The sequence below is a fragment of the Chiloscyllium punctatum genome, chromosome 38 (assembly GCF_047496795.1).
Source record: "Chiloscyllium punctatum isolate Juve2018m chromosome 38, sChiPun1.3, whole genome shotgun sequence".
Taxonomy (NCBI): Eukaryota; Metazoa; Chordata; class Chondrichthyes; order Orectolobiformes; family Hemiscylliidae; genus Chiloscyllium; species Chiloscyllium punctatum.
The window spans coordinates 54,028,737-54,172,915 of NC_092776.1; the positions used below are offsets into that span (position 1 = coordinate 54,028,737).

The 144,179-nt window shown below is 41.6% G+C and overlaps 2 protein-coding genes across 29 annotated transcripts in view; both read right to left on the reverse strand.

Annotated features, from left to right (window-relative positions):
- Nucleotides 1-14,466: 14,466 nt before the first annotated feature.
- Nucleotides 14,467-83,165, reverse strand: ccdc6b (coiled-coil domain containing 6b). The gene is made up of 9 exons (XM_072557879.1): nt 82,879-83,165; nt 42,720-42,869; nt 41,379-41,507; nt 38,667-38,770; nt 37,352-37,512; nt 35,577-35,733; nt 28,501-28,601; nt 27,408-27,532; nt 14,467-20,663 (listed from the first exon to the last, which is right to left on the reverse strand). The coding sequence occupies exons 1-9, from the start codon at nt 83,128-83,130 to the stop codon at nt 20,469-20,471; spliced, it is 1,374 nt and encodes a 457-aa protein (XP_072413980.1). The 5' UTR covers nt 83,131-83,165; the 3' UTR covers nt 14,467-20,468.
- Nucleotides 83,166-126,718: 43,553 nt separating this feature from the next.
- ank3b (ankyrin 3b) overlaps nt 126,719-144,179 on the reverse strand; it is a 716,427-nt gene continuing 698,966 nt past the window's right edge. For 24 of the 28 annotated variants that reach the window (XM_072557889.1, XM_072557888.1, XM_072557893.1 and 21 more), the window contains 4 exons: nt 140,258-140,341; nt 139,978-140,109; nt 137,315-137,413; nt 126,719-128,148 (listed from right to left, as the gene is read on the reverse strand). In XM_072557889.1, the coding sequence (XP_072413990.1) occupies nt 137,345-137,413; nt 139,978-140,109; nt 140,258-140,341 (285 nt within the window). In that variant the 3' untranslated portion in view covers nt 126,719-128,148; nt 137,315-137,344. The remainder of the gene's footprint in view (nt 128,149-137,314; nt 137,414-139,977; nt 140,110-140,257; nt 140,342-144,179) is intronic. The other 4 variants (XM_072557895.1, XM_072557894.1, XM_072557897.1 and 1 more) reach the window with 3 other exon arrangements.

Sequence of the window (144,179 nt, forward strand, 5' to 3'; positions counted from 1 at the left end):
ACTCCCTGTCTAAGCCTATGGAGAGAGAGAGAGAGAGAGAGAGAAAACATGTTATCTCCAAAGTGATTGACCTGCTTTGTCTAACTGTGAAAATACTCTGAAATGGTCAATGCAACAGTCCAGAAGCCTTCAACTTTGCCATCTAACAATTCTCAGACATGGCTGTTCCTCAGCCATTGCTCAGATGCTATTTCATGAATTCCGTGCAGGCTATGAATTGTCAGCTGCTGAAAGGATGGTAGCTCTGCATGCTGAAGTGACCGGCTCTGGGCTTGGTGGTGTCTTGCCAACGCACTCACCCTGGCAAGTGTCGTTCTGATAGCTGTTTTATTTCTACTGCCTGGGGGAACCTTGCTGTGGACAGAACACAAAGTGGCTTCTCCCTTCACAGTGGTGACCTCCCCACTTCACTGCTTGGGAAAGTTTGAGAGATATAGGCAATCTCTTATTTAATATTTGATAAAAACACAACATCCTCATCTTTCGTAAAGTTACCACGCATCATTTGGACAGCTACTGAGCACACCAGCAGACTACAGCCTGAAGGCTTCTGATCAGAGAAACAGTGAAGTGTGTGAACAATGCCCCCTGCTGGATTGCAGGTGCTTGTGCAAAGAATTCATCAAACTCATCGAAACCGACAGCGTTGGACTGGGGCAGTTGCATCACACTGTAAACTGTTGCTATAAGTTCTGTGTCTTACGATCTTATATTCCACAATCACCTGCTGAAGAAGCAGCACTCCAAAAGTTAGTGCTTCCAAATAAACCCGTTGGGACTATAACCTGGTGTTGTGTGATTTTTAACTTTACACAGTGTAGAAGCAGGCCATTCAGCCCATCGAGTCCACACCAACCCGCTGAAGAGCATCCCACCCAAGCCCACCCCATTACAATAGCACTGCCTTTCCCATGGCCAATCTACCTAACCTGCACTTCATCTTTGGACGGTCAGAGGAAATCAGAGCACCTGGAGGAAACACAAGGAAACATAGGTGGAATTTGTAAACTCCATGTGGACAATTGACCAAGGGTGGAATCCAAATTGGGTGCCTGGCACTGTGAGGCAGCAGTGCTAACCCCTTTGGCATTCTCAATCCTTTCTAATCAACTTATCATTCACCTCTGCAGTAGTAAGTGGGACTTGAACTTGGGCCTTCTAGTCCAGAAACAGGTATACTACCCATTGCACCACAAAAGCCCTTCCTCCCATAGCATTGGATTACAACAACCTTATTCTGTGTACCTCAGACCCAAGCAGCACCCTGAAAACATCATGTAAAAATGGTCTCAATAATAATGGAACAACTCTGCTCCAAGTAACATTATTATGCAGCCTCTCCCATTCAGTTTGGAGAAACTACAGAATTTAAAGTATATCAAAAAAACCTGCTCTCCAGAAAATACTGGACATGTAGGGCTGATCAAGGTATTGGAGAATCAGTATTAAAAATTCCAAGTGCAAACCAGTTCTTGACAGGAAGGGATGGTGTCAGGCCATAATGCGTTTTGAGGGCTTGATCCACATATTTCATTTAAATCGACTAAATCTATCGGTTAACTATTATTATTTATTATCTTCAATCCTGATATTGCAAACTGATGGATTGGAAAAGCTGGTTCATCAAGCCTGCTTCGCACAACAGTTGTAGAGTTATGGAAAAAGACCCTTCGGCCCAATGGTAGTATCCCTGTTCCTGGCCAGGAGGTCCAAGTTCGAGTCCCACCGGCTCCAAGAGGTGAATGATAAATTTGATTAGAAAAGATTGAGAATGCTGAAGGAGTTATACTGAGCATAATCCCAAACTAAACTAGTCCCACCTGTCAGCTCCTGACCCATATCCCTCCAAACATTGCTTAGTCATGTAATTAGCCCAAAGTCTTTTAAATATCGTAATTGTTCCTACATCCACCACTTCCTCAAGAGGTTCATGCCACGTGTTCAGTAAAGGATGAGGAATGGACAGCATGATAGGTTTTGTAAAGTCCCAGGAACCTATCTAATTGCTAAGTGGGTAACAGGAGGTCAATTTAAGATTACTTAAACCTCTTAAGACAATATGTAAAAGTGGTCAAAGTATTTTAAAGGAAAAAAAATAACAAGAGCGCGAATAGGACCACTCAAGGAGCAAAGTGGACATACGTGGGTGGAACCCACAAGGTTCTCAGTGGACATTTCTCCTCTCTGTTTATCATGGAGAATGACACGTAGGCTTAGGAACTTGGGGCAGTTAGTGGTGGTATCTTGGGGACAGTCCATATCACAGTAGAGGAGATGTTGGACATATTAGAGTACACAAAGGGGGATAAATCACCTGGTCTGAACCAGATATATCCAAAAATGCTGCAAGAATCTAGAGAAGAAATTGCGGGGACCTTGGCTAATTTTTTTGCATCACCGTTAGCCACAGGTGAGTCCAGGAAGACTGGTGGGTGGTGAATGTTGTGTCGTTATTCAAAAAGGGCTGCAAAGGAAAGCCTGGGAATCTATAGACCAGTAAGCTTAACATCTGTGGTAGACAAGTTACTTGAGAAGATTCTTAGAGATAAGATAGACATGCATTTGGAAAGACAGGGCTTGATTAGGCATAGTCAGGTTGGCTGAGCATGTATAGAGCACATGCCTCATAAATTTGATAGAGTTCTTGATGAAGTGACCAGGAAGGTTGATGAGGGCACACACAATCTATATGGATTTCAGTAAAGCCTTTGATAATGTCCAATGGTAGGACACTCTAGAAGGTTAGATCGCATGGAATCTTGGGGAAGCTGGCAAATTGGATACACAATTGGCTTGCTGGTAGAAGCAGAGGGTTATAGGGAAGGATGCTTGTCTGACTGGAAGCCTGTGACTAGTGGAGTGCCTCAGGGGTCAGTGCTGGGCCCATTGCTGTGTGTTATCTACAGCAATAATTTGGATGAGAATGTACAAGGCATGATTAGCAAGTTTGCAAATGACACTAAAATAGGCGGTATTGTGGACAGCGAGGAAGGTCATCAGAAATTGCAGCAGGACCTTAATCAGCTGGGGAAGTGGGCCTAGAAATGGCAAATGGAGTTTAATATAGATAATTGTGAGGTCTTGCATTTTGGCAAGTCAACTTAAAGTAGGAGTTTCACGGTGAAGGGTAGGGCCTTAAGGAGTGTCATGGAACAGAGGGACCTTGGAGTTCAGGTGCACAGTTCTCTAAAAGTGGAGTCACAGGTAGACAGGGCAGGGAAGAAGTTTTGGTACAATGACCTTCATCAGTCAGGGCACTGAGTATAGACATTGGGAAGCTATGTTGCAGTTGTACAGGATGTTGGTGAGGTCACCTTGCTATAGGAAGGATGTTATTAAACTGGAAAGAGTGCAGAAGAAATTTACAAGGATATTGCCAGGTCTCAAGGGCCTGAGTTATAGAGAGAGAGGTTGGACAAGTTGGACTTTTTTCTTTACAGCGTAGGAAACTGGTGGGGGATCTAATAAAAGTGTATAAAGATTGCAAGAGGCATGGCTAGGGTGAATGCACTCAGTCTTTTTCCCAGGGTTGGGGAATTGAGGACTAGAGGGCATCTGTTTAAGTTTAGAGGGGAAAGAAAAAAAGGGAACCGGAGGGGCAACTTTGTTACAAAGAGGGTGGTATGCATATGGAATGAGCTGCCAGGGGAAATTAAATTAGATTAGATTCCCTATAGTGTGGCAACAGGCTCTCTGGCACAACAAGTCCACACTGACTCATTTCCCTCTGACTAATGCACCTAACACTATGGGCAATTTAGCATGACCAATTCACCTGACCTGCACATCTTTGGAGTGTGGGAGGAAACCGGAGCACCCAGAGGAAACCCACACAGACACGGGGAGAATGTGCAAACTTCACGCAAACAGTCGCCAGAGGCTGGAATCGAACCTGGGACCCTGATGCTGTGAGGCAGCAGTGCTAACCACTGAGCCACCGTGCCGTGCCCATGATTGAGAATAGGTACATCAACAATATTTAAAAGGCATTTGGATAAATACATGCATAGGAAAGGTTTGGAAAGATGTAGGCCAAATGCAGGGAACTGGGGTTCGCATGGGTAGACATTTTGGTCAGCATGGACCAGTTTGGGCCAAAGGGCCTGTCTCCGTGCTGTAGGACTCTATGACTCTATTTTCTAGTCAATCTGTTGGAAATGTCAGCACACAACTGTGGAGCAGGTAGCACTTGGAACAAGAGGAATCTATTTTTGACAGTCTCCACGTGAACCGAGCTAGGACCATGTTCTAGTGAAATGGGTAAATATGGTGGTCAACAGGACTTCAAACTAGAAAGCGGAGTGGGGGGAGATAGGGAACGGTAAAACTCCAAGAAATACCATGACCAATGGGAAACAAAGCTGCAAGTTAACATCTGTGGAGGTGGATTCAAATGCATTGAAAAATATGGAAAAAAATGAAAAGGCGAACTCAGGAGAGGTTAGTAAAGTCTCCAGTGCACAAAATAGGACAAAATGTTTGGAAAGGGTTCAGAATCAAACTTCAAACACACTAGATAAATGAACGAGAACAGGGACGGTCAATACAGGGACTGAAGGTGTTGTATCTGAATGCGCGCAGTATATGAAATAAGGTAAATGAGCTTGTTCAGCAGATCAAAGTTGGCAGGTATGATGCGGTGGGCGTCACAGAGACATCACTGCAAGGGGATCAGGACTGGGAGCTAAAATATCCAAGGATATACATCCTAACAAAATGACAGGCAGGTGGGCAGAGGGAGTGGGGTCGCTTTGTTAATAATAGACTAAATTAAATCAATAGTGAGAAACAAAGTAGGGTCAGAAGATGCAGAATCTGTGTGGGTAGAGTTGAGGAACTACAAAAGGTCAAAAAAAAAAACCCATAATGTCAATTATCTACAGGCCTCCAAACAGTAATCAGGATTTGGGGCATCAGATACACCAAGAGATGGAAAAGGCTTCCAAGAAAGGCAAGATTACAATGGGCTTGGGGGATTTCGACATGCAGGTGGACTGGGAAAACCAGGATAGTAGTGGAACACAATTAAAGGAATTTGTGGAGTATCTACAAAGTGGTTCTTTTGGAGCAGCTTATGGTGGAGCCTACCAGGGAACAGGCAATATTGGGTTTAGTCTTGTGCAATGAGGCAGACTTGATAAGGGAGCTTAAGGTGAAGGAACCGTGAGGAGGCAGTGCACATAATATGTTAGAATGTACTCTGCAATTTGAGAGGGAGAAGATGAAATCAGAGGCAATGGTTTTACGGCTGAGTAAAGGCAATTGCAGAGGCATGAGGGAGGAGCTGACCAGAATTGACTGGGAGGGGAGTCTAGCTGGAAAGACAGTGGAACAGCAATGGCAAGAGTTTCATCTTGAGGAAAAAGCAGCATGCTAAAGGGAGGATGAAGCAGTCATGGCTAACCAGGGAAGTCAGGGACAGCATAAAACCAAAAGAGGAAGCATATTATGTGGCAAAAGGCAGCGGGAAGCCAGAGGATTTGGAAGTCTACAATGATCAGAGAACAAAGAAGAAAGAAATAAGGAGAGAGAAGATTAAATATGAGAGTAAGCTAGCCAGTAATATTAGGAAAGATTGTAACTGTTGCTTTATATATTTAAAAGGGCAAAAGAGAGGCAAAAGTGGACATGTGGCCGCTGGAAAATGATGCTGGTGAAGTAATAATGGGGAACAACGAACTGATTAAGGAGCTGAATAAGTACAACAAGTAATCTCCCAAACAAACATTCACGAGAGTCGGGCATCAGAGAGGAGTACGGTGGTTATCACCAAGGAGAAGATGCTAGAAAATCTGAATGGCCTGAAGGTGGATAAATCACTTGGACCAGATGGGCGACACCCTAGAGTTCCGAAGGAGATAGTTGGAGAGAGAGTGGAGGCTTTAGTACTGGTCTTTCAGATATCACTGGAGTCAGGGAGGGTCCCAGAGGACTGAAAAATCGCTAAGGCAACCCCACCCCTTTTAAGAAGGGACTCAGGCAAAAGACAGGAAATTATGGGCTGATTAGTCTGTCCTCAGTTGTTGGTAAGATTTTGGGGTCCATTGTGAAGCATGAGATTTCTGAATACTTGGACATGTATGGTAAAATAGAGCAAAGTCAGCATGGTTTAATCATGGGGAGGTCATTTCTGACAAATGACAATACTTTGAGGTCCGAACAAGCAGATTAGACCAAGGACAGCCAATGGATATTACCTATCTCGACTTCCAGAAAGCCTTTGATAAGGTGCCGCACAGGAGGCTGCTGAGTACAATAAGGGCCCATAGTATCAGAAGCTTGGCTGTCTGGCAGAAAGCAGAGAGTTGGGATAAAACAGTCTTTCTCAGGATGGAAGCTGGTGACCAGTGATGCTCCACAAAGGTCAGTATTGGAACCACAACGTTTCACTTTATACATCAATGATCTAGAGGAAGGAACTGAGGGCATTCTGGCTAAGTTTGCAGATGATACAAAGATAGGTGGGGGAAACAGGTAGTATTGAGGAGGCAGGGAGTCTGCAGAAAGATTTTGACACATTAGGAGAGTGGGCAAAGAAGTGGCAGATGGCATACAATGTGGGAAATGTGAGGTCTTGCATTTGGTAGGAAGAATAGGGGTATGGATCATTTTCTAAATGGTCAAAAAAATTCAGAAATCTGAAGTGCAAAGGGACTTAAGAGAAACCTGGTCTAGGGCTCCCAAGGTAAACTTGCAGTTGAGTCAGTACAGAGGAACCTCGATTATCCGAATACCAATTAATCGAAATTCAGATTATCCAAAGGAGATCTCCAGGTCCCGACAGAAACATTTCATCAAAGACGTGTGTCCCACACTGATCGCGTCTTTTGTTTACAGTGATTAAAAGCGCTGCCAAGAAAAGTCCTAGACTGATGGGAGCGCAGCACTGTCTCTAAATGACTGACCTCTCATCCCGTCTCTCCCCACACTTTGCCTGGAGTTCTACACAGGGGTATACCCTAAACCCCTCTTCCTCAGATAATCTCTCCTACATTGTAGAACAGGACAAAAGTAGAATAATGTGTGTGTGAGAGAGAGAGAGAGAGAGAGAGAGAGAGAGAGAGAGAGAGAGAGAGAGAGAGAGAGAGAGAGAGAGAGAGAGAGAGAGAGAGAGAGAGCGTATGTGAGCGAGCGAGCAATATTTGGACATTCACCCCCCCACCCCCCAAAACAACAGTAAGGGCAGCAGTCGTTGTTGGTATCCAGACTGGTTGCCCCAGAGAGGGGGCAGGGTGGAGTGGAAGGGGTTAGGACTGGGGGTGGGCAGACAGGGGGCAGTGTTGGACAGGGTTTGAGGGCAGGGGCATGGTGATGGACAGGGTTTCAGGGGCAGGTGTTGGAGCAGGCGCGGGCAGTGTTGGACTGGATTTGGGGGCGGGTGGTGGGGATGGTGTTGGATGGGATTTGGGGGGTGGGGGGGGGGGGGGGGAGGTCAGTGATGGAGGCGGGCAGGGGATTGCACGCACTATGGTGCTGCAACTCTCCTGAATGGGGGCCAGACTTAATAAAAAAACTTCGAGCCCCAGAGGAAAGACATTGAATCGATTAACCGAATAATTAATTATCGGAATGAAATAATGCCCGCCCATCTCATTTGGATAATCGAGATTCCCCTGTTGTCAGGAAGGCAAATACAACGCTGTCATTCATCTTGGGAAGATGAGAATATAAAAGCAGGCATTATTCTGATGCTTTAAAAAGGTTCTAGTCCAATTACATTTAGGTTTTGAGAGCAATTTTGTGTCCCATACCTCAGGAAAGACGTACTGGCCATGGAGTGGGTCTAGATAAGGTTCACGAGAATGATCCCAGGAATGAAAAGTTTAACAAGTGATGAATGTTTGAGGACTCTGGGACTATACTTGATGGAATTTAGGAGGATGAGGGCAGATCTGATTAAAACTTACAGAATACAGAATGGCCTGGATACAGTGGACATTGAGGTGATGTTTCCATTGTCAAGAGAGTTGACTGACCCGAAGGAACAGTCTTAGAGTGAAGGGAAGACCTTTTAGAATGGGAGATAAGGAGAAACTTCTTTAGCCTTCTTTAGTGGTGAATCTGGAGAATTCATTGCTACAGAAGACTGGGGAGGTCAGGTTATTGAGTACATTTAAAACACAGATAGATAAGTTCTTGATTGCCAAGGGGATCAAAGATGACAGGAGAAAGCGGGAAAATGGAGATTAAAAACCTACGAGCGACTGAATAGTGGAGGAGACTTGATGGGCCAAATGGCCTACTTTCTGCTTCTTCATCTTATGGTTTTATGGACTTGAAACTAGGACTCTCAGTCCAGAGTAGGGGCACTCCCACTGCATCACACGAAACCTTTAACTTAATTGAAACTTGCAGCCCTGAACCGTGTCAAACTGAAGTCAATCTCATTCCAATTAGAGTGCCCTGCACTTGGATATTACTTGGTTGTAATATTCTTGAAACATATTCAATTCCAAACAGCTCAAATTCATTCTTCTCAGTGCAAGAGATTTGCTCAAAATAAAATTTCACATCCCTTTGTTTAATATTGCACAGGAATGCGTAGAATATTGTCCAGTATGTTATGATCCCCAGAATGACCGGTAATGTTTAAAAAGATAGATGAATTTTCCATTGACTATTGCAAAGACTTGCGTGGCAGGACCTGGTAGAGTGAATGTTACTTCTCACTAGTCAGCCTAAGTATGGATAATGGCCAAGTCTTGCTACACTTGGACATATTTTTTGGGCGGTACGGTGGCACAGTGGTTAGCACTGCTGCCTCACAGCGCCAGAGACCTGGGTTCAATTCCAGCCTCGGGCAACTGACTGTGTGGAGTTTACACGTTCTCCCCGTGTCTGCGTGGGTTTCCTCCGGGAGCTCCGGTTTCCTCCCACAGTCCAAAGATGTGCAGGTCAGGTGAATTGGCCATGCTAAATTGCCCATAGTGTTAGGTAAGGGGTAAATGTAGGGGGTCTGGGTGGGTTTAGGGGGTCTGGGTGGGTTTGTCTAGCACCACCACACTCCTCATTACATACACTAACAGGCAGCCACACTAATCAGCAGTCAGCTCTGAATCATTGTGCTTCAACAGATGCCAGATTCTTGAGTTGAATAGCTCGGTGATATCCTGTAGTTGGAACTTTCAATAAAGAATGTAAAAGACACACTTTAGAATCCAAGACAACTTACCAGTCGTTCACCTGAGCCAGAGGTGATGACAATGAGACTTGCTTTCCACAAAGTAGAATTGAATAGACTTTGATGATTTAATTAACTATTTCCGATTGCGATTATTTATACGGGTTCCACAACGTACCTAAAGTTTCGCCCAGATTTTGGATTTACAATGTAAGTATGCGTTGCTTGAATAGCCATGTTAGATTTGTTCAAATGACAGCCAACAATAAGGTCTCCAAAGAAGTAAAGATTAATTTAATGTGGCAAGAAAACCGAAAAATAAAATGAACTTATGCTGACCTAACAATAATGGGAACTTGCAATCGAAAACAGATTTCAATGTTTAAACAATTTAGAAAAGTTTTAGTGAATTACTTTAGTTCCAATGCTAAAAACAATCTTGGCATTTTGACTACATTGGTTGACATCAATATTTCCTTTTTGAAAAATGTCTTAGTTTTAAATTTAACTGAAATCATTCTAAGTTTGTCAGTTTTGATTACCTTGCACATTGGATTAATGAACAATTCAGTGTCACTGCCTTTCAATTTTAAAATGCATAAAAGTCAATGACTAACATTTAGTTCGGAAGACTTAAGAGGTCAATATTTGTCGTTTTCTATTTCCCATGCATTTTGGTTTTTTTTTAAAAAAAAGGATATTTTAGTTGTTAAGGAGTTTGTGATTGGGTTTGTAATAGGAATTAGTTCAGAAATGGAGAGAGAATCCATTGATCTTGAAGCTCCACTCACCTCAAGGCAGTGGAGATAATGAAGTGAGAATTCTTTACCAACACCCTCAGTTGTTCCCATGCTGTAGCCAATGGTTTAATGTGCTTCCTTTAAAATTTGAGAAGTATTTCTGAGAAACCATGTCTTTTAGAAGCTTACTAACAATTAAGACTTTGGATTTTGCAAGTTGTAAATTATGGCACCAATTGCTGATTACGCCTGCCTGAGTTGTTGCTCGCTTTTGCACTAGAATTTTCAGTGACTAGAAATCTATTTAGAACACTGTTCTGTTCTACCAGATCACAGACGTACATAAATAGAGGAAGAAATTGTGTATCTCACTGTTGATCAGATTAAAAAAATTCTTAATGAAGTGCACAGTCTGATCTGGAACTATTACATTACAGAATTCAACGCCAAATCATCTATAGAAAGCAGATAAAAAAAAGATGAATATTGTGTTACTGAGAAAGACCAAAAATATTTCATGAGGACCATACAAGATAGCATGCCATTTTAAAACATTTTCTTGTTTAAAAAAAAAACAATTAAAAGCTGTGGGAATGTATGTTCGCACTTACAAAAGACCTGCTGGCAGTAAATTACTTAGGGCAAACTTCTGACAATGGAATGGAAAAGCCAACAGCTTCTAGCAGGATTAGTGAGCATCTAATGAGTAAATATAGCAAGTTGCTCCATTCGCTAAGGATGTGACTATGCTAGAGGGGGTCAGAAGAGATTTGCCGGATATGGAAAGTTTGAGTCATAAAGAGAAGTAGGATAGGCTGGGACTTTTTTCACTGGAGCACAGGAGGTTGAGGGGTGACCATATAGATGTCATTAGGATTGTGGCTAGGGTTAATGGCAGGTATCTTCTCCATAGGATAGGGAATATCAAAACTGGGGGCATATTTTTTTTAAGGTGAAAGATTTTTAAAAGTTCTCTTTTCACATAGATGGTGATTCGCACGTGTAATGAACTTCCTGAGGAAGTTGTGAATGTGGGTACAGTTACAACATTTAAAAGACACTTAGATAAATAAATGAATAGGAAAGGTTTGGAGAGAAGTGGGCCAGGAGCAGGCAAATGGGACTAGTTTAATTCAGGATTATGTTTGGCATGGACTGGTTGGACCGAAGGGTCTGTTTCCATGCTGTATGACTTTAATGTACACTTTATCAACATAGTACTGTAGTTCAGCATCTCAAGCAGCGCAGGAATTCAAGAAAGTTTTGTGAATCTTTAGAACATAATTCATGCACTTCACAATACAAGTTTGTGTTTCAGGAATTAAAGCTTTAACTGTACATAGCTGTGAAGACACTTTTTACGAGCATGGAGTTGACTGGGTGGAATTGTAATGAATGAGCAAGGAGGCACTTGTTTAAGAGTCTGATCAATGGAGCCAGGTGGTTGCCCCTTCCTTCAACAGAAGTTTTAAATTATTTATGCAGCTCCAAGATATAAGGAAACTTGAAAGTTAGTTCAAAACAAGAAAGTTCCTGGATCAGGGCAAAAGTTCTAGAAAAAGGGTTAAGACTGTATTAGAGTGGATTCTCTACAGTATGGAAACAGGCCCTTCGGCCCAACAAGCCCACACCGCTCCTCCAAATAGTAACCCACCCAGGCCCATTCCCCTACCCTAGGTTTATCCCTGACTAATGCAGCTACTAGTGATTAATAATACTAGTAATATAAATTAATCATATGGGTTACAGAAATAAAGAACAGGATCTCTGGTCAAATAAGTTGTTTACAATTCTGCCTTGAAAACATCTCAGATCATATATATTGTAACTGAGCTGTAATTTAAAGTTTTTCTTTAAAGTTACTTAGGTATTTGTTGACAAAAGCACAGAGTTGCAACTTTCCTTTAGAAAATAGACCACATCAGATTGAGTAACAGCAACTGAAAATGTAAATTAATTCTTTTACTGCAAGAAATGTGGGCAGGTCTTAGCTTAGATTTCATGAGAGAAAAGGTGAATGCTTGCAGCCGGTGAAAGAAAATGTCGTGGCCCTCGCCGTCCATTTGATTCTGAAGCAGCAAGTGAGCTTGGAAAGTTATGGTAAAGCAGGTGAGTAGCTCTCAACAACCTGAACACGATGCTGAGGCATCAGTGGTTGAGGAGGTCTATAAAGAAAAAGTGGAGGATCAAGCAGCCACAAAACTAACGGAAAAAAACAAACACAATTTTATCTCAGATACTGGAACACAGGCTTGAAGTTAATTCTCATAGCCTGTATCATACTTTTGGGTGGACTCCTCTGTTACTAAAGCAATCCATGTTCAAATGCGACAAGATCTGGATACTAACCAGGCTTGAGCTGACAAGTGGGAAGTAATATTTGCACCACACAAATTCCAGGCAATACCATCTCCAAGAAGAGGTAATCTAATCACCACCCCTTGACATTCAATGGGATTACTGTTACCATTGATCAGAAACTCAACTGGACTCGCCACATATAAACAGTGGCTACATGGAACAGATCAGAGGTTGGAAATACTGCAGAAACTAGCTCACTTTCTGACTCCCCAAAACCTGTCCGTCGTCTGCAAGGCACAAGTCTGGAGTATGACAGCATATTCTCCTTTTACCTGGATGGGTGCAGATCCAATAACACAAGCAGCTTAACACCATCAGGAACAAGAGAGACTAGATTGACTTCCCATCCCCAAACATCCAAGCCCTCCACCATCAGCATTCAGTAACAACAGTGTGTATTATCAATACACTGCAGAAATCCAAAGATCCTGAGACAGTACCATCCAAACCCATGAGCACTTCCATCTAGGACAGGGCAGCAGATACACAGGAACACCACCACCTGCAACTTCCCCTCCAAACTGCAAATCTGAGCCAATATTGAACAGAAACTGAAAGAACTGCAGATGCTATAAATCAGAAATAAAAGCAGTTGCTGGAAAAGTTCAGCAGGTCTGTCAGTACCCGAGAGGAGAAATCAGTGTTAACGTTTCGGGTCCGGTTCTAAGGGTCACCAGTCCCAAAATGTCACACCTCTGCTTTCTCTGCACAGATGCTGCCAGACCTGCTGAGCTTTCCCAGTAATTTCTGTTTTTATTTCAATAGTGAAAAGATCTGGCTTTCACGAGAAATAATTCTTTTGCACTGTTAACTCAGCAGTTACAAATGACTTTAACATGCCTCCAGAATCTGTAATGGTTTTTAACAAATGTTTGAAAACAACTTCAAAGTTTGATTGTAAAGGGATCAATTTAATTTTCATGGTTATTAAGAAAGTATTATAGATCCATATGACTTAAAAAATCTCAGCTTGGAAGCAGTACCAACATGGAGATTGAAACAGACGCTGTGGTGACACTCCAGGGCATGTTGCAAGGTAATGCATTACAACTCCGGCTAAACTATCAGCACAAGTTGCCAACGGAGACACAGGAAGAGGAACACAAAATTCTTGCAAAGAATAGCATATCTTCCTCAAAAACAGTCCAGTTTCTCTGTTGAGCAGGAGACATTATCTCGGAGGCAGCGTTTGTGCAAAAAAAACCTGGAGGGCTCTGAGAATAGATAAGATGCAGTTCTGCTTTACCAGAAGCAGCCAGACTGAACAGAAGTGTTACTGGTGGGTAAGCTGAAATGGAATTCTGGAAAGCTACACCATCAGGACTTCTGCAATCCAAGGGAGATCATTTTTTTAGAAGTTGCACTGTTGCGGATAATCACAAGAAGTTCTATGGTAAAAGTTGTTGCTGGATTGGTCTCCTTAGCTACTCTGTAAAAATAAATATTTTAAGGAACGACATTGTATCTAATTTCTATTCAGAGTGAGGTGGATGCTTAAGATATCTTTATCATGTTGATGTTGACTATTCAAAGCAAAATTTACCTTGTCATTTGAAGCATCATTTGCATCTTGATTCAAGATTAATTTACATAAGATAGTTAACCTGAATAAGAATCAAAAGTGAAACCTAGTTGGCAATTGCTTCTTTGGTTGGGGGTCATTTGAGTAAATTTAATTGTTTTGGTTTATGGAGATCACACCACAGACATTGTCAAAAAAAAACTGTCGTTCATGTGCTTCTTTCTTCCCAGGTGCATTAAACCCAATATTGCTATAAATTACCTGGTGGAAGAATCCATTCTTTTTCTCCTCCAATTCCAAGTTAAAAATAAGTACCGTTGTTACAAATAGGCTAACAATGTTTACATCTGGAGAACAGTTACAGTCAAAACAAAATGTTTTCTTGTTAGTTATTTGAAGTCCCAGCTAAATTCCAGAACTTAAAGATCGCATTTATTAAAAAAGCAGCTAAACTGATGCACCTAGAGAGTTATGAAGAATCTATAAAATTGAAGCAATTCATTACTTCACACATTATCTTGCCTTTTTTTTTTAAGTATTTCGGACTGGCCTGGTTCAAACTACATAGAGTCCCAAAGCAATTTCCACAGGTTTCATTTCATAGCTGCATTCAGTGGTTTACTTGATTAACTACTGAAACAAACATCAGTGCATTAATTCCTTTATGAAAAGTTGACAGAATCCCACTGTACGTTAATAGAACATAAGGTTCTACATAGAGGGTTTGTACAAAGCATTTTATTAGCATTTTCAGTTACAAGAAAACAATCACAATGTACATGGGTTTTCTTAATGTGGTGTACGCTACCTAAAGCGTGTTAATTTGAAATAAAGACTAGAAGTTCTACACGGCTCAAGTTCCTCTACTTAGAGGCTGAAAGAAAATTCACCACAATTAGCAAATTTCAGATCAATTGACAGGGGACAAACATTTGGATTCAGACACATTTCCTGCTGTCAAGCTCAGTACTTAATAGAAGGGTGTGTGCATAAATGGGCCAAGCACTTTAGGGTGAATGAAAATGCACGTATGCAGTTGAATGCATTATTCCCACACAAAAAAAACTTGACACCACCTAAACAAAACAAAAAAAAAGGCACTTCTGTAATATTTATCTATAACTAGCCCAAAATCATAGTTTTTTTCTAAAGTATGTTGGAACCAAGTATTTCATTGTTTGCTTTATGAAGTCAACCATAAAAGATAGCCCTTGAAATGATTTCTGTAAATTTGTGAAGCACCTGAATAATCTTCAGATCGTAAACAAGTTGATTTAAGATAAACCATAATATAAACTACAATCAAATCTTATACAATGTCTTGCTTGCTATTGTAAACACTAAACTGTTTCCACATGTCAGAATTTGCTTGTTTTCATCATGTAATTCAGAAGTTGGGGTCATAGTACACTGAAAATTGTTTAAACTTGGATTAAATGTGAATCAAAGCAATCAAAGAACTACCAGATATTTTCCCCAATCTTGCATTTATCTAATGTATATTATGTACACAGAGATCTAATGACACTGAACATTCATAGTCACTAAAACAGAGGAACAAAAAAAATACAAGGAAAAATAAAACTTAGCACAACAATGTTTTTAAACTTTGCATTGCCACATCTTGCTTTAAAGAAATCAGTGTCAAGTTAAAAGCATGGACTAGGGTCTGAAATTTATGCAAAAAGATGGGACATAACTTGTTAAATTCTCATCAATGACATCTATGAATTACAAATGGAAGATAATGGTGCAATCTGAATTAAATTTGAGCCAAGTGCTTTAAAAATTCAGGTATACAAAGCAATGCAAGCACACAGAACTAACGTGGTTGAAATGTTTCAAGTCACTGAAACAAAGTGGAATTACGCGTATGTTTATACTAAAATGAGGAAGAAATTAGGACTCTGCAGTACTATATTTTAAATGTACTTTCTAATCACGTATAAATGTCGTGGCTCTCTATCTGCCCTCACAGGTAAAGTCACCATGATCCTAGAGGGCCACAGGGCTGCTCACCAACTACATGATTGGTAGTGGTTTCACCTGACATCTGGAGGTGGTAGGTACAGCTCATGGCTAAAAATATCAGGGATTATTTTGAGGGGGCAGGATTAGGGTTTTGAACTTGATAAACGGCCATGATCTCATGAATAGCAGAGCAAACTCGAGGGGTCAAACGGCCTTTCCCATCTTCAGCGAGCATGGGAAATGAACCTATGCTGTTGGTGTCAAACTGCATCACAAACCAGCCGTCCAGTCTACTTACCTGAACCAACTTGCACAACATGTTGCTCAACCAGTCACTAAGTTTGCAATCAGATGAATTTTTATTAAAGCTGAAGTTTTAGCAATAATAAACCATTTGATTGGACCTGGAGTTCTTAGCTTAAATAGCATGGAATGGCAGCTGCAGATTCAAGATACTGCTCATTGAACTTATAAAAGATTTTCAGTGTACAACATGGTGGAGAACATAATGAATGAGGAATAATGATTGGGGCAACGTATAACAGTACCAAACTCTATGACTACCAATAGGCAAGGACCAGCTGAAATTAAAACAGAAATCAGCAGTTAGGTGATTATTGAAAAGGTTGTTTGAAAACAATCAAAGCCCTAATTTGCTTGACTTTGAAAGACATATTTGTCTTCATGATAGCAATTATCATTATACAAATATGAAATTGATTGTAAAGCCCTTTGAGATGTCCTGTGAACATAAGGCACACTACATAAATGCAAGTTGCTTTGCTTTAGAATAAACACAATATGCAGAAAGTGGTACGTTCTGAAATGCAGGAATTCCCATCCATGCTGTTTTGTCCTGGATAATTGTTTTATACACCAATATTATTGGACAGCATTTACTAAAATTTCACTTGTAGATTTGAGATCCATGTAGAAACTAGTATGTACCATTGGAGTGGTTGTGCAGTTCTCTAGATGCAGTTGCCAAGATTAATTGTACAGTTAGGTTGGTCAAACACATATCACGTTGATTGTTGGGGAAGGAAGTTGTCATCTTTACCTAGCCTGGCCTACATGTGACTCCAGACACACAGCAATGTGGTTGACTCTTAACTGCCCTCTGGGCAATTTAGGATGGGAATAAATGCTGGCCTTACCATTATGGCCCTTTTCCCATGAATGAATTTTTATTTAACTGGTAAGATCAGATTAAAGAAAAAGATTGAAACCTATAACAGAGCTATTTTAATACTGGTGGTTAAAGTACCATTACTCAAAAGTTCAGATAAATTTTGTTCCACATACTCCAGCACAAAGCTTTATCAGCAAACTCTTATGGTTTAAAAGAAAATTATGCACCTACCACAATGGGTACTTGTGCCACCTCAATTCTTAAACATGGAGATCAAAGGCATAATTTAAACCAGCTCATTAAATTATCTTAAGTCTCTCCATTGGGCTTGGATCAGTAAACCCAAAACTATGGATTGGGAAGCTCACAGTAAAAAAATCTCACTGTTCTCTCTGGTAGTCTGGCCTCAACTTCACAAACATTTCACAAAGACTAGCCCAATTAACAATATGCAGATTGTTCAACATTCCTGTCTTCAGTTATCAAAACGGGCTGCAGCCAGTTTAAAAGTTGCAATTCCTAGACAGAAAATAACTCCCGTTAACCAATTGTGCCTGTATGTTTAGCAGTTAATTGTGGACAGCCCTTCCATCAGCCAAACTCAAAGGCTTTGAATCTTTTCTCCATATTTTGTGAAAAACAACAGTGGGAACCACATTTAACATCAAAAGCAGAAAAAAGGTTGACAACCTTGTATCTAAACTGAACTCAAAATCCTCCCTAATGTCAAAACTGATACAGCTCATACATCAGAATCACCTCTATAACAAAAATTACATATGGTGAAATTCAGTTGTTTTAGGTGAGAAGTTTTTGATCAAATCGAGAGAGACACTGGGGGGTACGAAGAGAAGAGAAAGATGACCATTGTGACCAGCTCATATTTGTTCCTTGAGATTTAAATCATTTAGATATTTTTCAGTAACTTTCAGACCAATTGACAAGTCACACTGACCTCCAGTGGTTACATCATAACCAGGCGAGTATGCTGACCAGCCCCTTTGCTAATGTGGCTTGCAGGTAAAATTGGATAATAGATAATGTCACCCTGTACCATAGTCTTCATGGAGGATAACTGAGACTACACAGGTGGTGAAATGTTACAAGGGATAACATCAATACCAAAGGGCTGGACACAGATAGATGTTACAAATCTAAATTGAAACAGGCAGTTTACCTCTGCTTCCTCACAAGAAAAGGGGATAGCTATTCCCTAAATTGCATAATTGTGAGGAAGCCACCAACTTTTGATTATCAAATTTCCTCTGCTGGAAACTTGTAAAACATATCTGGTCCAGTGCTACAGAACCTTGGAATTTGGGTCGTTTGGAGATAGTAGACCAGCTAAACACGGGTACAGTGGATTGATCGTGTGTTTGGGGAAGGGCCACAAGGACGCACTTGGTCTGAACTTCCCCATGATGGTTGGAGCAATGCATCTTTCAAAATCCTGGCATTAGATTTTGTACTCCTGCAACCACTTTGGGTAAACTTTTAACCACACTCAGATTTGTAGTTTCCACAGAAAGGAATGGTTTGATTTCACATTATTATCCAGAAGACCATGGCTGAAACCTCATAATAAAAAGGTCAACTTTGTTTTGGTCACAGTAGGCCTTGACCACAGCTGAGATAGGTCTCAGTACCCAAGTTTTGTATAGTATATACACTAACCAAACTACTGTACACTAGAAATTCACCAGTTGATCTTATCAGGATGTGCTGTACCTATCACTAAATTAAATCAGCATCCCTCTGTACACCAGCCTTATGGTTCTGGGGAACCACAAGCTACCTCTCTGCATTAGTATCCGCAAAAGTTGGGGATTTATTGGACTTGGTAAGCATTCCAATCCTGATCGGACAATGTTTTAAAACTCAGTATTTATATGGTGAATATCAACAGTGAATTGATAGCATTCTTGGCAATACTGGGACATTGCAACTGAACTTGATCTTGCTCTTATCTAACATCCACAGGCAGAGTTTCAAGTCAGGACTCAGCTGACAGCAATCAATTGGCCCTGCCACCCAAACTCATCTGCAGAATCACAGCTGGCTGCCTTGGCTTTGAGAAGTTACCTCAACAGAGGCCAAAATTGGCTTTGTGCTCCAAGTACCTCAGCAAAGTGTTAACTACCCAGCATAAACATATCTAGGTTTGTTGTAAACAATGGCACAAAACACAGATGGCAGCTACCTGTTCTCTTCACAGCCCTCTCCCCAGCATGGCGCTTCTCTTTTTGTTTCAAAGAAGGACACTTACATTTTTGATGCTGCTGCAAAGTGAAACCAAACAATTTATTTTTGTAGGATGAATGGAAAATTATGCTTGCGGTTACTCCCTTTTGTACAGTGTACCAGTTTCCGTATTATTGAAGCTTTCATTACAGCCAAGAACTCGCCCTCTCCGCAGCCTGCCCCTTAACTACCAAGCAATACCAAATTATTTGGCTACAATTGCATTATACCTTGGTAACTGGAAAGGATTCCACCTCAGTTAGCAGATTACACCACAATGCATCTGTTCAAAACAGTTACTTTTTTTTTCCCAGTCACATCTTCAAATCCTAATAAAAACTGATTTGGCAGCAAATAAAAACTATTTGTTCTTTCAACATGGTACTTGAATTCGCAGGATTCACCAATATTTCAGCTGATGATTTCTAGTCGTCAAAAGCAGATATTTTACAGCAGGCAACATTTGCTCAAAAAGCAGCACAACACGCCAGTTCGCTTGTCTAAATGATTTACCATCTACAAAGCCCACAGACATTAAAACCCAAGTTTACAGTTTACATCAAAAAATGTTGATTGCTGGATTGAAATATGAAATGTTATTGATATTGCCTGTTGCCACAAGCCAGATCCACAATAAATTTGTTAAGTAAACTTGGAAAATGATCCTTGCCAAAATGGTACTGATTTGCCAAAACTGGTTTTGCTGGGAAATAAAAGCAGTCACAGCACATGGCAGAAATTCAATACTGAATCTGTATTAAGCTTATATGGTGTTTATTTGGATACAAATCAGACCACCTGTAGACATTAGATTTAGTGATGGTGCTTGACAAATCTCAATATTTCCCCTAGAACTCCGTTGCCACTTTGCTCCAAAATGTAGTGCTAATTCTGTAAATGCTTGGCAAAACCCAACAAGACACAAAAGCATTAACACTGAAGCATAAACACAGCCTAGAAAACAAGACACATCATGCTTGCAATTGCTGCAAAATTTGTAATGAAAATCATCAAAAGGTCTTCTTGTGTAAGTGTGTGCGTGTGTTTTGTTTTACGAATCTGTGGAATGAAGCTTTGGAACCATCAGGACATTCAATTGTGTACTGTTATCACCAAATGGATGTGGCAGATATCTGAAGCAACAAGATGAAGGTTGTGCATGAGGTTCCAGTCAACACTGACAAAAATGCAGTAAATTAGTGTTGTGGACAAACAACACTGGCTGCCCTCCAGACAAACATTTACAACACAGTTAGCGGTGAAGCCTATATAATCTCAGTGCAAATAAGTCAAATCCAAAAGATGCCAGTTAAGCCTTTGGCTTTAGTAAACTGCTTTTATGTCATCAGTCCACTCTGGGTGCTTCACAGCACATGCACGTTATGGCGGAGGAGGAGCAGGAGGATATGCTGAAGGCTGGGGATGGGCTGGTTGGGATGCTGCACACTGAAGCGCTGGCTGGACTGGCGGAGGTGGTGGCGGTGGCAGCTGAACCACTGTCTGTGTGTTTGGGGAGGGCGGAGGTGTCGGGCGTTTGAATTTGTCAGGGCTGTTGCTTCTTCTTGGGGAAGGCCTCTGCAAAACAAACAGATGCAAATAAGCTTCAGGACATGGCGTTAGAACCATACAGATCAAAACTTTTCCAAAGTCACTTCAAACAGGACCTACTCTGCTGCCCAGAATTACTTACAAAAGAACAGCTCACTGAAACTGAAGGAGGTTCAGCTACAGGGATGCATTACAAATGATAAAACATGAACAATAACATCTGAAAATGTTAACAGTTTCACCGTTTGTGCTCAATCTGAGAAAGCAAAGTGCTAATGAAGCAGACAGAGGGTTAAGAAAGGAAATTACTGATGGGAAGGGGAAGGCCATTAAAAAATTTAAAAGGGGAATATTTTGAAATCAAAGCTTTGCTGGACAGAAACTAGATTAGTAAGTGAGGAACATTGGAAGTTAGCACAGGGCTGGCAGAGCTTTAAATTATCTTGAAAACATGTACATATGGTGGGGGAAAGAGAATGAGTAGTCAACCAAAAGTATGTTAGCATGATCAAATCTGGAGGCTACAAACCCAGACTGAAGCTTCCAACAGCAGACACACTTAGGATTGAGTGTGTGGGGCAACGTGGCAGAGATAGAAATAGAGAAAAGCCAAATAAGTGACCACTGTAATAATGTAGATGGGTGGGAGTCACCTCATCAGAGGGTCAAATATCCAAACCAAGGTTGCAAACAGCATGGCTCAATCTCTGACGATGGCCAAGGAAAAGGACAGATCAATGGTACAGGAAGAGATTCTTTGACATGGGTTTAAGATAAAATTCCAGTTTTTATAATACTTACAAGCAGACAGACCATTTTTTGGGGGTGGAAAAGAGTGAAGAAACATGCATAACGAGTAGGTCTATTCTTATCTTCACCCAAAACAACACACACATTGCAAAGACATTTATCACAATGTTAAATCATTCTCTTCACTTGAGTAACTCTCTACCAGAGAATATTGCTCATTCTTAATCCATCAAAACCCATGATCACATTAAAAATCACGATGAGGTCTCTTGGCCTTTGTGTTTCAGTGGAAATAATCTCAGCTGTCATGTCATGCAACAGTTGCAGGATTGTGAAGAGGCCTCTGTGGAACACAATCCAAAGAAACTCTCAATTTACTCCGTTGAGTATTTTGGTCAGGTTGACGAAGGCAACGGAGAGATCCTAGTTTCAAGGATGGCATTTTCCTCGGATTTGTATGGCAACAAAAATAATGTCATAGATGCTTCTTGGAAAAGGTCCACAACATTTGCTGCATCTCTGGGCAGATTTCCTCAGCCACAGAATTTTCTTTTTTTTTTGGGCAAGAGTGCACTATTCTGATCACTCCCACAGGATGAGTGCATGGTGTCTTCAGCTGAGCAAACCCTGACGAGCTTCGAAAATCTCAGCAGAAATACCATCAGAACCATGGACTTTGTTGTTTCTCCTCTGTCCAATTGTTTGAAGCAACACTCTCATTGATGGCGGTTCACCCATTGATTCTACTGCAGGATACTGGAGACAGCTTGGAGCACATCAATTGTGAGATTACTGGTTGAGTAGATGAGTCCTTACGCTCTTGTTCTGAAGCCAGCTCCACAAACATTCAAGCAAACTCTCACAAAACCAAATTATTATTAACAGGACACAGGACCCAGATGGAAGTGAAGTGTCTGTCTTGCCAGGTCCAGATTTCTCAACACTCAAGTGGCCATTAATCCAGGAAAGGGCAAATGAAAACAGCAGAGACATACAAACTCTCTCAAAGTGCAGCCACACTGAAGCGATTGGGAGAAGCTTGCTATCAATTGCTTAAAATGGTGACAACTTGTACAACAAGGTACAGAGTCCAAATTTCTCCACAATAAGACAGGTTTGGCAAGGGGGAAGCAAGTCCGCACTCTGGGTCTGAAGAAGGGTCAGTGCACCCAAACTGTTAACTCCAATTTCTCTCCACAGATGCTGACAGACCAGCTGAGCTTTTTCAGCAATTTTGGTTTTGCACTTTGGGTCCCTCATGAGACATCCTGTCCTGACTACCCAAAGATCTAAGGATCAAAAATCAGCCTGCTTAGTCACATGAAGAAAGGTCACATCAAAACCCTATGAATCAGAATAGACGACACCGTCCATCTGAAGGAGAATCAGGCTTCCATCACTACTACGATCATGATGAATCTACAATTTCAATCTACCTTCAATCTACCTGATTTAAATTTGGAAGGATTATGGAAATGGATGCATTTCTGGAATTGTGGTAATAAAGTGGTTTAAGAGATTATTAAAAGTTCACTGGAAAATGGATTTCTTTATTAAGGAAAGCTTCTTCTCAGCACACTACTGGTAACTGCTTGCTTTGCAATGGACTCATGTATCACAGTCTTAAACAGTGATTAGCTTTAAAAGGTGCTTCTTCAAGTAACTTTCAATCCATGCCCTTATTCCTGGATTTTTCTATGCAATATTATGAAACATTATCAACCGCCTTTTGAATATCCATTTCAGCCTCGTGACGTACCTGGCATACCTCTTCAAAAACATTTTATTTTTTTAAACAATACATGCATTTCAACATAGCTGTCCTCGCTTACTTTAAATGCAAGCATGTCAAAGTATCCTCAGAATTTAGATGTGAAAATGTTTGCGCACCAAACAACTATTTATCCTCTCGCTTTTTCATAGGTATGTCATCAACTCTGTACAAGTTCCATGCCACAATTTGCGTGCTTGAGGACTGAAACAAACATTGTGGTCAAAGTTGCTGCCATCTCCTCTCCAAAAGAATAACTGTAAAACTGACTTCGGTTTCAAAAGAATGAATTCTTCTCTTGGTCAACTCAAATTTCCATACCCATCTACATTTTCACCTCAATTATCATTTAGAGAAACTGATGCAAAATATTTAACATGTTAGCTTCATCTTCCACAATTGGATTCCATTCCAGTGGCCATTTTCTCTGTATGTTATTGGAAGTACTTCCTTTTGTATTTGCTAGCCTTTTATCTTATATCCTCTAAGCTCAAAAAATCTTAACACCATATTGCACTCCTTATAGTTATGATAGGTTTTCAGTCTATTAGATCGAATATCATACCCTGTATCCATTTAACTCTATCCTTTGCATAACATCTATTCACCTTGTGGACTGTTATATTTTGTACTCAATCCATTTAACATGAACAGAAATTTATAAAATTTCTTATGGCCATTGAAGTCGGTCCTGTTATACTATTATTTTATTATGCATTACTACTGCCATAATGAACAAACTGTTTGGGGTGTGGGGGGTTCCATTTCCCTAATTGTTCACCTCTGAGACATCATTTATTTAACTTTCATTGCATTTCTCAAAACTCCATCCATCCTTTTTGGATAACAAGTACACTAAGCAGCAATTCTGGAAGCATTATACAAACTTTTCCTGTGTACAACTATGGTTTCTGTACTTGAGGGATACAACTGCATGAGAAGCAGGACAGAGTTTCACAAGAGTTGATTCCTGGGGTTATGCTGAATTGTCGAACAGGTTAACCCAGCACCCATTGGATTTTAGACAAATGAGATGTGGTCTCATTGAAATATAAAAGACTGAGGCAACTTGACATCATTGATGAAAGGATGTTTACCCGTATGGGAGACACAATAACCAAGGAGACAGTTTAAATATCAAGGGGTTTCCCACATAAGACTGATGAGAAATTTTATTATTTGAAATTGAATTAGGGTCATGGAGATGTACAGCACAGAAACAGACCCTTCGGTCCAACTCGTCTTTGCCAAGACAGGATATCTAATCCAATCTAGTCTCATTTGCCAACACTTGGCCCACATCCCTCCAAACCCTTCCTATTCATATACCCATCCAGATGCCTTTTAAATGTTGTAATTGTACCAGCCTCCACCACTTCCTCTGGCAACTCATTCCATACATGTACCACCCTCTGTGTGAAGTAATTGCCCCTTAGGTCCCTTTTACATCTTTCCCTTCTCATCCTAACCCTATGCCCTCTAGTTCTAGTCTCGCCCACCCCAGGGAAAAGTCCTTGTCTATTTATCCTATCCACGTGAGTCATAATTTTATAAACCTTGAGAAGGTCACCCCTCAGTCTCCCACGCTTCAGGGAAAACAGTCCCAGCTTATTCAGCCTCACCTATAGCTCAAACCTTCCAACCCTGAGAACATCCTTGTAAATCTTTTCTGAACCGTTTCAGGCCTGTGTGGAATGCCCCTCTCAAAAGAGCAATGAAAGGCAATGTCATTGAATATTTTTAAAGGCGGAGTTAAATAGTTTCTTAACTGACAAGTAGTAAAAGTGTACTTTTTTTGAGGAAAGGGAACAGGTGATATATAATTGGTCATATTGATAATTGGACATACAGAAAATGCACCTCTCAGTCATCATCCATTTGGTGGTTCATAATGCTCACTGAAAACCCTAACAATTCTCTTCCAATTTCTTATTGCTATCCATGTGGATTCTGTCAGAGTACAATTCCCAGTATACCTTTATATCCCACATATGTAATGGAACCATTTATCAATACTGTTACATCAACTCTATTGAAAATCAAATAATGATGAATTGTTACGAAGTTGCATTAAATTTAAGTACTGCTTGGAGGATTTAAAGTTTGAAGGACTGTGGAAAGAGGATACATTTCAGGATTTGTGGTAATAAAGTGGTTTAAGAGATTATTAAAAGCTCACTGGAAAATGGATTTCTTTATTAAACAAGGCTTCGTCCAAATCATGACCAGCACACTAGTGGTAACTGCTTGCTTTGCAGTAGACTCATGTAACACTGTTTTAAACAGTGACTAGCTTGAAGAGGTGCTTCTTTTGTTTGGAGGGAAACAATCTAAGAAATGCTGAGCTCGAGATCAGATTGTTCAGAACAAGCTGCTCAGCTAATCATGCTTCATTCTAAAAATAAAACCCTTTAAATTGCTTCAGGGTTAAAGCTTTAAAAAAAAGTGTGATTGAGAAAACATCTCAAGACTGTATTTCCTGAACGAGTTGCATCTGTAAGTATTCAGACTCTGAGCACATGGATAGTTGTCTGCAGTTGTCAATGCCAAGCAAACATTACCTTATTTAAATAGATCCAATTGCCCAACTCCTCCAAAATCAAAACCATACCTCAACTCTGATTTCAATATCTTATCTGAATGACTGAGGTTTCAAGCATTGCAAAAAAAATTATTTTTTCTAACTCTTAGTTAGGAGTAAATGTAGGCTATTAAAACATGCCCTGCCACGGGACCAGCATCCTACATCCAGTTTATCCAGCTCGGTCAGAATTTTGTTTTAATGAGATCTCTTGTGCATCTCAGACATCCCAGAAACCTGCCTGGGGGTGTTTATTTACTTTATTATGCTCCATGAATTTCTCTAATACTTTGTTATATTCCTCCATGTAAACCTTCTAGACCCTTGTTCATTCCTATCCTCCCCACTTCCTTGATTAAACAATAATATTAAACACTCGCATCCAACTAATCATCGTTTAGCTTTCAAGCAAATCTGTTTTCCAAGCAGAGTTTATAATTCCTTCTTGCTATTTCATTCTGCATTGTCAGAAGTACTGTCTTTCAAGCAGAGTTGAATTTAAAATAATATAAATAATCTTGCCCTTAAGCAAGCATTTCACTTAATACTGTTAGCTAAGGTGATTTTGGTTTACTGAAGGTCAATCTTCCTGGTTCAAGTATATCACTGGAGGATTTCCTTAGGCTGGTGTCCTTGGACAAAGCATCTTCAGTTCCTTTGTCAATTATCCTCTCCACCACAAAATCAGAAATTGCAACGTTTGCTCTTGATTCCACAATGATCAGCAGCTTCACAACTCCTCAGATACAGAAGTAATGTCCATAAACAGTATGACGAGAACATCATTCTAACTTGGGCTCATTTGCAGCAACTGCACCATGCAAATGGCAGAAGCTCTCTTGTACTAAAGAGAATCTAACTCTCACCCCATGATATTCAATGGCATTAGCATTGTCAAAACACCCTGTATGTTATCAGTGACCAGAAACGGAACTGGACCAGCCATATAAATACAGATCAAACTGGAAATTCTGAGAGGAGTAACTTGCCACTAATGTCCCCAGAGCCTGCCCACTACCTGCAAGGCACAAGTCGGAGTGTGATGAAATACCCCACATTTGCCTGGATGAGTGCACTTCCAAAAAACACTCCAGAAGCTTGACTCCATCTCCTGTTGCTGCCTGGTTTGCTGTGTTCTTCCAGCTTCCTGCTTGTCTACCATCAAGGTCAGAGCAGTATGCTTGATCAACACCATCTCAAACATTCAGTCTTCACCACTGATACAATGGCAGCAGTTTGCACCACCTAAAACATGCTCAACAGCAAATCATCAAGCCTCCTTCGACAGCATCTTCCAAACCTACAATCTCGATCACCTTTAAAGTAAAGGCTGAAATAGCAACTTCTCCTCCAAGTTACTCACCAGATTGACTAGAATCAGTGAAACTACTCTGCTGTTGGGTCAAACTTCTGGAACTCCTTTTGTAACAGCACTGTGCTGCACCTACTCCAACTTGGATTGCAGCATTTCAATACTGCAGATCACCACTAGCTTCAAGGGTAATTAGGGATGAGCAATAAAAGTGCCAGTGATTCCCACATTTCATGCAAGGAAAAAAAACCCTCCATTTTTGCATGAACTGTTCCAGTTAATTAGTTTGACATCCCTCCACCATGCACAAAACTAATGATATCCGAACAGACGGAATTCACCAACGTCTTTACTCACCGCAATACCATGTGAAGTTCCCATATGCTGTACGTGAAGACCAGGTGATGTGTAATAGGACATTCCAGCACGAGTCAAAGTAGTAGGAGGAGTGAAACCAACACTGTGGCTTGCATAAGATAGTCCTAGAAAGTATTCACACACAGCTCTGGTTATTTTCCATTAACTGCTTGGGTCAAAGTACAATGCAAGTTTTATTATTTACTGAAGTATTACTTTCTTCACAAACGGCATAAAGTCATTTTTACACGCTTTTTGAGCAGAATTAGTTCATTTCTGGCTCCCTCTGGTGTCAGCATGCTTTAAGACAAGTTAAAAACACACAGCTTAACCCAGTAAAACTCAGTTGAAGAATGCTGTACAAGGTATGACAGAGCGCGATTCAAATTTTCATCCCCCACCCCAAACACAAACAGCAATCTATGATTGCAACTCTCGTGAACATTATTTAGTAGTCAGACGTTCTTTTGTTTAAAGAGGAAAATTTTCCCTCAACACCATTTGGAATCCTCTTATGAAACAGGTTGCAAGTATTAGGAGTAACGAAGTATCACTTATTTCAAATAGATAATTTCAGTGTGTCACCTCCTGCCCTTTCCCTTTCATCCTCTCCACATGTGGGGGGCCCCACTGTTACTAGCAGTCCACTGGTACTTTGGTTCACATTTGGAAGGGTATCAGCAGGTTATTGCAATCATTATGAAACTCTAGACATTAATCAAAATCAGGAACTGTAAATTCTTCCTGATTCCAGTACTGAACTCTAAATGTCAACTCTGCTTCCTTCCCAGCGACACTGCCAGACCTGCTGTTTCATCAATTAGTTTTTGTTATTGTAAGTTGCTAGTTTATTTCCCACTAACAAGCATGAAAATTAACTCTGAAGATCCCAAATTGCCAGGAATTAACTATGGCATCATTTTTTTCTGTATAGCTTAGTGTTACATGAGGCAACTCCACTGGACACTCAGTCACCTGGAAGCTTTTCTTAGAATCTTCAAATGGATATTACTCTCCACTTATCTAGAAGAATACAGCACTGGAAGATAGTAAAAATTTGTAATTCAGGCAAGTATGTCAAGACTATACATACCAGGAGATATAGGCCTGCTGGAACTCGGAGATGGCGTGTAAGGGATTGGACTGGATACAGTGCGAGGTCTAAGTCCCTGTGCAGACATCTCATTAAAATATCTGGAAAAACAGGAGAGCTGACTAAGCCACCACATATTACATTATATGTTACACAAAACCACAAGCAAAGATTCGACCAATAGAAATGATCAAAATATTTCATTTACTCTAACTCTTTTGAGCAAAATACCCCAGTAAAATTTGTATCCCAATTTTAAAACTGAAAATAATCAATGAGTTATTGCACATCATTAACCACCTCTAAACAGCAAGCTGCATAATTGGAACCTGGTGTGAAGGATCAACGGTGTGCGCCACATGCATGAAGCACGAGGGAGTTCTTGAACAATCGTTCAGAGAGACATGACCCATCTGCTTATATGCAAAAAGCATATGAATACAAAAGCATATGAGGAACCCCACTTCAGGTTTCCTTTGGGAGGTAGACTCAACGTTATGCTGCAATGTGTAAAACCAGAATAGGCTCATGACTTATTGAACTTTTGTTACTGCACTTCACCAGTTAATAAAAATCAATAATATCTTGCATAAATATTACACAGCAATGATGCCAACTCAGTAATTCCTTTGGCTATCTTTCCCTAAACACCTGTAACTGAACCAGCAAGAGAATCAGTGAATCTTGTGGTTATTCGATCATCTCAGTCTACCTGACTATAAATAGAAGGCTGAGCTCAGCTATTCATTTATGCAGCTCTTGCATGGTGATAAATGAACTAAACTTTGGAGGAATACTACCTTTATGATGCAGGGAGGTGGAAATTTAATTCAGTCTGCATTTGCATGCGAGGTTTGCTAATTTTGAACCTTTGTTTCCGACCACAGTGACAGCACTTCAAAAGTACTTCATTGACTGAAGCTTGTTAGTGTCTTGTTCTATTGCTCCAGTATAACAAACACATTTACATCTAAAATTTAGATCTGTCAACATTGTTAAAATCATTTTAATGTGTTTCCCTTTCAATGAAAGATTCCGATAGCTGTAGGATTGCTTAGGTTGCAAAAGTACTTAGCAGTGTAGATTCAGCCAGGCAGATGAGAAGTTCCCTGATTCAACTGCAATACATGTTGAGGTGTAATGGCAGAAGAGAGAGTCATTGACGTCCAGACACAAGGAAGCCTCAAAGTGCTTTGTTGGGAAAAGAGAACACCGAAGGTGATTAAGAAACCAAAAAGTTGCCAGTTTTTAAAACAAAAATGCTTGAAGAGGTAATTGAAATCCACGGGAGAACTGCCAAATCAGAATGTTCGAGGAGAAGAGTTGCAGAGGACAGGATAACATCAGCCAGTGATATTAGAACACAGGATGTGGGGAAACTGGAATAAGGTAGCACAAGAGAAGGTGGCTTGCAACAAGACAAAAGCTGAAATCCATAAAGATAGGCTAGGAATGAGGCCAGCCACGGAAAGATTTTAAGTCAAGATAGAATCTTAAAATCAACTTGTGAGGACACAGGGAAGTCGGTCTGAACAAGGTGGATAGTGGAAGGGATCAAGTGATGGATATCTATGCACTGAGCTGATGCCTTCAAAATGAGCAAAGACTCAAAATGCCCACAGGACCGTAAAAAGCAATAAGCTGACTCCAGGAGACTAAAGCCAAAACCAGCTTCTAAATCCAAACAAGTTTGATCAACTATGGGCGGTATGGTGGCTCAGTGGTTAGCACTGCTGCCTCACAGCACCAGGATCCCATGTTCGATTCCAGCCTCGGGTGACTGTCTGTGTGGAGTTTGTACATTCTCCCAGTGTCTGTGTGGGTTTCCTCCGGGTGCTCCAGTTTCCTCCCACAGTCCAAAGACATGCAAATTAGGTGAATTGGCCATGTTAAATTGCCCATAGTGTTAGGGGCATGAGTAAGAGGGAAATAGGTCTGGGTGGGTTGCTCTTCGGAGGGTCAGTTTGGACTTGTTGGGCCAAAGGGCCGGCTTCCACACTGTAGGGAATCTAATATCCACATTAGTAGCGTGCAGGTAGGAACTGGAGAACAAATGCTTGTCAATTAAAGGAAAAATATTTACACTCAGCTACGTAACAATGCTAAAAGGAAAGCGCTGTAACTTCTCTAGAATTAATCAAGGTTGAAAGCTGGGATTTAGAGGCTGCTTCAAATTATCTAACTTTAATGCAGAATGGTAATTAAATGGGTCCAAAAAGCAGAAGCAAATGTGTAGAAATGGGAGGTGAAGCTCCTGCACATGTAATATTTTCAACGTGATTGACAAGTTGTGATGGGCCAGTATCATGGAAATGGATTGTGGAGAAGAGGATGCAACAATCAGCTAAATGGCTGAGAGGATACCAGGAAGTGAACTAGGACAAGCATACAGCACGTCAGTCATCAAAATGACGATTACAATTCAGTGCTGTGGACTGGGAAGAGACCACATCAAACACTGGATGGATATTGGAACTAGGTCAATTTTCATCACATTTACTATCAACTTACAGAAAGGAAAGGAAAGGATTCTGGGTAGTCCAAGATGGAGGAGAGGAAGAATTTCTGGCTGTAACAGGTGGCTCTTTTTAGGTGTTGGAGGTGATTTCCTCGAATTGTACGAACCACAGTGACTGTTTTATAATGCTGTTGCATTGTTTTGGAACTTTGAAGAAGAAAAAAGTCAAAGGGAGAGGAACAGCACATGGTCAGCGCGGGGCAGGAGAGGGCAGGGCGGGAGGGGGGGCGAGCGCGAGCGCGGAGGGGCGCGAGAGCACGGGGGGGGGGGGCACGAGCGCGTGGAGGGGCGAAAGAGCGGAGGGGGGGGGCGCGAAAGAGCGGGGGGGGGGGGCGAAAGCGCGAGACGGGGCGAAACAGGGAGAGACAAACACTCCAACTGGCACAGCAGAGAACCTGCGCAATTACTGCCTTTGCTGTGCATCGGAGCTTGTCTGGGAAGATTAACAAACAGTGAAGTTCACAGCTAATCGTGGAAGAATATTATCTGTTTGGAAGAGGTCACAGCACAGAACATGTCTCTTGATTAAACTTAAAAAAATGCCATAAGTATTAAGTTAGCCTGGAGCAGTGTTTTGTAGAAGAACAAGATAGCATTATTTTCTGGGTCTGTAGATTGTAAGAAGCAAAAATGGACTTTAGCAGAGTGATATGCTCCTCTTGTTGGATGTGGGAGTTTAGGGAGAGTTTACGTGTTAGGATTATATCTGCAATAAATGCCGTAGGTTGTGAATCCTATCAGATTGAATGGATCGGTTGAAGAGACAGTTAGAGGCAGTGAGGAATTTACAACAACAAGGGATGTGATGGATGGTCGTTAAAGGAAGGGAGAAAAGTTGCAGATACACAGTCACAGATGGTTTAACTCCAGGAAAGATAACAGAAGTAGGTAGGTCGTGCAGGAGTCTTCTGTGGCTATCTTCATCTCAAACAAGTATGCTGTTTTGGAAATTGTAGGGGATGCTGGATTCTCGGGGATGTAGCACAAACAACCAAGGTTCTGGTATCAAGACTGGCTCTAATGCAATGAGGGGTACCGTCAGGTTCCAAGAGATCCACTGTGTTTGGGGACTCTCTCGTCAGAGGCACAGACAGATACTTCTGTGGCCAGCAGCGAAAAATCAGAATGGTGTGGCCTCCCTGGTGCCAGGATCAAGGATATCTCAGAGTGGGTGCAGAATGTTCTCAAAGGGGAGAGGAACCAGCAGGAGATCATTATACACACTGGAACCAATGACATAGGAAGGAAAACGGATGAGATTCTGAAGGGAGAATATAGAAAGTTAGGCAGGAATCTAAAAAGGGAGATCCGCGAGAGTAGTAATATCTAGATTACTCCCGGTGCGATGAGCTAACGAGGGTGGGAATAGGAGGATAGAGCATATGAATGCATGGCTGAAGAGCTGGTGTATGGGAGAAGGGTTCACTTTTTGGATCATTGGAATCTCTTCTGGGGTAGAAGTGAACTGTATAAGGAGGACGGTTTGCACCTGAATTGGAAGGGGACAAATATACTGGCAGGGAGATTTACATTACAAATTTTTTTGGTGGGGGGGGGGGAGAACCAGGGAGACAGTGAGGAAAGTGATCAATCGGACACTGGTACAGTTGAGACAGAAGTGAGTCAAAACAGTCAGGGCAGGCAGGGCCAAAGCAGAGAACAACATCACACTGATAAATTAAACTGCATTTATTTCAATGCAACAGGCCTAACAGGCAGATAAACTCAGGGCATGATTAGGAACATGGGACTGGGATATCATAGCAATTCCAGAAGCGTGGCTCAGCAATGGACAAGATTGGTAGCTTAATTGCTCCAGGATACAATTGCTACCAGAAAGGGAGGCAAGAGAGGAGGGGGATTGGAGGTTTTGATATGGGAAGGCATTACAGCTGGACTGAGGGAGGATATTCCCAGAAATACACCCAGGGAAGTTATTTGGGTTGAACTGAGAAATAAGAAAGGGGTGATCACCTTACTGGGTTTGTATTGTAGACCCCCTAATAGTCAGAGGGAAATAGAGAAACAAATTTGTAAGGAGATCTCAGTTGTCTGTAAGAATAATAGGGTGGTTATGGTCGAGGATTTTAACTTTCCAAACATAGACTGGAACTGCTATACTGTTAAGGGTTTGATGGAGAGGAATTTGTTAAGTGTGCACAAGAAAACGTTCTGATTCAGTATGTGGATGTACCTACTTGAGAAGGTGACAGAAGTGTCAGTGGGGGAGCACTTTGGGGCCAGCGACCATAATTCTGTTCCTTTTAAAATAGTGATGGAAAAGAATAGACCAGATCCAAAAGTTGAAGTTTTAAATTGGAAGAATGATAATCTTGACGGTATTAGGCAAGAACTCTCAGAAGCTGATTGGAGGCAGATGTTCACAGGTAAAAGGTATGGCTGGAAAATGGGAAGCCTTCAAGAATGAGATAACGAGAGTCCAGAGGTAGTATACTCCCATTAGGGTGAAAGGAAAGGCTGGTAGATACAGAGAATGCTGGATGACTAAAGAAATTGAGAGTTTGGTTAAGAAAAAGAAGGAAGCATGTGTCAGGTATAGACAAGATAGATCAAATGAATCTTCTGAAGAATATAAAGGAGGGCAAAAAGGGGATATGAGATAGCTTTAGCAAATAGAGTTAAACAGAATCCAAGGGGTTTTTACAAATACACTAAGGACAAAAGGGTAACTAGGGAGAGAATAGGGCCCCTCAAAGATCAGCAAGACGAGCTGCAGGAGATACTAAATGAGTATTTTGCATCAGTGTTTCCTGTGGAAAAGGACATGGATGATATAGAATATGGGGAAATAAGTGGTGATATCTTGAAAAATGTCCATATTACAGAGGAGGAAGTGCTGGATGTCTTAAAACTCAAAGGTGGATAAATCCCCAGGACCTAATCAGGTGTACCCTACAACTCTGTGGGAAGCTAGGGAAGTGATTGCCGAGATATTTGTATCATCGATAGTCAAAGGTGAGCTGCCAAATGACTGGAGGTTGGCTCACGTGGCACCACTGTTTAAGGGTGGCAAGGTCAAGCCAGGGAACTATAGACCAGTGAGCCTCATGTTGATGGTAGGCAAGTTGTTGGAGGGAATCCGGAGGGACAGAATTTACACATATTTGGAAAGGTAAGGACTGATTAGGGATAGTTAACATGGCTTTGTGCATGGGAAGTCTTGTCTCAAACTTGATTGGGTTTTTTGAAGAAGTAACAAAGAGGATTGATGAGTGCAGAGCGGTAGACGTGATTTATATGGACTTCTGTAAGGCATTTGACAAGGTTCCCCATGGGAGACTGGTCCAAAAGGTTACATCTCATGGCATACAGGGAGAACTAGCCATTTGGATACCAAACTGGCTCCAAGGTGGAAGACGAGGGTGGTGGTGGAGGGGCTTTTTCAAACAGGAGGCCTGTGACCAGTGGAGTGCCCCAAGGATCGCTGCTGGCCCACTATTAATCATTTATATAATTTGGGTGTGAGCATAAGAGGTATAGTTCATAAGTTTGCAGATGACACCAAAATTGGAGGCATAGTGGACAGCGAAGAAAGTTACCTCAGATTATAACGGGATCTTGATCAGATGGTCGAAGGGCTGAGAAGTGGCAGATGGAGTTTAATTTAGATCAGCGAGAGGTGCTGCATTTTGGGAAAAAGCAAATCTTAGCAGGACTTGTACACTTAATGGTAAGGTCCTAGGGAATGTTGCTGAACAAAGAGACCTTGGAGTGCAGATTCATAGCTCCTTGAAAGTGGAGTCGCAGGTAGAAAGGAGACCGAAGGCAGCATTTGGTATGCTTTCTTTTATTGGTCAAAGTATTGAGTACAGGAGTTGGGAGGTCATGTTGCAGCTGCACAGGACATTGATTAGGCCACTGTTGGAATATTGCATGCAATTCTGGTCTCCTACCAGAAGGATGTTGTGAAACTTGAAAGGGTTCAGAAAAGATTTACAAGGATGTTGCCAAAGTTGGAGGGTTTGAGCTATAGGGAGAGGCTGTTTTCCCTGGAGCATCTATAAATGTTTATAATATCATGAGGGGCATGGATAGGATAAATAGACAAAGTCTCTTCCTCGTGGTTGTGGCAAGTGAAAGAGTGCAAAATTAGAGAGCATTGGTTTAAGTTGAAAGGGGAAAGATATAAAAGAGACCTAAGAGGCAACCTTTTCCACACAGAGGGTAGTATGGGTATGAAATGAGTTGCCAGAGGAAATGGTGGAGGCTGGTACAAATTGCAACATTTAAAAGGCATCTGGATGGGTATATGAGGGATATGGGACGGGTGCTGGCAGGTGGGACTCGATTGGATTGGGATATCTGGTCGGCATGAACGGGTTGGACCGAAGGGTCTGTTTCGGTGCTGTACATCTCTACGACTCTATAAACATCAATGTAAAAATGATTGCACTGCTTTCACATTGCATTATGCATTTCAGAAGACACTTTTTAAAAACAGAATTAAAATTGACCAGGATTTTTTTTTTTAAATTGTTCCATTGCATGTTAACTAATAGAAAGAAATCTCAAGAGAAACACCATCCATCACACAAACCTTTCATCATCCATTTCTAAGCTAGACTCGCTTTCTGACAACTGTCTGCAAAGGGCCTCTCTCCTTTCCATTTCTCTTTGGAGTTTTCGCTGGAGCCTCAGATTCTCTTCCCTCATGTGACGTTCCTCTTCTAAATACTGTGCCATTTTCTCCGTATCTGTAAGTTTTGAAGTTAGTATCAGCTGATTGTATCACAAGGTTTGCAACTGAGAAAAGCATAATAAGTCAGCATAACATTCCAAAACTAATTGCAAAACTGTCAGAATGGGTCAAGGGAAAGGGTCAAGAGAAAATTGTGCACGTGACAAATTGTGACAGCAAATTCAGAGGGCGCAGGCAAATTAAGAGATTTAGAGATCCAATGCACAATACAGAAACTAGGTGAAAATTACCCAAGAACATCAAAACAAAAAAGAAAGGCACATAACAAGTGAACAAAATATCAAGTTTAAAGACGTAAATGGTGTTGATCGAAGCAGAACTGTGAACAGGAACTGCAGCTACTGCCATGCATGCACACGGCAATTTCTCCTATAACACCAAGCTGATGGAGCACTGGTCAGTACCACCTCAGTAATGACAGGATTCTCAGGAGTCCTTAATGAACTTGAACTGAATCATCTATTCTAACAAGTGATCAGAATATTTGATCTTCAGGAAGGAAATCAATGGTTGATGCATAAAAGGAACTTCGTAAAACAAAACAAGGCTGCCATTCACACCCATACCAGTGATAATATTAGTTCCAACCGGACAAATCAATTCTAATTCCATTTGCTAGCTCTTCATTAGTGTGACATTCAAAACATTTATTAAGTATTTTTCTTCTTTATTTAGTGGTACAAGGGTGTTGTTGAACAAGATCTGGATGTGTTACCCATACCCAATTGCTCTTCAACTTAGCTATCCTCTGAAATACCAAGTTTAAGAGTCAACCAGATTGTCGTGGATCTAGAATCCCATGTAGCTGAACCGGATTCCATTCCCTAAAAGGAGACAGATTACTTTCTTTTAAATGACATTTGATAATGTGTACATGGTCACCATTAGACGAGCTTTTAATTCTAAATTTATTAATTAAATTCAAACTTCACCATTAGCAATGGATTCGAACCCAGGTTCTGAAAACATTAGTCAGGATCTTTGGATTATTAGTCCAGAGACAACACCACTCCACTGTCCACAATTCCAATGGATCTTCATTCTTTAGAATCTGCTGAGGGACTGGATTTGTGTTAATATTCAGCATACACAGGGCAAGGGAATTAATGAATGAGAAACTGCACTAAATTTATGATTCTATTCTGAGGCTTTGTACTCAAATGAATGGGACAAATGTCATTTCAGGCACCCTAGTGTTAATGTCAAGTATTAATAAGGCAAATCATTAGCATGGAGTTAAAAAGACTCGTTCAATTTAGTGACAACCACAACCAAAGAACATTGTTCCCAGATCAAATGACCATTGAGAGATACTGCTAAATTAGAGGTGGTTTATGCTACAAGTCTCATGTGACAGTGGAGAAATGGCTGCAGGCTTTAACTCTGTTGAGCTGGAATGACTGAGTCCAGTCTACAAAGGAGACAAACCAACCTGCTGTACCAGCAAATCCCTGAAAATATATTCTTCTTTCTATAGCAGTGAGACACAATTTAACAACAAGTAGATGATATCATTATTGGCTAAATTGATTTTAAAGAAACACTTGACAGCAAAAAGAAACAATTAGTGTTCCTGTCTCCATCATGACATTTCAACTTATGGTAGAGCTTACGCTGTAACTGGGCAGCTCGGAGTTGTTTCTTTAGCCTCTCTACCTCGTTTTTCAAAAATCTGATATGCCGCATCATATTTTCTGGTGAGTCTATTTCCATGGAAATGTCTCTTGGAGATGGCGGAGCTGACACAGGCTGATCTAGTTTTTCCTGTAAAATACTAAATTAAGAAATACTTAGAAATGAGTTATCGTGAACTATTTTAAATCAGGCTTTCATTAAGTATACAGAAAAACAAAAATAAGGCACTCAAATTTTCATGGACAAGATACACAGGATAGGGATGTTCAGCACGGAATCAGACCCTTTGGTCCAACTCATTCATACTGACTAGATATCCTAATTTAGTCCCATTTCCCAACACTTGGCCCATATCCCTCTCACCCCTTCCTATTCATGTACCCATCCAGATGCCACTTAAAATGTTGTAATTATACCAGCCTCCACCACTTCCTCTAATAGTTTATTCCATACACGTACCACCCTCTGCATGAAAACGTTGCGCCTTAGGTCCCTTTTAAATCTTTCCCCTCTCACCCTAAACCTATGCCCTCTAGTTCTGGACTCCTCCACCCCAGAGAAAAGACCTTGTCTATTTATCCTATCCATGCCCCACAATGTTTTATAAACCTCTATAAAGGTCACCCTTCAGCCTCTGACGCTCCATTCAAATGCTTTAAAACAAACGGTAATACTCAATGTCTGCAAGATCCAACAAAAAAAAATGTTAACAAAACTGCCCACACTAAGATTCTTCAAAGTGAGACATGTTTTCCTTTAAAACTTGTACATAGCATGAAGGCGTCAAAAGATAGAAATTGCTGAAAAAACTCAGCAGGTCTGGCAGCATCTGCAGAGAGAAAGCAGAGTTAACGTTTCAGGCCCAGTAACTCGAAGCTGAAAACAATTCTGAAGAGTCACTGTACCTGAAGCATTAACGTTGCTTTCTCTCGGCAGATGCTGCCAGACCTTCAGTCTCTCCAGCAATTTTAGTTCTTGTTTCACTTTTCCACGGGGGTTAAGTTAAATTGCGGAGTAAGCGTGTATAATTGCATAACAACCAATCCCACAGTTTTGAAAATTCTCTTTTTTGGTGGGCAGAGGAGGCAGGCAGGAAAGATACATAGATAACTCTGACCACCTAAAACTACCTTTGTAAATAGATGACCAGATTAGTTATCACAATGGCTCTGGTAATTAGTTCTCCATTCTATCACCATCTGGAACAAACTTATTTTGGATTTATCAGCTTGCCAATGGCTTGATGGATGGAAAAGTTAAAACAAGTTCAACAGTTAGAGTCAAGAACCTTACCGCTTCTCTGCTTCCAGTTTGTCCATCCTCTTCCACAATCGATTTACTAATGCTTCTTGTTCTTGTTCCAAGGTGTTCTCAAGGTCAATTTTTTCACGTCTCAACTGTGAAAAAATGAAAGCACTTTAAGTATTTTAGTCTTAATGAAATGTGAACCATCAAGATGATAAATTCATAAAATAACAATGTAAAGAGGAAATACACAAAAACTATATTCTATCCTCATCTTTTGAAGATGACCTCCCCAATCCTCATGTCCCCCAAACATTAAGTAGTCCACTATTATAGGTGGTAAAACAAAGTGGATGCTGTTGGTCAAATGAATCATGAGACAGGGCATACGAATGTCCGACAGCCAACGTAACATTGACCTTTTCGTGGCAAAGGATTAATTTCGATTCTGGCATTCATAGTCCTGGCTCAGCACCCTTTCAGTCACTTAACCTTATCCGTTCATCATAATTGAGATTAAAAAGCAAAAACATTTTGATTCATCAATAGCACACCTGAAGTCTTCCAACTCCAAGCTAGGAGAAATTCTCTCTCCTCCCTAACTAATTTGTTACTTGATGATATGAAGGATTTTGCAGTATTTCAAAGCCTTTCAGCTAAGAAAGGTACTGTAAATGCTGCAATTTAAATTGTAATTATATTGTGACTTGGTGTTGGTTGTTTGAGACAGCATCAGCTTTTACAGTGATAACACCTAGTTCAAGATCACCACAATGCCTTAGGCATTGTCAGGCTGCTCGCAGACATCCATTTGCACAAGTACAAATACCCTTCGACTAAATACCATGATCAAATCCATTGCCTTTGGTTCCCACTACAAACTCCATTCCCTCATTCGTAACTGTCTCCCTAGCAAGTGATAAAGTGGAACCATATATTCGCAACTTTGGGTCAGATTTGATGTTTGGTTGCTGCCACTTCTCTTCCAGAGGTTTCAAGAGGTTCTGCTCTTCTCTCTAATGGAGCTTCTATTTTAATCTGTTTGCTTCCTTCACTGTTTTGCATTTCCCTCCTACTGTTTGTTCAAGTTTTTAACCAATATTTGCTTTCACAGCCACAACCCGTTCCCCAGTAACTGTCTCCAGCTTTGACTTAGCCATATGGATTCTATCTGAAGATCCATTCATTGTGCTTTGAATCCACCCAGAATTACAGGTAGCGGAGACGTGCAAAGTTCCTTGCATAGCTGTTCTCCCCACATGTTGAAACGCACACTCATTGCCATTCATCACCATCACATACACACAATCTTTCTCTCCATCAGCTTAATGTTATCTCAAAGCTATCCTGGTCCCTAGGTCAGTTTTATTGTTTGTCCCATTCGATGCTTTAGCAACAAACTTTTTCTCTTCCTTTTAAGTGTTAAATAACTCCAGCTTTCTATATCCAAGCTCCAAAGGAGCAACATAACGTACTTGAAATATTACTCAGATTCTTTTTCCAAAGATAGTGCGAGACCTGTTGAGTTTCAAATCTTCAGTATCCCAGTATTCTACTTTTACTTTATGTAGAGGTGAGCTTCTGATAAGCACTTGTTTCCACTTCCAAAACACCACCCAACTCTGTCCTTTATTCATCTGTGCTTTTATTACCTCTAGATTTAATGATTTCAACTGCTCCTTTTGGGTCTCTTAAGCTGATCTAAAACTGTCATAATGCTCAGCAAGACCTGATCATCCAGCAGTGGTTTGCTCCTTGCTAAGCAAAGCCCCCATTTTAAAACATTCCCTTCCACCTTTTTCCTCTAAGACATTCCTTCAAACCTACCACTTTGACCCAAGTTGGCATGGCGTCAAATTTCTTGGATAATATTCCAATTGACTGCCATGGATATTTTAACCAGGTTAAAATGAGCCATGTTAACACAAGCTGGTGCTGCTTCTTCAGGCCCAAGACCTTCCTCCCTGGACAATGTTAAAGGTTTTTGTGGTCAGTGATTGGTCAAAAGGAGAGAAGTATGCCGCGACAAAAAAAATGCTTAATTGGGCAACAGTACTTTTGTTTCACTCCTCCTGGATGCAGGCTTAGGACATAGCTACCTATTCACCCTTCTAGGGAGAAGAATCACCGACGTTCCACTGCAGGAACATGAGTACGTAAGGAAGATTTTCTGGCTCTGCTATAGGATTGAGAGTTTGAACTTGAGCTCAAGGACACACTGCAACAGCTAATTAAATGAGCAAAACAGTGCTTTTGTCAGCACCCCTGGAGGTGCAGTGGAACTTCAGCTGGTATTTCAGACGTGAAATCGAAGAGCCAGAAGCTAGATCAGTTACTGCATTTACAACTTGTGGCTTGTACAAAAGAAACATTTGCAGGTCAATAAGGAAAGAGTAGGGGAGTGAGATTGATTAGGTAGTTTCTATAAAGTAAAGACATGGGCACTGTGATAATAAGAGCCTCGTTTTATGCCTGTCGTTCTATTTTAGGGTGTAAATGGTCCAGGTATCGGAATGGGAGGCAACTTGGTCCTGAGGGACTGACATAAGGTAAGATGGCATAATTCGGACAGCTCTTCAGGGAGAATTGAGCATTAGGTTCTGAAACTCCCATCCTAAGCAACTATCACAGCAATGCAGAAAACCAAAAAGGACAGATTTGCAGTTTTTAAAAAAGCAGCAAATACCCAATGTCACAACAGGATCTGAAATCATAGCCAACAGTAAACTATTAACATACTAAAAAAGGGTTAAAGGTTACCTGTTCAAGTGTAAATTGCTTGGAAAGAGTATCATTCTCCAGCTTTTTGATCTTCTTCATCAATTTGTTTACTTGAAACTCCTGTTCCTGCTCCAGTGTCTGTTCCAGTTCAGCCTTTTCATGCTGCAACTAAAACAAAACAGACAGGAGCAATGCAAGTAGGAAACAATGATAGATAAACTTTTCCCTGAAATGGCCAGCTGTATAGCAGCCAAGTTTACAACTTAAGATTTATAGGAGGAACTATGGTTAAAGAATCGTAAGGCTAAACTGATGCTATATAAGCTTTAATGAATGAATGGCCAGCCGAAAGGTAACAGCTGAAAATGTGTTGCTGGAAAAGCGCAGGTCAGGCAGCATCCAAGGAGCAGGAGAATCGATGTTTCGGGCATGAGCCCTTCTTCCTGAAGAAGGGTTCATGCCCGAAACGTCGATTCTCCTGCTCCTTGGATGCTGCCTGACCTGCTGCGCTTTTCCAGCAACACATTTTCAGCTCTGATCTCCAGCATCTGCAGTCCTCACTTTCTCCTAGCCAAAAGGTAATACACAAAGTCCAGCATTTTCACTTCTTTTTATGCTACTAAAAATTGTTCAATAACGTGATAAACCATTCAATTTATCTGCAACCCAGACTTTGTTGACTGCATTGCTGAAAGGTACTGGGTTTCAAAATATTTGACAACCAGACTGGAAACTGATTAGATAGAATGGGGAGCAAGTTACAGCACCAATGATTAGTCTACTAAATGAAAGAACCTGTAGCTCAAAGACTGGATGCAATTCCCCCGAATCAGCAGCTTTACAGAGCAGGCCTGCAATAATTAACAACTTTGCAGTAAAACAGCACTGGACACATTGTCTTAACAATGTCACACTGATTTTCTAAGGGAAATCTGTCAAAAATTCTGACATGCATGTGCTCCTGTGGACAGTGTGGATGCTGACTAGGCTTTTCAAACCACTGGAAGGAGATCATGTTTATACACAGTTGGTGCCGTATTCTTTCAAGCAATATGCATTTGCTGCTGGGAAAATAAACCTAACTTGCGTAACTAGTGAGATATGAGCACTTCCATGATTTAATTTATGATTTAAACACAAATATCCAGACCTGATTTAAAAAATTGGATAAGAGAAATTTGTTTTGCTTAAGGTGAAAATGCTTGAAGGTTCAGTTAAAAAAATTCTGAGTCTAGAGTGACTGAAACACTTGCTATTTAACTGCACTCTACTCCGTGATTTAATTCAAAAAACTATTTTATCATAGGGTATTGAAAATTTTTATGTACAAAAAATAGATTTACTCCAAAGTATGGAACATTAGAACACTGATATGCCTACCTGCATCAGCTTGCGGGACAGCTCATTGGTGAGAAATTCTTCTTCTTTCTCATAATTTACAGCCAGAGTTTCTTTTTCTTTTTGCAAGGCTTGAATCTTCTTAAACAATGTATTACTAATGAACTCTTCTTCCTGTTCAGCCCTTGCTTGCTGTGGAATAACGAGATAAAACAAGAACACTTCTGTGAATTATTTGAGAAAGTTTCAGCTAAGTGATTATAGTTGAGCACTTTTTTGCCCTCAAGGTGATTTTCATCAGTCTTTGGTTTTGGTATATTTTGATTAAACTTGGGCTGATTTAGTTGACCTTTACCCTTAAAGAATCTTGACTGCCACAGGTACAACGCAGACCCATTGTATATTAGATTGCTAACCTTTCCCATTTACCTGGGCATTCTATCTTCCAAAAACTTGGTTAAACTCTGCTGCCTTTGCCCTGATTTGTTTGCCCCAGTCGAAACTGCCTCACTAACCTACAATGGTTCCTGCTAAAGCAATGTCTTTACTTCTCATCTTCTAGGTTTCCTGTGTGGTTTCACCTCTATCTTTGGCATCTCTCCAAGCCCCATAATATCTGCACTTCTATTGCACCTATTGCCATGCTTTGAGCTGCTTCAGTTCTAAATTTCACCATCGCTATCAGTCTTTCAGCCAAGACATTCATTAAAACCTCCCTCATTGACTAAGCTTTTGGCCATCTGCCTGAACTTCATCTTATGTATAAGAGTGCAGGATTTAAATTTTGCTTTACAGCACTTCTGTAAATCCAAGTTTTGTAAAAAAAAAATTCAATTAAAGTTGGAAACCCGATGTACAAAATAGAAAAGGCCTGCATTTCAGATTGCATCTTTTATGACCTCAAGATGCTCCAATGTTTTTCATAGGTAATGAGATGAACCTGAAATGTTGTTGCTGTTGAGAGGCAAGAACACTGACTGCACAGACCACCTCCTAAAATCGGGTATCCTTGTGATACTAATCTTGTGACTAGGCATGAAGAGACCTCTTTTGCTCTTCTCCAAATAGTTTAAAATCCTTTCTGTCTCACTCAAACAAGACAGCATTTGCAACAGTGCAGCACTGTTTCTGTATGTCACAGGTTTCAGCCAAATTGATCAGATGTTTGAAGGGGATTTTAACTGACTCAGGCAACAGTGCAAGCAGAGATCAAATGTTGTTCTTGGGTTACATAGGCCTAGTTGTAGGAAACACAGCTCTCTAGAGCTATGCAGCTTTTTCCAACTGGTTTTCCTCAGCAAGTGTTTGGCATGTAACAATGGTTTTTAAATTTCAAAAAAATAAAAGCATTCCTCTTGTATTTAATATCATCACCCAAGTACTTTTCAATTTTCAGACTTAAAGACGGCTATTTAAAGAACAGAGAATGAACAGGTTAGACACGAATCCTGTGTTTGAATGTCAAGTGGAGTTCATTGGCTGAACATGATCTTTTTCCATACTTGACATTTTCTCACCAAATGTTTTGTCACTAAGTCAGTGACCCAGTTCTTATCTCCGTCCATGAAGACAAATATGGCATCTCTCTGTTTCAGAAGACAATTATTTGCATCGCAGTCATGTACCAAAACATTTATTTTCAGCATAACCTGTAATAGCTTTCTTTGATAGTTTTGTTTCAGTGCATAGCACACCACCCATAGATAAGCAAGCTTTTAGATGAATTTGTTCCTTATTCAAAGACTTCGTACCATCTTCAGGCAGTATGCTCCAAAGTTTGCAGATTGCACAAAATGCCCAGCCAAATGCCAGATAACAAAGTCCACCGTTACTTTCAGTTTAATTTTGCACTCGTATCAAAGGGGTCATCTAGAGGACAGGATGACATTCAATTGAAGCTCCATATGTCAAAGTGAATGGCAAATATGCCACAGTCCTATTCAATCAAGGCCACGAGAACTTGCTGATGGCCTGGTCAACATTCATCCTTCAAGTAATATCAAAATAAATCAAATCCTGTATCTTACTAACTGCAAAATATTTCTAAAGCATTAAATACAAATTCTTTTTGCATCTTTGTTATTTTAATTTTCGCTTGAACATGCCTTTGGTCACATTTGCCATTTCTCTCCATTCCATTTGGGAAAAGGACAGTGAGACAGCAGCAAAACCATCAGCACATGCTACAATGCAGCATGGAAGGTAGGCAAACAGCCAATCTGACAGGAGATAGACAAAAGGGAGGCAAACAGGGAAATGCCAGAGAAAAATCAGTATCCAAAAGGAAAATCCAGTAGCAAATTATTTAATATTGTATCAAACTATTTCCATTCCAGAGAAACAGAGCACATCTCCAGGTTTGGACAGGGAAAAATACAGTAAAACATCTGGATTATTCAGAGTTTAAATGATGTTTGACTTACTATCCTGGCTATTGTTGAAATGAATATTATTTTCTCAACAAATGTGAGGTTACACACTGTTATTAACTATTTTCTAAACAGGGAAAGGCTTTGGGAATCTGAAGAACAAAGGGACTTGGCAGACCGAGTTCAGGATTCTCTCAAGATTAGCATGCAGGTTCAGTTGGCAGTTAGGAAGGTATGTACAATGTTAACATCCATTTCAACCGGGATGGAATACAAGAGCAGAAATATACTGCTGAGGCTGCATAAGGTTCTTGTTGGGTTACATTTGGAACATTGTGAGCAGTTTTGGTGCCTGTATCTAGGGAAGGACATGCTGGCGTTGGAGGAGAACCAGAAGAGGTTTACAAGAATGATCCCGGGGATGAAGGGCTTGCCATATGAAGAGCAGTTGAGGTCTCTGGGTCTGCATTCGAGGGAATTTAGAAAGGTGAGGGATGACCTGATTGAAACATAGGATACTCAGCCGCATGGATAACATGGACATTAGGAAGAAGTTTTCACTAGAAGGGGGGACCAGGACTTGAGCACACAGCCTCAACGTGAAGGACACCCCTTTAGAACTGAGATGAGGAGGAATTTCTTCAGCCAGAGGGTGGTTAATCTGTGGAACCCATTGCCACAGAGGAATGTGGAAGTCAAGTCATTGAGAGTATTTAAGACAGAGATATAGGTTCTTGATTAGTAAGGGGGTCAAAGGTGACAGGAAGAAGAAAGAATGGGGTTGAGAAAATATCAGCCATGATAGAATGAAGTAATACAATGGGCTGAAAGGCCTAATTTTGCTTTTATGTTGCGTGGTCTCATGGTCTAGTGAAGACAATTTTTATTCAACAATTCTTTTACAAACTTCAACATGTGGACCATAAGAGTATCAGTTAAAAAATATCTATTAAAAGTATAAAAACTTGAATTTTGTGTTCCAAAGAACTACTACTCAAAGAGGACAAATGACAACAACTTGCTGAAACCCATTCCACTGCATAGAGTTGAAGATCAGCTATGATCATATTGAATAACACAACAAAAACATTGGGCAGAATGGTCTACTCCTGCTGTCTCATGCTCTTAGTGAGCCAATTTAATACAGCGGTGCATCGCACCTGAGAAGACACTGGAAAAATGTCACAAGTCTGCTATAAACAAAATAATAGCACCAGATTTAGAGTTACCATAATGAGCAAGCATAGTTAGTTTGGCTTCACGAAGGGGACATCACACCCGAGTTATTAGAATTCTTTGAGGAAGTAGCAAGTTAGTTAGATCGAGAAGTAGTATTGGATATGATATAAAGGGATTTTCAAAAGGTGTTCAATAAGGTGACATGGAATGGGCTACTTTGATCCCAGCATGTTGTAGGTAGTCTATAATCATAAAAGGCAGAATTGAGATTAGGCACACTTTCATGGTGGCAACTGGCAATTAGCGGAGAGCCATAGGGACCAGCACTGGGATCACAATTATTTACAATATATGTTATTGACCTGGATGAGAAAAGTCAATGCACTAATCACCATGTTTGCAGAGGACACCAAAACAGATGGGACGGTAAACGGTGAGAATATCAGTCTGCAGACAGATATAGACAGGTTGAGCAAGTGGGCAAAAACTTACAGATGAAATGTACTCTGGGAAAATGTGAGGTTATGCACTTTAGCAGGAACAATAGAGAAGCTGAATCCCACTAAATGGAGAAAGACTGCAGAAACCAATATAGCAAAGGGATTTGGGATCCTCATCCATAAAAAGCTAACGTGCAAGTTTAACATGTAGTAAGGGAGGTCAATGGAAATGTTGGCCTTTATTTCAAAGATGGAGAATAAAAGTAGCGATACGAGGCACTAGTCAGACCATAACTGGAATACTGTGAACAGTTGCAGTTCCCTAATCCAAGATGTACTAGCTTTGGAGACAACCCAGAGAAAGTAATGATTCTCATCGTGAGTATTGAGGGACTGCTGTATGAGGAAGCATTCAGTAGACTGGGCCTGTAGTGAATGGAGTTAAGAATGAGGGGCGACTTGAGGGGGTCGTACAGAAAGATTGTTTCTTCGTGGCCAGAGGGAATAATTTCTGAATAAAGGGTCACCCACTGAAGATGGAGAGGAGGAGAAATTTCTTCTCGCAGGCAAGTGAACTTGGGGAATTCTTTACCACGAGGGCTGTCAACCATTAAAAGTACGTTCAAGGCTGTGATTAACAGATTTTTAATCAGTAAGGGAGTTAAAACTCAGTGGAAAAAGGCAGGAAGATGGAGTAGAGGATTATCAGATCAGCCATGACCTCATTGAATGGCAAAGTAGACCCCATCAGCTGAATAAGCTACTTCTCCTATGTCTTAAGATTATTTGATTATGGCTTTAAACTCATACAAGTATACATACTCAGCACTGATACTTGAAACAAGGGTCAGCAAATATCTTTAGTGACCAGAAAGCGGTTTTCAAGACTGTCAGCATTTTCAGACCAAACAAAAGCAGTGTTCTCTTATATTCTGATTGTTAGGGTGTATTTTACCTGACCTTCAAAAGGAAACTAAACAGAAAGTTAAAGAAATATTGACAATCCCCATCCACCAAAATACAATAGGGAGGGCGAGGGAGGGCGACTTCTTTCAGCAAATACATCCTCATCATCTCAACTATCAGAAAGACAGAAGGGATAACCTCTGCAGTGAGAGAGAGAGACTCTCAGATTCTTGTGGAGAGAGGAGGAGAACTTCTTCAAGATAGGCATCCTTGCAAGAGGATTCGCAGTAAGATTAACTAGGCAAAAGCGAGGACTGCAGATGCTGGAAACCAGAGTCTAGATTAGAGTGGTGCTGGAAAAGCACAGGTCAGGTAGCATCTGAGGAGCAGGAAAAATCGACATTTCGGACGCTTCCATTCCTGATGAAGGGCTTTTATCTGAAATGTTGATTTTCCTGTTCCTCGGATGCTGCCTGACCTGCTGGGCTTTTTCAGCACCACTCAGGATCTAGACCTTGTCAGAAAGACATGACTGCGATTGTTTATATCTGGAATAAAATTGCTTAACATCATACATGGCATTTTCTCATTTGGGACACATAGCTAAACAAGAAAAAAAATCACATCTATAAATCTGTCTTCCAATTACCAACTGACAAGAATTCATTACAAGGTTTCTACATTATATTTGTAGTAATTCAAAACAAAATTAGTATTGCTCACAAATGAAGTCTGTACTTAATAGTGGAAGCATGGGAAAGGACACTTACACTAGTTCAGTCAGAAATTACAAAACTATAAAAAGAACAACAATGAAGCAATGAACCTGGCCTTCTTGTCCCAGAGGCAGGTACACTACCACTATGCCACCACAACACTTGACTCAATGAAATTGGATTGCCACAACTAGAAATTTCAGTTACTTCTCCAACAGAAAATTGAATTTAAAATAAATTTCTAGTTCAATCACAACAGCTACATCAATGGAATCGATTTGCATCAGCATTGAACACAGGGCCACAACAATCCTCTTTGAGAAAGCCACGTGCTTAATTTTGCAGCCCAACATCTGAAGTTAGTTCCACTAGTTGGACACAGTATTGATATAAAGGTGTGAGATAAACTCAAATAGAACACTCACACCTGCTTAGACAAAGAGCTATCTTGGGAACCTGGTCAATAAAATACAAGAGCCTGTGGTTTTATGAATTTGCAATTGTGCTGTAAGGATTGAAAATTTCCCAACTCTGAATATTTGACAGTTGGATCTTGCTGAAATAACTATTTTCCTATAATATGTTGAAATAACTCACTCAGTCCAATGGTTTTTACTAGAAGTCATACAACTCAAGTTACTGGTGAGACTTGATAAAACAATCCGCAATACAATGATTGACTCTAACCTAAATCTGCGCTCATTGCAAGTTCCCAAAAGCAACAATATATGATCAATGCACGGCACCACAAGAATTTCAGGTTTCTATTGAAACATGCCTTTCCACAGCTCTACCTATACATATAACGGGCATTGCAAATTAGGACACAACACACTTAGGAATCCCAAAGCATCTTGAAACTACATAGCATTTTAAAAATCAGTGTCACTGTAATATTTTGCTATAAATTCTGTCTTATGATCCTGCTCCACAGCTACCTGATGGAGCTGTGCTCTGAAAGCTCGTACTTTAAAATAAACCTGTTGGACTATAACCTGGTGTTGCATGATTTTGAACTTTATCACTATAGTAGCAGTTTTTGATAAACTAATGGGGCTAAAAACAGATAAGTTTCCTGGCCTTGATGGCTTGCATCCTTGAATCCTAAATGAAGTAGCTACTGAGATAATGGATAAATTAGTCATAACTTTCCAGAAATCATTGGATTCTGAAGCACCACCAGAGGATTTGGAAACTGCTAATGTGATTCAAAAAGAGGGAGGTAGGCAAAAAGTGGGTAACTATAAGCCAATTAGCTTAATATCTATTGTTGGAAAATTTCTGGAATCAATTATTCAGGAAGTAATAGCAGCACACTTGGAAAATCAAGAAAGGTATGAAAATCATGAAAGGTAAATAGTGTCTGACTAATTTATTAGAGTTTTTCAAGCAGTTTCCAACCGAATGGAGTCGAGTAGACTAGCTTTTTAACTCATTGATTTTAGCTTTTGTCATTTCTACCATACACAACTGATAGAGTAAAAACGAGACAGTGCTCCTCCAGGACAGAGGGTGCTACATTGACAGCACAAACTACACAACCGTACATAAAGTACATAAGTGCAAAACATGCAAGTTACAGTGTAACAGAAGAATGATAGACATTTTTCTAGCAGCAATATGAAAGTATTTCAGATGGGGAAGAGTCCGATTATACAGTGTTAAGGAGCCAGATGGCTTGGGGGAAGAAACTGTTGCACAGCCTGGCCAAGAGACCAAATGCTCCGGTATCTTCAGCCAGATGGCAGAGGGAGAAGAGTTCGAGTGAGGAGTGTGTGGGGTTTTCCACATTGCTCTTAGCCTTTCAGATGCAGCGTGTGGAGTAATGGAAGGAAGAGAGACCCTAATGATTTTCTCTGCTGTCCTCACTATCTGTTGTAGGCTCTTACAATCAGAGACAATATAATTCCTGAACCATGCAGTGATGCAGTTGTTCAGGGTCCTCCCAATGAACCCTCTGTAAAATGTGGTGAGGATGGGGGAGGATGGGTGGGGGTGGGCTTTCCTCAGCCTACGCAGAAAGGAGAGATGCTGCTGGGATTTCTTGGCGATGAAGCTGGTGTTGAGAGTCCAGGTGAGATTCTCCACCAAGTGTACACCAAGAAATTTGGTGCTCTTCAAGACCTCCACAGGGTAGCCATCGATGTCCAGCGGAGAGTGGTCGCTTCATGCCCTCTTCAAGTCAACAACTATCTCTCACGTTTTGTTCACATTCAGAAACAGGTTGTTACCTCTGCACCAGTCTGTTAGCCGCAGCACTTCCTCTCTGTATGCTGACTCGTCATTCCTGCCGATGAGACCCATTAGTCATATCATCAGTGAACTTGGTGTGATGCGACCTGTGCATTGCTACACCAGTCGTGTGTCAGCAGGGTGAACAGCACTGCACTGAGCACACAGCCCTGGGCGGGGGAGCCCGTACTCAGTGGGATGGTGTTGGAGATGCTGTTCCCGATCGGACTGACTGAGGTCTCCCAGTCAGGAAGCCCAGGATCCATCAGAGGGGTATTTAGGCCCAACAGACTCAGCTGTCCCATCAGAGAGAAACCAATGTGTGTTGTACTTGAAACTTCCAGACAGCATTTGGAAAGGTACCTCAGGAAAGGTAATGCCATAAGATTAGAGCCAATGGTGTATATTGGTAGCATATTGCCTCATTTGGCATGGTTATTTAACAAGTGGGGTTATGGGGTTCTTGTTCAGGTTGGCAATTTGGAACCAGTGGGGTTCCACAGGAATCAATGACGGAGCTGCAACTGTTTTCAATATATATTTATGACTCGGAGGAAGGAAGTGAACGCACTGTAGCCAAATTTGCAGATGACAAAAATAGGTAGAAAGGCAGACTGGAAAGAGGGACACAATGTACGGAGATACTGATAGGTTAAGTGGGCAAGAAGTTGGCACAGCCGGAATATAATGTAGGAAAATTTGAAGATGTTCATTTTAGGATAACAAAAGAGCAGATTTAAATTAAGAAAAATTGCAGAAGGCTGCAGTACAAATGGACTTGGGGGGTACTTGTACATAAAACACAAAGCTAGCACACAGGTGCAGCAGGTAATCAGGAAGGATAATGGAACGTTGGTCCTTACTTCAAGCGGGTTGGAGTATAAGAGTTGGGAAATCTAACTACAACTGCACAAAGTTCTAGTGTGACCACATATGTATTAAGAAAAGAAAAATCATTACATTGGAGGCAGTTCAGACAAGGTTCATTCGGATGATCCATGGTATTGATAGATTGTCCTAAGAGCAAAGGCTAAACAGGCTTTGATGCTATTCACTGGAGTTTTGAAGAACAAAACGTGATCTCATTGAAACATATGGGATTCTTAAGGAACTTGCTAGGGTAAATGCGGAGAGGCTGAACAAAGAACAAAGTAGTCCAGGAACAGTCCCTTTGGCCCTCCAAACCTGAGCTGATGCAAATCAGCTGTCTGAACCTCTCACCCGACTCAGAAACATCTGTATCCCTCTGCTCCCCACCTACACCTGCATCTATCCAGACGCATCTTGAATGAATCTACTGTGCCTGCCTCTACCACCCCTACTGGCAATGCGTTCCAGATACCCACCACCCTCTGTGTAAAGTACTTGCCGAGTGTATACCCCTAAAACTTCTCACCTCTCACCTTGAAAGCATGACCTCGTTACTGAATCCTTCACCCTGGGAAAAAGCTTATTTCTATCCACTCTGTCTATATGCTTCATGATTTTATAGTCTGGTCCCCTCATAGGCATCTAGAAGCTGATTGCATACGTTCAGAATAAAGGGACACCAATTTAAGACTGAGATAAGGAGGCATTTCCTCCGAGTGCCTTTGGAACTTTAACCACACAGCTCTTTGCAGCAAGGAATCCTTTTGTATATTTAAGGCTGAGATAGATTCTTATCAGGAGGTAAATCAAGGGTTACAGGGGAAGGACAAGAAAGTGGATATGACAAATGTCAGATCGGATACGATCCTACTGAATGGCAAAGTAGACCCGAGGAACTAAATGGCTTATCCTTATGGTCAAGGAGCACTAGCAAAACTGAACTCAATGGGAATCAGGGGAAAACTCTTCACAGAGTGGGATTATAACCAGATTTGGATGTGAGCATAAGAGGTACAATTAGTAAGTTTGCAGATGACACCAAAATTGGAGGTGTAGTGGACAGTGAAGAGGGTTACCTCAGATTACAACTGGATCTGGACCAGATGGGCCAATGGGCTGAGAAGTGGCAGATGGAGTTTAATTCAGATAAATGAGAGGTGCTGCATTTTGAGAAAGCAAATCTTACCATTAAGTGTATAAGTCCTGCTAAGGTCCTAGAGAGTGTTGCTGAACAAAGAGACCTTGGAGTGCAGGCGCATAGCTCCTTGAAAGTGGAGTCGCAGGTAGATAGGATAGTGAAGGCAGCATTTGGTATACTTTCCTTTATTGGTCAGAGCATTGAGTACAGGAGTTGGGAGGTCATGTTGCGCCTGTCCCGGACATTGGTTAGGCCACTGTTGGAATATTGCATGCAATTTTGGTCTCCTTCCTAGCGGAAAGATGTTGTGAAACTTGAAAGGGTTCAGAAAAGATTTACAAGGATGTTGCCAGGGTTGGAGGATTTGAGCTACAGGGAGAGGCTGAACAGGCTAGGGCTGTTTTCCCTGAGCGTCGGAGGCTGAGGGGTGACCTTATACAGGTTTACAAAATTATGAGGAGCATGGATAGGATAAATAGACAAAGTCTTTTCCCTGAAGTCGGGAAGTCCAGAACTACAGGGCATAGGTTTAGGGTGAGAGGGGAAAGACATAAGAGACACCTAAGGGGCAGCTTTTTCACACAGAGGGTGGTACGGGTATGGAATGAGCTGCCAGAGGAAGTGGTGGAGGATGGTATAATTGCAACATTTAAGAGGCATTTGGATGGTTATATGAATAGGAAGGGTTTGGAGGGATATGGGCCGGGTGCTGGCAGGTGGGACTAGATTGGGTTGGGATAACTGGTCAGCATGGACGGGTTGGACCGAAGGGTCTGTTTCCATGCTGTACATCTCTATGACCCTATGACAAAGAAAGGATCGTTGAAGCGGTTGGTCATTGAGATGATTAATGACAGAACACCTCTGCAGGAATTCCTTAGGATGGTGTCCTCGGCTCACACAATGACCCTCCATCACAAAGTCAGAAATGACATGTGTGCAATGATTACACAATTCTCAACACCATTCGCAATACTTAAGATACTGAAACAGTCCACACCCAAATGCAGCAAGACCTGCACAACATCGATGCTTGGGCTAGCAAGTTGCAATTAACATGCATGCCACAAATGCTGGTCAATGACCATCTCCATTAAGAAAAAAAATCTAACCGCTATTCATTGAAATTGAATGGCACCACCAATGAATTCCCTATGAATCAACATTCTGGGGTTACCATTGATCAAAACACATGAATAAAATGGCTGCAACAGCCATACAGTAGGTCAAAGGAACTCACCCATCTCCCAAAATCATTCCCATTACCTCAATAATGTCAGGAGTGTGACGGAATACTCTCCATTGCCTGGATGGGCGCAGTTCCAACAACAGTTTGACACTAACCAGGACAAAGTAATCCACTTTCTTGGCATACTATCCATCAACTCTGACACTTACTCCCTTCACCACCACAGTGGCAACAATGTGTCCACCATCTTCAAAACATCAGGCAGTAATTCACAAAGGCTCCTTCGCCTGCATCTCCCAAATCCACAATCTCTATCTTGTAGCAGATGCACATGAACACCATTACCTGCAAGTTTTCCTCCCACCCCCACATCGCTGATCTGGAACTCCAATGTCATTGGTTTACTGTTATTGGGTCAAAATCCTGAAACTCCTTTCTTAACCACACAGCGGTTATCTCTTCACCACAAGTATTGCAGTGGTTCAAAAGAAACAGCTCCACCATCTTCTTCTGGATAACTGGGGGGGGGGGGGGTCAGCAATGCCTACAAAACGATCAACAAATTAACCAACCATTACTGTCCATGATTTTTGGCAAGGAACATTACTCGAGGATAACCCACAGAGTGAAGCAGATTTCTTCATTAATCTCATAAGGAATGCCTGGGTTTCATTGATCTTAATCAAAAGCCTTACAGAGGAAAATAGAAACATGAACTGTGAGAAACAAAAATTTAAGTTCGATGCCCAAGTTGAAAGTAGTCAGTAATGACTGACATCCCCTGTACTCCCCTCCAAAACAATGTACTGGTTGCTGTACAGCAGGCACATAAATGGCAATTTACTGGGGACAACTTGTGCAGGGCTTGCACTGGGATTTTAGACCTGCTACACAAACTCATTGGCGTAGAGGCCAACTTGATGATGGCCTCGGCCAAATTTAGACACAGACCCACTCAAGAACAGCAAGGAAATGTAGACTTTGCCAGGCACCCCATGCTGGAAATCACTCCATGCAATATGAAATGGCACAAGTTATAAAGCTCAAGTTGCCAAGGGAAGTTTCAGGACTTTGCAATTTGCAATTCTGTCTTCACTTGACTAATAGTTGTGGAAGGAATTGAAATTGAAGCATTAGGCTTCTCATAATTAGAAAATATTTGTAGCTGCACTAAATATGAAAAATGCTGGCGATCAAAGTTTGATTTTATAAGTTTTATAGCTTATAAAAGTTGTTAAAAGCACATTGCCAATACAAGTAAAGACTTCTATATAAGTAGCACCTTTCAGGTCTTCAAATGTTCAGTGTGCTGTCCAGCCAATTAAGTTTGTCCACTGTTCCTCTGCTAGCCAGTGTTCAAGGCAGCATAACAAAAAGGACTTCAAAAGACTCTTCAGCAATTCTAAACAACAGTTTCCCCCACATTTTTTAAAAATGGTTACCAATAAAGCCTATGAATCAAGATTTTTGAACTTCACAATTGTTGATTTTCATTCATGTTTCCTGTTGCCTAATATTTCATTCAAAAATGTCAGCTGATCAAACATTTGCCAATGAAAAACAAATTCCAGGCACGGAAGAGGTGCTTGACCCGGGTCTTCAAATATGATTTCTGAAACTCTAGGCCAATTGCTCTTGCAAGTCTCCAAACATGTTGATATTTCCTGCAAAAGTCCCCAGTGACAACTGCAGGTGTTCAGTGACATCTGTCCTTTGTGCATCAGAATGCCAGACCACCACCTGCCTGAATAGCGGAAACCTCATACTTTTGGCCTTTAAAAACCAAGATTCATTGGCCAAAGGAGTTTTTCTCTGCATGGCATGTATGAAAACATATATCTGTATGTCCAAAGCAGTGAACGTATCAGAACCCTGATTTAACTGCAATTCATGCGATTTGTTCACAGGTACAACTGATTTCATCAGTTACATAGCTCTGAATATGTCCCACACAAACTACATTCTTTCCATGTGACAGTAACACTTAATCACATTACCTAACCACCCATATGGACATGCATAAAAACTTAGGTAGAGAATTTGATTTTTGGTATGGGCGTCGTTTGAAAATTAACGTGGGCTTAAAGTTTGTTCTATAGAACATGCCGTCTAGTACGATCATGAATCTTGTCTTCTCCACGCTTTTCAACAGAACTGTTTACAAATCATTCCACTTCATAGTTCAGCTGCTGAGCACATCAAAATTCAAATGTTTTGTCCATGTTGCTCATGCAACATACTTGTTTTTCTTTTGACATTGCCTAATAAATTACTGGAAAACTAGCAACTTTGGCATCAATGTCCTTTGGCAGTCTGATCAATTTTGGTATTCTGCCACAACATTGTTGTTCCCTCAAGCAGCTGCACCAACTAACTGCTACTTGGAAATTTTGTTGAACTCAGATTGATTTCAGACACAAGTGTACATGTAGGCAAGGTATTCCTGGTGACAATGCAACCAACAATTTAAAAAAACATACTTCAAGATCAGACCAGTCGTGAGCACCTGTTCATGGAACATTTGATCTTGGGCACCTTCTTCAGGACAGATTCCTCTTTCCATTTTTGAATCAAATTTTCAGTCCCACAGATTTCCTCTATAGTTTCATGGTTATATGATGCATCAGCAAATTTTAAGCTTAACATCAGTTGCATGAGATATTCTCTTTGACCATTATCGTTTGCACATTGATCACCCAATGACATCTTAAGTACTCATGCATGACCTTTGTAACCAGGATTACATTGCCTGCTTGATCCCTGCATCATTTATAGGTGAATAATACATGTATTTTGGATCTGAAAAATTGGGGTTGCCTCATGACAGCATAGAATTTATCAGAAAGTGAGGAGAGGGCTACTTAAACATTTCAGGGTCCTAAACAGGAGTTTTAACACCCAATAAAATGTCATCAGCCTATACATTCAGAAAAATTGTATGCCACAATATGTACCGGTTGCTTTAGAACAATCGACTTCATTGAAGTATGATTATGAACCAAGAATAAAAATAAGTTTTTGGGCCTGGGTTTAGTAGTTTCATAATACTGCTCACATTAAAATAATATGCAACCATGTTCTTTTTATCCTTAGTTTCACAAGTGCCCTGAAATCACTGGCATTATTTTTGGCATTCATAACTCAGATTCTCGTAATTGACTACAGAAAGTGTAAAACTCTATCAACTGAATAGGTTAATTTAGAAAAGCTCACTCAAACCTTCAGTGGAAGTTTTCTTTTTTTTTGAAAAAACATTCTGCACATGCTAGTGTTAAAACCTTTCAAACCTGGGGAGGATGGGGGAAAGGGGGAGCTACAACTGGCCAACATTCCTGCCCCTCAAACACTGCTGGAAATATCTACGTTTGGACATTGAACAGAATCAGGATTGAATTCAATGGCATTCACTAATACCATAGTCTATATCAAAGTGCTCAAATGACAAGCAGGTCAATGTAGTGCCAAGGGCAGAGGCAAGTGAAATTGTCAGACAAAATAAGGATTCAGATGAGAAAGAACGCTTCAGTAACCTAAAGTGAGCAACAAATCACGTCCTGCTGTTGACATACTAAAGAAAAACAAAGTTGGGCAAAAACATGGAATTAGGGGTAATTATAACTCTTCTACAAGTTTTCAGTCAAATCTATATCAATGACATGAATACCCTCGAAGCACAGCAATACCCAATTTCGAGTGAGTCGGAACAGACAGCATGAGACTCAAAATAAAGACAGAGTTAGGAGTCAAGACACAGACAGATTACTATGAAACAGAGGACAGGAGTTTTCTCAGACCATCAAAAAGTGGAAAGAAGCAGGCAACGGGTGGTCACACTGAGACCAATACTGTCCTTCATTAACAAATCATTCGGATCAGATGTAGGAGGCAGTGTTTTGAAACTTGCCGACACCATTGATTTTTAAAAAAATATTTATTCAGGGATGTAAACTTCACTGGCTACGTCACTGTTTATTAGCCATCCCTCATTGCACCCACAGTACTGCTCAGAAGGAAATTCTAAGACTTTGACCCAATCACAAAAAACGAACAGTGATATAATTCAGTTCGGATGGCGTGTGACTTGGAGAACTCGCTGGTAGTGGTTTTCCAATGCTGCTGATCTCGACTGTCTAGGCAGTAGCATGCACACAAAGAACGAACAGTGCTGAGGGGCATGCAAGACTGCATCAAAAATCAGGAATACACACAAGTTTGTAGAGTTTTTTGGGCAAATGACAGATTAAATTTAATATTGCAAAATTGAGCCGGTACATTCTGATTAGAGAAGTAAGGAGCTCATTTTTTTTGAAAGGTCAGAACAAACTGAGACAAGGGAACAGCGGTCTGGGAAAACAGATACATAAAACATGCAGTGAAACTGATCAGCTGGATCCAATGTTCATGATATTAATTCCACTGACTACAGGCGAGATGAGTAGGTCAATTTATTGCATCTCACGTAGATCACTGTGCTGACTAGATATATGATCAATCTTTAGCATTTACTTATTCCAAATACTGTTGTCAAACAATCACCTTTGCTCTTTGAGCATCAATCAACACAACCAAAATAAACTGTAACTATGTATAATGCTCGATGTGGCACTCGGACAGCTGAAGTTTACATGACTGAGCTGTTATACAAAGCTGGTATCCAAAGATAAGTCGCCCTGCTTCCCTCTGTGTAACATTCTGTTCTTTTATTTTTTCCCTGCCAAAGTACATAACTTCACATTTTCCTACATGTTCCACCTGCCAAAGTTTTGCTCATGCTCAGGCTGTCTATATCCTTCTGTATTCTCACCACTTGCCCTCTCACCTAGATTTGTGGAACTGACAATCTTGGCGATGGTACATTGCTGATGAAGGGCTTACGCCTGAAATGGCAACTCTTCTGCTCCTCAGACGCTGCCTGACCTCCTGTGCTTTCCCAGCACCACACTTTTTGACAATGGTAATGGTACATACAGTTCTCTTTCATCCCAGTCATTCATTTAAGTTGTAATTGTTTACAGCCCTTGCACTAAGCCCTGTGGCATTCACTAGCAAGATTGCCATCCTCAAAATGTTCCCTGCTCCAAATTTTGTCTATTAGATAATTGTCTATCTATGCTAATATATTACCCCCAAGACTAGAGTTTTAGATAACCTTATCAAACATAAGGTGGAAATTCAAACATCTTACATCTGCTACTTTCCCACTATCAATCCTACTTATTATATACTCAAAGAGCTCTAATAAATTCATCATGCATTATGTCCCCTTTCATTGAGCTCACAGAATCTCAGAATCCCTACAGTGTGGAAACAGGCCATTTGGCCTAATAAGTCCATACCAATCTCCAAAGTGTATCCCACCCAGACCCATGCCCCTACCCTATTACTCTACATTCCCCCTGACGAATGCACCAAGCCTTCATATCCCCGCACAGTTTGGGCAATTTAGTGTGGCCGATTCACCTAACCTGCACATCTTTGGACTGTGAAGTACCCAGAGGAAACCTCTGGCAGACACAGGGAGAATGTCTGTGTGGAGTTTGCACAGTCAGTCACCCAAGGCTGGAACCAAACCCAGGTCACTAGGTCTATGAGGCAACAGCGCTAACCATTGGGCCCCGTGCCCGCCCACTACTGATCATTATTAACAAATCATTTGGACCCAGTTGGAGAAGACAGTGTTGAAATTTGACAATACCATCTGATTTTAAAAAAAATATTTATTCAGAGGATTTAAACTTCAATGGCTAGGTCACTGTATATTGGCCATCCCTAGTTGCGCCCCTAGTACTGTTCAGCTGTGAGAGACCATTACCAGCTGGTGGAACTGGGCTTTTTGAACTCACCTGGAGTTGAGGTTTCCTAGTATTTTCTGGAACTTGTCAATGAAAACAAGACAAGGAGACAGAAGGAAGTGAGGGGGTTGAACAAATGGCACGAAATCCTCAACCTCTGCTTGATTATATTCTGCATTTCTAAATGCTCTACCATTACATGCTTTACTAGTGACTGACATTTTTTTACAATGACAGATGTCAAGCTAACTGACCTTGAGTGATGGCTTTTTTCAATTTTTTTGGTCTACTTTTGAATACAGGTTTTCTTTTACACTAACCCTCCACAACTTATCTCAGAATCGTTAGATTGTGGAAGAGTACAATCAATATATCCATCTCTGAAGGCACTTCCTCTAATAGAGTGTAACCCATCGGGTCCAGAGGATCGTGTGACACCGAGCCCCATTATTTTACCGAGTGCCCCCAATAATTTTTTCCTCCTTCAAATTCAATATTTATTCAAAACAATTTTCTAGTTCCCCTCTGTTACTTCCCCAGTCTCGTTCTAAGGAACTCTAAAGGGGAGTCACCTAGACTTGAAACGTTAGTTTGCCCTCTCTCCATGGCCATGGGTGGGCATGTGTTTGCGTTGCCGGTGGGTAGGAATGGGTCAGATGCTTTTCAGTGGGTCAGTGTGTACTTAATGGGCTGAATTGCCTGTTTCCACACTCTAGAGTTCCTAATGATTCAGACTGTTTTAATATTATCTGTCTAGTTTACACTCAAAGTTCATTTTCTCCCTCAATTTTACTTCTGGTCATCTTTCATTAGTCTTTAAATCTTTCCCATTCCCCTGGTTAATCACTAATCTTTGTCACCTACTATCAAATTTAAAGAAAAACATACAATCCTTAAGTTTATTAACCATAGTTGGCTTATCCATTCAGAATTCTTCCTGACTGGGATTTATCCCTATATTTCATTTATATATTGAGTATCAAACTGTTTTCTTTAATTTATACCTTTGTTCATTAATTATCTTTTCAGCTAAACTCCATTCCCAGTCCATTCCAGGCAAATTGACCTTGATCCCTTTATAATTACCCTTATTTAAAATGTAACAGTTGTTTCTGACCCAAGTTTCTCGCACTCAATCTGAAGGTTAACGTCTGCTCACTGTTTGAGGGAATCTTCTGAGATCATTTATTAAATGTGCCTTGGTATACATTAGTCGATCCAAATAGCCTAATCCTTGGTTGGATCCACAACATGATTCGAGGAAACTATCATGAACTGAAATGATCTCTTGTGGTTACCTCAGCCACATATTTTCCTAAATTGACAAGATTAAAGTCATCCATGATTAATACACAGCCTTTTTGCATGCCCTCATTATCTCCTGATTTATTCTCAGTCTTAGTGTCTCTCCTGCCAGAGGGCTTATAGACAACTTGCCAATAACCTTATGCCCTTTTTCTTTCTTACAAGTGTTATCTTCCAAAGGTCACTTCTCAGTATCATATTTATTCCACCTTGTATAAGTGCTACCCCACCACCTTTCCAAGCCTTCTCCCAAGATGTCACAAGGCACTGAAGTGGGTTTGAGGTAGAAACAGAATATACGATTATGAGTGTCAGAACGCAGGAAAATTGTCTAGGCATGACAGTGTGCCCCTAACTTCATGAACCAGCTTGCTGTTTTTTTTAAGAAAGACCAACAATTTTGTATGTCTGTTGTCAGGTGCACTTCCCTGGCATCTTAAATGTGTGTTTGATTCAATATTCAGTATTATTGCTTGTGTAAGGGTGTGACCGATCGATAACTTGTCTGTTCAAGCTCAAGCATAAAATTGACGAACCAGTGTAAACCTAAAGGACTGCTGATTTCCTGTTAGATCACCTAGTGTTCAAATTGACATTTCTTCAACAAACAGATGTATAATTGGTCATTCTTTTTAAAATTGGTCTGTCTCAACTGGGCTTGCCTATAAAACCTGCCACTAATGTTTTACAAATCCAGTCGCAATCAGTTTTGGGACATCCTGATGAAATACTACATTCTAAGCTCATCAGATCAGCTTGACTTCAACAGTCATGTAACGCATAACCCAAGCTGCAGTCTTCAAAAGGCAGATGGTCAAAGATATATTGCGAACCCATTCCAAAGGCATTGTAGTGAATCATGTATGTGAGTCACTTGCCACACAAATGGAACATATCGATGTGGGTACCAGACATTGTAGTAATCAAATCTCAACCTAGGTCAGGAAATTACTGTGAACTCAGGCCCTCAAGCAAAGTAGGGGAGTAGACAAAAATTGACAATGAGATACTCATGACTACTTAATGGCATTTACAAGTATCTTGGGGCTAAGTGAAAAAATTAAATTCACAGTGACCTCATAATAAACTGTTTTTATGCCTGGCAACATACTGCGCCTTTTTAAAATTTGTTCATGGGATATGAACTATGTTGACTAAGCCAGCATTTTTTAAGTATTTGCTAATTGCCATGGAGTGGGTCGGGGTGAAAGTGAGCCATCTTTGAGAACTACTCCAGTCCTTGGGATCCAGCTACGCTCAGTTCTGTTAGAAAACAAGTTTCAGAATTTTGACGTATTGACAGAAAGTTTGCTGAAATGGTTTCATGTCTGTATGGTGTATGGCTTAGCAGGGAACTTGTCAGCGGTGGCATTCCCATACATCTGCTGCCCATACTCTTGCAGATGTCAGGGGGGAGAGATTTGGAAGCTGCAGTGCATCTTGTAGATGGCACGGTGTCACTGTGGAGTGGTCAAGGGTAGGGATCGTGGATGCAGTGCGAATCATGGGATGTGTCAGACCTCAAGTATTACTTAAGCTGCACTCATTAGTGCAAGTGGAGACTTTTATCACACTCCCTGAATTATGGCTTGTTGGTGAATGACAAGAATTAAGGAGATAGAAGGAGTGACATTTGCTGCAGCATTCTTAGCCTCTGATCTGCTACTGTAACCGCAATATTTAACTGGCTAATTCAGTTAAGTTTCTCATTCATGGTAAACTGCAGAACATTGTTTGGATGTTCAGCGATGGTGTTGCTGCTGAATGCCATTGGACGATAGCTGAACTCATTTATTAGGAGTGGTCATTGCCTTACACTTGCGGTGCATCTGTATTTTCCACTTCTCAGCCCAAGCCTGGATGATGTCCATTTTTGTTGCATGGATTACTTCAGTATCTGAGGAGTGGCAAATAGTGCTGAACATTGAGATTCATCAGTTAACAAGCCCTCTTATGATTAGCATCTTCCTTTGTGCTCTTATAACCTCAAACAGAGACGGGTTTCTTCCTCCTCCCTTACGCCCACCTCTGCCTCTATTTCCACTGATTCATATTTTGTTAGAGTTAAATTATACTAGGTGCTGTCAAATACTGCCTTGACTAGGGAGAACACTCATTTCACATGAGTCCAGCTCTTTTGCCCATCCTTGGACGAAGGCTGTAAACAAAATCAGAGATGAGTGGTCCTGAAGGTACTGCATACTTAGGGTCCTGACTGTGTTCTTGTATTTGTACTGAAATCTTGTGCTCCAAACTAGCTAGGCCATGCTCTTTACAGCTACAACACTGGAATCTAATGTAGAAATTAGATGTGCATAACCCCCACAACGAGCATCAGTATGAAGGTTACTGCTGAACAAGTGCTGCTTGATGATGCTGTTGACAACCCCTTCCAACACTGAGCTAATAATTGAGAATCAATTGCCAAGGATAGCACTTGGCTGGGTTGTATGTGTCCTGCTTTTTTGCGGACAGATGTACCTTGGCAAATTTCTACCTTAGATTCCAGTGTTGTAGCTGTAAAGAGCATGGCCTAGCTCGTTTGGAGCACAAGGTTTCAGTACGACTGCGAGAACACGGTCAGGACCCTTAGTATGCAGTACCTTCAGACATTTCTTAACATATGGGGTGAAAGCAAATTGCTTGTAGATGGTGGAGGAACAGGTGGTGGTCAGGTTAGATAGTCTGCTTAACATTTCTGACTGAAAATGGCGAGAAATGCTTTAGCCGTTTTGAATTAGTGTGCGGAGCTCCCAAGCCAACTCCCTCCTTACTGTATACCACTGTGCCACCACCTCTGGTGTGAATGTCTCACCACATAGAACAGGGCATATTCACAGATGGTGAAGTCGGGAACATTACCTGCGTGTTATGATTCTGAGAGTATGACTGTCAGGCATGTCACTTGATTAGCCTGTACGACAGTTCCCTCAGTTTTGAAACAAGTACCCAGATGAGTTCTGGGTCCTCGTCAGTTTGTCATTTACATATACAATGTGGAAAAGAATACAGAAGACATGGTTAGTAAGTTTGTGGACGATACCAAAATTGGTGGCATAGTGGACAGTGAAGGTGGTTTTCTCGGATTACAAAAGGGACCTTGACCAAATTATACAATGACCTTAAAAATGGCAGATGGAGTTCAATCTGGATAAATGAGATGTCTTGCATTTTGGTACAACAACCAAGGGTAGGATTTACGCAATTAATGGTAGGGATGACCTCAGCGGTTTATAAACTAATGAGAGTATAGGTAGAATTAATACTAGTTGCCTTTTCCCTGGGGGATTTCAAGACGAGGGGGCACATTTTTAAGGCGAGGACGAAAAATTTTAAAAAGGTGAGGGGCAATTTAAAAAAGTTTACTCAGAGGGTGGTTCACATGTGGAACAAACTTCCTGAGAAGTGGTGGATGTGGGTACAATTACAACATTTAAAAGACATTCAGATAAGTACATTATTAGGAAAGGTTTGGAGGAATATTGGCCACGATCAGGCAGGTGGGACTAGTTTAGTTTGGCGTAGACTGGTTAGACCGAAGGGTCCATTTCATGCTGTATGAACTCTATACTGGAAAGGATGACTTTGCAGGGTGACAGGACTGTGTCCACTTCATTGTTTCCAGTACCTTGCGTGCGATGCTGGTCGTCAGTCCAGATTTATTCATTTCTTTAGATTTGAGTGGTTAGGCCATTTCAAAAGGCGTCAAACATCAAGCACATTGTTGCAGTCACGTGTAAACTAGAACAGGCAAGGACAACAGGTACTCTTCCTTAAAAGGAAAGTAACAAACCAGACAGGTTTTTACAATAACCAACAATGGTTTCATGATTCCAATCTTAATAGAATTCAAATCTGTTTTGCTGGTATTTGAATGCATGCCCCTACAGCATTAGCCTGGCTGCCTGGATTACTAATCCAGTGACATTATCGCTACAAATGTGGACATATGCACTCATTTTGCAACAGTGCGGCATTTTCCAATTTTAAGATTTTAACAACATTGCAAAACTTTTTATTACATCAATCTGGATGGAAATAACAATGTGATTTTTTTTAAGAATAACATTTCACTTGCTAATCGAGGATATAATATCTTGAGAAATTATATACTGTTTCATGGTGTTGACGCAGATCTAACCCGATACTCTGCAAATTGTTGCAAACAATGGTTTCAATCGTGAACTGTTTGTCAAATATTTAATGTGACTGAAATCAGTGATTCTTGCTATCACTGAAAAGGCAAGCCAAAGTGATCAGACACATTTTAAAAGTGTCAGAAAATATTTGCTTTGTCCATGCTGCACTTAGAATATGGCAGGTGAAAAGTCAAAGCAACACATTTTTCAAATCCAAAGATGATCCAAAACTTCACTGGATTCACTAAAGCCAAAATTCATTTACCTAATGCCATTATACCAGATTGTGTAAATATTTTAAATACTGTTGTTTGTTAAACCTTGCTATATAGAAATTTACTGCCACATTTTCTACATCATAATCCTGTAATTAAAAAAATTATTGACTGTGAAACTTTTTGGAATATCCAGAGACCACAAGTACTTTTTAACCTCAACACAAAATGTTTTACAGACTTAATTAAGGAAGAAATTGCTCCTTGCACCATTGTTTGAATGATTAGATTAGATTCCCTACAAGGTGGAAACAGGCCCTTCGGTCCAACAAATCCATACCGACCCTCCAAAGAGTAACCCACCCAGACTCATTTCCCTCTGACTAATGCAGCTAACAGTATGGGCAATTTAGCATGGCCAATTCACCTGACCTGCACATCACACTGCAAAAGAATCTGGAATTAAGAGTCTAACGATGACCATGAAACCACTGCAGATTGTCAGATAAACCCATCTCCCACAAAATGCTTCTTGGTCACCTGGCACTTTCTGTACCAGTCATGGAACATTCACACACAATGCGCAGATCTCGAAACCTCAAGATCAACAACACCTCCGTGTTGCATTGTCTTTCTGCTATTTTGCCATCATCTATCTCTAATTTTGTTTTGAGTCAGCGATGTTTTCCCTAGCCATAAATCCATGCTGACCTTCAAGAATATCCATCATCCTTCTAGTCTCTGGTCCATGGTATCCAAGTGTTTGCCTCCGTGCCTTTGGGCTTTTCTCTCTTAATACAACAGAATGAGTAGTTCATTCGGGATCAGGATTCCAAGACAGAGTTAACCAGGTAGATCTGGAATTCTACCATTTGCTCATTTGGTACTACTTTTTTTTGCCCTGCCAAAATCAAGGGGCTCAAGTTCACCAGGATAATTCTAAGCCAGCTTTGTCTTCCCACTCAACGTAATTCGAGTAACTTTGTTGGTATGCAAGCGTGTATTCTAAGAGGGTGGGACAGGTAGCAAATTTTCCTGGGCATTAGAGGGGTAAGACTGAACTGCAATGACAGGAACCTTTTACTGGATCAGAGTTACTGCAGCTCTGCTTTTATTTCAGATGTTCACATCCGTAGTATTTTGCTTTTATCTAACTAAATCCATTTACTTGGCTCTAGAACCATTAATAGCTTTGTATAAGAAAAACTAATCATCTTCAATTTTGAAAACTGGTTAAAGGCCAATGTGCATTTCTCAAAGGGTGGGGTGGCTCTTGTGGTACAGTGGTAACGTACCTACCTCTGGCCAAGAAAGCCTGAGTTCGAGTTCCACTTGCTCCAAAAGTGTCATAACATGTCTGAACAGGTTGATTTAAAAATATCTACATTTCCCAAGGCGCAGAACTGATTGCATTACTCCAGATGAGGTCTAACTTGCTCAGTACAGCTGCAACTTCCACCTCTTTGAATTCCAACCATCTTGATATCATTTCCGTACCAGTCCACTGGCTTTCAGCAATGTCTGTACTTGAAGCTCCAAATCTTCTGCTAACCCAATTTTCCCAGCTTATGTGGAAAATGCCTGGATCTATATATTTTTTTAAAAAGTGACAATAAATGACTCCACACCTTCCCACACTGAACTCCCTCTGCCACAAATGTTTCATTGCAACCTCCTCTGTTCTACACTATATACTATTGCGTCATTAGAAAACCTGGATAAACGATTTGCCTTTTACTTTGTCCACATTTACAAATATGGTAAAAAAGTTGACATTCCAGCAGCTTCCTGGGAGACATTGTGTGTTTAGTGTAACAATTTGTACCTATACCCAAGGAAGCCCTGCACTGAAACATGTTCTCAAAATAAAAGTGCTATAACACTGTACTACGTAAACAAAAATATTGTATGCCAATGAGAAAAAAGGGTAGAGTTCAGTTGAATGATGTCCATACAAGGTTAGAGTATGTAACATTACTCATTTGCCCACCTATAGGCACAATACAGTTAGAATGTTGCAACTGTTCACCATTAATAAGATTGATAGCTCTCTTCAATGAGCAGATTTGCACGTACTTGCCCAATGACTTCAACTTGTTTCAAAACTGTCTTTTTATTATTTGAAGTGTGGTAACACCAGCTGGTTACTGTATCAACATGGAGTGCTGGTAAATCCTGCAGCCTAAAAAAAACAATGCTGTAATTTTCAACTAATCTAAAATGAAGGCAATTTCAACAGTCATGTTCTTCTTAGAAGGTACGATGTACTGTCATTTTAAACAAAGAATATAACACTGAACTGTCAGGGCAATTCACTTAAGACAACTAGGCACCAATAAGCTGCTAAAATGGCCAATTAATTTAGACAATGAACATGTCATAGTGTTTTACAAATGATAACATAGGAATAGGGAGATGTTAATCAGCCTCTTGAGCCTGTTCCACCATTCCATTAGATCTCTGATCTATACCTCAACTCCATTTACAATGCTTTTGATCTATATCCCTTGACACTCTTACCCATCAAGATTGCTGAATCCTGAAAACTTCAATTGACACTGAGCATTGATATCTTCCTGGGAGAAAATACAAGATAGCTATGATACTGCAGGAAACAAATGCCTCTTCAGTGAACTCCTGCATGGCCTGGCTCTAATTTAAAGATTGTGTCCTTAAAGAAATATTCTCTGTACGTATCCTGGTAAATCCATTATCAATTTAAAAATCTCAATTAGTCCATACCTTAAACTTTCCAATCCGTAAAGAATACTTAATTTAACCGTTTAAACTCTGATATCATTCTGGGGTGAATCGGTACTGACCTCTCCAAGGCCAAGAGCTATTATAATCAAACTGTTCTGATGTTATGACAATTCTCTACATGTGTGACTTGAGGTCAGACCTCCTTGCCCAGAGTTATCTCTGTGCCACAAAACCCTTGTATGGTGAATATAACGTCTGAGGATCAGGCCTGATATATTGACCACAGCATCCCAGATCTAACAATGGCTCTATTTAAATTAAGTCATAGAGATGTACAGCACAGGAACAGACCCTTTGGTCCAACTCATCTAGATATCCCAACCTAATCTAGTCCCACCTGCCAGCACCCAGCCCATAACCCTCCAAATCCTTCCTATTCATACACCCATCCAGATGCTTTTTAAATGCTGTAATTGTACCAGCCTCTACCACTTCCTCTGGCAGCTCATTCCATAAACGTACCACCCTCTGCGTGAAAAAAGTTGCCTCTTAGGTCTCTTTTATATCTTTCCCCTCACCCTAAACCAATGCCCTCTAGTTCTGGACTCCCCCACCCCAAGAAAAAGACTGTCTATTTTGCTCACTCTAAATTCTTTGAGATAGACTAGAAATATAATTGACTTTTTCATTATGATTCTACCTGTGGACAAGTTTATGACCTGCACATCTGAAATGCAAAATTCTTTGCTCTTGCACAAGACCTCATCTCTCACTACTTGTAAAATATTCCAGTTTGTCTCAAACCCAAATTGGATAGTCTCACATGTACACTCAAATACCTCAGTTTTGGTGACTCAATCTGTACTGTCCCTTTTTAATACTTCTATACAATCTACTATACCTGTTCAATGTACTCCCAACTGCAAATTCATAATATATACATACACACACACACACAGGAGACCATGCAGGCCAACAGCCTGCACCGCCATTCGAGAAGATCACGGCTTTGGTGGGTCAGATTCTTCTGAATTCCTCATTTGTATCTATCTATCTCCACTTACCCACAATTCCCCTGTCTAACAAGAATTGATCCACCAACTTAAAAATTTTCAATAACCCCCACTGCCACTGACTTCTGAGTTTCAAAGCCCCACAAACCCTCAAATGCTTCATCTGTCCTTGAAGGACAACTGTTCATTTTAAAACAGTTCAGGATTGACCCAGAAAACAAGGGATAGGAAAGGCAAGGTTCGTGAACTGTGGGTGATAGGAGAAATCGTGCGACTAGCCAAAAGGAAAAGGGAAGCGTACATAAGGTCCAAGCAGCTAAGTACAGAACGGGCCCTGTAATAATAATGGGGAGAGTAGGACCAATCTTAAACAAGGAGTCAAGTAGGCTAAAAGGGGTCATGAAATAACTTTAGCGAGCAGAATTAAGGAGAATCCAAAGACCTTTTATACTTACATAAGAAGCAAGATGGTAACTAGAGAAAGGGTTGGTCCACTAAAGGATAAGGAAGGAAGGTTGTGTTTCGAACCGGAGAAAATGGGCGAGATTCTCAATAATTACTTTGCCTCGGTTTCACTAAGGAGAGGGACTTGGTGAATGTTGAGATTAGAGATAGAAGTTTGTTTACTCTGCATCATGTTGACATAAGGAGGGAAGATATGTTGAGTAGGCTAAAGGATATTAACTTGGACAAATCCCCAGGAGTGGATAGGATCTATCGCAGATTGCTGAGGGAGGCGAGAGGGGAAGTAGCAGAGGCCCTGACAGATATCTTTGTGGCATCCTTCAGCAGAGGTGAGGTGCCAGAGGAGTGGAGGGTTGCTCATATTGTACCCCGTACAAGAAGGGTAGTTGGGATATTCAGGTAACTACAGACCAGTGAGCCTGATGTCAGTGGTGGGAAAGTCACTGGAGAAGGTACCGAGGGATAAAATCTATTTATATTTGGAAAAGAATGGACTTATCAGTGATAGGCAACATGGTTTGTGCGGGGGAGATCATGCCTTACCAACTTAATAGATTTCTTTGAGGAAGTGACCAAGTTGATGGATAAAGAAAGGGCTGTAGATGTCACATACATGGACTTTAGTAAGGCATTTGATAAGGTTCCCCATGGTAAACTAATGGAGAAAGTGTAGTCACATGGTGTGCAGGGTGTTCTAGCTAGGTGGATAAAGAACTGGTTGAGTAACAGGACGTAGTAGTTGAAGGAAGTTTCTCAAAATGGAGAAAGGTGACCAATGGTGTTCCACAGGGGTCAGTGCTGGGGCCACTGTTGTTTGTGATACACAATGATCTGGAAGAGGGCACTGTTGGTATGATCAGTAAGTTTGCAGATGACACGAAGATTGGTGGAGTAGTAGAAAGCATGGAGACTGTCAAAGAATACAAGAAACTATAAATAGACTGGACAGTTGGGCACAGAAGTGGCAGATGGAGTTCAATCCAGGCAAATGTGAGGTGCATTTTGGGAATCTAATTCTTGAGCGAACTATACTGTGAACAGCAGAGCCTTGGGAAAAGTTGATGAGCAGAGAGATCTGGGAGTTCAGGTCCATTGTACCCTGAAAGTGACTGCACAGGTGGAGTGGTCAAGGCGACACGTGGTATGCTTGCCTTCATCGGACAGGGTATTGAGTACAAGAGCTGGCAGGTCATGTTAAAATTGTACAAGAATTTGGTTGGCAGCAATTAGAAAACGGTGTACAGTTTTGGTCACCACATTACCAAAAGGATGTGGACGCGTTGAAGAAGGTGCAGTAAAAGTTTACGAGGATGTTACCTGGTATGGAAGGTGCTAGCTGTGAAGAGGGGTTGAGTAGGTTAGGATTGTTTTCATTAGAAACAAGGAGATGGGGGGGGGGGGGGGGGGGCCTGACTGAGGTCTACAAAATCATAAAGGGTATAGACAGGGTAGATGGAAATAAGCTTTTTCTCCCCCCCCCCCCCGCCAGACTATGGGACTCAATAACGAGAGGTCACGTGCTCAAGGTGAGGTGAAAAGTTTAAGGGGGATACATACAGAAAATACTTTACAGAGAGGGTGGTAGGTGCCTGGAATGTGTTGCCAGCAGAGGTATTAGATGCAGGCATGGTAGATTCATTTAAGGTGCATCTGGACAGATGCATGGGGGTGGGGGGGGCAGCAGAGGGACACAGATGCTTAGGAATTGGGTGATAGGTTTAGACAGTGAATTTGGATCGGCTCAGGCTTGGAGAGCCAACAGGGCCTGTTCCTGGGCTGTAAACTTCTTTGTTCTAAAACAAAACTGCAACTTTCAATGTCAACTGTCTCTTCGCTTAAGTCATTCTTATACAGGTTAAAAAACAGAAAAGATAGTTGTCACATTTTGCAATCAGAGCAGATTGTCACCTCAGTCCCAATCAATAAGTAACCTAGGGCACAAAGTTACCTCTAACTCCACACAAATGCAATTTTGGTTAATCTCATGTTAAAGTTTATAAAATTCACCTGAATAAGTCACTGATGTGCCAGCATTCTACAATAGATTACTTGGGGATTTAGTTACTCCAGTCGTCACACATAACCTGACCTTGACTTAAATAATGACTCATTTCCATTAGTCAAAATGTTTAATTAATCTTGGATGATGCTATGCATTCCAATAGCAGCACCCCAGTTCATGTTAAATGACAAGTTTGTCATTTTATGGGTTCTCTGAACAACAGATAGGCATTTGGATTTTTAAAAACCAAAAGATGCACTTCGCAAATTAACAGAAATACACCTAAAAATCCTTCCTACTTTTTAAAAAATTATTTCATGGGTTGTGAGCAGTGCTGGCAAGGAATTTGTTGCCCATCCACATGGGAAAGTTTTAGCAAGTTAACTTGTTGAACCACTGCAGTCCACTTGGGTAAGTACAGCAAAACTCAGAATCATAAAATCCCTACAATGTGGAAACTGGCCATTCAGCCCAACAAGTCCACACTGACCCTCCGAAGAGTAACCCATCCAGACCCATTCACCCAACCCTATTAGTCTATATTTTACTCCTGACCAATGCACCTAACCTACACATCCCTGAAAACTATGGGCAATTCAGCATGGCCACCTCACCTAATCTGCACACCCTTGGATTGTGGGAGGAAATCGAAGGAAACCCACATAGACATGGGGAAAACATGCAAACTCCACACAGCTGCCTGAGGCTGGAATCAAACCCAGGTCCCTGAGCAGCAGTGCTAACCACTGAGCAAGAGTTCAGTGTGGCAGGAAAGAAATGGCAATATGTTTCCCAATCAGGACATTGTGGGATTCGGAAGGAAACTTGCAAGTGAACTTGCTGTTTTTGTTCTTTAGGTGGAGAAGATAGTGGGTTAGGAAGTTAATAGCGAAGCAGCCTGGGTGAACTGTAGCATTCTGCAGGCTGACGTTTTATAGATGACACCTAACCAGAGTCTTGAACAGAGACAGTGCTGGATTATTTTCCAATTTATTATTCTAGCTAATAGATTCAGACATTGCTTGCTCCGGCAACAGCTTCCAGCCACTGGTGGTCAGCTTTCACAACACCCTCATTATCCTTTCCTGTGTGGCAGCTTTTTGAGTACAAAATCTTGAAAGGTGCACTCTGACTTGGCTTCAGTTGCATTAAACGACATCTACCTTCTTGAAAAAAAGACATGGTGAGTGCCCGTTTTCCCATTTTGTCAAGATCTGCCGGTGATGCAAGCTCCTCACTTATAGCTGCAATTGTCTTGTCCAATTTCATACTTTCTCCTTCACCTCAAAAAGGTAACCTGTTATTCAAATGAATTCATGTGAAGAGTTGGGGGAAATTAAAGATTTACAGAAATTGATTTTAAGAAGTACCAGGATTTCTTATTTAGTAATCAGTTACTACAAAATAAAAAGCCTTTTGTAGAATATGCTACAACTGACAAAAGAGAAGACTGATTATGTAAGACATGGAAAATGTGACACTGAGGAATTTTAGTATTTGGGACAACTCTGTACTCCTGAATGCACATTATATCAAATATCACTGCTATGTGATGGACATTTAGTCACTGACTTTTAAGATTGTAGAAATTCTAGTTGTACTGTGATATTCAAATACATGAAGCAGTTTATTTTTTAAGATTTGTAGCTCAGGTTGAGTTTCAGGTTCTAAGTTTGCTCCCGTCTGGTGAAGTTATCCAGCATGCTGACGAAACATCTGAAAACAAACCTGCCAGCTCAGGGAGTAAACTTACAACCTGAACTTGAAGCAGTGCTTAAAATACTATGACTGTATTTCAATCCATGTCAAACAGTGTCTTAAACTCAGAAATCTAAATCAAGTAAACATCTTTTACTATTTACCAAGAGACTCAAAAGTAGAAGTTATGAATTATCTAGCTTCTCATTTGCAGTATATTTCAAGAACATCAGAAACCTTAGATTATGGCAACTACACATACCTGATCACCTCTTCCTTGTTGTGTGAACCCATGACAACATTGTTCATGTTTTTACTTGCTTTCCAGGGCAAGCTACATAGTCACAACACTATAGATTAGACTCCCTACAGTGTGGAAAGAGGCCCATCGGCCCAACAAGCCCACACCGACCCTCCGAAAGTAACAAATCTACAAAATACATGACATTTTTTAACCATAATCCAGAGAGAAACAGGGTATTTCTTATTTGGGATGCAACTTGAACCTTATTATCCCAGTGATGAACAGGTGCTTTACAAATGACAGTTTGTACAGTGTGACAATGGAATGTTTAAATATATTTCAGTCATTCTACAGTTCAACGAGAAACTATTACAAGCAGGCTTTAATATAAGGGATTGATTTCTATGAAGAAACTGCAAATGATGAATGCGATGACTTTCATTTTTTTCTGAGCCCCAGAAAAAGACACATTTAAGGGTACTTAAATATTTTCAGCATAAGGAATGTTAGTGTTGGAGATAGTGTACTTGCTTTTTCGTCATCTGAAGTTAAGACCAAACACTGACATTAGGCATAAAATGGACTGGATGGCAAGTAAAACCAATTTTACTCATAAATAAAAACTAAAAAAATTGGTGGATGCTGTATATCAAACAAAAACTGAAGTTGCTGGAAAAGCTCAGCAGGTCTGGCAGCAACCGCGATGAGGAATCAAAATTAATGTTTTAAGGAAGAGTCACCGGACCCAAAAGTACTTTTGTTTCTACAGGTCAATGCAACATTGGAGGATTAGCCACCTCCCTCCAATCCAATGGTCTGAACCTTTGCACAGTCAAACCAATTGTAGACAATTCAGCACCCACACCAAAGGTTGAAACCACACCAATTGATGTTACATACAATCCCTCCAGATCAGTCAAGAGACTCAATCATGTCTCATCATCAAATGAAATACACTGAAAAACATTAATCTGGAAGGGGAGGGAAGAAGGGAAAGACAGCCCACAAATACTAACACTTAGGAATTGCAATAGGAGATACAGTAATTAATAGTAAGCGGAGACTGATTTCATGGACAAACTTGAGGGTCTCTTTTTATACAATGTATTACAACCTGGACACACTATCCTAAGCTTGTTTGCAATGTTAAACATCAGCTTCTCAAATTACACACCTGCACCTCAAAATTTGCAGTCTTACAAATGCAATTACAAATCCACAAGGCATAGACTCAAATTATAGGCCATATACTGGAAGTTATGGAGTTGGTTATCTTACTGCTACCCAATAAAAAATGGTAAATATAACAAATCAGAATTGTACAGTCCAATTTGCTTATAAGGGGGCTGGCACAGAAGCACTATCAGCAAGAAGAAAATTAGTAACACTAAGTTATTATTTAATTTGCACAGCATGCAAAATATTTTGAAAACCATTGAATTCTTTGAAATTGTGAACTGAATTGATAATGAACTTGCTCATGGCAAGAAGTGCAAGATGACCTTCTTGGCCATTGCAACTGACATTGGTGGCACATGATAGCAAATTATTATGTATGCCAATGACCATGTTACATTCTTATCATTTCTTTAAAACTCAGGCTAGCCAGCTTGAAACTGAGGGACATTTCCCCAACAGTACAGTAAGCAGGACATTAAGCATTCCCACTATTTACAAGATAATTTGTGAACAGTAGGATCATAGTTGCCTTGTGGAGCATTTGATTGACATCCAGCCACAACAGAACATGCATTTTTACTGTGACAAGAGACAAGGTTGCATACATTAACACTTAGAAAATAACAAACATCAGCGAAAAAACAGGTACACATCAGGGTGGAATGTCAACAATTTATTACTTTTTCTCCCCAGTGCCAAGAGAACTATGTTACAGATGTTAAAAGAAGTATTAAATCTACATCGCTTTTTACGTAATGTATGAACATTTCATAGACTTTCACATAGGATAAAAATCTGCTTCCATACATTACAATTTTCATCATTTGCTCCTTTTCCCAAGATGAGGTGGAGGAGCTCACTTCAACACGATTACTGGTTTTGCAACAGCATACATTTAATGTCACAAAAAGAAGGTATATCATGACAAGCTACAAGATACTAAGTCAGGAAAACTGAAATGCAACAGTAAACTCAAAATTAGCCAATATTGCATATAAGCAAGGAAGATCCCATCATAATTGGTGACAGCTATCACAGTGTCAATGCACTTAGAACAGCAACATTGATATAATAAAATCCGTCTTGACATCAGTCCTATTTTCGTTCCACGCCTTATTACAAACATCTATTTCAGTTTGCAAACTGATGCTTGCCAGATAAGCAGAATTTTTAGGACATACCATTCCACCATATATAACAGCCAATAAGAACAAAGAATTGTCATTTTTGTTTAGGAATTTTGCCCAAGGCTGAAACAGGTCATTCTGCATTTTGGTCTAGAGACACCGATAAAGATACTCCTTTCCACCCAAATCCAATGTTTCTTTTTATAATGTTCACTTTATATTAAGTCCAACAAATGCAAACACATAAGTCTAGCAACAATGCTCTCTCTAGTCTTCATTGATTAGATATCCTGGAGGCTGTGTGAACCATTTCTTGGATTTTTTTAAAAAAATCATCCTCTTAAATGATGTTTGCATGAAGGTGGAATGTGAACGTAGGCCTCCTAGCTCAGAGACAGGGACACCACCATGCACTCTGGAACCCTTTCCATTCTTGGCTGAAAGTTAATTTTAAAACTTCAATATGTTTAAGCTAACTCCACAAGATCTGTTGATTACATGCAGCCCGATGTGGAGGGCAGCAAGGATTTGCAAATTCCTTAGGGATGAGCCCAAAAGGAAAGAACTTTAAAAGGTTATCAAAAGAATTAAGAGGGAAGTTGGAGAAACTATTTCAAATAGGATTGTCCACCACAAGAGTGTATAAAAGTTAAATTAGCACAAGACTGTTCAGTAGTGACTTTGGGATGCATTTCATCAAACAGTATCGCAAAAACCTGGAACACTCTCCCACAAGGTTTGGAGCTATACTGAATTAAAGTGTACCAATTTTATTTGAAATGTGCATTAGACAAGTGGGCTAAGAGTGGCCACTCCAGAGCACGTGAATAGATTTCAGATACAGATGAGTCACTACCTGATTGAAGCACAAACTTGAGGGGCTCCCATTTACATCCTGGGCAAATGAACATGTCCTCCGTACCACAAAGTTTTGTATTCAATCAGCAAAATCATTTTAACACAATTCAGTCGACCACTGTTTCATCCGTTACATCAACTATCTCTTGCAGTATCCATCATCTCTTAATTCAATGTGCCTCCTTCTCTAATAGCTGCCAACTTGCCACTCTCTACTGCTCTAATGACTGATCTGCAGAAAATAGAAACCCTTCAACAGCAATTTTTATTTCAATTTAATACCAGACATCTAATGCTCCAACAATCTGCTGGACAGTAACTTAAAGGTTTTCCCAAAGTTACAGCACATCTACTCTTAATCCCTTCAAGATACATGGACACAATCTCACATTCGCCAATCTGTGAAATTGATTGATGGTAGGACTAGAGGTCTAAAGCCATAGACAAAAGATTAAGTTAGGAACATGAAGTGGTCCTTCCTACAAGAGGTTATCCCATGATCAAACCAAACATTCCTACAATGCATTGATAGTTCTTTATTTGTTAATTTACACACAAACTTGTTTAAAAAAAGGTCCAACTTTTTTAATATACAAGATCTCCACCGTGTACATTCCATGCTTGAGAGTTGCCAAATCATTCAACTCAATCACAAGTACCTTGTGGATTGTATTTGTATCTACTGTCCATATGAATTTAATAGTCAATATTCAGTGCAAAGAAAATTAGCTAACATTGCTAAGCATTTGCTTAAATAGTATATTTGAAATCTTTAGTAGCTACGCCAGACTAACATGCAACTGTTACCATTTCAGCAATTCAGAATCCAACTTAACTGAACAACACCGCTGAGCCTTAAAAAGAAATAATTGGCGAACTGTTGTAAAGATACAGGACATCCTTGTTCCTGTTTACCAATTCATTTATTTGACATTTACTTACACTTTATGACACCACAAAAATGTTTAGAATAAATACTTCACAAGTTACAAACATCAGGACACACGATAAAACTAATAAGACAAAAATCCAAACATTTTCTGTTGACTCAAAATCATCACAAATTATCAAAATACTAGACAGGTAAAGGCAGAGACCTGCCAATATATGAAGCAAGTGCTTGCCAACAGGAGTGGTCCAAGATGCTGAAAACAAGTATCTACAGTCACAATTTCATTTCTTTTAGCAAAATCCCAGAATAAACTATCTAGTATTCAGACAGCAGAGAAAATGTGTGTTTGAAGAGCTAAGTAAACATTTTCGATTCCAGTTGGTAATTGGTGGTTAGCATTAAAAAAATTGGAAGTGGTACACCTCAGCTATTTATCTTAGCAAAGGACAGTTTTCACTGACCAACTAAAATTAACCAGTAATTCAGTTTTCATTTGCTTACAACTCTATTCACTCAAGTGTAGTTCTGGGGTTCAAAGTTCATTGTTCCATGACATAATTCTCCTTCAAGATGTCCAGAATGATTAACACAAATAGATGGAATTAGTTAAGAGATTCTTTTTTTTCCATATTAAGATCAGCTGCACTGGACATAAAAGTTTGGATTCATTTTACCACAAATTGCTCATACCTGTCACACATTTCAAAAAAAAACTGAAAAAATGTTTTAAAAAGACTGAGGGTCAATTAACACTGAAAAGAAAATCAGGTAGCTACCATTTTTCTTAAAATGACAAACAGTTTCACACTAGGACAGGGCTTTGTTCACAGTTCTCGTCTCAACTTAAGGAAGCTTTGCAATGGATAGATGAGATTAGATTCCCTACAAGGTGGAAACAGGCCTGTCAGCCCAACAAATCCACACTATGCTTTTAAACTTGGGATAATTTAAGGAACACATATGCCAACACTGCTGGGCAAGGAAACCAAAATGTTCTTGGCCTGGATATTTTCAAATCAACCTGTTTAGCGATGCTATTGTATACCACCAGAGCAGATAGGACTTGAACCCAGAACACCTGACAGAGGTAAAAACACAACCGCTGCATTAGAGATGTTAAGGCTCTGGTTCTGGATTGCTCAGCCAAATGGGATTCAATCATTTGTTGTTATTCACAGTCTATTCAATGAAAGCCATACTGTCCATCTTTCCTCCTAGCTTACAGCAGTACTAAGGGCAAATTTAAATTGGAATGGTTGATGAGGGCATTAGTGAAGGGGCTTTCTGTATGACAGCTGTTAACATTACATTTCTGCACAGAATCAGAATCCTAACATGGAAGCAGGCCATACAGCCCATTGTGTTCACAATGCCCCTCCGAAGAGCATCCCACCCAGATTCACCACCCCACCCCAACCCATGGCTAACCCACCTAATCTGCACATCTTTGGACTGAGAGGGGAACTCGGGACACCCAGAGGAAACCCACATAGACATGGGGAAAATGTGCGAACTCCACACAGAGTCACCCCAGGCTGGAATCAAACCTGGGTCCCTGGTGCTGTGAGGCAGCAGTGCTGACCACTGAGCCACTGTGCATTTGCAAGGAAACCATATGACTCAAGTTAAAGGGAAACAAAAACATGGAGTTGGGTTCTGTTCAAAATACTTTGTTTCCCATGTTTGGAAACAACTTTAAGACGGTCAGCATAGAGTGCCAAACAGCACTCTCCTTGACAGGGTTCTCCAAAGTCATCTATTACAGGTGAGTAGTTTTGTGTATCCAGACAGACTTAAATAGAAAACACGGCCAAATGCACATTGACATTCACAAACAATACCGGAATACAAGAAATAACACAAAATTGATATTGCTTATTTTCTCATTCCTCCAAATAAAATTCACACTTAATGTTAACATGAGTGAAATCCACAATTGTCAAAACCAACCCCACCCCCAAACCTTTGATAACAACGAGTCTGTGCATAATAATCACAAATTCTGTGGAGCACAGTTAGCCAACTAAAAGTCAAGCTCAACGAAACCTGAAGAATAACTTTCTCACCATGCTTCTTGTTAAACCCATAGAAAGTGATATATCCAATGTCACTGATTTAACTGTTGCACAACTTGACAGAGTGGTGAAGGCAGTATTCGACGCACTTGCTTTCGCTAGTCAGTGCAATGAGTACAGGAGTTGGAACACCATGTTGTAGCTGTACAGGACATTGGTGAGGCCACTTTTAGAATACTACATTCAAATCTTGTCTCCCTGCTTTGGAAAGGTCGTTAAACTTGAAAATTTTCAGAAAGGAATTATAAAGATATTACAGGGATTGGAGGGTTTGAGCTACAGGAAGAGGCTCAAGAGGCTGGGACTCTATTTTCCCTAGAGCAGATGTTGAGGGGTGACCTTTTAGAGGTTTATAAAATCATGAGACATGGATAGGCTGAAAAGTCAATGTCTTTTTTCCAGGTAGGGAAGTCCAAATTTAGAGGGCGGAGCTTTAAGGCGAGAGGGGAAAAGATTTAAGGGCAACATTTTCACAGAGGTTGGTCCATGGATGGGAACGAGCTGTCAGAGGCGGTGGTGGAAGTGCGTACAATTACAACATTTAAAAAGACATCCAGATGGGTACATAAATTAAAGGGTTTAAGAGGGATGTGGGCCAAATGCAGGTAAATGGGACTACATCAATTCAGAATATCTGGTCAGCACAGACAAGTTGGACTGAAGGATCTGTTTCCATTCTATACAACTCTGACTTAATGTTTGCTAATTGCCACTTTTTCCCCCCATTTCTCATCTTCTCTAGCAAGTCACACTGACATTCTCTTGGTCTGCAAATCATCAAGCCTGGCAAACTACAAGAAGATTGGTTATCTCATGAGTAGAAAAAAAACGTTCCTACTAGTCAGTGGTGGAACTAAAAGATGTCCAATTCTACTAGGTAACAACTTTTTAAAATCCTATCAAAGAACACACAGTGCAAGCCAAATTTTACAGCACTAAAAATTCCATTTTGGTGACATATTCTGCTGTATCAGCATTTGAATTGTTACAAGTCAGACACGACTATTCTTTTGCAGAATACCAAGATTATTCTGGTATTAATAGCTTCCCTGTACATCCAGCTTTTCTATTCCAATAAACTAATTGTTTTCAATACTTTACAATAGTTGGACTGGGACAAATTAATTTTCCCGCCATCCAATTTTGATTGCAGTCTGCATCTCACTTCAACTGAAAAGATTAAATGTTAAATGGAGATAGGGGAAGGACTAAGACAATATTCTAGACCATTACATCCACAGAAAATTCTTCGGAGCTGTTGATTCTAGGGAAGCAAGATTCCAACAGGTCTCTGTCTTTCATGCTTGTACGTAGCTATAAAAAAAAATGATAATCTTTCTGGGTGTTCTTCGTGCATTTCAATATTTCAATTCATAACATTTCCCTTGCAAGTTTACTCCAGCTCACTTCTATTGAGCAGTGTAGACTTGAGAGCTATCAGTGGTGGAGAATCGGACATCGGAGCTAATTCAGAGTTCCAAGTTCCACTCCCCACCCAAGCGCTCCCTTATATTATCTACTGTAAACACCACCACCCCCCCCCCACCTGAGCCCACCAGAGTGATCAGGACAAATTTGGCAGCCTGCAATGCCAAATGGAAATTCCAGTCAATGCAGCAACAGGGCCTTAACAAGCCTTTACATTGAATCAATTTGGATTCAGCTGGCTACCCGCTGCTAGCTAGTGGGTTGCTGATCAATCTTAAGCCACACTCTTCCAAAATGGCTTAGGTCTGTGTTAAGTAGACAGTAACATGTTTCAGTGCAAGCACTATCCAAAACACTACCGTCAAGACGACATGCAGGCAGTGTTACATCAGTGCTTTACAAACTTTACCCCTCACATTTAAGTGAGAAAACTCAATCTGATTTCTCAAATCAGAAGGGATGGTGCAGGTGGAAGAAGAGAGAGAGGCAGGGGGACTGGCTCTGAATGCAGGTGCCTATTAGGTGCTCAGCTGTTCGTGCTCTCTGGAAACCACTGCTGCCGAAGAACTTGCAACCTTAAAGCTGAAATTTTGGGAAGCTCCAAGTTAGATGAAGGAGAAGGAAGAGTTCCACGTAGAGCAGCTGAGACCAGTCGCACAAAATAACTTGTCCCAGTGGAAGTGTTTCTGCACTAGCTTGTCATTATAATTCTGCATTCAAAAGGGCAATGAAAGTGAATGGGAATCCTCCAATTTATATTTATGAGAAGCAAAGAATTATACCAAATTGTGTCAAATGTTTAGTGCATTGACAAGAAAAAAAAAGGTCTTAATACCATTTTTGTGATATATTCAAATCAACTGTCTATTCAGCAATTTACAACCATCAATACTATATCTCAGTACAGTAAGCAATGAACTGCTGCAAACTGAAAACATTTCACCAAAATATGCAAACTTCAAATCACCTTTCTGAATAAAAAAAACTCCTGAAAAATCAGCAGCTTTCCCTCCTTACTCCTCAAACACCATGTCTCTTTAAGAATTAAAGATTTCACTCTCTTTAATCCCTCCAGTCCAAACAGGTTGATTCCTTTGAAATCATAAGTGGCACAATGTGATCTGAAACCCAGTAGAGGGGACGGGGCAGAAGGTGTGCGGAAAAACGCAGCTACGTTTTGACCACAACGAAAAAAAATGGAGGCCCCTACAAATGTAACACGATGCTTCAAATGGTGAATTATATCTTCATCGCTCCAAGTCCCGCAGTTATGATTTCACACCATCAGGAACAAAGGAACACAGTTTACAGGCACCACCCCTCTCAATTAGATTTTCGGGAGCTATTTACTTTGAAAATCACCCCGACCACGGTCAGCTTCTCATTCTTCAAAAGAAAAAAACGAAAACATTTGCAAGTGGCAACCACCCTTTACTGCAACATGAGAGTCGGGCCATTTATCGTCGACATGGCATGTCAGAAGTACTTGGGGGCAAATCAGCACGTTATTAAAGATTTCCCACAGCCCCGAAATCATGGCACAAAACACACCAAAACCTGGAAGCACCTGTTGCTGGTTTTATTTCCTACAGCGAGTAGGAATGCAGGATCATCCACCGAATTTGGACAGAACATCAACTGAGAAATAAATCTGTGGAATTTGCATTTTTTTTTAGAAAAAGGTGGGGGGGGGGGTTGCGGCAGGTACAGATGCGTTAACAACAAACCAATCCATTCCCTCTCGGGTTTGCAGAGTCGCTGCTTCATCCACCACCCAGAGCACTGAGGGTCCTGCGATCTCCTTTGTACCACCCTCCCCTTGCCATGCCCTGCCCAAACCAGCACCCCCGGCCCCGGCCCCGGCCCCAGCGTGTGGCCTAACCCTCAATGGTCAGCCAGCAGCAGACTCCAGGTGGGGCTGGGCTGGGCTGGGGGGGGACTAGGCCCCGCGGAGAGGGAGTGCAGACAGACCGGGGGGAGGGGAGGGGAGAGAAACACCACGGCCCCGGGGCCTCGGGCTCACTTACGATGGTAACGCTGGCCTTGCGCAGGTCGCGGTTCTCCTCCTGCAGGGCCTTGCACTTGAGCTTGTAGGTCTCCAGCTCGATCTTCAGCACCTTGTTCTCCTGCTGCAGCGAGGCCAGCCGGTTGCTCAGCTCCTCCAGCTTCGAGGCCGAGATCACGATACCGGCCTTGGAGGCGGCCGATGAGTTGGAGGGCGGCAGCGCCGACGAGCTGCCCACCGCATCCGTGTCGCTCTCGCTGGCGCTGTCCGCCATGTTGGAGCCCACTCGCGCTGCCTGATCCCGGGCTTGTGGAGGGAGGGAGGGAGGGGCGGGGCGGGGCGCGAGGGAGGGGGGCGGGGTTACATGGTGGGCGGGGCCGCCGTTGAGGCCACCGTCTGGGCAGGGAGGCGGGGCGAGGGCAAAAGGCGTGACTTAGCCCACGGTGGGGGGGGGGGGGGGGCGGGGGTGTAGAAACAGGAGAGTGGGGAGCGGGACGGGTCATGATGGGCGGAGCGTCGGCCATGGGGCGGGGCGATTGGCGGCGCTGGCGACGTTGCAAGGGGCGTCGCACGGAGAAGGCGGGGCCTAAGGTGAACGGCCCGTGAAAAGTGGTGGGCGCGGCATAACTATGGGGCGGGGCCTATGAGGAAGAGGCGCGGCTTTGCCCGTTACGGGCGCGGGTGTGCCCGATAGGGGTGGGACTTGGAGGGAACGTCAGACATAATGGGCGGGGGCTAGAAATGGAGGGGGCAGGGCCTTCAGTGTAGGGGCGGGACTTGCGTCCGTGGGACCTTGTTTGGAGGGGAGGGGTCTGTGCTGGAGCGGCGTGGCCTGTATTGGCGTGTTGTAGGGGCGTGGTCAGCGTTGTAGGGCGGGGCTGTGTTATAGGGGCGTGGTCTATATTCAACGGTGCAGTCGGTAATGCAGGGGCGTAGTTTGTATTGTGTGGGCGTGGTCTGTATTGCAGGGGGCGCGGTCGGTATTGCGGGGGCGTGGTTTGTATTTCAAGGGCGTGGTTTGTACTGTAGGGGCGGGGTCGATGTGGATTGATGTCAGGGTTTGCTAATTTGGGTTATTGCTTCCCTCTGGTTCTAAGTGAGTTGGCTCATGTTAGGGCAGGTAGATGAGTAATAGCTTGGACAAGGAGGAAGGCTCAAAGGGGCACCTTAAATGAGCAGTGAGCTGTGGGGCAGTTTAGAGAGTAAATTCTAGAACTCCAGATCATGGTGCAGCCCCCAACATTGTGAAGTGGTACCAGTAGGAAATGCTCAAGTGGCCAGAATTGGAGGAGCACAACTTTATCAGGGTGCTGTAAGGCTAGTACAGAAGATTCCAGGAATGATGAATAGTCTCTGGACTTAAAATGTTAACCCAGCTTCCTTTCCGCAGATGCTGCTAGACCTACTGAGTTCCTCCAGCAATTTCTGTTTCTGTTTCTGTTTCAGGTCTCTAGCATCTGCAGTTCTTTGTTGAATTTTAATGATAATCTCTTTTAAATTTGTGATTTAAAATTTTTAGCTCAGTATTAGACAGCAAGCACAGGGGTGATGTGAAACTTGGCGCAAGTAAGGATTCAGATTGGAGAGTTTTGGAAGGTTTGAAGTTTAGAAGTAGGAAGTTGGTGAGGAGTCATGCTGGATGTCATTATGAAGATGGAGATAGTCCTCATGTAAATATATGGTCAGAGCAGGACTGGCACTCCCTCTAGGCAAACTAGACACAGCCTTTTTTTTAATTTATTCACTCACAGAATGAGGGCATCTCTGGCTGGGCCAGCATTTATTGCCCATTGCTAATTTTCCAGATGGCAATTTAGAGTCAATCACATTGCTCTGGACCTACAGTCATGTGTAGGCCAGACCAGGTCAGGATAGCAGTTTCTGTCCCTCAAGGGCATTAGTGAACTGGATGAGTTTTCTTTTTCATGGTCATCATTCAGATTTTTGTTTTTTTTTACTGAATTCAAACACCCCCATCTACCATGGCAGGATTCAAACCCGGGTCCCCAGAAAATTTGCTTGTGTCTCTGGATTAACAGTCGTGATAATACCACTAGGTAATTACCTTCCCTTAGTTCTACATTTTGCCTAGTACCACACAATTTGAGGAGGATGGTGTGACAAAAATCTAACAGCTTTTTAAAGAATCAGATATGAAGACAGCTATTTGAACCAAATAAGCCCCATAATTATTTAACAGTAAATACAAGGCAAGAAACTCCAACTCCCATCAACACAAGGTGCCATCATATAGTGGCATCCAGAACGTTGCCAGCCAACCAAATGCAAGATTACTTGCACTGCGAAAAGTCAGGTGGATTCCAATTGACTGGGATTTTGGTGGGTGGCAATGGTATTTAAGGTGTTTGAAATTCTTTAAGGGATCAGCTATGGGCAGTGAGCAATCATCAAACTGTGATGGTGTGAGTGAGTGTTTGGATCACTTTGTTCGGTCAGTGACTTTTTAAAGTTTTCTGCAAACATTCTCACATTGCTTCTGTGACTGGAAGTTTAACATCAGAGTTTGAACCGGCATCCCATTCAGGTGTATTCGCACAGCAAGGGTTCCACCTATGGAGGCCGTGAAATTCCTTGCTAACGTGTTTTCTAAACTGTCCCTTATAAAGGTTTATAAAATCATGAGGGGCTTAGATAATGTGAATAGCGAAGGTCTTTTCCCCAGGGTAGGGGAGTCCAGACTAGTGGCATACGTTTAAGGTGAGAGGAGAAAGATGTTTAAAAGGGACCTGACAGGAAACTTTTTCATGTGGAGGATTGTGTGTATCTGGAATAAGCTGCCAGAGAAAGTGTTAGAGGATGGTAACAATGACAACACTTAAAAGACATTTGGATAGGTACATGGATTGGAAAGGTTTATGGGATATGGGACAAACGCAGGCAAATGGGACTAGTTCAGTTGAGGATGCAAGGATGAGTTGGGCCGAAGGGCCTGTTTCCGTGCTGTACGACTATGTCAGTAGCTCATCCTAGGCTGAAATGTGATATTTGGGTCTGGTTTCACCTCAGCTTGTTGCCAGGGAGAAGGGTGGATTGGTGAATAGTTAATGGAGGTTATAGCAGGAATGAACGACTGGCTTCAGTATCCTCAATATTTAATTGAAGGAAAAGGTGTTTCTTTTCACTGAACAGCATCTTTTGCAGAAATTGGTAGCTCATGCAATGAGCAAGGTTTCAGTGCCCCTGTCATTTGAAAGGAAGATGGACCGTCTGTTAGAGGTAGCTGACATTGGGGCAAGTGGCAAGTTAAAATGTCATAATAGATTGCTGAGGTCATGTCCTCTAGTCACATGTTCAAATCATACCCGGAATCAAAGAGGAATTTCCAGACTTTCTTTCCGATGGTTTGCTGAGGTTTATTTTTTATGATTGTAGGGTGGAGATAGGCATTACCTGGATCAGTCGCACCATTATGGTATGTGACATGCTTGAAGGCCCAACTGATCTTTTTGGTGTCTATTTTATTCACCTACACAAACATGTAGAAATATGAGAATTCAATGGGAATTCAATGAGAAACATAACAATTAAAAATGACAAAGAAAGAAAGGAAAGAAGAAAGAAACTAGCATTTGTAGTCCCACCTTTCACAGTCTTAGGTCATCCACAAGTATTTTGCTTGGTTGATTGATCAACCCACAGGTACAATCAAACTGGAAAACTAAAAATCATCTTTAATGTGTTTTGCTCCCCTTCTTAGTCCAATTCGTGGCCGATTAACTGCAGTGGTTACGGCAGGCATGCTCCAGAGGCCAAATCATAATTCAAGAGTGATTATGACATGACTCAGTCCCAGTGTAGAGTACCCCTGTGGAGAAATGCCACCGCAAATAACACTCTCACTGAATTAAATGACAAGGCTTCACACTTGCACACTCCCCACATAATGGATTCCTGGACTCAGAGATGCAACTTGGAAAAACTGCTAACTTTAAAGGCAGAGTTGTCTCCCCGGTGAGAAAATTAGAAGAGCTATCTGTCAGAACATGTCACTTATTGGTTCCATTCTAATTGGAGCTTCTTACTAAAAGACAGTACTGCTGAGAAAAATACCATTTATAGACCGTTATAAAAATCAATCTGATGTAAATATCAGCCCTTGATTTTTGGCATTAAAAGTTATAATTGTTTGTGCACCTCATGTACAATTCTAGTCCATTTTGTTTAAACAGAACAAAATTCAAAAATTTCATCACAAAGGTACAATCCCTGAAAATATTCATAATTTAATTCTAGTGTACATCTCTAAATAAATGCTTAAACATTTATGATTTTTTTCATTTATTTAAATAAGTGAGCTGATCAAATCATAAACAATAAACCGTGTTGTGGATAACCAATCAGTTAACCAGTTGCTGTAGTTCATTCATTTCAGGGCATGTTTCGAACGGTGGGATTTCAGCCAATTGACAAGACTTTATGACCAATGAAAAAATGGCTGAAATTCAGGTCACCGACATGAAGACGCCTTCAAGAAAGGATAACAAGCTGGATGTTGCAGCTTTAACCAAGAAGGCAAATTCTGGTGGCGCATCAAGAGAACTTGATATTTCTGGGTAAATAGGTTAAAGAAAAAAGTGGAGTATGATATCCAATAGAAGCATATAAGGTAGTGACCTCACTTGGATAGGAATGTGACAGAATGGTGGTTTTCCTGATGACCAGGGAGTCCTAGTCTATGGAATATGGAATAGGCCTTAAAACATTGATGACTGAATTGAGAAGAAATTTCTTCACCGAGAGAGTGGTCAACCTGTAGAATTCTCTGCTACAAAAAGTGGTTGAGGCCAAAACAGCGAATGTTTTCAGGGAGGGGATAGATACAGTTCTTAGAGCTAGAGGGAGAAAGTGAGAACAGAGTATGGAATTGAATGGCGGAGGAGGCTTGAAGGGCCAAATGCTCTACTCCCGCTTCTATTTTCTATGTTTCTCTGATTTCACCCTCACAGCTACCTGACTGTATACCTTTAGAGAAGTGAAGAAAGAACGATATTGAAAAATTTGAGGTGATATTGAAGGGCATGATCTAATATTCCATCAGGAAGTCAAAATTCCACAGCATCTGACACCTGAACTCAATGATAAAATTACCAAACTACACTGATTTGCCACGGTGCGTTGAGAATTATGGCAACACCAATGAACTTGCCGCATGTCAAGAAACAAGGCCATTGGCAAGATTGCTGAGAAACCATTCTCATAAACAGCACTGGCTCACAAAAAATGCAGTTCCCAGTGGTTCCATACTGTGAATGGCAGATGACACAAAATTATAATCTGGGGTGATATTTGACCAAAAGCCCTCTACTGAAGAGAAACTCTAGAAAGACGTTGTCTTCCACTTGCATTAGAAAGGCTGGATGGATGAAGGCTACCATGAGAGGTGGATCGAATACAAATGGAATTTGGAGACCAAAAAGACTATGCAAAGAACAAACTTTTTTTTGTCTGGAGAGGCCTGTATTTGTACACTGAGTGGTCGGGAATGTGCTGCCTGATTGTGCAGTAGAGGCAGATTCATTCATGGCTCTCACAAGGAAATTGGACTGTTATCTGACAAGGAAATAATGCGCGGGGGATGTTCAAGGGGGTTTGAGTAAACAAAAGTATTTGTGGAGCATAGCTGCAAGGCAATATAGCATTTCTAAAGTTGGAGAGAGAGATTGACATTTGGAGAGGCATTATGCAACGTTGCTGTAAGGCAAAGTATTTTCTTAACAAAACAGGATAAGGAAGCATTGTCAATCCATATTGTGAAAGTGGTTGTTATAAATCAGACCAAACTATGTGGTAATTCAGATCAAACTGTGATTATGCCACATCTAATGCTGCAGTCCTGTAATAATGCATGACTCAACCTAATATGATGCTGACTTTGATTTCCATGAAAGTTACAGGAAGATATATTTATATATGAGTATACATCTATCTTAAAACTAAGAATGGCCATAACCAAAGCTATGATTTTTTTAATTGATCACATTTGAGCAATCTGGTTAGTTTCATTGGAGAGATATGGGTGATGTCACACAACTGGCTCCATTTGGCCAATAGGGTACGTAACAATTGTCAGAGCTGCATTTGTGAAAAACAGTAAAGCCATTCAGGGGGTTTTATGCTTTATGTTTGTCAGTGGTTGTACCAGATTTGCTCAAGTGAGCCTCATTTCTCAAAGTATATCATTTGTACTGAGACCAGTCTGTGATTCCCATATCCCATGAACAAAAGTTGCCTCATTTGCCTGTTCACAAAAAAAGACTTGCAATTAGAAAACACATTCAGGATGTCTCAAGTCTCTATACATCACGATGGAACACTTTAGATGGTCAGTCCCTGTTGTAGGATAGTTAACCGTATTTTGTGGGAGGCAGTGGGTCATGTCACTGGACACATAGTCCATATTCTGGGCACGAGTTCAAACCCCAGTGTGGCAATTAGTGAAATTTGAAACCAGTACAATTCAGAATTGTAAAAAAATGGTCTAGCTTAATGGTGACCATGTAAGCATTGTCAATTGTCTTAAAACCCCCCACTGCTTCACTAATGTGCTTTGGGGTGGGAAATGTGTCGATCTTATCGATCTGGCCTACATATGACCCAGCAATGTAGGTGACTCTTAGCAACCCTCTGAAAGAGTTTACCAAACCACTCCGTTGTATCAAACTGTGGCAATGTGTAACGGAAGGATTGAAACTGGCTGAGGCACTAGGCATCAACCTCAGCACTGGAAATAACAACAGCAAAAACAAAGCTCTGTCAACACTGCAAAATCCTCCTTACCAATGCCTTTTTCTTATTTATTCATTCACAGGATGAGGGCATTACTGACTAGGCAGCACTTATTGCCCATCCCTAATTGCACAGAGGGCAGTTAGGAGTCAACCTAATTGCTATGGGTCTGAGGTCATATTTGGGTAAGGGTGGCAGTTTCCTTCTCTAAAGGACATATTTTTCTAACAATTATCAATGGATTCATGATCATTAGATCCTTAATTTTTTTTTAGAAATGATTTCAAATCCTACCATCTGCTGTGGTAAGATTCAAACCCAGGTCCTCAGAACATTACCCGCTCTCTGGATTAGTAGTCCACTAGGCTGTCACCTCTCACCTCTGGGGCTCTGTGCCAAAGCTATCAGGCAGACTAGTCAAGCAACAGCCTGACATAATCATATCATTGATTCATACAGACAATGTCCCAGATATCACCATCCCAGTTCATGGTTAGGTCCTGTCCCACTACCAGGACAGAACCAGCAGAGGTGGCAGCACCTTGGTAAAGTTGGGAAGGAGTTATCCTGAGAGTTCTCAATTTTGACTCTGGACCTTACAAAATCTCATGTCAGCAGGTCAAACATAGTTAAAGAAACCTCTTGCTGATTATTACCTCCTGAACTGCTGAGATAAATCATTGCTCCTCTTGGTGGAAGCACTGAGGGTGGAAAGGACACCAGATGTACTCTGGATGAGGACTTCAGCATCAATGACCAAAGGTGGCTGTCTGGTAACCCACCCAAGCTGGCTGAACCTTAAAGGATAATAGCCACTAGACTGCAGCAATTAGCAAGGGAACCAATAAATAGCAAAAATATTTTCACCAATCTATCTATGACAGTATTAGTAAGAGAGACCACTTCATGGTCATTAGGGAGACAAAATCCCATATTGACATCGAGGATACCCTCTAGCATGTTGTGTGGCTAAATGGGATAGACGTCAAACCGATCTGACAACTCAAAACCGGGATTTATGAGACACAGTGGATAATCAGCAGCAGAAGAATTGAATTCAACTATAATTTGTAACCTCGTGGCCCAGTATACTCCCTTCTCTACAAATACCATCAATCCAGTGGATCAGCTCTGGTTCCATGCAGAGTGCAGGAAGTGCCAGGAGCAGCACGGAGGCATTCCTAAACATGAGGTGCCAACTTGATGAAGCTACAGCACCAAATTATTTACATTCCAGACAACATCAGTAAGTGATAAATAGACCCAAGTGATTCCATAACTAAAGGCTTGGAGATGCCGGTGTTGGACCAAGGTGGACAAAGTTAAAAGTTGTGAATGGTGGTGGACAATTAAACAGCTAACAGCTGAAGGCTCCAAAAGTATCCCCATTCTGAGTGATGTGCAAGCCCAGTACATCAGTGTGAAAGATAATGCTAAAGCTTTTGCATCAATCTTCACAAAGTGGATGATCCCTCTTTGCTTCCACCTGAAGCCCCCAGTCTCACTGATGACAGTCTTCAACCAATTTGATTAGTTCCATATGATACCAAGAAACAGCTGGAGGCACTTGATACCACAAAGGTTTTGGGGCTCTGGCAACATTCTGGCAATGGTCCTGAGGGCTTGTGGTCCAGAACCCGCTGTGTCTGTAGCCAAGTTGTTCCAGTCCAGCAGCAACATTGGAATCCATATGATAATGTTGCAAATTAACCTATTACATCCTATACATGAAAAGCAGGACAAACCAGCGACAGTCAATTGCCGCCCTAACAATCTGCTCTAGTTTGTGATAGAATGGACCATTGACAGAGCTACCTAGAGGCACTTCATAGAATCCCTACAACGTGAAAGCAGGCCATTTCGCCCATCAAGTCCGCAATGACCCTCCAAAGAGCTTCCCAACCAGACCCTCTCCTTACGTATTTCCCATGGCTAGCCCACTTACCCTGCACATCCATGAACACAATGGAGAATTTAGCATGGCCAATCCACCTAACATGGACTGAGAGGAAACTGGAGTACCCAGAGGAAATCTATGCAGACAAGGAGACAATGTGCAAACTCTACACAGACAATTACCTGAGGGTGGAATCGAACCCGGGTCCCTGGCACCGTGAGGCAGCAGTACTAACCTCTCAGCAACCGTGCTGCCACTCATAAAAGAATAAACTTATGCTCTTTTTGGGTTCCACCAGGGCCACTCAGTTCCTAGCCTCACCTTCCACCCCTCCAACCTCTGGATACAATGCATCATCCTCAGCCATTTCTACCATCTACAGTTAGACCCCACCAACAGAGATATCTTTCCCTCCCCACCTCTCTCAGCATTCAGCAGAGACCATTCCCTCCATGACTCCCTTGTCAGGTTCACACACCTCCCTCCCCCACCAACAAACCCTTCACTCTCGGCACCTTCCCTTATCACCACAAGAGGTGTAAAATCTGCACCCATACTTTCCCCCCCTCACCCCCATCCAAGGCCCCAAAGGATCCTTCCACATCTGGCAGAGATTTTCCTGCACCCCCAAACATCTCAGCTACTGTGTCCGTTGCTATCAATGTGGTCTCCTCTACACTGGGGAGACAGGACACCTGCTTGCAGAATGCTTCAGAAAACATCTCCGACACACACAAAAATCAACCCCACTGCCCTTTGGCTGAACACATCAACTCCCCCTCCTACTCTGCCAAGGACAAGCAAGTCCTGGGCCTCCTCCATTGCTAAATTCTAGCCACCCAACACCTGAAGGCAGAACACCTCATCTTCTGCCTTGGGACCCTCCAACCACATGGGAATCAATGTCGATTTCACCAGTTCCCTGATCTCCCCTCCCCTGATCTTATACCAGAGCCAACCCTCCAACTTGGCACCACCCTCTTGAACTGTCCTACCTGTCCATCTTCCTTCCCACTTATCTGCTCCACCATCCTTTCCAACATACCACCTTCACCCCAACTTCATCAATCTACCGCACTCTCATCTACCTTCCAGCCCCAGCCCCAGCCCCGTCCCATTTATCTCTCAACCCCCTTGCCCCCACAACCCTCCCCTCATTCCTGATGAAGGGCTTATGCTCAAAACATCGATTCTCCTGCTCTTCAGATACTGCCTGATTGACTGCGCTTTTCCAGCACCACACGTTTTGACTCTGATCTCCAGCATCTGCAGTCCTCACTTTCTCATTGCTTTACAACCCAATGTAGAGAAACTGAACTGCCTCCCTTCTGAACTCTATTCCTGAGTAGGTTACAACAGAAACAAAACAGAAATTGCTGGAGAAACTCAATGGGTCTGGTAGAATCTATGGAGAAAAAGCAAAGTTCATACTTTGAGTCCAGTGACACTTCTTCAGAACGGGTTTCCAACAGAGTTTGAATCTACAAGAATATTGTGTTCAATTCTGGTCTCCCTGCTTTGGGAAAGATATTGTTAAACTTGAAAGGGTTCAAAAAAGATGAACAAGGATGTTGCCAGGGTTGGAGGGTTTGAGCTTTAAGAAGACGCTGAATAAGGTAGGGTTGTTTCTCTTGGGGTGTAGAAGGCTGAGGGGTGACCTTTTCGAGGTTTATACAATCATGAGGGTCATGTATAGGGTGAATACTCAAGGTAGTTTTCCCAGGGTAGGGGAGTCCAAAACTAGAGGGTGAAGGGTTAAGATGAGAGGGAAACTTTTTCGCGCAGATGCTGATGCATGTATAGAATGAGCTACCAGATGAAGTGGTGGAGACTGGTACAATTACAGCATTTAAAAGGCACCTGGATGGGTATATGAATATGATGGGTTTAGAGGGATATGGGCCAAGTGCTGGCAAATGGGACTAGAATAGTTTAGGATATCTGATTAACATGGACGGGTTGGACTGAACGGTCTGATTCCATGCTGTACAACTTTCCGACTCTATGACTCTAAGATCATCTTGACAATTCAATAAATATGCACTTTGCCATGCGCAGCTTGGTTCTAGAAACTAGCCAGTGAGTTAATAAGTAAAGATTTAGTCTTAATTTTAAAGCTCACGCAAAGCTGCACCAATTAGTAACAAAAAGTTTGAATCAAATACATAAAACCAACCAGTGACAAATGCAAAATAAAATACTCGATTCCACCTCTCCACTTTCCTTCCCCAAGCACTCAAACAAAAAAGGACACTAAAACTCTGCAGTGTATCAGATATGAAAACTTGGCCAAGGATTGTGTAGTCAGCAAAGAAAATTGTCCACGAGTTGGCTTGTTTACAGCTACATGGCTACTTTCCATAGGAACTGCAGGTATTCAACTTTCTCACTGCAGTTGGGCTGGGACAGTTCTCTTATTTTTCTGAAGACAGTGGTGTCAATTTGAATTCCCTTAAGTTCTCGCAGCTTGCAGCAAATGAAGACTTACGTTGGGCCTTCAAGTCACAAATGATGATCGAGGTTTAAAAAAAATGAAAGTAGTTTAACACAGTTGCACATTCGATTCTGTGGCAGAGTCTCAGACTGATTAGATTAGATTCCCTATAGTGTGGAAACAGGCTCTTGAGCCCAACAAGTCCACACCGACTCTCCAAAGAGCAGCCCACCCAAACCCATTCCACTACATTTACCCCTTGACTAATACACCTAACACTGCAGGCAATTTAGCATGGCCAATTTACCTAACCTGCACATCTTTGGACTGTGGGAGGAAACCAGAATACCCAGAGGGAAACCCATGCAGACACTGGGAGAATGTACAAACTCCACAAAGACAGTTGCCTGAGGTGGGAATTGAACACGGGTCTCTGGTGCTGTGAGGCAGCAGTGCTCACCTCTTAGCCCCACTGGTAGTTCCAAACCCTGTAGCTTCTTTACACTCCCAGAACAGGGTAGCATGTCCTCTCCCTGAGAGCTTTGTGGATTCCATGTTGCCCAAGAAGCATGATTTGGAGATGCCGGTGTTGGACTGGGGCGTACAAAGTTAAAAATCACATAACACCAGGTTATAGTCCAACAGGTTTGTTTGGGAGCACCAGCTTTCGGAGTGTTGCTCCTTCATCAGATGGTTGTGGAGTATAAGATCGTAGGACACAGAACTTGTTGCAAAGGTTTACAGTGCGGTACAACTGAAATTACATATTGAAAGACCATAAAGTGGTTTGTGTCCTTCATAAATGCAACACTTTGATGCTGTAGGACAGTGAAGTTTGCTTTGAAAACTGTCCTCTTCAGAAAGTCCATAATACATACATATGTCCAACCAATGATGTTTGGAGAAACTAATAATACAGCCAATTGCATCATAAATTAATATACAAGACAATCTGTCCATTCCTGCAACTTAGTGCATTAGCTCCAGGGCCAGAACTGCTTCTCATTGACATTTTCGATTGATTTTATTCAGTAATCCATTTGAAGACTGAACTGTCAATCGAAGCAAAAGCAAGGCAGCAGATTACTACCTGAATGGTTGTAAACTGGGAGAGGGGAGTGTGTGCAGTGGGACCTGGATGTCCTTGTGCATCAGTCGCTGAAGGTAAGCATGCAGGTGCAGCAGGCAGTAAAGAAGGTAAATGGTATGTTGGCCTTCATTGTGAGAGGTTTCAAGTACAGGGATGTGCAGTTGCAGTCATTCAGGGCTGTGGTGAGGCCACACCTAGAATATTGTGAGCAGGTTTGGGGGGGGCTCCTTTTCTGAGGAAGGATGCTCTTGCTCTCGAGGGAGTGCCGTGAAGGTTTCCCAGGCTGATTCCGGGGATGGCGGGGCTGATGTCGGAGGAGAGATTGACGAGGTTAGGATTGTTTTTGCTGGAGTTCAGGTGACTGAGGGGAAATCTCATAGAAACCTATAAAATTCTAACAGGATTAGACAGGGTAGATATAGGGAGAATGTTCCCGCTGGTGGGTGTGTCCAGAACCAGGAGTCACAGCTTGAGGATTCAGGGTGGATCATTTATGACGGAGATGAGGAGACATTTCTTCACCCAATGAGTGGTGAGCCTGTGGAAATCATTACCACAGGAAGTAGTTGATGCTAAAACATTGAATGTATTCGAGAGGCGGCTGGGTATAGCACTTGGGACGAATGGGATCGAAGGACACGGGAGAAAGTAGGATTAGGCTACTGAGTTGGATGATCAGCCATGATCATGATGAATGGCAGAGCCAGCTTGAAGGGCTGAATGGCCTCCTCCTGCTCTTATTTCCTACGCCTCTATGAAGGAAAATAACATAGAATCTTTTAATATTATATGACAATGCTTTTAAAACTGTCTCATGCGATGCTAATTAGAGAGAAAACACATCTTTGGAATCTGCTTCCACATGTAAATGCTAATTAATACTGATTCTGAAACAACAGTTAAGATATATTCTTGATTGATATTGGCTGGTTAACAAATATGCCATAAACAAAATCAACTTCACACTGAACTGTTAGCTTTAAAAGACACTGGAATTCATAATTCTGAGGATGTGATCTATTTATATTACTGTGATCGATAAAAGAGAACCTATGAAATGTAAATGACAGCCTGAACAGTCAGGATATAGCACTTTGCATCATTAGCTTTCGTGAATCTTAAATATAAGTTTATGAGTAATTGTGCAAGACAATAAGATTCAAAGGCACTATTGGCTTTCATAGGAATTAAGCATACAATGCAATTGGTCTCAAAAATCTTCCTTAGATTGTTTCATGCCTGGGAAAAAGAGGCAGACAAAGAACATGATTAAATTGACAAAGAACTGCCGATATTGGAGATCTGAAACAAAAACTGAAATTGCTGGAGAAACTTAGCAGATCGGGCAGCCTCCTTGCAAAGAAACAGAGTTGTTGTTTTCGAGTCCAGTGGCCTGTCTTTAGAACTGACAGTGTCTAGGAAAAATGATATTTATGTTGATGACAAGGAGGAGGGGGGAACGAAGTAAGTGGATAGATGGAAACAAAGCCCAGAGAGAGAAAAAGATGTAGCCAGACAACAAGATGGTTGGTAGTAACCTGGGAAAAAAGAAAAGCAGGAAAGGTGGTAATGGGGTCTATGTATGGGTAAAAATGGGTTGGCTGTGCTAAAAGTAACCCCATGTCATAACTAAGAGCGTGGGGAATGAGGGGTTCAGGCTGTAAAATTATTGAACTTGATAATGAGTCCTGTAGCGTATCCTGACACCTGCTTGTACGACGAGAGTTTGGTTTTCCCGAGAACAGGTTTTCAGTGTTTCACCAGAGGCTATAGCTTGGGGCGCTACTCCACGTCAGGCCTCATGGCTAACCAGGAGGCAGCCTTATCATCTGCCATCAGCAGGTTAGAAGGCACAAAGTGGAGGGGAGTGGGTTGGAAGCTTGGAGTAGAACAGCTGAGGGCCAGAGTGGGCTAGAGACCCAGGGTGGAGTGGCTGAGTGTTAGAATGGAGTGGAGTGGAGTGTAGCGGGGACTATTGTCGGACTGGGACTGGTGTAGGCAGTCAGCAGCTTGCGACCCTGGTCTGACCACATATGGAAGCCCCCTGTGCTGATCAACTGCAATGTAATGTTTATCTGTAATCTGTTTGTCTGACTGTAATATTTATCCATTTAACTTTATTTCTTATTTTCTAATTTAGAGTATGAATCAGTGTAAGGTAAGGTAATGTAATTTTTCTTTAATTCTCTATTTTGTACCTAAGATAGGTATATTGTACTTTAGATGATGTCATGAGGGGCAACACTGTACACTTTTCACTGCACCCCCGTCCTTCTGTACTTGAGTACACATGATAATAAACCTAATTCTAAGCCCCATAATTCTAAGAAGAATTTACATAGTGTCATAGAGTTCTACAGCACGATAACAGACCCTTCGGTCCAACTTGTCCATGCTGACCAGATATCCTAAACTAATCTAGTCCCATTTGTCACTATTTGGCCCATATCCCTCTAAACCCTTACAATTCATGTGCACATCCAGATGCCTTTTAAATGTTATAATTGTACCAGCCTCCACCACTTCCTCTGGCAGCTCATTCCATACATGCACCACCGTCTTCGTGAAAAAGTTCTGACCAATAAAGGCAAGAATACCAAAAAGCTTCTTCACTATTATATCTACCTGCGACTCCACTTTCAAGGAACTATGAACTGCACTCCAAGGTCTCTTTGTTCAGCAACACTCCCCAGGACCTCACCATTAAGTGTCTAAGTACTGCCCTGGTTTGCCTTTCCAAAATGCAGCACCTCATATTTATCTAAATTTTACAGATTGATAATCAATCTGTCTGGCCATAATATCAGTGCCCATTTATTGGCCATCATGTCCTGGAGTGCAACTCAAACCAGAACTTCTGGCTGAGAGGCAGAGGCACGACCCAATGCATGAGAAGATTTCATCATCAAATGGCTTTTGTTTACAAGTTGTTCAGAACAATATACAACATTAGCAAATTACATTTATATCTTGTCTTTAATGTAATGAGATATCCCAGGATGCTTGACAGGAGCATTAGAAACAAAATATGGCACATGCGAAGACATTAGGTCAGATGGTCAACAGCTTGGTCAAAGGAAATATCTTGAAATGTCTTGGCAATCTTGTCTCTGGATCTAATGCTCCAAACTTCAAATCCTCTTCTAGGACTTGTGCACAAAAATGAAGGCTAATACTCCAGAGCAGTGCTGAGGAAATGTTTGTGGCCAGAGATGCTGTCATTCTGATGAGATTTGGATTCAAATACACAATTCAGTCAGAATTCACCATTTTGGCTGTCATATAGAGACCTGGCTGTAACACTTTGCATCAAATTTCTGGCTTCATTCTTTGCTTCATTTATGTTCCTCTGGTTGCAATGTACTGTTCCATCAACAGGCTGTTGCCTGCTAATCGCACATCAGCATAACACTGCAAGAATACTGGAGGGTCACAGAATGCAAAGAATATAACAGAAAGGGCTGACATAATTCAAGATTTTCTAAAATAAAGAAAACAGAAAATGTTGGAGAAGGTCTGGCTGCATTTGTGGAGAGAGAGAAAAACAGCATTAATGTTTCAAGCCAAGTGGCTCTGCTTCAGAACTGAAAAAGACTGGAAAGTGGTTGTTTTTATGCTGTTGGGAGAGGGAGAGGAGGAGCAAGTGGGACTGATTGTGAGGGTGTCCAGAGCAAAAAGAGTGTGAATAGGGGTAAAGGAAGAATATGCATGTAAAATAGGTGTTAATGATAGGTATGAAAAGGATAAAATGGGTCCACTGTACTGAGTATAAAGCTAACAAGATGCAAATAAGATATGGGGGGGAGGCATGTAATGGAGACAAAGGACAGAGGTCATGCTCAGAATTCGCTGAACTCAATATTGAATCCTACGAGGTTGGAAAGTGTCTAAGTGAAAACTGAGATGATATTGCTCCAGGTTGCATTGGACTTCATTGGAACATTGGAACATTTCTGTCTGTGTGGAATTTGCACATTCTGCATAGGTTTCCTCTGAGTGCTCCTTCAACAGGCTGTAGTCTGCTAATCACGCATCCAAAGTCCAAAGATGTGCAGGTCAGGTGAATTGGCCATGCTAAATTGCCCGTAGTGTTAGGTGCATTAGTCAGAGGGAAATGGCACTGGGTGGGTTGATCTTCAGAGGGTCAGTGTGGATTTGTTGGGCCAACGGGCGTGTTTCCACACTGTAGGGAATCTAAAACTGTACTTTGTAATTACAGCAGGCCCATAGATGGAACTAAGGTGTTTTCTTGAAATGGCAAGCAACTGGGAATTTTGAATCATCCTATAGACATATTCTGCAAATTGGTGACCAAAGCTGTGTTTGGTCGAAACTAATAGACTAGATTGAAAGAAATACTAGTACCATTTTACTTAACCAGGAAGGTGTACTTTGGTGCTTTGACACTGAGGAAGGAGGTGTTCAAAGGACATTGGTGAGACCTCTTCTGGAGTACTGTGTCCAGTTCTGGTCACCCAGTTACAGGAAGGATATTATCATTCCGGAGAGGATGTGGAAGAGATTTACCGGGATGTTGTCAGCTATGGAAAATTTCAGTTATAAAGAAAGGCTGGATAGGCTGGGACTTCTTTCACTGGAGTGTGGGAGGTTGAGGGGTGACCTTGTAGAGGTTTATAAAACCATGGAGGGTTAATGATAGATGCCTTTTCTCTAGGATGGAGTATTTTAGGACTGGTGGCATATTTTTAAGGCAAGAGGAGAGACATTTAAAAAAAGTATGGGGGCAAATGTTTTACGCAGGGTGTGGTTTGTATGTGGAATGAACTCTCTGAGGAAGTGGTGGATATGGACACAGTCAAAAGACACTTTGATAAATTCATGAATGTTTGGAGGGTTATGGGAGCAGGCAGGTGGAACTAGTTGATTTTGGGATTATATTCGGCCTGGACTGGTTGGACTGAAAGGTCTGTTTCTGTGCTATATGACTCTGTGACTGCTCTTACACATTCTTGAATTTAATGGGAAAGTGCCATTACAAGATTTCCTACCAATCCAGCAAAACAGGTGCTTTACACTTCCTTGATAGATCCAAGTTCTCACAAAATGATCTCATAAATTCTTGTCTTGTTTGGTTCTACCAATGGGTGTGAACAAACATTTTTCCTGCTGGAACACAACGAATCTTACCAATAGTCAGCATCCTAGTTGCTTATTGTAGAGACCCACCACAAGAATGACACTGAATACTGATGCTGTTGTAAAACAGGGCAGTTAGCTGTATAGATCACATTAACCCAAGCAAGTGTGAAATAGATGGTACATTTAGTTTAATCAATGTAATCATTGTCATGATGGTATAAATATCATAATAATAAACACTTTATATTTAATTGCATCAACATTTATTTTATTTCAATTATTTAATTCATGAGCATTTATAGCTTCCCCATAAAACATTCCACAGACAGATTTGGTTCACTGACTGAAAGACTTGTTCACGAGGTCTAGGGCCCAAGCTCTGGAATTCTCTTTCTAAGCATCTCCAACTCCATATCCTCCTCTCTTCCTCAGTTCTCTGCCCATCGGTAATTCCAACCTGCAGTGCCAGGATCTCTCCCAGGGATAGGGGAAGGAGGCAGATCCCAAACCTGTTCTAGCCGGAATGGGGATCGAACTCCATGCCATTGGCACAGACCTGATCCACACAGGCCATCCAGCCAACTAGTTGCAAGAGGAGTCCAAGCAACATACACTTGTACATGTATGTTGTACCAGGAGCTACGGCCAGTGAAGGTAGAAAGGATCTAATTCCTTTCTCTCACGTGGCTGAGCAGGAAATTCCCCTGTTCAAACAGCCCTCCATTGGTGTACATTAAAAAGATTTACAAGCTGATCCTGTTTGATTATGCTATGGATAGCCCTTCCTTGGCCATCTTCCTTTAAGATGCTCCTTCAAAGTCTCCAAGAAAGCTTCTGCTCACCAGTCCTAATAGCTCCATGCTTAGTTTGTGTCAAATTTTGTTTGATCGTGCTCCTGTCCTGCTGTTTTATCACAGCAAAGCGGTAATATAATTGTTATTCGAGAGGGAAGGAATGGAATCAATGAACAGTTGAGATTGTCTTGTATTTTTTTGTTCAACCAGCTCTATGCTTTGACATTTCCCTGTCTGATGTTGCTTAGTGTCCTCAGGAATGTTGGGTATATCTATATCTATCCTGTAAAGTTGCATTCTGCAATTGTAACAAGCTGTTCATGCCACTCTAGAAAGCATCTCTGTCACACTTCCTTCACATTTAATAGATTTCTTTATTGCGTCCTCGACATCCAATACCTTCCTCATCCTGACCATGCATTTCAGACAATCTGAAGCAACAAAATAAAAACAAACTGACTTCCTCATCCCAGAAATGGCCCAGGCTCAGGACCCCACTTCTACTGCCCATGAGACTCTGATCCAGGAGTGCTAGCCAATGATGCAAAAAGTTGTATTGATTGAACTGAAGCTATAGGAACTCCTGACCTTGGGACCCCACACCCTGGTTCTAATTTCTTGCTGTTAATGGCTTCTTAAGAAGCAGGCAAAGTTTCTTATGAGACACCATGGAAACATCCAAGTGAGGTTAGGACTAGAGGTACCCAGGTCCTGAGGGGGCACTGGTGCTGGAGTGTTGCTGCAATTAGGGTGTGAAAACATTGCAAAGTTTGATCCGATTACATTCATTTTCTGGTTTACAGTTATCAACCACCGAACTACATTGTCAACATGCATGAACACATGACACATTCACTTGAAAATCTGTAGACTGCCATCAATGAAAGGGACATCGCGAAAACAGTGTTACACCTTGATGTCAAGCAATCCAAGTTCACCCAATTGTGTTTCCATGCTTCATTGGCCTCAACGTGCTTCCATCTACAACAGTGAGCTCACCCTTTTTCCTCTTTCAGTTATTGCAGCATTTCAGCCTGGCTGATTGAACTAGAAAAATTGTTGTGGACTGCCCATCAACATTTTACATTGTCTGTCTTGTGAGAGTGGTGACATTTTCCACTATGTTCTGTTCTCTATTCAGTTTGGTCATGCAGACTATGAAATAAGTGATTGAACTTTGTTGCTCGAAGCTACATCAAGTGATAATAAATTACAGAGATTTGATTGATATGGTGCAATGTGCCAGCCCTTTACTTAGCGGATAGCATCAATATCAGATAAATTCTTGTAATCTCACTCCATAATACTCGAGACTTATTTGATATCCATGTAGTGGAACCTGTACTCACTTCATTGATTTAATGAGTAAGGTAAACATTGAAATCACTCTTTTTGGAAAGGAACCAGGCAAGAATTACAGATGGTTGCCCAGAAACAAGGGAACGATTGTTTTTTTTTAACAAAATCATTCACAAACTTTCTTAGTGTGTTCCTGATAGAATCTAGGAAGCCTCCCAGTCCTTCTTGAATTGTGCAAGATTGTAAAGTTTGTGAGGCGGATCTTCGCATTGAGTCAGATTGTTTCCAGAGCTTGTGCCTCATTCCTGTGTAGGCAATTTTTACAACATCTTACTTCTTTGGAAATAAGAGAGGTAACATGTGTGTGCAGGAATAAATTATACAAAAATATCTGTGAGGGGATGATGCATCTGAATTGGGCTAGTTGGAAGTATCAATTTCTCTGCTTAAAAGCCAAAGAAATTAGATATGATCATTGAAAGATTCATCCAGATCCACTCTCGAACGAGTTCCTAAGGGATTTCAAGACTTAATATCTCTGCAGTGAGACTAAGTATTTGCTTCCAAATTGATTCAAATTGGCACTGAGAGAGATTTATTCTGGGATTAAACTAGTACAGGGCATAAAATGGACATTCTTCATACATTTGAAGTGTGACAGACACTACGAGACTTTTGGCAAATGTGTTCAGTAAATTTGGAGCAAAGCCAGAATTTGTTGGCTTCAAATGTTGAAGCCCATAATGAAATGCCCAGAGAAGCAGATGAATACTTGCAGCTATTTGCATGACATGGCTGTGCCTACGGTTTTAGACGGGATGCTAACTCATTTAAAATAAAAGCACCAACATCAGTTGGCATTTCCAATAACTAACAGGGGATTGACAGATGAATGGGTTATGAGATCATCTGCTAAATAGGCAGTTATTTATAGGCTTTAATTACTGACTGATAAAATACAGTGGCGTAGATATGATTGCAGTGCCCTTTTTGTATTTGCGGTTGGGGAAGGAGTGTGGAGGGGAAGGGAGACTGGAGCAGGGGACTATCCTGAAAAGTGACTTCTTCCAATATTGGGCCTTCCACCTAATTTTCATTAAACCAATGCAGTACAAAGTGACATGAATTATGATTGTAGGTAACAGGTTATTTTTTGAAGACTTTGTCTATGATCAAGATCTTAATCTTGAGGAAAAAAATGAAATGTATTCGATTACACAGACCTCGACATTTCCAAACTAGAGAGCCTGGACTGGGGAAACCACACACATACATAGCTGCACAGAGGCTCAAATCCCCACCTTAGTGCTTCTGCAAATTTAATAATATTTTTTCTGATTAATAGAAATTGTTTGAAAAGTTTATTCCTTTGGTAACTACTTTAAGAGAGAAAAGTCAATAATAGGCGAGTTAAAATTTCACGATGGAAAGAAAGAGGCGATCCTAGGGAGTGTTGCTGAACAAAGAGACCTTGGAGCGCAGGTTCATAGCTCCTTGAAAGTGGAGTCGCAGGTAGATAGGATAGTGAAGAAGGCGTTTGGTATGCTTTCCTTTATTGGTCAGAGTATTGAGTACAGGAGTTGGGAGGTCATGTTGCGGCTGTACAGGACATCGGTTAGGCCACTGTTGGAATATTGCGTGCAATTCTGGTCTCCTTCCTATCGGAAAGATGTTGTGAAACTTGAAAGGGTTCAGAAAAGATTTACAAGGATGCTGCCAGGGTTGGAGGATTTGAGCTATGGGGAGAGGCTGAACAGGCTGGGTCTTTTTTCCCTAGAGCATCGGAGGCTGAGGGGTGACCTTATAGCGGTTTAGAAAATTATGAGGGGCATGGATAGGATAAATAGGTAAAGTCTTTTCCCTGGGGTCGGGGAGTCCAGAACTAGAGGGCATAGGTTTAGGGTGAGAGGGGAAAGATAAAAAAGAGACCTAAGGGGCAAGTTTTTCATGCAGAGGGTGGTACGTGTATGGAATGAGCTACCAGAGGATGTGATGGAGGCTGGTACTATTGCAACACTTAAGAGGCATTTGGATGGGTATATGAATAGGAAGGGTTTGGAGGGATATGGGCCGGGTGCTGGCAGGTGGGACTAGATTGGGTCGGGATACCTGGTCGGCGTGGACGGGTTGAACCGAAGGGTGTGTTTCCATGCTTGTACATCTCTATGACCTGTTTATCAATGATTTAACAAAAACACATCTCCTCATAGCAATCATTCCACTTCTAATTTTTCTCAAAATAATAAATCCTCTTACATTGCCTCTAGTGAAAAATATGCTCACACCCATTTATGGTGGGCTGTCAGTTAAACAAAGTAGTAACACAATATTTAGAACACACATGTATCAACCTGTGAGATGAGAATAAATTATTTCAGTATATCTTTAATTCACCAATAAAATTCTTGTTAGGCTTCTGAACACCATGAAATATCTGAAACCAATGTGTTGTAAATATGCTTGTTAAAATCAGTAAAATAATCGTATTAATGAACAATATTTCTAGTTAAGGTGGTTATTGTCTGACATATAGCTTGACAGACAGTTCATTGACTTTGCCCACAACTTCCACCCCGCCCTTAAATTCACATGGTCTATCTCAGACTCCTATCTCCCCTTTCTTGACCTCTTCGTTTCCATCTCCACTGACAGTCTACAGACTGATGTTTACTATAAACCCACAGACTCCCCATAACCATCTGGAATACATCTCCTCTCACCCATTTTCCCATTTCCTTCACCTCCGTTGCATCTTCTTGGATGAGGAGACGTTCCACTTCCAAGCCTCCCAGTTGTCCACCTATTTTGAACGATGTGCTTTTCCCCACTCTGTCATCCAGACAGCTCCACACTACACCACCTCCATTCCCCATTCCACTGTTCTAAACCTCCCCCCCCAAATGCAATAAAGACAGAATCCCCGTTGTCCTCACGTACCACAGTCTCCACATCCAACACATCATCCTTAAACACTTCTGCCAACTCCAATTAGACCCCACCACCAAGAACATCTTCCCCTCCCATCCCTCTCTGCCTTCCACAAGGACCATTCCCTTTGCCAGTCCTTGGTTTGTGCCACTCTCCCAACACCCCCCCCCCCCCCCCCCCACCACCACTGAACCCCCAGGTACCTTCCCCTGCAACTAGAAAAGATGCAAAACCTGCCAACACACCACCACCCCCGTCACCTCTACCCAGGGCTCCAGACAGTCCTTCCAGGTGAGACAGAGGTTCACTTGCTTCTGCTCCAAACTAGTTTACTTTATCCAGTGATCCCAATGTGGTCTTCTCTACATTGGGGAGACCAAACATAAACTCAGGGCACATTTCACCGAGCATCACAGCCAGGCCCACAGGGCCGACCTGACCGCCCATTTCAATTCCCATTCCCCCTCCCTTTCTGACATGTCCATACTCAGGCTCCTCCATTGCCACAACAAATCAGTCCACACATTGGAGGAACAACACCTCATCTTCTGCCTGGGCAGCCTACAGCCCAGAGGACTCAACATTGAATTCTCCAATTTCAAATAACCTCCCTTCCTATTCCCCCGACTCCCTTTCTAGCCCTTCCAGCTCCCTTCCATTCCTCTGATCGCCCCTTCCTTCCAGCTACCAACTGGATTCAGTCTTCCCATCGACCAACCAGGCCACACCCTCTATTTGTGTTCACCTATCCCTACCTCATCACCCCGCCCCTCTCCTTACCCAAAACCCTCCCACACCCCACACCCCTTTATCTGCAGTTCCCCTTACCCCTCACTCCCAGTCCTGAAGAAGGGTTACACCTGAAATGCTGACTTCTCCACCACCTGATGCTGCCTGGCTTCCAGCCTCCTGCTTGTCCACCACACAGTTTTCAATACAGTTTAACCAGAGCAACTCACTTCAGCATGGAGGACATATTTCAGAATCTTTTATCTACTTATTGTAGGACAAAACTGACAATATGTTATGATCTAAATTACACTGATAAACTTTATTTAATGCAAAAGTGAAAGTGAGTGGCTCAGAACTATTTCTACACATACTGTGTAGCCTTCTGTTGTACAGTATGGAATACCATTTACAAGGTACAAATCAGGACTGTGATGGAATACTTCCCACTTGCCTGGATGGGTGCAGCTCGAACAACACTCACACATCCTGACACCACCCAGGACAAAGCAGCCCACTATGATTGGCATCACATTCAGAACTGCATTTAAGAATTTACTCCCTTCACCACAGACGCACATTAACAGCAGTGGTACCATCTAAAATACACTGTTCCTTGCCCGCACCTTCCAAACTCATGACCTCTACTATTTAGAAGGACAAGGGCAGCAGATGTATGGGAACACCACCACCTGCAAGTTCCTCCCAAGCCACTCACCATCCAAGTTGGAAATATATCACTGTTCCTTCACTGTTACTCGGTCAAAATCTTAGCACTTTTTCCAAACAGCGCTGTGAATGTGCCAAGCCTCCCAGCCTTCAAGCCCACTCGGCAGCAGTTCAAGATGGCAGCTCACCACCAGCTTCTCAAGTGCAGTTAGCAATAGACAACATATGCTTGCCCAGTGACACCCACATCCATTGAACAAAAATTAAAGAGACACTTGGTGGGATCAGTTCAGTTTGGGGACTGATGTGCAGATGGCTTCTGCCTGGTGAGTTCAAATTCTTTTCGCATTTTTCTGGTCTCAGCAGCGTAAATGTTTGCTGGAGTGAGTTATCTCGATGGTAATTGATACGTAGCTCTATTGGTGACTATAGTAGATTGAGGATGATTCGGGGCTTTCTCTGTATTCTGACTGTCCATGACAGGAGCCCATCTGAGGTTTCAGTTTTTTCAACTAACTGAACATTTAAGGATTACACATACAACTATTTTTCTATTTTATTTATAGGGTGGTATTCACACTCCCAGTCCTCTCCCATACTCTCTCTCACACATTCATTTCTCTGCTCACATTCGTTCTCACACATGCAATCCCACTTAATACTCCCACAGCTATGGCACAATGTTTTGATTTTAATTTGATTTATTATTGTCACGTGTAAGTACAGTGGAAGGTTTTGTTTTGCGTGTAGTGCAGGCAGATCATACCAAAGTGCATAATAGAACAGAGCAAAGAATACAATGTTACAGCTGCAGAGAAGGTACACAGAGAGCAAAATCAACACTTAAATTTAAAATTTGAGAGATCCATTCAGAAGTCTAACAATGGCAAGAAACTGACCAGTGACTGATGTCAGAGGGGACGACTTACCGTTGCCCAGGGAGAGTGGGACACACTCAGGGGGAGATGAGAAGGTTAAATTGTTGGAAATAGGAAAACTGACTCCAAACCACCTCAAACCTTCCTGCTTCAGGTTTAAATGGAGGGGGTTAGAGTTGTAAGGCAATGGTCTTTGCATGTACCGCCGCAAGGAGTGATTTGGATTTGATAAAGAGAGGGAGCATGTGCTATACACTGGCAGTCACAAGCCTTCCATGACCTGTGACCCCCTACGTGACCTGGACATTATCTTCTCTCACACACACAAACAACACACATACAAATAAACACAAAAACACACGTATTTTATTTTAATTTTTGTCTGCTTAGTTTGAATTTTTGATTTTTATTATAATGTCTCAGTAAGAGTCCGTTGCACTTTAGTTTGATTTGGTCTAATTTATTTCATTTGCTGTAATTGCTTTGACAAAAAATGCAAGTTGGTCCAGTTTGATTGACTTTGTTTATTTGGTTATGTTCATAAGACTTGACCCTTTAAGACATTGCCAACTTGATAACCAGGGAATTTGTTTTTCGAAAGAGTACAAAAAGACACTAAGGTGAGAGTTGATTTACGAGGCATATACTTGTAATGTTACAATTAGAATAAAAAATATTGACTCTGGTTTCATTTTTCACCAATAAACTTTCAGTAGTTTCACAAAGTAGAACATAGAACAATACAGTGCAGAACAGGCCCTTTGGCCCTCAATGTTGCGATGACCTGTGAACTAATCTAAGCCCATCCCCCTACACTATCCCATCATCATCCATATGTTTATCCATGGATTGTTTAAATCTCACTAATGTGGCTGAGTTAGCTACATTGTCAGGCAGGGCATTCCACATCCTTACCACTCTCTGCATAAAGAACCTGCCTCTGAAGTCTGTCTTAAATCTATCACCCCTCAACTTGTCTGGGTGGCACGGTGGCACAGTGGTTAGCACTGCTGCCTCATAGCGCCAGAGACCAGGGTTCAATTCCTGCCTCAGGCAACTGTCTGTGTGGAGTTTGCACATTCTCCCCGTGTCTGTGTGGGTTTCCTACGGGTGCTCCGGTTTCCTCCCACAGTCCAAAGATGTGCAGGTCAGGTGAATTGGCCATGCTAAAATGCCCGTAGTGTTAGGTAAGGGGTAGATGTAGGGGTATGGGTGGGTTGCGCTTCGGCGGGGCGGTGTGGACTTGTTGGGCCGAAGGGCCTGTTTCCACACTGTAAGTAATCTAATCTTGTAGCTATGCCCCCTCGTACAAGCTGACGTCATCATCCTGGGAAAAAGACTTTCACTGTCTACCCTAACTAATCCTCTGATCATCTTTTTATGTCTCTATCAAATCCCCTCTTAGCCTTCTTCTCTCCAATGAGAACAGACCAAGTCTCTCAGCCTTTCCTAACAAAAGCTTCCCTCCAGACCAGGCAACATCCTTTCAAATCTTCTCTGCACTGTTTTCAATGCTTCCACGTTCTTCCTGTAATGGGGCGACCAGAACTCTAAAGACTAGTAGCAGAGAATGATTGGTTAAAGTTGAAATTTGGAAAACAAGAAGAATATACTTTCTGGTTTTAGATCATGTGAGGAATAACAGCAATTAAGTGTAAATTCATAGAATCCCTGTAGTGTGGAAGCAGGCCATTTGGCCCATCGAGTCCATGCTGACCCTCTGAAGAAGATCCCAGCCCAAGACGCCTACCCCATAACCCCTACAACTTCTCATGGCCAGTCCACCTAAACAGCACATCTTTGGATTGTAGGAGGAAACTGGAAACTCACACAGATACAGGGAGAATGTGCAAACTCCACACAGTCATCCAGGGGTGGAATTGAATCCAGGTCCGTGGCGATGTGAGGCAGCAGTGCTGACTACTGACCTACTGTGCCACCCCTTTTTAAAGTGTCAGGTTATACTCTCAACGTTCAAACATTTTGACCAGCAGAGAAATAAAGTGGATACGTGGACACACATATCATCTCTATCAAAGAGGAAACAAGCCAAGGCATTGGAATTGTTGCTTCCTCAACAAAGTAAAATCAAAAATAAAACATTTTATGAACTGCATGTTCATCAATTGGTCACTGAAGAAGGCTTGATTCATGGGTGAAATCTATGAAAAAAGTTTTTTTTAGATACTCATGAGGCATTGTCGGACTGAACTAGAGCTTTGAAAAAACAGTCAGGGGTCTACTACATGGACAACTATATCATGGATTGAACAGACTTCAGATAACATTGAAGAAATTCGACTGATTTAGTGGTAACATTTCAAGTGCCAGATCGTTTGAAGGTACCCCAGCGATACAAGGAGAAAGTGAGGATTGCAGATGCTGCAGAGTCAAGAGTGTGATGCTGGAAAAGCACAGCAGGTCAGGCAGCATCCAAGGAGCAGGAGAATCAAGGTTTTGGGCATAAGCCCCTTATCAGGAACCAGGCCCCTGGTTCTAACTGGGGCTCAGCTCACGGACACAGACCCCGGTTGGATCAGATGCTAGCTCATCATTTCTGCAGTGTTTGTGTGATGATGATGCTGTGGCTTTAAGACATTATTTTGTCCTCTTTTTGAAAGAGATTGGGGGGGACAGGTGTTAGAGCAGTCTATGAAGTGATGAATATGAAGCCTTCGGGTTTTTATTTAAAACATTGGAACAATAGGAACAGCCTGAGTAGGTGTGGTCAAGCTCTCACTGAACCAGGATCTTTAGTTTAGCTTTTGGCAGTTTTTGCTGGGGTCTTGAAGAAATGGAAGCGATTGTTTTCCCTCTCTCGGACGTGGGGGCGTGGTTTGCCTGCTACAGATTGCATGTGAGGCAACCTGTGTTCTGAATTTATCTTTCTGACAAAGGGTGTGCTTATGGGGTATCATTACATTGAAACAGATAATTAGTAATAGTTACTGTATCCATTATTCTGTTAAGTTCTCCAGTAGAGTTATCCTAAGATCCTCTTTCGTTTGTTGTTTTTTAACAATGGAGTTTGAATAAATTGTGTTTTGCTTAATATTTAGTTGCTTGACCAATCAAATTTCATCTGGGACACAGCACCTCACATGTACCTTTAAAATAAGTAAAGGTTAGGGTCTAAGCTACGTTCTTAATATATTTTGCGGGGGTCTGGTCTGGTCCATAAGAATTATAATGGGGTCAGCCAGGTGGACCCCATAGAGTATGAATCCCCCGAATGGGGCTGTTAATCTGGTCCAATCAGGGAGACATGGCTGACAGACATAAACACGAGAGTCTTGAGGAGGAGGAGTTTATTTTGAAGTTTTTGTTTCTTTTTTATTGTTTATTGTGGGGAAAAAAGAAAAAAAAAGAGAAAAAACACATGGGCGGCACAGTGGTTAGCACTGCTGCCTCACAGCGCTAGAGACCCAGGTTCAATTCCCGCCTCGGGCAACTGTCTGTGTGGAGTTTGCACATTCTCCCCGTGTCTGCGTGGGTTTCCTCCAGGTGCTCTGGTTTCCTCCCACAATCATAGGATGTGCAGGTTAGGTGAATTGACCACGCTAAATTGCCCTTAGTGTTAGGCGAAGGGGTAAATGTAGGGGAATGGGTCTGGGTGGGTTGCTCTTCAGAGTGTCGGTGTGGACTTGTTGGGCCGAAGGGCCTGTTTCCACATTGTAGGGAATCTAATGTGTATCAGAGTTCTGCTCACTCTGAGAGCTGACTCTGAGGGAGCTGGATCAGTGTCAAGGACTTTCCACATGTAAATAAAGGGTGACTTGATGACAGGGCCTCTGTGGAGTTACTTCAATTTCCAGTAGCCTTGATGAGACAAGTGGGACACAGTGGTGTTACAAAGAATTGATGATTGTCACATTTTGAGATTACACTGATGCCTGCATTCGGTATCTTGAAAATGGAAATGTGACAGACCGGGGGAATGAGGATAAAAGAACTTAGCAGATCTGGATATCACAACACAAGGCAGGTTTGGAACAGCAATAAGAGGCAAATGAACTCCAGGAATGCCTAGGAAACAGTGTTTCAGGTGCAATTCAAAGTGTAATGCTGTAATTATCTCCCCAAAGTTGAAAAGCAGGCTCTTGGGAAGTGACACAACAGAGAGAATTCTGAGGCTGATGAGAATGATAATGGTCAATCTGGAATAATTGTATTAGACACAAGGAGTTTTAATCTGGTGAAGAGTGCATTAGTCATGCATTTATTCAACCAGTGTTTGCACCTCAGCAGTATTTTGAACACATTGCTTATAATGGTGTCTCTCAGTGAGGATTGATGTAAGATTAAAGAGCATGTAAATTTGGTTTGATGACAATAGAACATTGAGGTCACTATAAAGAATGGTGCTTAAAGCAAAAATAGCAGTAGTGAACCACTTTATCAGCAACTACAAAGCCAAGTATCCCACATGCTTTCCTAAGCACCTTAACTCAATATTCCAATTTAGATTAAATTGTCTTTTTAAAAACTTATTCTTTCATGGGGATGGTACCAGTATTTGTTGTCCATCCCTAATTGCCTTTAAATGCTTGCTGGGCCATTTCAAGGGCAGCTAAGCATCAACCACATTACGCTGGGTCTGGAGTTACGTGTCGTCCTGACCGGGTAAAGATGGCAGATTTCCTTCCTTAAAGGGCATTAGTGAACCTGATGGGGTTTTAAACAATCAACTAAAACTTCGTGATCACCATTGCCAGAACGAACTTTCAATTTCAAGATTTACAAATTGAAATTCCACCAGCTGTTATGGTGATATTTTAACCCATATCCAAACAGTAATAGCCTGGGTTTCTGGATTACCAGTGCAGTAACATTGCCACCATACTACTGTCTTACCTCCAAAGTCTATCACTTCACACTTGTCCACATTCAATCACAGCCGCTATGTGACTCTATGTGGAAGTCTGCTTATTGTTATGCATGCAGTCCACCATGCTTTATATTGTTTTCATGTATTGGAATTGTACAAGAAAACACTGGCTCTAATACGAGCAACAAAAAAACAGAAGTTGCTGAAAAAGCTTAGCAGATCTGGCAGCATCTATGGAGAGAAATCAGAGTTAACATTTCAGGTCAAATCACTCAGCTCTGAGAAAGTGTCACTTGACCCAAAACATTCACTCTGATTTCTCTTCACAGATGCTGCCAGACTTGCTGAGCTTTTTCAGCAACTTCTGTTTTTTTTTTAAATTTCTGATTTACAGCATCCCCATTTCCTTCAGTCCCAAAAGTAGGCTCTGGGGGAATCCCCACTTTGCACTACTCTTCAGTTAGAAAAAGCATTCATCCTCTTTTAATCTCTGCCTTCTATCCCTCAGCATCGTACTTACTAAGTTACCACACTGTAATATGCGTTTTGATTTTCAGAATATGCTCTGTTGTGTGACATTTACCTAACATCTTTTGAATGTCCATATCCAATATCCACTGCCCTGGCTTATGCAACCCTCTGCTTCAGTGACCAGTTGAATGAGAGTAAGCACGATGTGTTAGAGATTTTGAATGCAGGTGGACAATCTTTTATCATCACAAAATCCTGAGGGATTCTGAGATAGATCAAGATGCTGGAAAAACCCAGATTAGACAGCACCTGTGGAGAGAGTAGCAGCATTTAAGATTGACATCCTTGAGCATTTTGAAAAAGGGTCAACCTAAAATGTTACTTCAATGTGTGTCTCTCTCTCTTTTAGATGCTGCCTGATTACTTGAGAGCTACTTGATGCTGGAAGTTTGAAGACAACTGTTAATAAATATATGAAGAATTTCTGACTCACTTTTTAAAGTCTTCAACCATAATCAACATTTATTCCAGAAATTGAGAGCTTCACATAAGGAGTAAATACAGCCACCGTATTGGCTCCCTCTCAATGAATTGGCAGAAGAATGCGAGTGTCTGGTTAGTGGCACCTTACACGTGTCTCCTTCGTGATGTGCAGCTGGAATAGGAGGCCAAACAAAGTGGCAGGAGAGAAGGCAGGATGACAAGATGGACTCTGAAGTGAGTGTACTTCCCACTGGGTGTTTTACTTGATGTGGCAATGCCTTGTTATCTCCTGTAATACAAGAAACTGGGCATGGATATCATGGTGTTAAAGAATTCAACAGTAATTTATTATAACCATGATGCTTAAAGGCTGATGAGCTACCACTGTACTATTATGTTCTAAAGAGGAGCGCACATCCAGTGGAGTATCATGCTTTAAATGATTTGAGGTAAGATGGAGTATGAGATCTTTATATCCTCAGGTCTGATGCCATGATGACATCATGAGCATTTCCCTTAAAAGTATACTAACTGTCAAACATAACACAGCAGACTCCTCTTATCTGTTGCTACAGGACATCACTCCTTTGTTGTACCTCCCCCACCAGCACCTCCTGTGGCCTGGATGAGAACCTGCACACCCTTTCACCTAATCCTCAAGTCATTCTGAACCCAAATCACATGTGGGCTTTCAATGTAAGCAAGTGTGCGATGACCCCATATACACTATCCAAAAATATAGCATCAATGCAGTCCCGAGTGAAGCAATCTTGTTGTGGTGTCCTTACCTCTGGGCCAGAAGGCCGGGATTCAAGTTCTACCTGCTTCAGAGGTATGTCTGGACATGTCTGAACAAGATGTTTAAAAACATCTCAGCAAACCTGTACATGTCTGGTTTAGCACCACCAGACAAGTCTCAATTATGTAATTAGGACCAAAGTTGCATGCTGAAACCAGACTTGAAGAAAACATGTTTTATTTTCACAATACCCACCTTTTACCAAATAAGGGCCTGGAAATATCAACAACAGTCACCAGTGGCTATAAAGCACCTTGAACATAATAAACTGTCCCAAGAAGATTTATTAAGGTATTATAGAACAAAACATGACTGCGAGCACGTAAGGAGCTATTAAGGCAGATGATCGAAAGCTTAGTTAATGCATTTGGCTTTAGGAAGGATCTTAAAAGTGTTTCACAGTTGACAGGTTTATGGAACTATCGCCAGATTTAAATCATGCTTACCAGTAGTGGAGCAAATAAAAGTGAGGGGTGCCAAAAGTAGATGAAGACAAACATCTTCGATGTTACAGTGCCCAAGGAGATTAAAGAGATAGAGATTTCAAAGATAGGGTGGGGCAAGAACATCGCCTGGTTTGAAAACAAGGATGCCATGTTTTATGTTTTTTTTGTCAAGAGTTAGTGAGAATGGGACTGGTGTTCAATGGTTTATGGAATTAATAAGGGAACGGCAGCAGAGATTTGGGTGACAATGCTGTAGCTTTCTTGAGGTTGTTTTGTCCTGGTTGTTTTGAAGAAAGGTTGTAAGTCAAAAGTTACCAGCCCTCTCTAAGGAAATAAACGACATGTGAGGCGTTAAGACTTTTTTAGTTGGAAAAATGGAAGCAACCTGGGTGTGGCTAGCTCTCACAGACCAGTAGTGTTTTTTCAGGTTTTAGGTTTAGTTTTAAGCAGAAACTATTGGGGTCTCAAGAGTTGGAAGCTTCAGTGAATGTCTCCTGGCTACTTCTCTCTCTCTGAATTTTCTCTTGATGTTTCTTTCTCCTGGATTGGAGAACTGCCTGTGAGAATCTGTGCGTCTGAATTTTCCTTTTTTGCTAAGGGATGTGCTTATGGGGTGTTACTATATTGGAACAGTTAATTAGTAATATTTACTGTATCTATTATTCAGTTATGTTTTCCAATAGAGTTGTTATTCAAAATTCCTCTTTGTTTAGTTGTATTATAAATAAATTGTGTTTTGCTTAACATTGAGTAGTTTGACCAGTGCATTGCATTTGGAACAGACACTTAACATTTGTCTGTAAAATAAGAAAAAGTTAGGGTCTGGGCTACTTTCTTAAAATATTTTGAGGGGATCTGGTCTGGTCAATAATAAAGGCATGAATGAGCATTCCAACAATGGATGAGCTGAAACAGATGAAATTGGCTGGTGTTTTCAAAGGTGGTAATAGGCATTGTTAGTGATGGCACAGATGGCTGATTGACAATTCTTCTCAGGATTAAACCTGACAACAAAATTGTCAATAGCTTGGTTTAGCCTCAGACAGTTGGCAGGGAGAGGGATGAACTTGGTAATGAGGGAGTGGAGTTTGTGATAACAGCGGAAGGCAAGGGCTTTCATCTTCCCAATATTTAATGACAAAATAATCCTACTTTTCTGACTGGATATTGAACAAGGACAATTCCAAGACAATTTTTCATAGAATCCCTAACCCTACAAGTCCACACCAACCGTCCAAAGGGTATCCCACCCAAACCCATTCCTCTACATTTACCCCTAACCTACACATCCCTGAACACTGCAGGCAATTTAGTATGGCTAATGCACCTAACCTGCACATCTTTGGATTGTGGGAGGAAACCAGAGTACCCAGAGGAAACCCACGCAGACACAGGGAGAATGTGCAAACTCTACACAGACAGTCACCCAAGGCTGGAATCTAACCCAGGTCCCTGGTGCTGTGAGATAGCAGTGCTAACCACTGTGCCATCCTGCAGGACCAAGAGCTGGAGATGAACGTGTGTTTGGGTGGTGCCATCGAGGGTAGCAGGCAGCTGAGGAAAAAGAATGGTACAAGCAGGTCCTTGGGGAGTCATGCGAGCTAACTGTTGAGAAGTCACTGGTAAATGAAACCAGATGATGGTCAATGTCTGAAATGATGTAATCAGCTGTGCCAAATGCTGCAGATAGGTCCTGAAGAATGAGAAGATGTTTCACTTTTTATCTCAGTCATATAGAATGTCTTTTGTGATTTTGTTAAGTTTGAAATAATGTATCTGCCTCAGTGATCAATTTGCAGTTTGAATAAAACTTGAACAATTACTTAATTTTGTAAAGATACATTCCTGCAACGTGAAGCCAACCAAACGCTGCCCATCCTAATTGCTCGTGAAAAGGTGATGGTGAGCTACCTTCCTGAACTACTGCAGTCCCACTGGGATGGGAACAACCCCAATGCTTTTAAGAAGGGAGTTCCAGGATTTTGTCCCAATGACAGTGAAGGAACAGCAATACATTTCCATGTCAGGATGGTGTGAGAGGTGTTGGTGGTGGTGTTACCATGTACCTGCTGCCCTTGTCCTTCTAGATGGAAGTGGTCATAGAATTGGAGAGTGCTGTCATAGGAACCTTGGTAGGTTTCTGCAGCTGACCTTAGAGAAGGAATTGCTGCCACTGAAGTGCAGGGTTTGAATGTTTAAAGTTGGGGTTGGGATGCCAATCAAGTGGGCTGCTTTGTCCTGGATAGTGTCAACTATCTTAAGTTAGCAGGTGAGTAAATCACTACAGATTTTTCCAACCTCTGACCTTGTCATCCATCCACAGTAATTTTACAGCTGATCCATTCTGGTTAATGGTAAACCCCAGCAAGTTAGTGGGGGATTCGGTGATGGTAATGCCATTGAATGTCAAACTCTTGTTTGTGATGATCATTGCCCAATACTCATATTACATACTTACCTCTCCAGCTTGAATATTGTCCAGATTGTTCTGCGTGCAGCCATGGACTGCTACAGTGTGTGGGGAGTTACAAATGGTGCTGAATATTATCCAATCATCAGCAGTGCACCTCTGACCTGACATTGTGTAGAACATTATTGACGAAGCAGCTGAAAACAGACGGTCCTAAGGCACTACCCTGAGATACTCCTGTAGAGATGATCTGGAACTGGGAGTGAAAGATGTCAAACAACCATAGTACGATGGCTCAGCACCAGGGGTGTGGGTTCAATTCCATCCCTGGTTAACCTTTGTGTGATGTTTACACATTCTCTGTGTCGACATGGGCTTCCTCCCAAAGGACAAAGATATGCAGGTTAGGTAGGTTGGCCATGCTTCATTGTCCATGTATCAAGGGATGCACAGGCTTAGGTGGATTGACCATGGGAAATGCAGGATTACAGGGATAGGGTGGAAATGAATGGGATACTCTTTGAAGAGTAGGTGGAAACTTGATGGGCTGAATGGCTTTCTTCCACACTGTTGGGATTCTATGATCTTCCTCAATATATTTGTCTGAAATCAGATGGTGGAGAGTATTCCCTTCAATTCTTATATTGAGTTGTATTTTGTTCAATCTCCTTGATAACACACTCCATTAATTCGACCTTTGATGGCAATCACTCTCACCTCACTTGTGGAGTTCAGCCCTTTCGTTTTACGTTCTGACAAAGGCTCTGATTGGATTTGTGGCCCTTGTAGGTTTTTGCTTTGTGTAGCTTACTTTGTAGCATTGTCAACAACACCTTCCAATCCAATGGACAATGGTAAAACAGAAGTGCTTTCCAATGGTGACCCTTCTAGCTGGTAAAGAATCAATTAACATAAGACCGGGGGGATCCAAGATGGCGGCGACCCAGCAAGTCTGAGTCTATAGTGCTCCTCCCAAGACTTGGGCAAAGTGGGTCACCCCCCCACCCCACCACATTCACCAAATCATTTAAAATAGTTTTTACATAATGTAATTAGTTGTTTAGTATTGAATTTAAATCTCCAGTAAAAATGACTAAAGGGAAGGGAGCCCGCAGTTCTCAGCAGGCAGGAACCCCTCCCTGACTCTCTCCAGCTGCAGCAGAGACGTCTACAGCCGCTCCGGGGAACTTACCTACGGTGGCGAGCCTCGTGGAAATAATCTCCAAACTCGATGCGAAGATCGACAATTTCATTGAAGAGTCCCGGAGCCAATGGGTCTCACTCTCAGCCGCGATGCAAAAGCACGACCAAGACATCAAGGTAATTGAGTGCCGAGTCAGGGGGCGGAGCTAAAGGCCGCGACCTCCGAAACTACAGCACAATCGGTCGTGGATCGGGTCCGGACTCTCAAACAGCGAGTCCGGACCTTAGAGAATCACATTGAGTCGTCGAAAAAATATTCGTTTGCTAGGCCTTCCCAAATGGGAAGAGGAAGGCAAACTCACAGCATTTCTCGAACAGTAGCTTCCACAGCTTTTAAATTTGGAGGCTGGATACCCAGGTAAGGGTGGAATGGGCCTACTGGGTTGCAATACCTGGGCCCGGCTTGAACTGGCGCCCCCCCCCCCCAAGTCCTGGTCCGGCTGCAGAGCTATAAGGAGAGGCAGAAGCCTCCAGAAATCTTAGAAGCCTCCAGAAATCTTGGAAAAGATCCCCAAGCCATGACCTATAAAGGATCCAAGATCATGTTATTCCAGGACTTTTCCCCAGCTCTGGTCCGAAAGAGGAAGGTGTTTGATGAAGCGAAGTAGTCTTTAAGGGACTTAAATATTCAGTACTCCTCGCGCTACCTAGCGACGCTATGCTTTAACCATGAAGGTCTGTGTAAAACTTCGGATCGCCGGAAAAGGCCAAGGAATTTTTGGACTCTCTTAGATAAATTGTAAGAGTTATTGATGTTGGTATGCTTTCCCCCCACTCTGGTTTATATCCCTCCTCCTCCTTTTTAAATATATTAACCCCTTTTTTTAACCTTACTGTTTAATATTATCTTGGGGGGGGTGGGGAGAGGGATTTATTTATTTGTTCTCTACTTAACGATTTTCTCCCCCTTTTTTATATTCTATATATATACATATAGGCTGGGGGGTATAGTCAATGTTGGTGGGGGGAGGTGGTTACCTTATCCTATTTTATCCCTGTCTCTAGGAGCGGGGTTGTTTTCCCCTGTTATTTTGTATTATTATATTTAGTTATTACTTGTTGAGGCTGTAATTTTATAGTTATATATGTTTACACATGGTATTAACATTACCAAATATATCCAGGTGTTGTTGTGGGTTGGGAGAGGTGGTGGTAGGGTGCTCACTGTTAACTCTAGCTCTGTAGTATATTTGAATATTTTTCATCCTATCGAGGAGCGCCTGGATCAAGGGTGGGGCACTGGTTGGGAGAGGATACGATGGACTGTTGGAAAGGAAGTGATATCCCCTGGGAACAAGGGGGAAAAATCTCCATTTGAATACTTTTTTTAAATTTAGAAATAGTTTTTTATTATACTGTTGTGAGCGTATTAGAGAGCCTTTATTTTTGTGAATTTTATATGCTCTATGCTCGGGATGTTCTGGATAGGGTTTCCCCTCCCAAGGGCTCTCGGACTTGCCCGGATGATTATGGTTGATCAGTTGGTTAAGTGGTGCACCTGGAATGTCAAGGGGAGTAATTCACCAGTTAAAAGGAAGAAAATATTATCAAACCTCAAGAAAGAAAGGGTCGATATACCTCTCCTACAAGAGACACACTTATTGGATAAAGAACACTTGAAATTACGACAGGGTGGATTTGATCAGGCCTTTTTTTCTTCTTTTAGCTCAAAAAGTAGGGGAGTTGTTATTCTTATTCTGAAGAATTTCCCTTTCAAAATCTTAAATCAGATAAAAGATGAATCTGGATGATATATTCTGATTAAAGCCCTTAGAAATGGAGAGGAATACGAGATTTTAAATTTGTATTTAAATTTGCACATCCTTTTAAATTTATAACGGAAGCCTTCTCAAAATTGATGGCTCTCGGTGCTCGTCATACAATTGTAGGGGGAGACTTTAATTGTATTATGGACCCGGAAATAGATAGGATTCCCAAGAGTACTGCAGGAATATCTCCCAGATCTAGACAATTGGTGGATCTGAACAAAGAATTAGGACAAGTAGATGTATGGAGATGCCTTCATCCACAGGGCAGAGATTTTTCTTTTTACTCCAATGCACATAAATGTCATACCAGAATTGATATGTTTTTTGCCCCCTCGATTTTTAAAAATTCCATATCATCCTGTAAAATAGGCAGTATAGCAATTTCCGATCACGCTGCTGTATATATGGAAATCAAGGCGAGGAACAATGAGACATCCCCCTGGCATTGGCATATGGACCCCTTCCTGAAGAAAGATAGTAAATTTGTGAAGCATTTCTCTCAAGAATTTAAAACTTTTTTAGAAATTAATTCAGGTATGGCTAGCAACCCATCAATGATGTGGGAGACCATCAAAGCTTAGGTGCGAGGTTTGATCATCTCATACTCAGTGACCCAGAAAAAACTAAAGGGAGAACAACAGCGTCTGCTTGAAGCTCGCTTAAAAGCAGCTGAAACAGCATACGCTGATAGACCTTCTATTATCAAATTACAAAGGATTACGGCCCGTAGGACAGCTCTAAATACCATGCTTACCCAAATGGCTAAGAGGGAAATATTATTTACAAAACAAAGGTTATATGAATTTAGCGATAATTCTGGTAGATACTTAACATTTCTTGCAAAGAAAAAGAAGGCACCTCAAACTATCATGTCTATCACGGAGAGTACGGGTATTCTGACTCATGATCATAAAAGGATTAACGCAATCTTTAGAAAATTTTATTCTGATTTATATAAATCGCAGGATTGCGAAGACAGGACTAGGAGGATGCAGTCATTTTTTAAAAACCTGACCTTTCTGGACCTAACTCCGGAACAGGTATCGGTCTTGAATGTTCCCCTAACAATCCAAGAAATACTTGACACAATCAGGCAACTTCAGAGCGGTAAGGTGCCCGGCCCAGATGGCTTTTAAGCTGAATTCTATAAAGAATTTACAGGAATATTGGCTGGTCCACTTATGGACATGTATAACTATGCATATAGTCAGGGCTGTCTCCCACCTTCGCTGAAAGAGGCAAATATCTCTCATCCTCAAAAAAGGAAAGGACCCAGAAGATTGCGCGTCATACAGACCAATATCCTCGCTAAATGTAGATTTTAAAATCCTCTCTAAAATGTTAGCATTGAGGCTAGAAAGGGTATTGCCACACATCATAAAGGAGGATCAGATGGGGTTTATTAAGGGCTGTAGATCATCCAATAATGTTAGAAGGGTTTTGAATGTGATTCAAGCCTGCCATCAGGGAAAGATACCAGGAGTAGTAGTCTCATTAGACGTGGAAAAGGCATTCGACAGGGTTGAATGGTCATATTTGTTTTACATATTGGAAAGGTCTGGCATTGGAAAGGTGTTTACTAAATGGGTCTCAACACTGTATAGTGATCCCAAAGCAGTTGCGATTACCAATGGATTAGGTTCGGATAGCTTCAGTGTGGATAGGGGCTGCTGTCAGGGATGTTCTCTCTCACCATTGCTATTCACGCTAATAATTGAGCCACTAGCAAAAGCTATATGGGCTGACTCTAATATAACAGCCCCGAGGATTGGTACAGGTAAACATAAAACTACCCTTTATGCAGATGATGTTCTTCTATTCCTCAGTAATCCCCTGATGTTCGTGCCTCGCTTAATCCAAGTTATTTATACATTTAGTGCATTTTCAGGCGATAAAATTAATTTCTCAAAATCAGAGGCTATGCCAATGGGTGGCCTTGCTGTATATCCCACTTATTGCACGAATCCCACTTTCCCTTTCGGTGGTCCCTGGAGGGTTTCTTATATTTAGGCATTTTTATTACCCCCAGTATTTGGTCAGTTGTATAAGGCTAACTTTGTGCATTTACTGGAGAGGATAAGGCAGAACCTCCAGCAATGGGGAGACCTTCCAACTTCCTGGCTGGGTAGAATAGCACTAATTAAAATGAATGTCCTGCCCCGGCTCCTATATCCTATGAGAATGCTTCCAGTGGTGCTGCTGAGGATGGCACTGAAATGGCTGGTTGGGTCCCTTTATCTGGAATCATAGACGGCCCCTTATTAAGCTGAGGAAGCTACCGCTTCCACAGGCAAGGGGAGGATTGGACTTTCCAGATCTTTGGATATGCACAGGAAGAGATTATTTTCTATTCTCTCTTTCTGGGCAAGGAAAAATGTTTTGGTAAACTGGGTGGCTGAGGGCCCCCCTGGACTTTTGAATTGGCACAGATTAATCATGGAATGTATTCCCCTTGACTTCCTTACAAATATGGTGCACCAAAAGACTGCATTATTCCAAAAAATATGGCAGCCCTTCTTGAATTACATAAATACGGATATTTCGGCTATCCTAACAAGGGCTTTTATTTAATTGTGATGGTGACCCTGGCTGGTCCGGGGCCCCTTGGGAGAGGAATCCCGCACGAATATGGGTTTTGTTACGATTTGATGTTCATACATTCCAAGCATGTATCTCACTACCCAATTTCTGTGTTATCCGTCGTTTTTTTTCTCTCTTATTTGAATAATGTAAGACATTTAATTATACACTCTGGTTAGTTGTAGGTTAGATTAGTAGTTAGTTGAGTTTTGTCTTTTTTTCCTCTCGGTATTTTTCTTTTGTTAAATTTTGGTTATTATTTATTTAAGATTTAATTGTATATCAATGTTTATACTTGGGTTTTTTTATTTTGTAAACTTGTAAAAATGTTAAATTTTCAATAAAAATATCTATTAAAAAAAACATAAGACCAGAAGACATAGGAGCAGAAATTAGGCCATTCAGCCCATCGATCTGCTCCACTATTCAATCATGGCTGATAGGATTCTCAACCCCATTCTCCCGCTTTCTCCCTGTAACCCTTGATCCTCAAGAAACTATCTATCTCAGTCTTGAATATACTCAGTGACCTGGCCTCCACAATGAATTCCATAGATTCACCACTCTCTGGCTGAAGAAGTTTCTCCTTACCTCCATTCTGAAAGGTCTTCCCTTTACTGTAAGGCTGTGCCCGCGAGTCCTAGTCTCTCCCACCAGTGGAAACATCTTCCCAACATCCACTCTGTCCAGGCCATTCAGTATTCTGCATGCTTCAATGAGATCCCTCTCTCATCCTTCTAACCTCCGAGTTGAGACTCAGAATCCTTAATTGTTCCTCATATATTAAGCTTTTCATTCCTGGGACCATTCTCGTGAACCGCCTCTGAACACGCTCCAGGGCCAATACACCCTTACTGAGATATGGAGCCCAAAGCTGCACACAATATTCCAAATGTGGTCTCACTAGAGCCTTTTAGAGTCTCAGTATACAGCCTAAGTAGAGGATGGATAAATAAGCTATAGGATGTGGACAGCTCTGCATGAGGCAATGATAAATGCTAAAGTTGTTCTGCTTTTTTTTACATAATTTCTTAAATAAATCACCAAGGTTAAACACTCCAAACAGAACAACTCCCAGCTTGTAAGAATGACAGGCAGAAAAAAAATGGTTCAATTGGTGACTGGAAAGAGCTGAGGGATAAGCAGTAAGGTGGAAACTAATATTCATCATTGTAAACATAAGCATTATTTAGATCATAAGAAACAGGTACAGGAGGACAGCATTAAGCCTGCTTTGAAATTTGAATCTACATGTAATTGATCGCCACAATCTGAGCCTGCATCCGTTTGTCGCAGGTTGCAAAAGAGATAGACACAATGATATTGATTTTGTTTTTGTTAAAAAAAATAACAAGGCCAACTCACTGCTCATTGTCAAGGGCTCTGTTCAGTAAATGGTGGTACAATATGACAGTGTATGGACCTAAAATTAGTGTCTGGCCACTTTCTATTTGTTCTTCCACTGCCAGGAATTTTGTAAGTTCTCTGTAATTACACAGAATAGACATTACAGACATGGACCATCTGCTCTATTTATATTCTACACAGTCTCCTTTCACTCTGCTTCATTCGTTTACATATTGTTGAAAACATTTCAACGCAAGGGAAAAAACTCCAAAATTTCATTAGACTCAAAGACACACATTCATATAGCACCATAATGAAGGCAGCGCTGCACAGCAAGCTCATACAAACCGCAATGTGACAATACTAGACAATACGTGTTAGTGATGGCAGTTGAGGGATAAATACTATACAAGTCTCAAGGAAGATCTTGCCAGTTTTTCTTCCGAGTGCTGTCATAGGAACTTCATATCCATCCAGGATGATATATGGTTCAACATTTCAATAAAAAGACTGCGCCAGTGCAGGGTAACATGCCATCAGTGTCAATCTGGATTCTGTGACCAAGTGAGAAGCACAGGGAACTGTAATGGGTTAATGTATCTAGTAATTAGTGCAGATCAAGGCTTGAGAAGTACAACAGCAGGGGTGGTGGTGGTGGATATAGCTGTATTGAGGGTTGTACTTGGTGTTTCCAATGCAGCTGTCAAAACACTGTTGCTTAGATTTCATTGACTGGAATCCCCAGAGTTCTAGGGCAATGATAGCACAGGATCTTGGGCTCCTGAAGTGAACCAATTTGAGCAAATACTCCACTTGATGTCTAAGTTTTAGAATTCAAGATTTGTAAATTTTTAAAGGCAATCCCAATTGACAAATGAGTTCAACAAACTGTATTTATATATCACCTCTAGTATAATACATCCCTATGATGCTCAACACTTCTTTTCCTTCATTCATATGACATGGGCATCACTGGCTCAGTCTATGTTTGTCACTCAGCCCTAATTGCCCTGAAACTGAGTGACTTGCTAGGGAGTTAAATGGAGTCTGGAGTTAAATGGAGGCCCGATTGGGCAAGGATGGCAGATTTCCTTCCCTAAATGACATTAGCCAATCAGACAGGATTTTGCAGCAATCAAAAATGGTGAACGATGCTTTTAGATTGGATTTTAATTCTAGACTTTGTTAAAGATTGGACTCAAATATCTGATGTGCCATGGTGGGTTTCAAACCCATATCCACAAAGAATGGCCTAGACTACTGGTTCAACCACAATACCGCAGTCGTCCGACACTGAGATACATCAGGCCATCTGACCAAAATCTTGACCGTAAAAGTTTCTCTTAAACAGTACTCAGGGGGTAGACAGGGGCTTGGCTCATGGAGAGAATTGCAGAGCTTAGGGCCGAAGCAGTAGAATGTATCGCATCATTATGGAGACCAACTGGGGAACGGTTTAAACTCTGGGATGCTCAAGAGATCAGAATTGGCAGAGCTCGAAGATCTTGTGGCAGTGAGGAGGGTTGTAAAGCTGGAAGAGATCAGAGATAGGGAATGGGGAGGCCACACAGAGGAACCTATCAACAGGGATGAGAATTTTAAAATCGAGGTGTTGCTGAAACAGGAGCTAATGCAGGTCAGCGAGCATACAGGCAGGAGTTTTCAGAAACCCCACAGTGCAGTTCGAAGCCATTTGGCTCATCAAGTCTGCACGGACCCTCTGATGAGCATCTGGAACCCCACATTTACCATAGTTAACCCACCCAGCCTCTCTGGTCACTACAGGAGAATTTAGCATGGCCAATCCACCTTACCTGCACATCTTTGGACTGTGGAAGGAAACTGGAGCACCCAGAGGAAACCCACACAGACACAAGGAAAGTGTGCAAACTACTTAGCCATCATGCTTCCCAAATTTCCTATTGAATACAGGAATATATAACACATTTAATTGTATATATTAAATCACTCCTGATTACTGACATACCTTTTTAGATTTTGTAGAGAGGGAGTTTTATATTTTAATGACAGTAAACCTCCATTAGAAAGTTCCTATATTGCACCTCTTCTGACTATATCCCTAACACAGATGAAGTTAGATCTGTTGAGAAATATTTATTTCTGAGAACATGAAAACACAGTTCAGAAAATTGTGGTTTGTTTCTTGCTCAGACCATATAGATTAGTTCACTGTGCCTCTATTTAACGAAATGGTCTCCTGTACATCAAAGCTATTGATAGGAATGGAAAAGCTATTATAACGGTTACTTGTAATAATTATGAAGGTCAAGTATTTAAATGCCAGAATCAACTTTGTAGAACTGAAGGATATTTTATTTAAGATGTGCAGCAGTGCAACAGCAAAGTTGGTCCTGAATAGAATCTTACTGTGCTGTCAACACTGGGATGTTGGACTTCTGTGTGGTAGGGGGGTTGAAACTCCCAGACTGAAACCACAGATGGTCCACTCTTAACTGCATGGTCTGTGATGGCCTGGCAAAGGACACATAATTCAGAATCTGGCCACAGTGACTGTCAAGCTGAAGTCATCTTGACAAGAACAAGAGATGGTAAAGATTTGAATAAAACAAATTTTTCAAGGGATATGAACATTGCTGCCTGGGCTTAGGCATTATTGCTCATCGGTAATCACCTCGCAGAAGCTGGCCTTGAGCTGCCTTCTTGAACCACTGCAGTCCACGGGATGCTGTTAGGTTGGGCCTTCCACGGTTTTGACTCAGCGGCAAGGCAGAAACAGTCAATTAGTTTCCAAGTCAAAGTGCTGTGTGGCTCGGAGGGGAACTTGCAGGAAGAGGGCTGTTCCTGTGTATCTGCTGCTCTTGTCCTTCTGGATGGTAAAGGTCACAGGTTTGGAAGGCATCATCAAAGGAGCATTGGGGATAAGGATACGGCTGCAATTTAATACTGGAATCAGATTTTCTGAACAAAATGCACAAATACTAGTGATTGAACACAATTTATTTTTGCTTGAATAATCAACTGGATCATTCAGTGGAGTTTTGTTGTTTTCATACATAGTTATAAGAGCTATCTTCAGTGACTGCTTAATGTTTTCATATGAATATAATCAACAAAGGAGAGTAATTCACCAAATTCAAAGGTAGACCGCCCTTTTAACCACAGCAGGCCTTAACAACCTATTATTACACTGCTAAAAAAGATTACAGACGATCGGCTTATGGAAAGACTTCTACATCTTATCGCCAATACACATGATACAGTAATAATTTTACACCGTGTTGCCAGTCTACAAGCATGTACGTCCTCATTGTCCCAACTTGGTTGGTCAATACTGTGCCTGCATGAGAATTAGTTCAAGTACTGAATTGCAAGCAATAAACCCTTCTAGAAGCAAGTACTTGAAACACTTCCCCTCTGCATTATGTATGGCATCTTTTAAGATTGTTTCGTTATTTTTAAAAAAGAAGCAAGAAAAATGAAAGGGAAACGTGTGATAAATCTTGTGTTAAATTCCAACACCATGGCTGAAAACTGCAGGAGAAAAGAAAGTTTAATTAAAATGAGGGACACATGCATTGGAATATTGATGTTTTGGTTTTTAAGAATACTTTTGTCTCAGTAGAATTACACATTGATTTCCCCCATGTTTTTGAAAATCATTTTGAACTGTGCAGTGTCGTCTGAAAGAAAGCTATCTCAGTTAAAATGAAGCCAGTGTTTTTGCATATACAAAGATTATACCTTTTCTATTAATTGTACAAGAAATCGTGGAGTCACACTCAAAACATTTTAAGTAGGTGGAATCAACTTCTAAAGCGTGAATCAGACACTAAAACAGTTAGTGTGTTTGCATTGCTTCCAGAAATGCCACCTGATCAGAATTATTTTTATTTTTTTTACAGAGTTCTTTATGTACAGCAAAACCATTTATGATTTTTTTTCTTTTTTTTTTCTTTTTTTTTAAATAAGCAAGTAGGTTTGTTTAATACCCTGAAACCATGGGTTCAAGAAAATTATAAGGCTAGATGCTGTGTGTAATAAGTGATTTGTACACTCTTTGCTGGAACCTCAATGTGTTGTGATCTGCTGTGAACATCCTCAGTCACAGGAAATGTATCAAAGGCGCTAAATTGAAAGAAAAAAAACTCCTCGGCTCAGTTTGAAGAGTTGCCCGTACCGATGGTGTGCGTCAAGTGCCCGTGGAGCGCCAATCACACCCTCTTCAGATCAACGAATGCAAGTGATTTCCCATGCGGTTTTAAAGTTGCTCATGCTAAATTAAAATATCCTCTTGTATCTAAACCATGCTTTAATGTGTGAAAGCAGCAGGCACACACTTCATCTGCAGTCCGCCCGTCCTCTGTTCCAGCCATTTCCTTCCTGAACACTGGCAGTAGTAAAAGGCTTCTCTGTAAAAACAAAACAGACACTTGCATTTACATCAGATCTCCTGCAGATGGGATGGCCCACAAAGCATTCTAACGCCTGCTCAGTGCTTTTGTAGGATGGACGCTGTTCAATGCAGGAAATGTGCCCAGAGTGAGGTCTGTCAAACGACGGAAAAACCAAGCAAAGAACTGTGGGTGCTGGAAATGTGAAGCAAAAACAGAAATTGCTGGAGAAACTCAGCAGATCTGGCAGCATCTGTGGAGGGAGGAATAGAGTTAATAGAGTTAACGTTTCAAGTCCAGAACTCTTAAGTACTGGAAATGTTAACTCTGTTTCTTTTTCTGACGATGCTGCCAGACCTGCTGAGTTTCTTCTGCAATTTCTACTCTTGGTTTCTGACAAACACCTCATATTGTATGGTTGAAGGATAAATATTGGCTGAGGACACTGGTGGGGACTCTCCTGCTCCTCCCCAGAATAGTCTAGGCTAAAGGGCACATCTCAATTTAATGTCTCATCTGAAAGTGGTCTTTCAATCAGTGCATCATTCCTTCAGTACTGCGCTGGAGCGTCAGTGTGGATCATGTCTGCAAGTCTCCAGACTGGAGCAAGACCACATGACTTATGAGTGAGAATGTGACCACTGAGCCTAAACACCTAAAATCGGGAGTCAATTAAATGCAGTCCTCCTGAAGCCAAATTACAAAGTGTAATACACTGAATTTTCAACCACTGGCCATAAAAGAGGCATGTTTTTAGCAGATAGTATTATCACACATTTTATTCCGAAGGAGGGTACCCCTTTCAACAATCTTTATCATCCACGTCCATAATTTGTCTTTAGACTGGCAACTTCCTCACTTTTACTTGAATCTCGTTCCACAGGGAATGGTGTCCATTTTTACAGAGGTTACTCAAGCCAGCGAGCAGTCGAGGTAATGGATGCATGAAAGAAACTGCAAGGTAACAGTGATACGGTTGGACTAACGGGTACAAATGTGGCAGATGGATTCCAATATCACAAAATGTGACGTGGTACCTTTGGCTAAAAAAAAAGTCTTTGGATTGGTGAAAAGCAGAATGGCAAGGTTTGATGGGTGGGTCCCTACCTCAAATCAAGGTGGTCATTAAAAAAAAGGGAGTTATAATTGCAGCTACAGGGCAAAGGGGCAATGTTTGTTTGACATTCCAAGGTCAGGTGGGGCAGAAACTGCATACATTAGGTGTAACCATATAACTTTATACATTACTAACCCTATATTAAAACTGACCTTGTGAATTTTATAGCAATTAGTTGGAATTAGCATCTTTTGGTATCTCTTGTGATTTGAATATTGTGTCTATGCCAAGAGATTACATTAGATTAGATTCCCTACAGTGTGGAAACAGGCCCTTCGGCCCAACAAGTCCACACCAACCCTCCAAAGAGTAACCCAAGCAGACCCATTTCCCTCTGACTAATGCACTTAACACTATGGGCAATTTAGCATGGCCAATTCACCTGACCTACACATCTTTGGACTGTGGGAGGAAACCAGAGCACGTGGAGAAAACCCACGCAGACACGGGGAGAATGTGCAAGCTCCACACAGGCAGTCACCCAAGGTTGGAATCGAACCTGGGCCCCTGGCACTGTGAGGCCAACCAATGTGCCACCGTGCCGCCCATGTGGAATATAGAAGTTGTAATGTTATAAAGACCATGTATTTTTAGTTTTGAACTACTTACTAAAAATTCCAAGGAGTGAAAGGAGAAAAAATTGTTTTAAAACTTATTTTTAAAGGATTACTGCTTAGTTTGAAAAGCAAATAACCTGACATTAATGACAAGCGTTATGTAAGTAATTGTTTGAATGAGCAACAATTGAAGTGGTTGCAGCTGAAATGTATCTGAGGGTTTCTGAGCACCTGGGTGGCAGCAAGATATCGACTGGCCATGTTGGGGCACCTCATGGCCAGAGGTGGCACAAAATGGCTGCCGTGGATTTTTAATTGGCATAAATATGGCAAAAACAATTTTTAGTAACTGAATTAGATCGCTGAATTGAGAATTAAAGCGAGATCATAAGTTAGGACAATGGTAGTTTTGGAAATAAGATAAACCCAAGCTAACAGATGGAGCAATAAACCTTACAAATTAAAATGCAAGGAGTTTTGTGCAAATTCAGAGCAGGAGGTATCTGTAAGAGGCAGCCTGATAACAGATGAGATTAGATTCCCTACAGTATGGAAACAGGCCTTTCGGCTCAACAAGTCCATACCGACCCTCTGAAGAATAACCCACCCAGACCCATTCCCCTACCCTATATTTACCCCTGACTAATACACCTAACACTATGGGCAATTTAGCATGGCCAATTTACCTGGCCTGCACATCTTTTGGATTTGTTTGGGAATAGACAGTCCGAAGTTTGTAGTTTAGCAAGAATGAAAAGAAAAGTATAATCCCACATTAACATAGACTCTTTTAGGTGGCTGAGTACTGAAAAATTAAGGAATGCAATCGACACCGATCGTGAAGAGATCTGGTTGAATTCTTCTAAAATAAAGGGCTATAGACAGTGGAGAGGACCACCACTCCACCACCTCTGACCCCGTTGGCCAGAGGGACTGAGTGACAAATGGGTAAGCAGAGACCTCTAGAGGGCACCACCTTGAATTCGAGAAAATAAACAATGGTAGCTTCCCAACCTAAATAATTATTCTGATGTCCAAGGACTGGAGGGGGGAGGGGAGGAAACAAAGACATTGTGCAAAAGTTGAGGAATTCAGATAAGATTCTTGACCTGGAAAAGTGACTGAGTTTCAATCTTATTAATGGAATGCGAACTGATGTTGTCTCGTTAAGTAAAATAGTTACTGTAGAAATATCTGGAGTAGAGGCTGTTAATGCTACCTTAGAATCAATCTCCTGTTTAAAACACACTTACAGACAGTACGTAAATAGAAGGAGTTATAACTGCAGCTACAAGATAGAGGGGCCATGTTTGTTTGACATTCTGTCAGGTGGAAAGAAGCTGCACACATCAGGTGGAACCATATAACTTTATACATACCTAACCCTATATTAAAACTGATCTTATGAATTTTATAGCAATTAGTAGGAATTAGCATCTTTTTGTATCTCTTGTGATTTGGGTAATAGGAAATATAAGATGAATAACAGAATTTGATAAGGATAGCAATGAATGCAATGAATTAACAGAAATTGAACAGTCCTTAGAGACAAGCAAGTCTGGCAAACGTCTGAGAAAGGGTACAAAACCATTAACATTGGAATTAGTGGGATACGTTGTAAGATTCCAAGGCCGGTGGCTCAGTGGTTAGCACTGCTGCCTCACAGCACCTGGGACCTGGGTTTGATTCCAGCCCCAGGCGACTGTCTGTTTGCACATTCTCCCCGTGTCTGCATGGGTTTCCTCCGGGTGCTCCGGTTTCCTCCCACAATGCAAAGGTGCGCAGGTTGGGTGAATTGGCAGTGCTAAAATGCCCACAGTTCTCAGGGATGTATAGGTTAGGTGCACGAGTCAAGGGTAAATGTAGGGGAATGGGTTTGGGTGGGATACTCTTCAGAGAGTCAGTGTGGACTTGTTGGGCCAAAGGGCCTGTTTCCACACACTAGGGATTCTAATTCTAAAACAAAAATGGTCTGATGATAACAATGCCTAGGAAACATCATGAGGTCATGGGGAATCTAAGGTTGACCATGAAGTTGTCCATCAACGATCGTGTATTCACAGGTTTGGATGTGTAGGTCACAGGGGATGTGGCAAGCTCTGATGTTATATATGTTATATATAACCGTTGTAACATGGTATGTATCAATATCCTCTATTTGGAAAGAGTGTCACTGAGTGGTCTGATATGAGCCATGTTGAAGAGACAACTGGGCCCCACGTAAAAGCTGGATTTGGAGGGGTCTCTGGCCTTTCCCACACGTGTGGTAAAAGAACTCTGAATAAAGGTCACTTGTACTGCTGAACACAGAACTGGAAACTCCTCTTGAATACCATACATATGGGAGTAATAGTCAAATGTTTTTGACTACTTTTTAAGGTTAAAATTATGAGGTTGACTGTCACGTGGAGGGGCTGAAATTCATGCCCATCAAAATTCAGACCATATCATTAGCAGAAGCCCAACTGATCTCTACACAAATAAAGAACAAAACAAAAATTGAACACAACAGCCAGCACACTAACGCATAAACATTGATCTGTGATCTTTGAAGGACTAGGGTCGACTTTTACACGAGATATATGGAAAATTCCAGATTATTTGGCCAGAAATAGGGGTTCAACTTTTACATGAGATCAACAATGACTCCAATATATACTGAAGTCTCTCTCTAACAGTCTATGGACTAATAACCAGACATTGAAGGCAAATATCTTTGCCCACTGCCAACCACCGTGTGATTGGTGGTCAGATGAACAAATGACTTGGGGTTGGGAACTAGATACAGAGATGTGCTTTGATTTCCACCAGCAGGGAGTCTGTCTCACTGTTCTCTGCAGTCAAATTCCATTTTAAATCTGAGGAAGACCAGTTCAGCAATTGCTGTAAACTATGACTGATATGTCAGAGATCTTTTACGAATGGTCCAGTCACTCTGGGTCTCTTGCAAACCCTGTGCAAGAGTATCCAAAGATTCTATGGAAGAAAACTGAAAAGCAACATTCTGACCAACATAAGACTCATAAGGATCATCTCAGCAACTTATGAAAAAGGATCAACGGACTGCCTAACCAGTTTTCCCCCACCCAGTATCAACACTTCCCTAACTGTGTATCCCTGTGTAGGTTTTGTCTCTGTGTAAGTGATGTACACGTGAGTGTGTAAGGGGGAGTTTTATATGCTGATGGTTTATAACTGTTTCCTGTGGTTAGTCTAGACAGTTGTAACAAACAGTAATCCTTGTTAAGTCTAGTAACCTGGTCTGCGCTTTCTATCAACCTGGATCTGAAAATCAGGTCCATTGGGTAATTTCGTACGCATATTGTCTACAATGGCTCAGTGGTCAGCATTGCTGTCTCACAGCACCAGGGACCTGGGTTTGATTCTAGCCTCAGGGTGACTGTCTGTGTGCAGTTTGTACATTCTCCCCATGTCTGCGTGGGTTTCCTCTGGGTGCTCCGGTTTCCTCCCACAGTCCAAAGATGTGCAGGTCAGGTGGATTGGCCATGAGAAATGCAGGGTTACAGGGATAGGGTGGGGTGGGGAGTTGGGGAGGAGACAATGGGGTCATTTGATAATGTTTGACATTGTCAAGGGATGGGAAAGAGCGACAGATTGAAACAGACTGGTTCCAGTAGTTGAGCAAATCAGAACAATAACGCACTGTTATAATATTAAACACAGGAGATTTTGGATGGAGAATGACAGGAAGGTTTTAAACATTGGCTGTTAAACATTGACCTGGAGTTTATGACAGAAGAAAAAGGAGTGTTCAAGTTATAAGGAGAGGCTGGATGAACAGGGACTTTTTCCACCAGAGAGCAGAAGGTTGAGGATGACTTTATAGAGGTTTATAAAATCATGATGAATATAGATATGAATGGGAGGTGTCTTTTCCCTTGGGTGGAGAGTTTCAAGATTAGAGGGCATATTTTTAACATTTAAAAATGGGGACAAAGATTTAAAAAAGACAAGAGGGGGCTTTTTTTTTAACCCAATGGTTTGTGTGTGTGAAATGAACTTCCAGAGAAAATGGTGGATTTGGGGTACAGTGACAATAGTTAAAAGACATTTGGATAAGTTCATGAATAAGCTGTGTTTGGAGGGATAGGGGCCAAGCCAGGGAAGGTGGGAATGGTTTAGTTTGCGATTATGGTCAGCTTGGACTGGCTGGACCAAAGGGTGTGTTCCCATGCTGTATGACTTTGTGATAAAAGGATGTTGAGATGTGGGAAAACTGTAGACACATGGGATTAGTATAACTGCATGTCGGGGACAAACACCAAGATAGACTGGTGAAGCCGTACTGTATGACCTGTGTTGTAATTCGAACTGACACAATTCCTAGCCTGGATAAACTTGTAAGCTACTGCTATAAGGAATCAATGTGTTCTCATTCAACAGCATTATGCTCTTCATCCCCTTAATTCAGCCAGTTCCAAAGTTCTTTTTCCAAAAGTCATAGTCACAAGTTGTCCAGCATGGAAACAGACCCTTTGGTCCAACCCGTCCATGCCGACCAGATATCCCAACCCAATCTAGTCCCACCTGCCAGCACCCGGCCCATAGCCCTCCAAACCCTTCCTATTCATATACCCATCCAAATGCCTCTTAAATGTGGCAATTATACCAACCTCCACCACTTCCTCTGGCAGCTTATTGAATACACATAAAACCCTCTGAATGAAAAAATTGCCCCTTAGGTCTCTTTTAAATCTTTCCCCTCTCACCCTAAACCTATGCCCTCCAGCTCTGGACTCCCCGACCCCAGAGAAAAGACTTTGCCTATTTATCCTATCCATTCCCCTCATAATTTTGTAAACCTCTGTAAGGTCACCCCTCAGCCTCCGACGCTCCAGGGAAAACAGCCCCAGCCTGTTCAGCCTCTCCCTATAGCTCAGATCCTCCAACCCTGGCAGCATCCTTGTGAATCTTTTCTGAACCCTTTCAAGTTTCACAACATCTTTCCGATAGGAAGGAGACCAGAAATGCACACAATATTCCAACAGTGGCCTAACCAATGTCCTGTACAGCCGCAACATGACCTCCCAACTCCTGTACTCAATACTCTGACCAATAAAGGAAAGCATACCAAATGCCTTCTTCACTATCCTATCGACCTGCAACTCCACTTTCAAGGAGCTATGAACCTCCAAGGTCTCTTTGTTCAGCAACACTCCCTGGGACCTTACCATTAAGTGTTTGAGTCCTGCTAAGATTTGCTTTCCCAAAATGCGGGATTTACCTGAATTAAACTCCATCTGGTCAAGATCCTGTTGTAATCTGAGGTAACCCTCTTCACTGTCCACTACACCTCCAATTTTGGTGTCATCTGTAAACATACTCACTGTACCTCTTATGCTCGCATCCAAATCATTTATGTAAATGACAAAATGTAGAGGGCCCAGCACCGATCCTTGTGGCACTCCACTGGTCACAGGCCTCCAGTCTGAAAAACAACCCTCCACCACCACCCTCTGTCTTCTACCTTTGAGCCAGTTCTGTATCCAAATGGCTAGTTCTCCCTGTATTCCATGAGATCTAACCTTGCTAATCAGTCTCCCATGGGGAACCTTGTCGAACGCCTTACTGAAGTCTATATAAATCACATCTACCGCTCTGCCCTCATCAATCCTCTTTATTACTTCCTCAAAAAAACTCAAATCAAGTTTGTGAGACATGATTTCCCCACACACAAAGCCATGTTGACTATCCCTAATCAGCCCTTGCCTTTCCAAATACATGTACATCCTGTCCCTTAGGATTCCCTCCAACAACTTGCCCACCACCGACAGGCTCACTGGTCTATAGTTCCCTGGCTTGTCCTTACCACCCTTCTTAAACAGGGGCACTACGTTAGCCAACTTCCAGTCTTCTGGCACTTCACCTGTGACTATCGATGATACAAATATCTCAGTAAGAGGCACAGCAATCACTTTTCTAGCTTCCCACAGAGTTCTAGGGTTCACCTGATCAGGTCCTGGGGATTTATCCACTTTATGCATTTTAAGACATCCAGCAGTTCCTCCTCTGTAATATGGACATTTTGCAAGATGTCACCATCTATTTCTCTACTTTCCATATCTTCCATATCCTTTTCCACAGGAAATACTGATGGGGCGGCACTGCTGCCTCACAGCGCCAGAGACCTGGGTTCAATTCCTGCCTCAGGCAACTGTCTGTGTGGAGTTTGCACATTCTCCCCGTGTCTGCGTGGGTTTCCTCCGGGTACTCCGGTTTCTTCCCACACTCCAAAAATGTGCAGGTCAGGTGAACTGGCCATGCTAAATTGCCCGTAGTGTTAGGTGAAGGGGTAAATGTAGGGGAATGGGTCTGGGTGGGCTGCTCTTCAGAGGGTCGGTGTGGACTAGTTGGGCCGAAGGGCCTGTTTCCACACTGTAAGTAATCTAATCTAATCAAAATACTCATTTAGTATCCCCCCCATTTTCTGCAGCTCCACACAAAGGCCACCTTGCTGATCTTTGAGGGGCCCTATTCTCTCCCTGGTTACCCTTTTGTCCTTAATGTATTTGTAAAAACTCTTTGGATTCTCCTTAATTCTATTTGCCAAAGCTATCTCATGTCCCCTTTTTGCCCTCCTGATTTCCCTCTTAAGTATACTTCTCCTTCCTTTATATTCTTCTAAGGATTCACTCGATCTATCCTGTCTGTACCTGACATATGCTTCCTTTTTCCTAACCAAACCCTTAATTGCTTTAGTCATCCAGCATTCCCTATACCTACCAGCCTTCCCTCTCACCCTGACAGGAATATACTTTCTCTGGATTCTCATTATCTCATTTCTGAAGGCTTTTGTTGTGATTATTAGATTACCTCTAATGAAGTGGTTAGAATAAGACTAGTAAAAGAACTGGATTTCAATCTTAACCATTCTTTTCCCCAAAAACCTTTGCTTTACTGTTAAACTTTATGCAATGCTTTAAAATCATTCACAGCTTCTGCCAGTGCTCAGCCTTGTGACCTGAATTATAGATGAGGCTGCAATTGCTAACACCCTGACCAGGAGCGTGTGTAGTAGCAGTTCAAAGTGGTGTTAAAAATCATAAAAACACTTAAAAAGTGCTAAAAACAAATGAAAACATACATTGTAGAAGAGCCAAAAATAAAACAAAGTGATTTTAAAAAGAAAATCTGCTTTATATTTTGTATTCACATGCACAGGGTGATCTCAGACAGAAGCAGGTTGAGAGGAGATTTGATAGAACTTTTCATAACTTTCCAGGATTACTGAAATGGACAAGGGGGTGGGACAAACGGAGTGGGTCTAATAGAGATCCAGTATGGACAAGAGCTCTTCTGTACCACCATCATTCAGTGAAAAGCAGAACTGGCTATTTGAGAGTCACCTCTCTGTAATGACCGATGTTGTTCAATTCCACTTCAATGCAACTTGGAAGTCAGTGACTGCATTTGTTTTCTTTTCTGCTTTATACAAAATTCAAACAGTAGGTGGCACTGTCACACCGCTATTTGCGATGGATTACTGTACCTGTACCCTTTCTTGCATCTTGTCTGACCATTAATGAGTCTTCTTATCAACCTGTCTAGTCTCCTTTTTCACTCTGATAACTTTATATCCTTCAACCTGCTGAGAAAAAAAAGAAAAAAAGTGGTTGATTTATAGAGTAAGAAACAGCCCCAAGAGGTAGGATAATTACATTGCACTTTCACAAGAAACCACTGCCTTAAAGCATTAAGACATCAGAGCGAAATCAGTAAAAGGCTGTTTTAAAAATAAATGCCATACTTTATTCCCCACAAACCAGCCGGTGGCAAGGGAAAGTCCTGCAAGAGAAGTCATGAATGAGAAAGTTCAGTGCCAGAGTGTTAGAACAATCATCACACCAGGAAATCGGATTCAAAGCATCAGTAATAATCAGACTCTGCATTATTCCTGAAATGTTAAAATTCAGACGTTATTACGAATAAGAGGGGGCTCCAAACAAACGTGAGTAGGTGGCTTGTCAGCTTGTATAAAGAAGAATCGACTAACAGCACTCCAAGCAGCCATCAGCAAATTCCCAACCGCTTGAGGAATAACAAGGGATACAGGCAGAAACTCCACATTCGGATCAGATGGGTAGCAGTTCCATCATGGTGCTGGGAATCAACCGAACAGTAATTACAAAAATCTCGACGAGCGCAGGTGCAAAGCGTTACAAAGCTGGAGATTTTAAGCTGAAGCCAGGCACACTTTGTGAGGCTTGATTTGTGCAGTGGAAGCAGGTAGGTCACAAGATGAACTGAGCTGATGCCCTTCATTACATCAAGCAATTTTAGTCTCAGCGCACGCCTCAGCAAACAGCTCACTCCAACCAGGTTGAAAATCAGATACAACCACAGAATTAACAATTAGCTGCAAGGTACTAACAGGATCAATTCCCAAAATGGAATCATAGAATCCCTAATGGGCGGAAGCAGGCCATTTGGTCCATCAGGTCCACACCAACCCTCCGAAGAGCACCCCACCCAGACCTACCCCTATCCCCGTAAACCTGTATTTCCCTTAGTTAACCCACCGAGCCTGCACACCCCTGGACACTATGGGCAACTTCCTGTGGCCAATCCACCTGACCTGCACATCTTTGGGCTGTGGGAGGAAACCGGAGCAGCCGAAGGAAACCCACGCAGCCACAGAGAGAATGTGCAAACTCCACACAGACAGTCACGCAAGGGTAGAATTGAACGCTGGTTTCCGGCGCTGTGAGGCAGCTGTGCTAACCATTGAGCCACCATTAGTAATAATACTACCCTTATCCAGACTCTTCCAAACTAATTTTCTGCATGAATGAATATTATACAAAAATGTAAGGCATGGGAATAGACATGGGAATAACATTCTCCAAGCAAACTTTAAGAATGGCACCAACCAGAATTACGTTTTGTACAAATGTCAGCAATGAATAAAATGCAGAAATGTCGTCTTCAAAATACAAGTCAAACACTATTGAGTTAAGCTATTAACAAAACCTGAATGATCAAGTTCAGCAACATTACTCAGCTAAGTACGAGTAACAGTAACACTATCTGGTTAACTAAGGGCTTCAGAAACTCTAATGGGGTCACTCACAGATCCTAAAACATTCACCAGTTAACTTGCAGGTTCACAAGTAGCTAACACCCACCAGTAAATAAGAGAATCGGCAAAATAATCGAGAGGTTCAGCAACCTTAACCAGTTAACTAAAGGAATGAGCAACACTAACTGATTAAGACCATAATACACAGAAGTAGACATCGAGCCATTCAGCTCACTGAGTTTGCTGTTCAATGAATCATGGCTGATCTGATAATCCTCAACTGCACTTGCCTGCCTTTTCCCCATAGCCCTTGACTCCTTCACTGATTAAAGATCTGTCTATCTCAGCTTCAAATTTATTTCACAACCCAGCCACAGCTGCACTCTGCGGTAAAGAATTCCACAGATTCAATTAGCCTCAGAGAAAAAAAATTCCTCCTCAACTAAAAAAAATTTAGCAAATCTAACCAGTTGAGTGACTCAGCAATACAAATTGGTTAAGAATCTTTAATCCAGGAAATCGAAGTGGACAGCTCCAAGTTCCTGTTTTTTTTCCACAAGACGGAGGTTTGTTATCCCATTGCTTGTATGACTTATTTTCCAAAGACAGTGCTGCAACATATAGAATAATGACCCGATTTCAACAGACAATAGGTGCAGGAGTAGGCCATTCTGCCCTTCGATTTCCAATTGATTGAACGGCTTGCTGCTTTGGTTCCAAACACTTGCTTAGGACGAAGGTAACAAATCTGTCAAAAATTGCAGGGCTACGTGGAAAAAGCAGAGGAGTGGGTTTATGTGGCTCAGGAACGATGAACTGATCATTTTCTTGGATCAGTAATTGTCTGAGAAATGTGAATATTTTTCACTCTGCCTGCTCAGAGATTGATCTGAATAAGGACAATTTTAAAATTGAGCCTTTGTTTATCTTAACATTTTTAACACCTTCCCAAATTAAAAGTGCCCTTCGGTCCTGACAGAATGATTTCTAACTCATGGCGGGGGGGGGGTGAGGGTACGAGGGGAACTACCACCCAAGCCCCAATTCTGTCTCCAACGTGGATTTCTCATTGTTAATTTACAGCTAATCATTAATTCTGCCATTAATCTTTTTTTTCCAAAACATCTGCAAACCTCCGTTCCCATGACACCACTTCCAAAGTAGTCAGCACCATCTTCTGCACCTCGGCCTAGCCCGTGCAGATCATCATCCTCACGCTCCCTATCAGGAGACAGAACGAGTCGACTCACCACTGTCCGGGTTACCTAAAGGTAGGGATGGGATTGAAAGGAAATCAAAAAGTTAAAGGAAAGAACTGTGCTCGGTGGCTTAAGGGCCAAACCGTGCACAAGGTTAATTCAATGAGGAAAATGTTTTTTTATTCAGAAGCAGATAAAAGCTGGCCAGTATTACTTTTCTGGTGACCACATTTCCATCGTCATCGACGAACTGCTCTTGTGTGACCATCTCTCCAGGAACTTTCTTTGCGTCCTCTCCCTAAAGGATGTGAAAACGAAGGCGTCCTTTTAACAATAGGGAATAACAAAGCATTCAGCTTGGCAGAGCCACGACAATCCCTGTCCCCTGACAGTCTGATCAGTAGTGGGCTTATTCATTGGCTTTAATGCAGCTCCCATAGACCTGGGTTTATCAACCCTAAAGGATAGGCCTGATGTGATTAGATTAGATTAGATTAGATTCCCTACCGTATGGAAACAGGCCCTTCAATCCAACAAGGCAAAAGTGAAGACTGCAGATGCTGGAAACCAGAGTTTAGATCAGAGTGGTGCTGGAAAAGCACAGCAGTTCAGGCTGCATCCGAGGAGCAGAAAAATCGACGTTCTGGGTAAAATCCTTCATCAGGAACCTGATTCCTGATGAAGGGCTTTTGCCCGAAACGTCGATTTTCCTGCTCCTCGGATGCTGCCTGACCTGCTGTGCTTTTCCAGCACCACTCTGATCTAAACTTCGGTCCAACAAGTCCACGCCAACTTCCGAAGAGTAACCCACCCAGACCCATTCCCCTGACTAATGCACCTAATACTATGGGCAATTTAGCACGGCCAATTCACCTGACCTGCACATCTTTGGATTGTGGGAGGAAAGTGGAGGAAACCCACGCAGACATGGGGAGAATGTGCAAACTCCACACAGACAGTCGCCTGAGGCAGTAATCATATCTGGGTCCCTGGCACTGACAGGCAGCAATGCTAACCACTGGGGCAGCGTAGTGGCCAAGAATTAAGAGATTAATCATCAGGACACTGAAGTGAGCAATAGGTTACACACAAATAAAAAGTTATTATTAGTTTCAAAACTTGTGGGAACTAATGTAAAACTTTAAGTGCAGGTGATAGCCTCGTGGTATTATCACCAGACTATCAATCTCAAAACTCAGCTAATATTCTCGCAACCTGGGTTCAAATCCTGCCATGGCAGATGGTGAAATTTTAATTCAATTAAACAAAAGTTAAGAATCTACTGATGACCATGAAACTATTTTTTGGAAAAACCCATCTGACCCAACCAACAGAGAAGGAAACCTACCATCCTCACCTGGTCTGGCCTACATGTGACTCCAGACCCACTCCAGTGCGTCAACTACCCTCTGAAACGGCCAGGAAAACCACCCAGTTTAAGGGCAACTAGGAATGGGCAACAAATGCTGGGCAGTGTGATGCCCATGTCCCACTAGTGGGTTAAAAAAAATGCCAGGCATAGGGAAAAAAGGAGAAAGTGAGGACTGTAGCTGCTGGAGATGATGGTCAAAGTGAGTGGTACCGGAAAAGCACAGCCGGTCAGGAAGCATCCAAGGAGCAGGAGAGTCGATGTTTCGAGCATAAGCCCTTCATCAGGAATGGGGCTTGTGGCCCAAGGGGGCTGAGAGATAAATGGAAGGGGGGGTGGGGAAGGTAGCTGGGTATGTGATAGGTAGATGAAGGTGGGGGTGAAAGTGATGGGTTGGAGAGGAGGGTGGAGCGCATAGGTGGGAAGGAAGATGGACAGGTAGACAGGTCAAGGGGGTGGTGCCAAGTTGGACGTTTGGATCTGGGATAAGGTGGGGGGAGGGGAAATGGGGAAACTGGTGAAATCCACATTGATCTCGTGTGGTTGGATGGTCCCAAGGCAGAAGATGAGGTGTTCTTCTTCCAGGCATCGGGTAGCAAGAGTTTGGTGGTGGAGTCAACCCAGGACTTGCATATCCTTGGAGGAGTGAGACAGGGAGTTCAAGTGCTCAGCCACAGGGCAGTGGGGGTATTTTGTGCGTGTGTCCCAGAGATGTTCTCTGGGGAGAAAAGGCCCTATTTAATCAAAAGACAAGAATCATTCATTCACGAAGCGCAAAGCCCGTTCACATCCTGATTGATGATGCCTCATAAATGATGGTCTTATTGAGGAGTAAGAGCAGTGGGTTAGCATAGCTCAAGACAATGTCCAACCAAAGATGGCAACCCTGCCCTTGTCTAACTTGTCCATCCACAAGTCATTTAGCTTTGAGTTTGATTGAGTTGAGATTGAAATTGGCAGATTTGACAGGGACTCATTGTCACTCAGCAGTGACTTGAGACTCTCTCCTTCCTCTCTCTCTCTCACTCACTCAAGAGAGCGGCTGCTTGAATGATTCTTCATGTTTCCGGTACTAATGGGGTGCTGCAGCTCCTTGGACTTGAGTGGCCAGCTTGTGTGAACAGGGTAGTACCACGGTGTAAGCAATCCGTGCGCCAGCATTCTCGTTGCTGTTTAACTAAGGGGAGGACTTTGGGGTGGGACAAAGATGTAGTCCATCTAACTTACTGGATTTCACTGCAATCCCAAACATTTTCATTTTCTTTGACTTGGGCATGCGTTTATTTTGTAATTTCTTCTTGAATGATTCAGCTGGAGACGAAGTAACATTGGACCCCTCCTCCTCATCTGTACTTTTCTTATTCCCCCCTTTCGCAGTCCTTGGAGACCATGCTGGTTCCATGCCGGATACTGAGAGAATACCCTGCTCCCCACCCCACCACCTCCCCCATCTTAATTCTGAGGCAGTGCAGACTCCATCTCAATCAAGGCTACATGGAGACTTTCACTGAAGACCAGGCCATAATGCCGCTGGGACCAGGACCCTCAGCCACCCTCCTGTGTGAGGTACTGCAGCCCGTGAATGGGAAGGCCCATGGTAATTTGTTATGGTTAATGATCAACAGAAAGAAGGGACTGATTAAGTATCCTGAGCACATATAAAGAGAGACTGCTGGGTCACTGGCTATAGATAGGAGGCAATACTGTACTGTGTAAATAAACCAACTTTTGAGAAAAGGATTCGTATTTATTTTCATACATTATCATCTAGCTTGGGATCCATTTATCAGTTATTAATGAATAACCTCGTGCTCTGAAGGGCAAAAAAAGTAATCTTTATAAATGAATTTGGCACATCTTTATAACATCCAAAGTACTCATGGTGTGGTGCATCACGACAGCAAAAATATTGTTAAATGCCATGCGTTAATTCAAAGAGTAGACTGGCTCAAAATTTGTTCATTCAAACCAAACATTCACACGAGCACAAACAAAATCAGGTTATTACAGACCGTTAATGTTTCAAAATGTACAGAACAATCTTTTTTGGAGCAGTTTCATTTCCAACACCAGAAGATGAGGACAGAAGACAATCAGAAGAGGAGCCATTAATGGGACAGACACAGAAGTCAGCTTCTTCCTCAAGCTTCACTGTTAAGGATTGGTTTAGCTTCACATGGTTCTGCTCTTTCTAACCAGGTCACACCCAAAGAAAAACCACAGTGAGGTCAATAAAGGTTATACACCATCCAAAATAAGAATATAGCCATGGTTACAGCATATTTCTGATGGACAGACAGTTTGAGGGACACAAAGAGTGGGACTAGAGTGGGACTCCCATCACACTGCTCCCGCACCCCCTACCTCAGATACATACACACACACACACCCACACCCAAAGGCAGGTGTATAAAACAAGAGCTTCATTTTCCTGTTTTCCCTCGCTACTGTTCCCTCACACAGACAACGTATGAGAGCAGGAACATCTCAGCACTTTTGATCAGCTCAATAGCTCTTCAGCATCTCAATCAGATAATGGACACATTCGATCGCCCAAACAGATTACATTCATAATCAACCCTGGAAATGGCAGAGACTGACAGGAGACCTGGTTTTAATTGGGATGTGAAATAAAAACAGAGAAGCGCTGGAGGAATTCAGCAGGTCTGACAGCATCTGTGGGGAGAGAAACAAGAGTTAACACCTCAAGTTATGGAAACCTTCCATCAGAACGGAAAATAAAAGGTCTCTCTGGCTCCAGAACCCT

Bases quoted from the DNA above. Each gene is read 5' to 3' on its own strand.
- ccdc6b (XM_072557879.1), bottom strand. From the start codon at position 83,130: ATGGCGGACAGCGCCAGCGAGAGCGACACGGATGCGGTGGGCAGCTCG. The intron at 42,870-82,878 runs GTAAGTGAGCCC...GTTATTCCACAG, and splicing joins GCAAGGCCAGCGTTACCATC to CAAGCAAGGGCTGAACAGGA. The intron at 37,513-38,666 runs GTAAGGTTCTTG...TTCTTAATTTAG, and splicing joins AAACTGGAAGCAGAGAAGCG to TATTTTACAGGAAAAACTAG.